At 35.8% G+C, this 144,179-nt stretch overlaps 2 protein-coding genes across 2 annotated transcripts; one reads left to right on the top strand and one right to left on the bottom strand.

Moving 5' to 3' along the window:
• Positions 1-22,943: 22,943 nt before the first annotated feature.
• On the bottom strand, positions 22,944-116,084 carry CEP126 (centrosomal protein 126). The gene is made up of 9 exons (XM_060160871.1): positions 115,957-116,084; positions 109,481-109,600; positions 79,635-79,780; positions 72,422-72,533; positions 50,733-50,928; positions 44,956-47,116; positions 27,983-28,095; positions 25,023-25,098; positions 22,944-23,203 (listed from the first exon to the last, which is right to left on the bottom strand). Exons 1-9 carry the CDS (start codon positions 116,082-116,084, stop codon positions 22,944-22,946), a joined length of 3,312 nt encoding a protein of 1,103 aa, XP_060016854.1.
• Positions 116,085-119,770: 3,686 nt separating this feature from the next.
• On the top strand, positions 119,771-135,228 carry ANGPTL5 (angiopoietin like 5). The gene is made up of 8 exons (XM_060157910.1): positions 119,771-119,903; positions 122,122-122,266; positions 124,124-124,227; positions 125,117-125,210; positions 127,378-127,478; positions 129,109-129,229; positions 131,316-131,501; positions 134,732-135,228. The coding sequence occupies exons 1-8, from the start codon at positions 119,808-119,810 to the stop codon at positions 135,049-135,051; spliced, it is 1,167 nt and encodes a 388-aa protein (XP_060013893.1). The 5' UTR covers positions 119,771-119,807; the 3' UTR covers positions 135,052-135,228.
• The last annotated feature ends 8,951 nt before the right edge of the window (positions 135,229-144,179 follow it).

Below are 144,179 nucleotides of genomic sequence, written 5' to 3'. Positions count from 1 at the left end.
TTTGTTTTTTATTCTTTGATATTGTACTGCTTTTTTTTCTTTCTTTCTTTCTTTTTTTTTTTTTTTTTACTGCTCCACAAAGCTTGAGGGATCTTAGTTCCCAGGCCAGAGGTCGAGCCCGAACTCCTGTGGTGGGAACTCCAAGTCCAAACTGCTGGACTAATAGAGAACCTCAGACCCCAGAGAATATCAATCAGAGTGAGGCCTCCCGGAGGTCCTCAACTCAGCACCAAGACCTGGCTCTATCCAACTGCCTGCAAACTCCAGTGCTAGACGTCACAGGCCAAACAAACAGTAAGAAAGGAATACAGCACCACCCATCAAAACAAAACAAAACAAAAGAAACAACAAAAAATATGTTACAGATGAAGGAGCAAGGTAAAAACCTACAATACCAAATAAATGAAGATGAAAGAAGCAACCTACCTGAAAAAGAATTCAGAGTAATGACAGTAAAGATGATCCAAAATCTCAGAAACAGAATAGAGAAAATAAAAGAAAAATTTAACAAGGATCTAGGAGAACTAAAGAACAAACAAACAGTGATGAACAACACAATTACTGAAATTAAAAATACTCTAGAAGGAATCAATAGCAGAATAACAGAGGCAGAAGAACGGATAAGTGACCTGGAAGAAAAAATGGTAGAAATAACTGTCAGGGAGCAGAATAAAGAAAAAAGAATGAAAATTGAGGACACTCTCAGAGACTTCTGGGACAACATTAAACGCACCAACATTCGAATTACAGGGGTCCCAGGAGAAGAGGAGAAAAAGAAAGGGTCTGAGAACATATTTGAAGAGATTATAGTCGAAAACTTCCCTAACATGGGAAAGGAAATAATCAGTCAAGTCCAGGAAGCGCAGAGAGTCCTATACAGGATAAACCCAAAGAGAAACATGCCAAGACACATAGTAATCAAACTATCAAAAATTAAATACAAAGAAAAAATATTAAAAGCAGCAAGGGAAAGCAACAAATAACATACAAGGGAATCCCCATAAGGTTAACAGCTGATTTTTCAGCAGAAACTCTGCAAGCCATAAGGGAGTGGCAGGACATATTTAAAGTGATGAAGGGGGAAAACCTACAAGCAAGATTACTCTACCCAGCAAGGATCTCATTCAGATTCAATGGAGAAATTGAAACCTTTACAGATAAGCAAAAGTTAAGAGAATTAGGCACCACCAAACCAGCTTTACAACAAATGCTAAAGGAACTTCTTTAGGCAGGAAACACAAGAGAAGGAAAAGACCCACAACAACAACCCCAAACAATTAAGAAAATGGTAATAGGAACCTACATATCAATGATTACCTTGAATGTAAATGGATTACATGCTCCAACCAAAAGAGATAGACTGGCTGAATGAATACAAAAACAAGACCCATACATATGCTGTCTACAAGAGACCCACTTCAGAGCTAGGGACACATACAGACTGAAAATGAGGGGATGGAAAAAGATATTCCATGCAAATGGAAATCAAAAGAAAACTGGAGTAGCAATTCTCATATCAGACAAAATACACTTTAAAATAAAGACTATTACAAGAGACAAAGAAGGACACTACATAATGATCAAGGGATCAATCCAAGAAGAAGATAAAACAGGTGTAAATATTTATGCACCCAACATAGGAGCACCTCCATACATAAGGCAAATGCTAACAGCCATAAAAGAGGAAATTGACAGTAACATAATCATAGTAGGGGACTTTAACACCCCCTTTCACCAGTGGACAGATCAACCAAAATGAAAATAAATAAGGAAACACAAACTTTAAATGACACATTAAACCAGATGGACTTAATTGATATTTATAGGACATTCCATCCAAAAAACCAGAATACACTTTCTTTTCAAGTGCTCATGGACATTCTCTGGGATAGACCATAACTTGGGTCACAAATCAAGCCTTGGAAAATTTAAGAAAATTGAAATCATATCAAGTAACTTTTCTTACCACATGCTATGAGACTAGATATCAATTAAAGATAAAAATCTGTAAAAAAAATACAAACACATGGAGGCTAAACAATACACTACTTAATAACCAAGAGATCATTGAAGAAATCAAAGAGGAAATCAAAAAATACCTAGAAACAAATGACAGTGAAAACACAATGACCCAAAACCTGTGGGATGCAGCAAAAGCAGTACTAAGAGGGAAATTTATAGCAATACAATCCTACCTCAAGAAACAAGAAACATCTCAAATAAACAACATAACCTTACACCTAAAGCAATTAGGGAAAGAAGAACAAAAAAGACACCAAAATTAGCAGAATGAAAGGAATCATAAATATCAGATAAGAAATAAACGAAAAAGAAATGAAGGAAAAAATAGCAAAGATCAATAAAACTAAAACCTGGTTCATTGAGAAGATAAACAATGTTGGTAAACCATTAGCCAGACTCATCAAGAAAAAAACGGAAATATTCAAATCAATAGAGTTAGAAATGAAAAAGGAGAAATTACAACTGACACTGCAGAAATACAAAGGATCATGAGAGATTACTACAAGCAACTCTATGACAATAAAATGGACAACCTGGAAGAAATGGACAAATTCTTAGAAAAGCACAACCTTCTGAGAGTGAACCAGGAAGAAAGAGAAAATATGAACAGACCAATCACAAGCACTGAAATTGAGACTATGATTAAAAATCTTCCAGAAAAGAAAAGCCCAGGACCAGATGGCTTCCCAGGCGAATTCTATCAAACATTTAGAAAAGAGCTAACACCTATCCTTCTCAAACTCTTCCAAAATATAACGGAGGGAGGAACACTCCCAAACTCCTTCTACGAGGCCACCATCACCCTGATACCAAAATCAGACAAAGATGTCACAAAGAAAGAAAACTACAGGCCAATATCACTGATGAACATAGATGCAAAAATCCTCAACACAATACTAGCAAACAGAATCCAATGGCACATTAAAAGGATCATACACCATGATCAACTGGGGTTTATCCCAGGAATGCAAGGATTCTTCAATATGCGCAAATCAATCAATGTGATAAACCATATTAACAAAATGAAGGATCATTTGATCATGTCAATAGATACAGAAAAAGCTTTTGACAAAATTCAACACCCATGTATAATAAAAACTCTACTGGAAGTAGGCATAGAGGGAACTTATGTCTACATAATAAAGGCCATATATGACAGACACACAGCCAACATCATTCTCAATGGTGAAAAACTGAAACCATTTCCACTAAGATCAGGACCAAGATCAGGTTGTCCATTCTCACCATTATTATTCAACATAGTTTTTGGAAGTTTTAGCCACAGCAATCAGAGAAAAAAAAGAAATAAAAAGAATCCAAATTAGAAAAGAGGAAGTAAAGCTGTCACTGTTTGCAGATGACATGATATTACACATAGAGAATCCTAACGATGCTAGCAGAAAAGTACTAGAGCTAATTAGTGAATTTGTTAAAGTAGCAGGATAGAAAATTAATGCACAGAAATCTCTTGCATTCCTATGCACTAAGTATGAAAAATCTGAAAGAGAAATTATGGAAACACTCCCATTTACTATTTCAACACAAAGAATAAAATACCTAGGAATAAACCTACCTAAGGAGACAAAAGATCTGTATGCAGAAAACTATAAGACACTGATGAAAGAAATTAAAGATGATACAAACACATGGAGATATATACCATGTTCTTGGATTGGAAGAGTCAACATTGTGAAAATGACTATACTACCCAAAGTAATCTACAGATTCAATGCAATCCCTATCAAACTATGAATGGCACTTTTCACAGAACTAGAACAAAACATTTCTCAATTTGTATGGAAACACAAAAGACCCCGAATAGCCAAAGCAATCTTGAGAAAGAAAAACGGAGCTGGAGGAATCAGGCTCCCTGACTTCATACTATACTACAAAGCTACTGTAATCAAGACAGTATGGTACTGGCACAAAAACAGAAATATAGATCAATGGAACAGCATAGAAAGTCCAGAGATAAACCCACGCACATATGGTCACCTTATCTTTGATTAAGGAGGCAAGAATATACAGTGGAGAAAAGACAGCCTCTTCAATAAGTGGTTCTGGGAAAACTGGACAGCTACATGTAAAAGAATGAAATTAAAACACTCCCTAACACCATACACAAAAATAAACTCAAAATGGATTAAAGACTTAATGTAAAGGCAGACACTCTAAAACTTTTAGAGGAAAACATAGGCAGAACACTCTATGACATAAATGACAGCAAGATCCTTTCTGACCCACCTCCTAGAGTAATGGAAATAAAAACAAAAATAAACAAATGGGACCTAATGAAACTTCAAAGCTTTTGAACAGCAAAGGAAACCATAAACAAGACCAAAAGCCATCTCTCAGAATGGGAGAAAATGTTTGCAAATGAAGCAACTGACAAAAGATTAACGTTCAAAATTTGCAAGCAGCTCATGCAACTCAGTATCAAAAAAACAAACAACCCAATCCAGAAAGGGGCAGAAGATCTAAATAGACATTTCTCCAAAGAAGATATACAGATTGTCAACAAGCACATGAAAGAATGCTCAACATCACTAATCATTAGAGAAATGCAAATCAAAACTACAATGCGGTATCACCTCACACCCGTCAGAATGGCTACCATCAAAAAATCTACAAACAATAAATTGTGGAGAGAATGTGGAGAAAAGGGAATCCCCTTGCACTGTTGGTGGGAATGTAAATTGATAAGCCTCTATGGAGAACAGTATGGAGGTTCCTTAAGTAACTAAAAATAGAACTACCATATGACCCAGCAATCCCACTACTGGGCATATACACTGAGAAAACCATAATTCTAAAAGAGTCATGTACCACAATGTTCATTGCAGCTCTGTTTATGATAGCCAGGACAGGGAAGCAACTAAGTGTCCATTGACAGATGAATGGATAAAGAAGTGGTACATATATACAATGGAATATTACTCAGCCATAAAAAGAAATGAAATTGAGGGCTTCCCTGGTGACGCAGTGGTTGAGAGTCTGCCTGCTGATGCAGGGGACACGGGTTTGTGCCCCGGTCGGGGAAGATCCCACATGCCGCGGAGCGGCTAGGCCCGTGAGCCATGGCCGCTGAGCCTGCGCGTCTGGAGCCTGTGCTCCACAACGGGAGAAGCCACAACAGTTAGAAGCCCGTGTACTGCAAAAAGAAAAAAAGAAAAGAAAAAAAATGAAATTGAGTTATTTGTAATGAGGTGGATGGACCTAGAGTCTGTCATACAGAGTGAAGTGAGTCAGAAAGAGAAAAGCAAATACCATATGCTAACACATATATATGGAATCTAAAAAAAAAAATGGTTGTGATGAACCTAGGAGCCAGGACAGGAATAAAGACACAGATGTTGAGAATGGACTTGAGGACACGGGGAGGGGGAAGAGTAATTTGGGACAAAATTAGAGAGTAACATTGACACATATACACTGCCACGTGTAAAATAGATAGCTAGTGGGAAGTAGCTGCATAGCACAGGGAGATCAGCTCGGTGCTTTGTGACTGAGCTTTGTAAACTTATCCCACCTAGAGGGGTGGGATAGGGAAGCTGGGAGGGAGACGCTAGTGGGAGGAGATATGGGGATATATGTTTACATATAGCTGATTCACTTTGTTATACAGCAGAAACTAACACAACATTGTAAAGCAATTATACTCCAATAACGATGTTTAAAAAAAGTGCATATGGAATATATGTATACAAACAGATAAGTTCAGAGGAGGGTGAGAATATCATAGCTGGATCGATCACAGACTTCATGGGAGAACTAACATTAAGTTGGAGCTTTGATGGTTGTACCTGAAGAGCAGAGCAAAAATATAATGTAGATAGGAATTGGGCATGAACATAAGTGAAGAGGGCATGAACATAAGTGAAGAGGGCATGAACCTAAGTGAAACACTCTAAATGTGTTTGGCTGGAATGGAAGATTGATACTGTAAGAGGAAAGGCAAGTGGGACTACAAATTGTTAGAATAATTCTTATTTTTTTGAAGGGAAAGTTATACTTTGCATGTAAATTTCATGTAAGTACTTTCTGGAATGTTACTTTTTTTTGAGACAATTTAAACTTATTAAGATAATCATTATGGTGGCAATAATACTAATAATTTAGCTTAACATGTATTTAGCATATATTATATTACAGGCTCTGTTTTAAATGTTTTACATGGGTGATTATCTCACATAATCCTCACAGGTGCTCCATGGGGATAGATACTATAATTATTAAGTTGATTATGAGTGTTCAGTGAAGGGATACAGGAAAGAGTGGGTTGAATACTTTTCTTCTGGAAATCTCGGAACTGCACTTGCTCTAAGAAATAGCAGAAGATTGCCTGTGCTATGAAAGATACTGAGAAGGCTTCCTGCTCAAAATTATTCCTCTCACTCAAGTGTTAAAGTGCCTGAAATCCCACTATTAGAAACTCATTATTGTTCTTTCCATATAATGGTTTTAAATGATTGAAATTGTTTTAGATCTTTTAAAATGATTTTTTGAAATGGTAAAGTGTCTTTTAAGATTCATGCTAAACACCTTAACAAGAATGAATACATCAGCTTACTTCTATGCCTGAGATAAACCCAAATCAACACCATCAATCACTCGTGTGGGGGAACAAACCCCAAAGGGCAATAGAAGGGGTAAATACACAAACAGCAACAACAACAAAACCACGCATGTGTAGGGTGGGAAGTAGTGGATTAATATATAAACTTCACCCAAGTTGTGAATTTTCCAGAGATAGATACAATTTCTGGGAATTAAGCATCAATTCTCAAATCTTTTTTTTCTTTTAGTGTATTTACTTATTTATTTATTTTTATTTTCGGCTGCATTGGGTCTTCGTTGCTGCGTGCGGGCTTTCTCTAGTTGTGGTGAGTGGGGGCTACTCTTCGTTGTGGTGTGCAGTCTTCTCACTGAGGTGGCTTCTCTTGTTGCGAAGTATGGGCTCTAAGTGTACGGGCTTCAGTAGTTGTGACAGGCAGGCTCAGTAGTTGTGGTGCATGGGCTGAGTTGCTTCGCGGCATGTGGGATCTTCTCGGAACAGGGCTCAAACCCGTGTCCCCTGCATTGGCAGGCAGATTCTTAACCACTGCGCCACCAGGGAAGCCCAATTCTCAAATCTTAAACCAAGGACATTTGGGTTTTCAGTATTGGGGCACCTGATATTATATAATTAATGTTGCTAGGCTGAGAAATTCAGTTTCTGAATTAACTACATAATACTTGTACATTGTAAAGTTGTTATATAAGACAGTATAATTTAAAAACAAAATTCTTGTTAAGTTCATATGGGTATGAAAACATTGGAACTGAAATGTATAATAAAAAACATTGATAAAAAGCTTACCTGCAACATCTCCAAAATAACAAATACTCCTCAGTAGCTATTTTTGCCATTGTTTGAAGAGATGGAAATCTGTTTTAGAAAAATCTCTATTGACTAGAAATAGGCTATACCACAGTTGTCCTGGTAAATACAATACAGTTTTAATGGTCTCTTGTGTCATACATACAGAAAGTGTAAGAATATGGTTATATATTGCCTTTCTAGAACTTGCATATTAAATAATTTTATGTATATAAAATACAATGGAGATCCAGGAACAAATTTCGAAATCTTTTAGAAGACCAAAGTATATCTAAAGCCCATGCACTTTATTCCCAGGGGAGGCAATAAGTACCTATTTATTTGCTTTAACGTAACTCGAAAAGCTTGCATATCTGTTTTCTGGACTCTAAATAACAAGCAGTTAAATAGAAGACTTGAAGGCAATATATAGGTAGGAGTAAGTCCAGGTGATTAAAAGAAAACAAACAGGCTATAAAAGCATAAACTTTGAAAATCTGCATTTACCATAAATATTAAACTGAATCTAATAATGAGAAAACAATCAGACAAATTCAGATTACAGGATATTCAACAAGATAACTGGTCTGGATTCTTTGAAAGTGTCAATGTGTATGAAAGATTGAAAAAGAGCAAAGAGACTTTTCTAGGTTAAAAGACATGACAACTAATTGCAATGTATAATCCTGGGTTTGATCCTGGATCAGAGAAATAAAATAGCCACAGAAGACTTTTTTATAGACAACTGAAGAACTCTGAATATGGAATGGGTATCAGATAATATCATATCTGATATTAAATTTCTTGGGTGTGATGATAGTATTGTGGTTATGTAGGAGAGTATCTGTTCTTAGGACAAGATGTATGCTGAAGTATTTAGAGGGGAAGTATCATCATGTCTGTTATTTAGTTTTAAGCAGTTCGTTAAAATGTATGTTTGTGTGTGTGTAAGTATGTCTTATCCTATCCTATTCTATGTATTTTTTTCTACTCTTTCATCCATCCATCCACCCATCCATCCATCCATCCATCCATCCATCCCTCTATCAGATAAATCAAGTGTGGCAAAATGTCAACAATTGGTGAATCTAAGTAAATAGTAAAGTAACACAAAATAAAAATAGCAGACAAAAGGGCAAACAAGAATAAAATGTTCAAATCCCTATGCAGAATATGACAAATGAAGCAGTATTGATGGAGGAGGGGGATCAAGTAATTTTGATGCCAGCTGCTTAAACAGGGAGTTAATAATTCTGTGAATTTATACCATTTTCCCTGAAAAAAAAAGAAGGTTTCTGACCTATGTTAGTGATGTTAAAATACGGAAGAGTAACATGTTGGAGATAAAGAGACTAAGAAAGCTAATGGTTACCACCTGTCAAAAAGAATGAAAAAGATATGAGATAAAAATGATTTCAATCCTACCAGACCCTAATCCACACCATTAACTTTTCAGTTAGTAGATACTCTAGCAACATGACACAGTGCACCAATGTGCACAAGATAGTAATTTGCTGAGTAGGTAACTTTCTCTTCCTGTTGAGTAGTATTTACAATTCATGCTCAGTCATTTGTGTTTAGTGAACTGTTTTCAACTTAATTTGAAGTGTATAGAAGAGTGATCTCAGTCACTGTAGGTATTATCTCACTTAAGTGAAGTAAGAATCATAGATATCATAAATGACAAAAAATTGTCACAATCAAAATTCAGACCCAGAAAAATTAACACTGCAAAAATTACTTAAATTGCTGGAGATGAAAAATTGAGCAAAAACCACAACTAGGATGTAAAAAGTAACCATGAAAAAATACATCAGGAATTGAAATGACCTTTGCCAAGAGTTCCGTCTAAAAATTGTAGCATTAAAAATGCCACACCAAAAAGGTCACTTCTAAGAACCATGTGCTCAGAGGTAAATAATAAACTGCATGAGAGCAGGGACAGCCTCTTTCTTACTTACTATTATTCACTACTATACCCAGAGCATAGCAAAAATATGAAACGTAAGTAAGACAAGTATAACTTTATTTATGTAAAACCAAATAACAAGAAATGAAGTGTATTTGCATAAACTTACTTTCTCCTGTCGAGATTTCATAACTGAGGGCACACGATGAAAATCAATTGAACAAGCATCCAATTAATTCTCTAAAATAACATTTCTTTGTTGAACATTTAAATTGAGGATTGTGAGAGTACAGATAATATCTTAATTTGAGGATGCCCTTTCCATAGACCTGAATGTCTCCTGATCACATCTGGCCAGATATGATTTTTTCCTTTTGTGATTTCCTAAGATTGTGCATCACATAGTCTTATCTTACCTTACATTACAGCTATTTGTTTATACTATGCATTTATGTCTTTATCCCTGTTGGACTGAAAATTCCTGAATGCAATGACTGTTTTTCATTTATATGTATATCTCTGCCAGAATCCAGAGTCAAGGCAAAACTTAAAAAAAAAAAATCAAACTAGTAATGTCCAGTTTTGAAATCTGAAGACATGGAAGGGATATGAGCAAGGATGCGCTCATTATAAATGTAAACTCCTTAACAATCTTCTAATTAGGCTACATATCTAAAATTATTTGAAGAATAGTGCACTGATGCTTGTTTCTGTTCCCATGACTGATGAAATACTCTCAATGTAGAAATCTTTATATTATGATTTTTTATTTCTATTTTTACTTATTTTTATTTTTTTTTTGCGGTACGCGGACCTCTCACTGTTGTGGCCTCTCCCGTTGCGGAGCACAGGCTCCGGACGCGCAGGCTCAGTGGCCACGGCTCACGGGCCCAGCCGCTCTGCGGCATGTGGGATCTTCCCGGACCCGGGCACGAACCCGTGTCCCCTGCATCGGCAGGCGGACTCTCAACCACTGTGCCACCAGGGAAGCCCTAAAGTACTTTTAGATGGATGGATTTTTACAAATGGTTTCTTGTACATCTGAAATAATTATACCATGATATACAAATAATTTAGTTATGTATATTGAAAGAGAAGAATGACTAAAGAATCAAATATTAAATTCTGATATGTCAAAATATTCAAAATCGAGTAAGAGACTTATTTTCCTGTTGTCCCCAGAAACAGTCTTTATACTTATATTAGGTGAGGAAATAGAGTTAATTTGATTAAAAACAATTACATAAAATTTAGTTGCTAAAAAGGCATTCCTAGTACCTTGACTATTCTAAACCAATCTTTGTTCAAATGCTAGGTTATCTTTTCTGTTAAATTTTTCTTTCTTCTTTTTAAACCAAAAGTGAATTTCATTCTTGGAGCATCTCAGGAAAAAGTAGGAGATGTTTATTTAATTAATGAGGCACGAAAAAGTTTAGTAATTTGATCAGCTCTTGCCTTTTTGGCTTTTGTCCATATAATAACAAGGGTCTGGGCAAAAGAAAAAAATTCAGGTGGAATCTTTTACATGAAGCATTTAAGATATGTGGAAATATCTAATGGAAAAAAGAACCCTCCAAAAAAACTGACTTGAGGTTTTTACTCTTTATCTTCATAGTTTTACATCTTAAACTTATAGCTTTAGTTCTGTATTGCTTTGTGTTTTAGCACCCTGCCTTTTATTAATATATTATTTAAACATTTTAATTTTGAAATTAACACAGAGTATATAAAACATATATGCATATTTTAATTAATAATAATAAAGCTAACGTCTTGTGTAACCACCTAGGCTAAGACATTTGAATATTATCACCACTTCGGAGGCATCCTGGAGCTCCTTACCTCAACACTGCCCTGTGGATTGTACTCCCTTCCCTTCTCCACAGAGGTAACTCTCTAAACTGACTTTGTTTCTCTATAGGTTTAATACATATGTGTATATCCCCCAAACAACGTTTAGTTTTGCATGTTTCTGATTTTACATAAATAGTATTGAACTGTCTTTATTCTCCTGTGATTTTTCTTATTTTGCTCAAAATTATATGTTATTTGGATTCATCCATGATGTTATGTGTAGCCATAGTTTATTCATTTTCCTTGCTGGTTAGTATTCCAGCACATGAATATACCACATTTACATATTTTTAATTTTTGGATTTTGTAACAATGATGATCTCTATATACTTATACATGTCTCCTTATACACATGTGCAGGGTTTTCACTAGGTATGCATGTAGAAGTAAAATTGCTGGATTGTAGGGTATGTTCATGTTCAACTTATTAGGTGGTGGCAAAAAATTTCCTAAAAGATTGCCTCAGTTTACATTCCCACCAGCATTATAAGAGAGCTCTAATAGCTGTACGTCTTTGCCAACCCTGAGCATTGCCAGGCTTTTAAAGTCATGTCTTGGGACTTCTTACCTAGCAGTCCAGTGGTTAAGACTCCATGCTTCCACTGCAGGAGGCCCGGGTTCGATCCCTGGTTGGAGAATTAAGATCCCACATGCCACATGGTGACGAAAAAAAAAACAATAAAGTCATGTATTTCTGATGTGTATATAACTATATCGCATTGTTTTATTTTGCATTACTAATAATGTTGAATATCTATCAATGTTTATTGTCATTTTCATTTCCTTTGTTGTGAAGTTCCTGTTCAAGTCTTCCCCCCGCCCCTCAATTTTTCTGCTAAGTTGCCTTTTCCCTTATTGATTTGTAGTTTTTTTTTTAACATCTTTATTGGAGTATAATTGCTTTACAATGGTGTATTAGTTTCTGCTTTATAACAAAGTGAATCAGTTATACATGTACATATGTTCCCATGTCTCTTCCCTCTTGCATCTACCTCCCTCCCACCCTCCCTATCCCACCCCTCTAGATGGTCACAAAGTACCAAGCTGATCCCTGTGCTATGCAGCTGCTTCCCACTAGCTATCTATTTTATGTTTGGTAGTGTATATATGTCCATGCCACTCTCTCACTTTGTCCCAGCTTACCCTTTCCCCTCCCCATATCCTCAAGTCCATTCTCTAGTAGGACTGTGTCTTTATTCCCGTCTTACCAGAAGGTTCTTCATGACATTTTTTCCCCTTAAATTACATATATATGTGTTAGCATACAGTATTTGTTTTTCTTTCTCACTTACTTCACTCTGTATGACAGACTCTAGGTCCATCCACCTCACTACAAATAACTCAATTTCGTTTCTCTTTATGGCTGAGTAATATTCCATTGTATATATGTGCCACATCTTCTTTATCTATTCATCCAATGATGGACACTTAGGTTGCTTCCATCTCCTGGCTCTTGTAAATAGAGCTGCAATGAACATTTTGGTACATGACTCTTTTTGAATTATGGTTTCCTCATTCCCACCAGCAGTGCAAGAGTGTTCCCTTTTCTCCACACACTCCTCAGCTTTTATTTTTTCTAGATTTTTTGATATTGGCCATTCTGACCAGTGTGAGATGATATCTCATTGTAGTTTTGATTTGCATTTGTCTAATGATTAATGATGTTGAGCATTCTTTCATGTGTTTATTGGCAGTCTGTATATCTTCTTTGGAGAAATGTCTATTTAGATATTCTGCCCATTTTTGGATTGGGTTGTTTATTGTTTTGTTATTGAGCTGCATGTGCTGCTTGTAAATTTTGGAGATTAATCCTTTGTCCGTTGCTTCCTTTGCAAATATTTTCTCCCATTCTGAGGGCTGGCTTTTGGTGTTATGGTTTCCTTTGCTGTGCAAAGGCTTTGAAGTTTCATTAGGTCCCATTTGTTTATTTTTTTTTTATTTCCATTTCTCTAGGAGGTGGGTCAAAAAGGATCTTGCTGTGATTTATGTCATAGAGTGTTCTATGTTTTCCTCTAAGAGTTTGACAGTGTCTGGCCTTACATTAGGTCTTTAACCCATTTTGATTTCATTTTTGTGTATGGTGTTAGGGAGTGTTCAAATCTCATACTTTCACATGTACCTGCCCATTTATCCCAGCACCACTTATTGAAGAGGCTGTCTTTTCTCCACTGTATATTCTTGTCTCCTTTATCAAAGATAAGGGGACCATAAGTGTGTGGGTTTATCTCTGGACTTTCTATCTTGTTCCATTGATCTATATTTCTGTTTTTGTGCCAGTACCATACTGCCTTGATTACTGTAGCTTTGTAGTATAGTCTGAAGTCAGGGAGCCTGATTCCTCCAGCACCATTTTTCGTTCTGAAGATTGCTTTGGCTATTCGAGGTCTTTTGTGTTTCCATACAAATTGTGAATTTTTTTGTTCTACTTCTATGAAAAATGCCAGTGGTAGTTTGATAGGGATTGCATTGAATCTGTAGATTGCTTTGGGTAGTAGATTCATTTTCACAATGTTGATTCTTCCAATCCAAGAACATGGTATATCTCTCCATCTATTTGTATCATCTTAATTTCTTTCATCAGTGTCTTATAATTTTCTGCATACAGGTCTTTTGTCTCCTTAGGTAGGTTTATTCCTAGATATTTAATTCTTTTTGTTGCAATGGTAAATGGGAGTGTTTTCTTGATTTCACCTTCAGATTTTTCATCATTATTGTACAGGAATGCCAGAGATTTCTGTGCATTAATTTTGTATCCTGCTACTTTACCAAATTCATTGATTAGCTCTAGTAGTTTTATGGTAGCATCTTTGGGATTCTCTATGTATAGTATCTTGTTATCTGCAGTGACAGCTTTACTTCTTTTCCAATTTGGATTCTTTTAATTTCTTTTTCTTCTCTGATTGCTGTGGCTAAAACTTCCAAAACTATGTTGAATAAGAGTGGTGAGAGTGGGCAACATTGTCTTATTCCTGATTTTAGTGGAAATGCTTTCAGTTTTTCACCATTGAGGACGATGTTGGCTGTGGGTTTGTCATATATGGCCTTTATTATGTTGAGGAAATTTCCCTCTATGCCTACTTTCTGCAGGGTTTGTATCATAAATGGGTGTTGAATTTTGTCGAACGCTTTCTCTGCATCTATTGAGATGACCATATGGTTTTTCTCCTTCAATTTGTTAATATGGTGTATCACGTTGATTGATTTGCGTATATTGAAGAATCCTTGCATTCCTGGAATAAACCCCAGTTGATCATAGTGTATGATCCTTTTAATGTGCTGTTGGATTCTGTTTGCTAGTATTTTGTTGAGGATTTTTGCATCTATGTTCATTGGTGATATTGGCCTGTAGTTTTCTTTCTTTGTGACATCCTTGTCTGATTTTGGTATCAGGGTGATGGTGGTCTCGTAGAATGTGTTTGGGAGTGTTCCTCCCTCTGCTATATTTTGGAAGAGTTTGAGAAAGATAGTTGTTAGCTCTTCTCTGAATGTTTGAAAGAATTTGCCTGTGAAGCAATTTGGTCCCGGGCTTTTGTTTTCTGGAAGATTTTTAATCACAGTCTCAATTTCAGTGCTTGTGATTGGTCTGTTCATATTTTCTATTTCTTCCTGGTTCAGTCTTGTCAGGTTGTGCATATCTAAGAATTTGTCCATTTCTTCCCGGTTGTCCATTTTATTGGCATAGAGTTGCTTGTAATAATCTCTCATGATCTTTTGTATTTCTGCAGTGTCTGGTGTTACTTCTCCTTTTTCATTTCTAATTCTATTGATTTGAGTCTTTTCCCTTTTTTTCTTGATGAGTGTGGCTAATGGTTTATCAATTTTGTTTATCTTCTCAAAGAACCAGCTTTTATTTTTATTGATCTTTGCTATCATTTCCTTCATTTCTTTATCATTTATTTCTGATCTGATCTTTATGATTTCTTTCTTTCTGCTAAATTTGCAGTTGTTTTGTTCTTCTTTCTCTAATTGCTTTAGGTGCAAGGTTAGGTTGTTTATTTGAGGTGCTTCCTGTTTCTAAGGTAGGATTGTATTGCTATAAACTTCCCTCTTAGAACTGCTTTTGCAGCATCCCATAGGTTTTTGGTCATCGTGTCTCCATTGTCATTTGTTTCTAGGTATTTTTGTTTTTTTGTAGTACGCGGGCCTCTCACTGTTGTAGCCTCTCCCATTGAGGAGCAAAGGCTCTGGACGCACAGGCTAAGCGGCCATGGCTCACGGGCCCAGCTGCTCCGTGGCACATGGGATCTTCCCAGACCAAGGCATGAACCTGTGTCCCCTGCATCAGCAGGCAGACTCTCAACCACTGCGCCACCAGGGAAGCCCTGTTTCTAGGTATTTTTGGATTTCCTCTTTGATTTCTTCAGTGATCACTTCGTTATTAAGTAGTATATTGTTTAGCCTCTGTGTGTTTGTAATATTTACAGATCTTTTCCTGTAATTGATATCTAGTCTAATAGCGTTGTGGTCGGAAAAGGTACTTGATACAATTTCAATTTTCTTAAATTTACCAAGGCTTGATTTGTGACCCAATATATGGTCTATCCTGGAGAATGTTCCATGAGTACTTGAGAAAAATGTGTATTCTGTTGTTTTTGGATGGAATGTCCAATAAATATCAATTAATTTCATCTTGTTTAATGTATCATTTAAAGCTTGTGTTTCCTTATTTATTTTCATTTTGGATGATCTGTCCATTGGTGAAAGTGGAGTGTTCAGTTCCCCTACTATGAATGTGTTACCGTCAATTTCCCCTTTTATGGCTGTTAGTATTTGCCTTATGTATTGAGGTGCTCCTATGTTGGGCGCATAAATATTTACAATTGTTATATCTTCTTGGATCGATCCCTTGATCATTATGTAGTGTCTTTCTTTGTCTCTTCTAATAGTCTTTATTTTAATGTCTATTTTGTCTGATATGAGAATTGCTACTCCAGCTTTCTTTTGATTTCCATTTGCATGGAATATTTTCTCCATCCCCTCACTTTCAGTCTGTATGTGTCCCTAGGTCTGAAGTGGGTCTCTTGTAGACAGCATATATACAGGTCCTGTTTTTGTATCCATTCAGCCAGTCTGTGTCTTTTGGTGGGAGCATTTATTCCATTTACATTTAAGGTAATTATCGATATGTATGTTCCTATTCCCATTTTCTTAATTGTTTTGGGTTGGTTATTGTAGGTCTTTTCCTTCTCTTGTGTTTCTTGCCTAGAGAAGTTCCTTTAGCATTTGTTGTAAAGCTGGTTTGGTGGTGCTGAACTCTCTCAGCTCTTGCTTGTATTAAAGGTTTTAATTTCTCCATCAAATCTGAATGAGATCCTTGCTGGGTAGAGTAATCTTGGTTGTAGGTTTTTCTGCTTTATCACTTTAAATATGTCCTGCCATTCCCTTCTGGCTTGCAGAGTTTCTGCTGAAATATCAGCTGTTAACCTTATGGGGATTCCCTTATGTGTTATTTGTTGTTTTTCCCTTGCTGCTTTTAATATGCTTTCTTTGTATTTAAGTTTTGACAGTTTGATTAATATGTGTCTTGGTATGTTTCTCCTTGGATTTATCCTGTATGGGACTCTCTGTGCTTCCTGGACTTCATTAACTATTTCCTTTCCCATATTAGCGAAGTTTTCAACTCTAATCTCTTCAAATATTTTCTCAGTCTCTTTCTTTTTCTCTTCTTCTTCTGGGACCCCTGTAATTCGAATGTTGGTGCATTTAATGTTGTCCCAGAGGCCTCTGAGACTGTCCTCAGTTCTTTTCATTCTTTTTTCTTTATTCTGCTCTGCAGTAGTTATTTCCACTATTTTATCTTCCAGGTCACTTATCCGTTCTTCTGCCTCAGTTATTCTGCTATTGATCCCTTCTAGATTAATTTTAATTTTATTTATTGTGTTGTTCATCATTGCTTGTTTCCTCTTTAGGTCTTCTAGTTCCTTGTTAAATGTTTCTTGCATTTTCTCTATTCTATTTCCAAGACTTTGGATCATCTTTACTATCATTATTCTGAATTCTTTTTCAGGTAGACTGCCTATTTCCTCTTCATTTGTTAGGTCTGGTGGGTTTTTATCTTGCTCCTTCATCTGCTATGTGTTTTTCTGTCTTCTCATTTTGCTTATCTTACTGTGTTTGGGGTCTCCTTTTTGCAGGCTGCAGGTTCGTAGTTCCTGTTGTTTTTGGTGTCTGTCCCCAGTGGCTAAGGTTGGTTCAGTGGGTTGTGTAGGCTTCCTGGTGGAGGGGACTAGTGCTTGTGTTCTGGTGGATGAGGCTGGATCTTGTCTTTCTGGTGGGCAGGTCCACGTCTGGTGGTGTGTTCTGTGGTGTCTGTGGCCTTATTATGATTTCACACAGCCTCTCTGCTAATGGGTGGGGTTGTGTTCCTGTCTTGCTAGTTGTTTGGCATAGGGTGTCCAGCACTGTAACTTGCTGGTCTTTGAGTGAAGCTGGGTCTTGGTGTTGAGATGGAGATCTTCACCGTTTGATATTACGTAGAGCTGGGAGGTCTCTTGTGGACCGGTGTCCTGAAGTTGGCTTTCCCACCTCAGAGGCACAGCAGTGACTCCTGGCTGGAGCACCAAGAGCCTTTCATCCACACGGCTCAGAATAAAAGGGAGAAAAAGTAGAAAGAAGGAGGATAAAATAAAATAAAGATAAAATAAGTTATTAAAATAAAAAATAATTTAGAAAATTTTTTTTAAAAAAGTGCTTCCCTCGTGGTGCGGTGGTTGAGAGCCCGCCTGCCAATGCAGGGGACACTGGTTCGTGCCCCGGTCTGAGAAGATCCCACATGCTGCGGAGCGGCTGGGCCCGTGAGCCATGGCTGCTGAGCCTGCATGTCCGGAGCCTGTGCTCTGCAACGGGAGAGGCCACAACAGTGAGAGGCCCGCGTACTGCAAAAAAAGCAAAAAACAAAACGGGCGGACAGAACCCTAGGACAAATGGTGAAAGCAAAGCTATACAGATAAAATCTCACACGGAAGCATACACATACACACTCACAAAAAGAGGAAAAGGGGAAAAAATCATAAATCTTGCTCTCAAAGTCCACCTCCTCAATTTGGGTTGATTCGTTTTCTATTCAGGTGTTCCACCAATGCAGGGTACATCAAGTTGTTTGTGGAGATTTAATCTGCTGCTCTTGAGGCTGCTGGGAGTAATTTCCTTTTCTCTTCTTTGTTCGCTCAGCTCCCGGGGTTCAGCTTTGGATGTGGCCCCGCCTCTGCGTGTAGGTCGCGTTAGGGTGTCTGTTCTTCTCCCAGACAGGACAGGTTTAAAGGAGCAGCTGATTTGGTGGCTCTGGATCACTCAGGCCGGGGGCGGGGGGAGGGAGGGGTACGGATGCAGGGCGAGCCTGCGGCAGAGGACGGTGTGATGTTGCACCAGCCTGAGGCGTGCCGTGCATTCTCCCCGGGGAAGTTGTCCCTGGATCACAGGACCCTGGCAGTGGCGGGCTGCACAGGCTCCCCGGAAGGGAGGTGTGGATAGTGACCTGTGCTCGCACACAGGCTTCTTGTTGGCTGCAGCAGCAGCCTTAGCATCCAATGCCCTTCTCTGGGGTCCACACTGTTAGCCGCAGCTCACGCCCATCTCTGGAGCTCCTTTAAGCAGTGCTCTTAATCCTCACGCACCAGGAAACAAAGGGGGAAGAAAATGTCTCTTGCCTCTTCAGCAGGTCCAGACTTTTTCCCGAACACCCTCCCTGCTAGCCGTGGTGCACTAACCCCTTCAGGCTGTGTTCACGCAGCCAACCCCAGTCCTCTCCCTTCACTCAGACTGAAGCCCGAGCCTCATCAACTCCCAGCCCCCTCCTACCCCAGCGGGTGAGCAGACAATCCTCTGGGGCTGAGTGCTGGTTGGCACCGATCCTCTGTGCGGGAATCTCTCCGCTTTGTCCTCTGCACTCCTGTTGCTGCGCTCTCCTCCACGGCTCTGAAGCCTCCCCCCTCCGCCATCCCCAGTCTCTGCCCGCAAAGGGGCTTCCCAGTATGCGGAAACCTTTCCTCCTTCACAGCTCCCTCCCACTGGTGCAGGTCCCGTCCGTATTCTTTTGTCTCTGTTTATTCTTTTTTCTTTTGCCCTACCTAGGTACATGGGGAATTTCTTGCCTTTTGGGAGGTCTGAGGTCTTCTGCCAGCATTCAGTGGGTGTTCTGTAGGAGTTGTTCCACGTGTAGATGTATTTCTGATGTATCTGTGGGGAGGAAGCTGATCTCCGCGTCTTACTCTTCCGCCATCTTCGCCCTCTTCCCCTGTAGGAGTTCTTTATATATTTTGGACAAGGGTCTTTTCCCTATGTATTATAGATATATTCTCTTATTTTGTGGCCTGTTTTCTCATTATTTTAATGATGTTTTGATATGAAGAAAAGTTTGTAATTTTAATATAGTTAAATTTATTATTTTTCTCCTCTATGGATTTTGATCCTTGTACTCTATTTAAGAAATCCTACCTTACCCTGAGGCTAGAAAATACTTTCTTATAGTATCTCCTAAAAGCTTTATATATTTTCTTTCATATTTAATCTTTAATCACCTTGTAACTGACTTTTATGTATGTTATTTAGTAGGGGTTCAATTTAATTTCTTTCTATCTGGTATCCAATTGTTACAATATGAAGTCTCAAAATGACCCCAGAAGTTCTTCATAGTTACCTGGGACCCACAAACATGTTCTCACCTCATGTCAGAGGGGCTTTACCTATACCCAATCAGTAGCTCCTTCTCCCAGCAAAAAAGGCTGCAATTTCTCACTTTGGGATCCCAATCACATATTTGTGAGACTGATTTATATTGTCCCACAGCTCTTAGATCCTCAGTTCTTGTATTTTCCCTCAATCTTTTTTTTTCTCTTGGTGTTTCAGTTTGGAAATTTTCTCTCACCTGTTCTCAAATTCATTGATTCTTTCCTCATCTCTGTTGAATCTGACAAGCCCATAGAATACATTATTCATTTCTGTTACAGTGTTCTTATTTTTCATATTTCTATTTGAGTCTTTTGTATGGGTTCCATCTCTCTGCTGAAATTCTGTATCTGTCCATTTTTGTAGACTCTTTCCCATGTTGTCCACGTTTTCCACTATAACCTTTTAACATATTAGTCATAGTTATTTAAAATTACCTGATAGTTCCAACATCTGGGTCATCTCTGTGTCTCAATCTGTTAATTGCTTTGTCCCTTGATAGAGATTTTTTCCTTGCTTCTTTGTGTCTTGTAAGTTTTGATTGAATGTTGGACTTCTTGTTTAGAATAGTGGATACTGAGGTAAATAGTGTTTGTGCCTGGAAATGGGCATGTCTTTTCTGTTAGGCAATTGATGTGTGTATGTATGTGTACGTGTGTGTGTATATGTGTTTCTGTGTGTGTGTGTCTGTGTGTAGTTAATCAACTTAGGAATTGAGCTAGGTTTGGGTTTTATTGTTGCTATGGTGACCTTCAGTACACCAATGGTTTCAAAATCCTCTGGTGTTATTTTGTGCTTCTGCAGGAGTCATGGAGGTTTTTTTCCTTCAATTTTCCTGCTCTACTTTCAGCTTTTGGCCTTCCTGTGTGTCTGCACACAGGATTCTCTTTATGCCCTTGCATAAAGATTCTCTTTATGCCCTTGCCTTTCTCCAGCTGATTTCTATGGCTTGTGTTTTGGTACTTGCTGGTCTTGTGGTCGGGGAGTAGGGAGATTTTTCTGTTGTCCTGGTCGAGGCTGTCTTAGGCATGTCCTCTATTCCTTCTTAGTCATCCTGCTCCTCCTTCCCATGACAGTCAACTTTGCCTTGTATCTTTGGCAGGTTTTGCGCAAGACAATTTTGCGTCCCTCCTCCTATAGCAGGATACCTCTAATAATCTGGGCCCATGCCTCTTTCTTGCCCCTTCTCCAGAAGTAGAAGCTTACTTCTTTTACCTTTCCCCTATCCGGAGTAAGTCTTCATTTGTGCCCTGGGGGCAATCAACGAAGTTTGCTGCCTCTGCCCCAGTACTTTATGACCTTTATTCTGTAGGAGAGAAGGTTCTGCATGGGGCTTCATACCATTCCTACAGTGGTGGCTGCTCCCCTTTTCCAAGCCTGCACCACTGAGAGAGGATTTCTCTGGATTCTTGTTCTGCCCCCTCTTTTTCTCATGAACACAGAGTGTAGGTTCATAAAGAAGAATCTGTGAGTGGTGTGAACAAGAAGAGTGTCTAGGCTCCTGGGGATTTTATGTTCTCACAATAGTTCACATTTATCCTTGAGCAATTTGCTAAAAATATATGTATAATTCCTAATATCAACTTGTATGGAGCCTGGCATTTTTTTTTCTCCCTTATTCAGCCACAGTTGAGCCAATTGTCATGTCATGTCTCTCCTTGGAAGTTCCTGTCTTTCCTTGGATGTCAGGCTACTTGGTTGTGCTGGAACCTCAGCTCTCTAATGGGTTTAAGAAAATCTATACTTGTGTTGTTTATCTGCTTTTTCTTATTCTTAGTGTGCGATTGCTATATTCCAATTTTCTACATTTTAGGCAGAAGTGGAATATACACACACACAGTAAATACACATTTATTTATATATATGCATTATATATGAATACTGTATATATGAAAATACACATATATTTTTACATTTATTATATACATTTGTATACACCATCTTATAGTATAGTATTTGTATTTGTCCTTTTGTCCTATCTCTTCTATGATTATTTTTATCTCCTTTCTTGTGTTAACTTGGTTTGATTTGATTTTTTTCTTTTGCATGTCACTTTCTTTCTCTAAGAGTCTGGAATTTGTATACTCTATTTCTGACTCTTTAGTTGTGACCTTAGTAATTACCATAGACATGCTTCATTTATCAACATCTAAAGTTAACCTGTATCTTTACTCAATTCCTTAATAATACAAGAATCCTAGCACACTTTAACACCATTTATGTTCTCCAACTTATGTATTATTTTTGATAGGTATTTAAATTCTGTTTTCTCTTTGAACCACATACAACTTTTAAATTACATTTATTGTTTTATACAATGTTCAAATTTACCCTCTCAGACTGTCCATCTGAGATTATTTTTGGTTTGCTGAAGTACATTCTTTAGAATTTCCTTTAGTAAGAGACTGCTGTTGACAAAACCTCTTAAAGAGTTACATCCTACACAGACATACATGCAGAGAGGTGAAAAAAGCTTGCATGTCTTCTCCCCTCATCTGCTTAATACTGAAACTTAAGTTATGTAAGCTTTCTTTTTTTTCTTTTTACCCCTCTCTCTGTTTCTCTGGCAGTGTAAGTCTGTATAAGATGTAGCTCTTTGGGAGGCCCAACTTTAGGGTGGGAGGATCTTCTACGAGGCTACTCATCTTAAGTAGGCCATGGCTTTTGTCTTCTGTTCCCATTTTTCTGTGAGGCCATGAAAAGCAAAGCTCAATTTCACTCTATGGGTTAAATGTTCTCAAGAGAAAAGCTAGCAGCAGCACTCTCCTTATCATTCTAGGTTCTTATTTATATTTACTTCCTGGTCTTAAGAATTTCTTATATTCTTACCAGCTCATTGCTATATTTAAGATTTTTAAAGTACTTAATCCTGAATTTATGGTTGTTTTTGATGGATGGTCAGTACAGATAGCCTGTCACACTGCTGAAATGAAGTCTATTCAAACATTCCCAAAAGACTGTTAAGCCTGCCAATGAAATTGGCATCAGCATAAATGAAATGAGTACAGTATACCCGAAATAGCATGGTATATTCAAATAAATTTTTGTTATATACTTGATTCAAGTAGGTGATAATCTGGATACATTTTATATTTTTATTTTCAATTTTTAAATTAAATTTTAAATTAAAACTGTTTAAGTATAAAATTCAACATTTCTTACAAAAGGTGTTCTTCCATACTTACAGTGTAACCTTGCATTGAGATGATTAAGGGACTGTAGGATCTTTTGTTCTTCAGCTGATAGTGCACAGATGTTAAATTGCTGGGTTTTATTTAAAGTCAGATTTGATTTCTGTAGCTGCTTGCTATTCATGACAGTTAGAATTTCATCCTCAGGCACTGAAGCTTTCACTAGGTTTTCAGCCATCAAAAATTCAGAAGTACTGCCTGAAACTATAGAAACTTTACATTAACTATTCTTTGATCCCTTTTTGTCTTTGGGATTAGCCCTTATACATACTTAACTGACATATGTCTGTATGTATTCATTTCACAAACAGAAACCTAGTAAATCTTTTGTTACTTTGCATTTTATTTACCAGGATCTTCTATAGCTACCATTTCCCCATCTCTAATTTAAAAAAAATACTCAAAATGATGGCAGTGAGGTAATAATTTCTAGAGTGTTACCTGAACTAAGGAAAAAAAAATACATTATGTATATTATTTCTGTTTTGCTTTTGTTATTCATTGGTAGTTCAAGGAGAAGGTGAAGTAGATTGTCTTTATAATAGCAATTATGATGAGTTATAAATAAAAGTAAGAGAAAAGGAACTTATGGAAATTTTAGAAAATTAGATGATCAGCTGAACAGAATTGAAAGCCTAGAAACTGACCAAATTCAATAAAAGAATATATGATCAAAGAAGTATCAAAGACTTGAGAGAAGGGAAAGATGACTCAATAAATTAGTTTGTTGTTTATAAAATAATCAATTTGGAGTATCACTTCACATCATCTATTTAAACAAATTCCAAAGACATTAAAGAATTAAATTTAATGAATCAAACCATTAAAATAATCTAGAGGAAAAGAAACATTTCTAATTTTCTGCATTGGGAAATTTCTTTGAGTAATGGACAAATCACTAAGAAAAGACTAAAAACATGTTTATTTAAGGTCAGACTTCCCTAATAGATTTTAAATTCTGAAGGCCAAGAATTTTGTACGTTTTGTTAATTATTGAATATCCAAAATATTTAGTTGTAGGCAGGAGATTGGCTCTCAATAATTATTTATTGAATGAAAAAATGTAAAGTAAGACTTCTATATGTAAAAATAAAACATTAAGTGGAATAAAATGCACATAGTAAAGTGGTAAAAACATTTGTAACTAACATAAGGATCAGAATCCTTGATATTTAGAGTTCTCAGAAATGATTAAGAAAATACTAAAACTCCAGTATTTACAGGGAAAAATAATATGAAGAAATAATTCATCAAAATAAATATACAGGGCTTCCCTGGTGGCACAGTGGTTGAGAGTCCACCTGCCGATGCAGGGGACATGGGTTCGTGCCCTGGTCCGGGAAGATCCCACATGCTGCAGAGCGGCTGGGCCTGTGAGCCATGGCCGCTGAGCCTGCGTGTCCGGAGCTTGTGCTCTGCAACGGGAGAGGCCACAACAGTGAGAGGCCCGCGTACCGCAAAAAAACCAAAAAACAAACAAACAAAAAACAATTAAGCCTATTATTAATAAAAGATGTACAAATAAAAACTAATAATATATCATTTCTTTGTCTGTCTTATAAGTAAATAATAGAAGTGATTCTACCTCAAGTTGGCATACACCCCAGAAGAATTTTGAATGATAATACTTTTCAGGAAAATGCTATAGGAATATGTATAATAACCTTTAACAATGTTTATTTCCTTTGATCCAGTACTCATTTAATACAGAGTTTCATTCAACAAATATTAATTGGGTGCCAATTAATGCCAAGTACTGTAATTTTAATTCTGGGAATCTAAATTTGGAAATAATTGAAAAGTCCGAAAAAACAATGTAGATAGATGTTCAGTACATTACTATTTAGAATAAATAAAAAAACTGGCAACAATCTAAATGTGCAGGGTGTGGAGAACTCAGGTCCCCAAATGGTCATTTAATAGTCATGTAATATGTAAGTACTTGGGAAAATATGTATAAGAACAACAAAAAAGAAATCATTGGGAACAAAGCTAAGAGGAAAATGTTTAAACTAAAACATACCTTCTTCAATATTAGAAGTAGCCCTTGTGGTTTGTTTTGGCTCACTTGAACTTAGTTGGACACTTTGTCCAAAATTCTATAAAAATAGAATATTGAATCAGAATATAATTCCATATTTAAAATTAATGATATATTGACTTAGCAGACTTTTACTTGCTGTTTATATTTTCAGCTATCTCTGTTCATATAATATATATTTTCTTTTTCTTTGGAGCAGAAATCAAGAATTATGGGAATAAGACCTTTCTATGATGCCTAAAGATTAGAAAAATGTTTTACGTAGAGTTTGGTAAATTTTCAGTTTGCAATATTGTCTTGGACATTTGAAAGAAGGAAGTAAGTTGGGTGGCAATCAGAAGTGCTAACTAAAGGAAAGGTAAAAAATTACCTTAAGGCTGGTTTATCCTTGTAAGTGTAAGTCACAATTATTGATAGTAGCCAAAAGCCTCTGATTATGGCTAATGCAAAGGACAGGTAAGTGTCTTAGGTGACAAAACTTAAAACAGAAATAGCTGCCTCGATGTTGCACAGTACTGGGAAATGAAAAATATCAGAGCACTGGCAATTAGCACTCCCATTCAATACTATGAGTGATACCAACTCTCCTTCCTTGGATATGGTCTACTTTGATTCTTTACCCCCATTCTGTTCCACTCTTAAGAACTGACTGTTTCTCTTAGATAAAATTGCCTGGCTATGACTATACCTAGCTTTTGTTCAGTCTAATTTGAAGAGTAACCGATGCAGGTTTCTTCAACAGCCCTGCTTCGATAGCTCTCATAGCCTCACCTAAACTCCATTATAGACTTGAGACAACCTGGACTGAGACCCTGGCACAAAGTGGCAATTGTGCTTTATCTATCTTTCACTAACCTCTTTTAGATTCTCTCCATGTAGAAGTAGTGGCTGGGAAAATATCCACTGTGATAAAATATATTTCCTAATACAAGGTGACAGGGCCGGTGCTATAGTAATTGAATGCTTGTTTAAGCTCTTGAGTAAAAACAAAATCAAACCCAACCCAAAACCAAATATCAAAACGAAACAAGGATGAAAAACAAATAAACTTCAAAACTTTGTTTTGATTCAGGAACACTGACCTATTTTAAAGCTAACAAGACTTTGGTAGATGTATAAGTGGTGTGTGAGTGGAAGATGTGTATTATGTGAAAGTGGAAGTGAAGCTTCTGGAAAGAATATAAATGGACTCTAAAGACAGCAAGATAGAATGCAAAGGAGCAAGACACAGAAGAACAGAATAAGACACAGAAAAATAAAGATGAATTTAGAAAGGGCACTAATAATGGCATTTAAAATTTAATTTGTTCTATTTTTGTTATAACAACTACACATTACTTTTAAATTTAATGTATATTAATAAAAATAAAGAAAAAATAAAGATAAAATTTGTTCACTTTATAGATTTTGAGATGTTCGATGTGGACAACATGGAAATTAAAAGGAAGGACTTAGGCATTATTCTATTTGTAATCAGGAAGTTATGTTTGTAATTAAGTTTGTTATTAAACAGTAAAAATATATTGGTAATGAGACAATATTTACATAAATAAAAAACTAAATGACTTGTTTTGCTGATAAAATTAAATCACTGTTGATAATTCTTCATATTAATAATCATCTATATAAAAATCAATAGTTTCTACAGTATGCAAATAATAGGACCCTCAACCTTTGACGTGGAATATAAATTCCTCATAAAACACTCTATTTCCAGTTCTATTAAAAATCAGAAGTGGTATTTAAGGTAGAAACTTCAAGTGAAATGCTATTCACTTATCCATCTAGATTTTTTAATATTTGTAAAATTTATTTATTTATTTATGGCTGCATTGGGTCTTCATTGTTGCATGCAGGCTTTCTCTAGTTGCATCGAGCCGGGGCTTCTCTTCATTGCAGTGAGTGGGCTTCTCATTGCAGTGGCTTCTCTTGCTGCACAGCATGGGATCTAGGTGTGGGGGCTTCAGTAGTTGCAGCACTCAGCCTCAGTAGTTGTGGCTCTCAGGCTCTAGAGTGCAGGCTCAGTAGTTGTGGCGCACGGGCTGAGTGGCTCTGTGGCATGTGGGATCTTCCCAGACCAGGGCTCGAACTCGTGTCCCCTGCATTGGCAGGCGGATTCTTAACCACTGTGCCACCAGGGAAGTCCCCAAGATTTTTTAATATTTTAAATTGAACCCTTGGATCATGCTAGACCTCTAGAAAATGTCATATTTAGGTCACATTTACTTAGCTCTTACAGAATTACATCCACTAATTTTTAAATCAACATTATTATGCTATGGACCTTTATTGAAGATCTCTATTTGAAACAGCACATGAAACTCCTTATTTATTTGTTGTTGACTGTTAATAGGGATATATCTATTATGAACTTCAAGGTTCCCTATAGAGGATTCTCAATGGAAAATGGCTTTTAATACAGTATACCTCATATGAAATCATTATTGATATCCCCTGGTAACTATGCAACACCTTATTTTCCTTCTTGCCATGTCTTCCAGGAAGCTTAGATACCAATAGGATATTTAAACACATGGAACTATATTAGTCTTCATGATAAGCATACTTGCTTCCTGTTTCCATGGCTCTAATTTACTCTTCTTTTTTTTCCCATTTTTTAATGTATATTTAAATAACTGTTGTGAATAACCTGTTTTTTCCCAGAGTTGAGTATATATAATAACAAGTAAAATAATGTGATTTCTTAAAGTTAGTTTAAAATATTCATTAGTAACTGATCATTTAGGCTAACTAGAATATAGTGTATTAGTACAGTGCAGTAAGCCCCTAGCATAGAGTCTGCACTGCTTCACAATGGCTTTGGCTATATCATTTATGTTGTGGTGCACAGTTTACAGGAAAAGCACAATCCTGTAAGAATATTCTGTTTTCCAAGCAATTTTTCACTATTGAATAAAGATTTTTACTAACACTGTACTTACATTCATCTGCTCACTGTACTTCTGTCCTACAGATCCAGGGTTTTGTCTTTTTTGCTCTAAAAGACTTCTGTGCTTATTTTCAAAAATTTGTTTTCTTCTTGTAACAGTAGAATCTTAAACAAATGCCAGGACAATGTCAAAATTTACACAAGCTGAGTAGACAGTATATACCCACTGTAAACTTCCAAGTTACCTTCAAACATCACAGAAAACCCTGTTTCTTTCATTCAGTTGGCAAACTTCTATTGAGCTTCTCTTTTATGTACTGTGCATGGCACAGTTACAATAAAGAATTGAACAAAATCTCTGTTTTTGAGGGGTTTATAGTTTAGAGCAGTGACCTCTAAAGGTGGTGGTAGAGCACCAGAATAAATCACTGCTGCACAGGAAGAACATATTAAAATTCCAGTTTAAATTTATTATCTAAAAATTAGAAATTTAAACTTTACTATGGTAATATATGATTGACACTGGCACCTTTGTCAGTTTGCAAGGTAGATGGTCATACACTGCATACAGTAAACAAAGTTATCTTGGAGGAACAGTGGAGGTTCTAAGTGTATAAGGTTGGCAGTGTTATCATTCATTAGTGTTCTTTTGTGTCCTTCAATGCACTAAATTTTATGTGTGCCCTCGATTTATGGATAACTCGTAGTATCTGAATGAGTCCTCACAAAATGGAAAAGAGAATAAAAATGATGTTTTTAGGGCTTCCATTGTACGTGAAATGTTTTATTATTTAAGCTGAGTGGTGGGTACATGGATAATTATATTATTTCCTATGCTTTCTCTATGACTAACCAAAAACATAGTCTTGCAAAATCATAAAGATAATACTAATAATGCAAGCACAGGTAAATAAGAAAAAGACAGAGCTCACACACATCTTATTCTCATTACAAACTCTTTGCCACATAATAACAATGACAGTATAGTTATATTGTAACAAAGAATCACAAATTTAAAAATGAAAAAAAATAACAATAAACCTCACCCTAAATGCATATTGTTCCTTGAGATATTATCTAAGGATGGTATGTGGAACGAAGTCATCAAAATTGATAAGACATTTGAAACTAAGCATTCAGAAAATTACTTATAATACATGAGATTTTTTTTGTATATTAATACATAAAATTATTTTTATAATTATCTTAAAATGTATGATTTATAAATACAAAATTGAAAAATTATTTAAAATGCTTGTACTTCATCTTTACCTCATTAAAAAAAATTTCTAATTCTGGCTAAGGTCCTTAATGTATGTATTAGTACAGTAATACTGTACTAATATATGGCATATACATTATATATATGCCATACATATATGTGTATATATCCATATATGTACATATATGGCATATATATGATATTTGCTTTTAATAGTTTATTGTACCACTTTTAACAGTGGTACAATAAAAACTCTTGGAGTCCAGTGGTCCAGAAGAATGGATATAAATTTAAATGATTACAGTAAAGTGAATAAATTCTATGTGGAGCAATAAACAGAATTAAGCGAAAGCACAGAGGCTACAGTGTATTTGTAAGAATCAAGAAAGGCTTCACACTGAACCAGGAAGAATAGAAAATATGAACAAATCAGTCACAAGCATTGAAATTGAAACTGTGATTAAAAATCTTCCAACAAACAAAAGCCCAGGACCAGATGGCTTCAGAGGCAAATTCTATAAAGCATTTAGAGAAGAGCTAACACCTATCCTTCTCAAACTCTTCCAAAATATAGCAGAGGGAGGAACACTCCCAAACTCATACTATGAGGCCTCCATCACCCTGATACCAAAACCAAAGATGTCACAAAGAAAGAAAACTACAGGCCAATATCACTGATGAACATAGATGCAAAAATCCTCAACAAAATACTAGCAAACAGAATCCAACAGCACATTAAGAAGATCATACAGCATGATCAAGTGGGGTTTGTCCAAGGAATGCAAGGATTCTTCAATATACGCAAATCAATTAGTGTGATACACCATATTAACAAATTGAAGGAGAAGAACCATATGATAATCTCAATCGATGCAGAGAAAGCTTTTGAGAAAATTGAACACCCATTTATGATAAAAAGTAGGCAGAAAGTAGGCATAGAGGGAACTTTCCTCAACATAATAAAGGCCATGTATGACAAACCCACAGCCAACATCATCCTCAATGGTGAAACACTGAAAGCATTTCCACTAAGATTAGGAAGAAGACAAGGTTGTGCTCTCTCACCACTCTTATTCAACATAGTTTTGGAAGTTTTAGCAACAGCAATCAGAGAAAAAAAGAAATAAAGGAATACAAATTGGAAAAGAAGAAGTAAAGCTGTCACTGTTTGCAGATGACATGATACTATATATAGAGAATCCTAAAGATGCTACCAGAAAACTACTAGAGCTAATCAATGAATTTGGCAAAGTAGCAGGATACAAAATTAATGCACAGAAATCTCTGGCATTCCTATACACTAATGATGAAAAATCTGAAAGTGAAATCAAGAAAACACTCCCATTTACCACTGCAACAAAAAGAATAAAACATCTAGGAATAAACCTACCTAAGGAGACAAAAGACCTGTATGCAGAAAATTATAAGACACTGATGAAAGAAATTAAAGATGATACAAATAGATGGAGAGATATACCATGTTCTTGGATTGGAAGAATCAACATTGTGAAAATGACTCTACTACCCAAAACAATCTACAGATTTAATGCAATCTCTATCAAACTACCACTGGCATTTTTCACAGAATTGAACAAAAATTTTCACAATTTGTATGGAGACACAAAAGACCCCGAATAGCCAAAGCAATCTTGAGAACAAAAAATGGAGCTGGAGGAATCAGGCTCCCTGACTTCAGACTATACTACAAAGCTACAGTAATCAAGACAGTATGGTACTGGCACAAAAACAGAAATATAGATCAATGGAACAGGAGAGAAAGCCCAGAGATAAACCCACACACTTATGGTCCCCTTATCTTTGATAAAGGAGACAAGAATATAAGTGGGGAAAAGACAGCCTCTTCAATAAGTGGTGCTGGGAAAACTGGACAGGTACATGTAAAAGTATGAGATTAGATCACTCCCTAACACCATACACAAAAATAAGCTAAAAATGGATTAAAGACCTAAACTAAGGCCAGAAACTATAAAACTCTTAGAGGAAAATATAGGCAGAACACTCTATGACATAAATGACAGCAAGATCCTTTTTGACCCACCTCCTAGAGAAATGGAAATTAAAAAAAAATAAACAAATGGGACCTAATGAAACTTCAAAGCTTTTGCACATCAAAGGAAACCATAAACAAGACCAAAAGACAACCCTCAGAATGGGAGAAAATATTTGCAAATGAAGCAATGCACAAAGGATTAATCTCCAAAATTTACAAGCTGCTCATGCAGCTCAATAACAAAAAAACAAACAACCCAATCCAAAAATGCGCAGAAGACCTAAATAGACATTTCTCTAAATAAGATATACAGATTGCCAACAAACATATGAAAGAATGCTCAACATTATTAATCGTTAGAGAAATGCAAATCAAAACTACAATGAGATATCGTCTCACACTGGTCAGAATGGCCATCATCAAAAAATCTAGAAACAATAAATGCTGGAGAGGGTGTGGAGAAAAGGGAACCCTCTTGAATTGTTGGTGGGAATGTAAATTGATAGAGCCACTATGGAGAACAGTATGGAGATTCCTTAAAAAACTAAAAATAGAACTATCATACGATGTTCTTTCTTTTTACTACTCCTTGGCAGTACCCTAGGTGCTTATTTGTTACAACCTACAACTAAAAACTTATGTCCCTTAAAAGTAACTTTCCTTTGAAGTGGTAACTTGGGAATAACTAACTGTGGCTCTGATTTAACAAGCCTTCAACCCATACCCCTATCTCTATCAATCTTGACTAGGCCAAGAGGGATGGAGATGGGCACTTGCTATAACCTATTAGGCACCACTCTCTTGGAACGGATTAAGAAACCAAGCTCCAGAGTCATTCCTGCTGTGTTCAGATCCTATCTCTACCACTTCTTGGCTTGTGATCCTCAACAGTTCTTTTAAGTTCTCTGAAGTATAGCTTCCTCATCTGAAAAAAAGGAATAATAACAGCTTTTGTGTTGGTTATAAACTAGCAGTACTCAAAATTTCTTCAAGATCAAAAGTGTTTTCATAATAACAAGATATTATTTGTCTTTCTTACCATGTTTACCTTTGCACTGATGGTGCAAAAGCAACGGTGGGTAAAACTGTTGGTACCTTAGAATAAAACAAGGTAGTGGTACCAAAGTGGACTGGTAATCATTGGATTCTTTACTAAACATATATTCACAACAAAAACAAAGAAATGTCAGTTTTACTTAAGAATTATCTTTGATGAAGCAGTGAAGATTATTAATTTTATAAAATCATTACTTTCGAGTCCATAACATTATAGTATTCTGTTTGATGAAATGAGAGGTATGCCTAAAGTACTTTTGTATATTGCATATGGTTTTCCCAAGGAAAAAAAAGTGCAATCATTTGAGTTGCAAGCTAAACTAACCACATTTTCATTGATCGTCATTTTTACTTGAGAAAAAATGACTGAAATACAAACTTCAATTATTCAGTCTTGGGTATTTGGCAAAAACTTTCCGGAAAATTGATGAAGTGAGTTTGTTTTTTCAAGGAAACAGCTGATAGTATTTGTCAATTGTAAAGTTTGAGTTTTCAAGTATCCACCACCATGAGCATGACAGCTTCCCAAGACACAGAAGACTTTTCTGATGGGATGGGTCATAATACTGACCAATAGGATTTTTGGGTATTGTATAATGAAATAAGTCAACATTTGAGTGATCTCTATAGTTCAGTGAACCATTATTTTCCATTTAACTAATACATGATTTTATAAGCCCACACACACGAGTAAAAGGTCCATTTAAAGCTTAAGATAGATAATTTTTTTATAACATAGTACAAAAAGTTCATTGATATGGTTTCAGATTCTACCTTGAAACTAATCTTTAAAAAACTACGATTTGTCAAGTTTTGATGTAGTATCAAAGAAGAACACCCACAGTAGTTACCTGAAAAGATTATAGAAACATTTCACCTTTCTGCATTCATATCGGTGAAGTAACCACATTTTCCTCATTAACTTTGACTAAAACAACTTGCACAACAGATTAAATATAGATGAAGATAAGAGAATTCAGATTTATTATATTAAGCCAGAGTTAAGAGATTTGAAAAATATAAAATAATGCCAGTCTTCTTGCTAATCTTTTTTTGCTTTGAAAAATATTGTTATTTTTAATAAAAAGTTACTTATGTTAGCATGTAATGTATTTATTATTGTTACTTATAAATTAATGAATAAATACTTTTAAGTGCTCAGTTTTAATCTTTAATATAATATATACTGACAGATAAAACACATATAAACAATATAGGAGTTATCAATAATTTTGAGTGAAAAGGGGTCCTGAGGCCAAAATGTTTAAGAAATGCAGTCATAAATAGTCTATGAGATAATTCTTACAAAGCATTTAATGTGGAGTAATCCAAAAATGGGCAGAAGACCTAGATAGACATTTCTCCAAAGAAGATATACAGATTGCTAACAAACACATGAAAGGATGCTCAACATCACTAATCATTACACAAATGCAAATCAAAACTGCAATGAGGTATCACCTCATACCAGTCAGAATGGCCATCATCAAAAAATCTACAAACATTAAATGCTGGAGAGGGTGTGGAGAAAACGGAACCCTCTTGCACTGCTGGTGGGAATGTAAATTGATACAGCCACTATGGAGAACAGTATGGAGGTTCCTTAAAAAACTAAAAATAGAACTACCATACGACCCAGCAATCCCACTACTGGGCATATACCCTAAGAAAACCATAATTCAAAAAGTGTCATGTACCACAATGTTCATTGCAGCACTATTTACAATAACCAGGACATGGAGTCAACCCAAGTATCCATTGACAGATGAATGGATAAAGAAGATGTGGCACATATATACAATGGAATATTACTCAGCCATAAAAAGAAACGAAATCGAGTTATTTGTAGTGAGGTGGATGGTCTTAGAGTCTGTCATACAGAGTGAAGTAAGTCAGCAAGAGAAAAACAAATACCGTATGCTAACACATATATATGGAATCTAAGGAAAAAAACAAAAAACGTCATGAAGAACCTAGGGGCAAGAAGGGAATAAAGACACAGACCTACTAGAGAATGGACTTGAGGATATGGGGAGGGGGAAGGGTAAGCTGTGACAAAGCAAGAGAGTGGCATCGACATATATACACTACCAAATGTAAAATAGATAGCTAGTGGGAAGCAGCCGCATACCACAGGGAGATCAGCTCGGTGCTTTGTGACCACCTAGAGGGGTGGGATAGGGAGGATGGGAGAGAGGGAGATGCAAGAGGGAAGAGATATGGGGACATATGTATATGTACAACTGATTCACTTTGTTATAAAGCAGAAACTAACACACCATTGTAAAGCAATTATACTCCAATAAAGATGTTAAAAAAAAAAAAAGGCTTCATAGAGGTTATGTTTAAGCTTGGTCTTAAAGGCGTAATAGGTCCCAAATAAAAGGATCTTTGAGTCAAAAGGAACACTATGTTCTAAAGCACAAAGTAACAGTGACACATAGTTTAAGATTCTTGGGGCTGAAATGTGGAAAATTCAATTAGTCTGGGACATAGAATATGAATATGCATGTAAGGACACAAATGTCTTGGGAATTACATGGGAGTGTGTATATGTGCTTTTGTGATATGAGTTCAGGTAGGAAAAAATGATACAAATATTTTTAGCCCTGAAATTAAGTACTGAAAGAACATGAGTACTGTATCTAATTTATGTTACCATAGCTAATATACATGTATATTTTCTCTACATAATTATACATATATAGCTGTACACATACACTATAATTAAATATTTATGTCTATATAACAACAAAGACACAAAAGCTTCCAACTTTCAAGAAAGTTGGCTAGTAATTGAACACCTGACCTTTTAAAATAAGAAATAATAACATAATTCTAGCTAATGTGTTGAGCACTTGTAATTGCCCAGGCATTGTTCTAAACTATAGGCACTATTATCATCACCATATTTACAGATAAAGAAATTAAGGCACAGGAGACGGTAAGTAACTTGCCCAAGGGCAAAGAGCCAGTAAAGAGCAAAGCTGGGATTTAGCTCCAAACAGTCTTTAAAATCTAAAATTCTAGCTCTTACCCTCTATGTTAGTAACTTTCATTCTGATTTGACTGTGTCTCATAGAAAGATATTTTGCATTGTGAATTAGGATGTATACATAGTTTTGTGAAACATACTTAGTCTTATATAATGCCCTCTGGTAGTTTCTATTCTAGAACATTCTACAATTATATTTCATTAAAAAATCCTGGTCACTACTCATTAAATCAATTTTATAATCCGCTAATGAATCATGACCAGTAGTTTAAAAAGTACTGTATTATGTTTATTCTCACCTATATGGGAATGCTAAATATGTTAAATGATAGATATGCTAAATGTTATAGTTTATAGTGAGATCATTTGGGCAGTATAAAGTTTTTATACTGTTTTGTATGCTTGGAATTGTCTTCCCCTAAACCTTATAAAGTCTCTATCTTTCTATTTTTGAACAGCTTTAAAAATATATTAAATAAATGAAAATTAACTTGGCCACATGAGTGCTGTATCAATAATTTTTCCCTTCCTTTAGCCCTGTTCATAAATCTTCTGGAGGCAAGATCTACCAATACTTTTGTACTTTCTTTATTTGTAGCATAATTGTTTTTGAGTGTTCTTTGTGTAGATGTTCAGTTTTGTGGATTATAGACTGATCCCAGGAACAGATGAAGGGGAAGAACCTACAACCAAGATTACTCTACCAGCAAGAATCTCAGTCAGATTCGACAGAAAAATGAAAAGCTTTACAGACAAGCTAAGATACAAGTTTATGCTTAAAACTGTTCCACTCACATACATGCACTTAAATACTATTTACCAATTAATATAATAGCTGACAACCATGGTATTTTTGCAAAAATAATATAGCTTGTAATGGCATCTCTGGCCAAATTTCTAGTCTCAATGAAAATTCTAAATATGGTAGTTTTACTGCTAAAACTCAAAATAATGCTACTAATCCTTAGTAAAGTATTACATTTTTTTTTTTTTGGTGGTACGCAGGCCTCTCACTGTTGTGGCCTCTCCCGTTGTGGAGCACAGGCTCCGGACGCACAGGCTCAGTGGCCATGGCTCACGGGCCCAGCCACTCCGCGGCATGTGGGATCTTCCCAGACCGGGGCACGGACCCGTGTCCCCTGCATTGGCAGGCGGACTCTCAACCACTGCGCCACCAGGGAAGCCCAAGTATTACATATTTTAAAATTTGCAATATTCTTAATTATAAACGAGGGAAAAATCTGGAGACATTCACGGAATTATATATTCAGATGAGATCTTAGACATTAACTAGTTCAACCACTTACTCATAGATCTAAATCACTCAGAGGTGAACTTGAATGCTTAGTGATGGGGAGCCATTACCCCATGTGGTGCCCTCCTCAGTTGTTGGTGGTTTAAGCTCAAACCCTTACTTATGCTGAGCTGAAAACATCCTTGCACTTTTTACCACTTCATCTTTTTCTATTTTCTCCTTCTTTTACATAATAAACCTTCAAACATTTGTACAGAGCTATCATGTCTCTTAGGCTTGAGCTCCTTTAATTGGTCATCAGACCGAACCCCTCCTTCCAGAGTCGTGGCTCACCCCAATTTTTTATATGCAGCCCTTAAAATATATAGCCTAAAATAATGTAGAGTATAACAGTACTTCCAAAGATCTGGTTATTATAGCCTAAAATTATATTAAGTTTTTAACATATATAGTAAAATTTTTTTTTTGGTTTAGTTTTGTGTGAATTTTTTCTTTTTTTTAAAGAACAGTTGTCAAGATGGATATCTTTCTTCTGTAAAATTAAAAGAAAAAAAAAACCCCAACTAAATAGATACAAGCAAAATGCAAAATGCAAAAAAAACCCCCCAAAAACACATTAAAATGTGTGAGTTTTGGGCTTCCCTGGTAGTGCAGTGTTTGAGAGTCCGCCTGCCGATGCAGGGGACATGGGTTCGTGCCCCGGTCCGGGAAGATCCTACATGTCGCGGAGCGACTGGGCCCGTGATCCATGGTCGCTAAGCCTGTGCGTCCGGAGCCTGTGCTCCACAACGGGAGAGGCCATAGCAGTAAGAGGCCCGCGTACCACAAAAAAAAAAAAAAAAAAAAAAAAAAAGTGAGTTTTATTTACCAAGAAGAGAGAAACTACAAATCACAAATTGGCAGAAAATATATGCAACACATATAACTGATGCAGAATCCTAGAGTATACAAGGAACTTATATCAATAAGGGAAACACCTTCCTGCCCCAGAATCCAAGAGCAGACATTTCACAAAAGAGGAAATGCAAATAGTGCATAAACATATGAAAAATGCTCAGTTCATTAGTAACCAGGGCAATGCAAATCGTTATAATTAGACACCATTTCTCACCCATATGATTGAAAACATTAAAAAGTCTGATTATCGGAGTTTTGGTGAGCATGTAGTAAATGGGACTTTCATATATTGCTCTGGAAAATAATTTGGCATTACCTATTGAAATACACTTAACCTACTTAAAAATACACATACTCTATGACCCAGCAACATGTTTATCAGTAGATGTGCAAAACTGTTCCCAGAAGCATTATTCATAAAAGCAAGAAACTGAAAGCAACCCAATGTCCAGTAATAGGAGAATGAAAAATTTTTGTAGAATACAGCAATTTTAATGAAATGTAATACAAAAATGAATACAAATGAAATACAGTTAAACTAATGAATAATGGATCCAAAAAACAAATCTATTGAGAAAAGCAAATCATAGAGGTATATAGATGAAATGGCTCCATTTATATGAGTTACAAAACTAGGCAAAACTAAACAATATATTGTTTGAGATACATTTACATATGGTAAAATTATAAAGAAAAGCATAGAATAATTAACACAATTCTATGTAGTATCATTTTGTAAGATAGGAGGGGGATGCAATTAAGGAGAGGCATGTGAGATTTCAACAATACTAGTGATTTTCTATTTCTGAAACTGGGCATTGGGCACAGGGTTCTTTTATTATTAGTCTTTAACTTGCTCTTGTACATTATGTACATTATTTGTATGTAAGACATATTTCTCAATTGAGAAACTTTAAAAAGTATATTGAGTGCAAATACATGACTATAGTTATCTCTGCTAAACCAAACTTTATTAGTTTTTGTTTATCATTTCAGTTAGTAAAGATGATTTTAAATCTTCATGCCATTCTTCATTTTATTAATGACTTCCTTTGTTACTCTGTACTTTCCACAAACTGTATAGATGAATGTACTATTTTTAAAATGTGTATCACTGAAAAATCTAGTTATTCAGCATTTTAAAAATTAAATTAATTTATATTCTCCAGCTTTATTGAAATATTGACAATACAACATATTTTGTTTACAAGTTATACAATGTGATTAGTAGATACACATATATATTAGTAGATACACATATATATTTTATATATATACACACATATAAAATAATCACCACAATAAGGTTATCTCCATCTCCTCACAGAGAGTTTTTTTTTTAAACAAGCATAATAGCTAAGTAATTAAGAGAACAGATGCTAGAGAAAGAACGCCTGCATTTTAGTCCTGGCTCTGCCATTTATACTAGTTATGTGACTTACACAAGTTATTAGCCCTCTCACTGTTTCAGTTTCCTCATTTATGAAATGGGGGTAATATTATTTACTCACAGAGTTATTGAGAGAATTAAATTTGTTTCCATATGTAAAGTGCTCAGAATAGTGATTGGCACACAGTAGATGCTATCTAATTTTTACCTAAAATAATTTGCTTCAGTGTCTCTGATTACATTTCTGATTCCATGAAAACTAGATTTATTCTAAGGTAAGAACACTGGAGCTGCAATACAAAATCCTGGCTTTGTTTTGAACTACCTGTGTCATCTTGAGCTATATAATCTCACTGTTACATGTGTCAATTTCCTCATCCATAAAATATGGGAGTTAAGCTCAATTGCATCTTTGATCTTTTCTAGCAATCAAAATTTTGATTCCTTGAAGGTATTTTTAATACTTCCTAGAAAAGAAAAAAAATACATTCTTTCTGAAATCAGGTTTTGAAGTATTTGATATGCCAACATCATTTGGCTTTTTAAAAAAGTGAAGTATAACCACCTATAGAAACGTGCAAATTATAAGTATACAGGTTATGTAGACACACCCAGATTGCACAGACACCCACTGAAAAAGCTTTCCTTATAACCTGTTTCCATATACCCCCATCCATAGTTGTACCTATTCTTCAACATGATAGAAATGGAATATAATATGCATTTTAATGACTGGCTTCTTTTGCACAATATCATGGTGATTCATCCATGTTACTGTTTCTTAGCAGTGGCCAATTCATTTTTTATTACGGTATTTCTCTGAATGAATAAATTTCACTTTATATATTGTAGTGTTGAAGAACATTTGAGATCATTCTAGATTATGGCTATAAAGCTGCTACAGTTTTAGAACTTTAGAAAGTTCTTGTACATGTCTTCTGTTTTACATATGAATGAATTTCTGACACACACACACACACACACACACACACACACACATCTCTTGGTCTGGAATTGCCAGGTCAAAGGATATGCGTATATTCAAATTTAGTAGACATTGAGTTTCCAGGTGTTACACATCTTTGTTAATACTTAGTATTGTATTTTAAAAATTTTAGCCATTCTGATAATGTGTGTGTAGTTGTATCTAATTGTTTTAATGTGAATTTTTCTGAGGACTGAAGCTGAGATCTTTCCATGTTTATTGACCATTTGGCTATCCTCCTTTATGAGAAGCTAATTCAAATATTTTGCCTTTAAAATAAATCGGTGTGATGGTCTTTTGGATGTGTCATCTGTCTACTGTCCCCAGTTATTCAATCAAACACTAATGTGTTGCTGTGAAGGTATTTTGTAGATGTTATTAAAGTCTACAATCAGTTTGCTTTAAGTAAAGGGGATTATCCTAGATAATCTTAGTGTACCTGAGTCAATCAATTCAAAGGCCTCAGAAGCAAGCTTTCTTGAGAGAATACAAAATTCTGCCTGTGAATGGCAACGTTTGTCTATTCCTATGAGTTCCTGCCTTTCCTCTTGGCCTGCCCTAAAAATTTCAGACTTGCCTAGATACCCTCCTCCCCCGACTCCACACACATTTATGTAAGCCAACCTATTGAACTAAATCTTATATCTTACTGGTTCTGTTTCTCTGGTTCAAACCTGACTGATATAATTAGGTTGTCTTTTTCTTATTGATTGTAGGAGTTCTTTATAGATTCTGGATATGAGCTCTTTGTTGGTATTATGCATTATAACTATCTTCTTTCACTCTATAGTTTGCTTTTTTAATATCTTAATGGTGTTTTGGATGAAAAAGTTTCAATCTTCTCCTTAATGGTTAGTGCTTTTATGTCTGTGTAAAAAATCCCTGCCCATCCCAAAGTCATAAGCATATTCCCTATGTTATCTTCTAGAAGCATTTCTTTTTCACTTTCCATATTCATATATACAGTTCACTTGGAATTGACTTTTGTGTATGATGTGAGGTAAGGGTCATTTTACTAATTCCATATAATCATTCAATTGACTCAGCACCATTTAATAAAAAGACAAATTGGGCTTCCCTGGTGGCACAGTGGTTGAGAGTCCACCTGCCGTTGCAGGGGACACGGGTTCGTGACCTGGTCCAGGAAGATCCCACATGCCGTGCAGTGGCTAGGCCCGTGAGCCATGGCCGCTGAGCCTGCGCATCCGGAGCCTGTGCTCCGCAACGGGAGAGGCCACAACAGTGAGAAGCCTGTGTACTGCAAAAAAAAAAAAAAAAAGACAAATCTTTTCTCCCTGCTATGCAGTACCACCTTTGCCAAAAATCAAGCATTCAAATATGTGGGTCTGTTTCTAGACTCTATTCTGTTCCATTGGTGTAAATATCCTGGTGCAAAAAGCATATTGTAGTCAGAGAGAAGGATGTAAATAATTACTGATTTTAGAAATAAGTTATTGATGTTGACCTGGTCCAGAGTATGACAAAAGGAATGGGTACTTGAGGCAGAATGGTAGAGAAATTCATTAGAGGTGAGAAAGGATTGAGAGAGATCAGGGCATTGGATTGTTCATTCACATCAATACTGAATCACCAGTATATTGGCAAAGACTTTTCCAATAAAGAATGACTGTGAACCAGATGCCAAAGTCCTCTTTCAGGGGAAAAATTACTTGAGAGATCAGGAGTTGGCATAGTTGAATGACTTGGGTCTCATGGAAATAGAGTTTTTACTGAGAGTTTTGCTGGAGAGTTCTGGATATGCTAATGGAGAGCAAGATGCCCTCCACAATTGTCAACTCTGGGTACACTGTGAGAATAAAAGTGACCTGGCAAATAGGAGAGTAGAAAAAAAATGAATAGATGCTCACTGAACTATAATCCAGTATTAGCAAAGGGTTCATTTGAAATGTTTAATATTTAAATAGTTTTGAAAAAGAAAAAGCTTGAATGACTGAACATACAAAGATGTTCAGTAATGTAATACTGAACAGATGTAATCCTGTTAGTATTAGATTTTCCAAGTATAATTACAGTATTAAGAAGTATAGACATATACAACAAAACAGAGTGGTATTGGCACAAAAACAGACACATAGAACAATGGAACAGAATAGAGAGCCCAGAAATAAACCCATGCACTTATGGTCTATTAACCTACTTCAAAGGAGGCAAGAATGTACAATGGAGAAAAGACTGTCTCTTCCATAAGTGGCACTGGGAAAACTGGACTGCTACATGTTAAAGAATGAAATTAGAACATTCTCTAATACCGTATACAAAAATAAAATCAAAATGGATTAAAGACCTAAATGTAAGATTGAAAACCAAAATGGATTAAAGACCTAAATGTAAGACTGGAAACTCCTAGAAGAAAACATAGGCATAATACTCTGACAGAAATCATTGCAATATTTTTTGGCTTTGTCTCCTAAAGCAAAGGAAATAAGAGCAAAAATAAACAAATGGAATCTAATTAAACTTAAAAGCTTTTGCACAGCAAAGGAAACCATCAACAAAATGAAAAGACAACCTCATGAATGGGAGAAAATACTTGTAAATGATATGACCAATAAGGCATTAATATCTAAAATATATAAATAGCTCATACAACTCAACAGCAAAAAACCCAATCAAAAAAAAAAAAAAAAGCAGAAGACCTGCACAGATATTTTTCCAAAGAAGACATATGGATGGCCAACAGGCATGTGAAAAGATGCTCAACATCACTTTAGAATTAGTAGAGAAATGCACATCAAAACCACAATGAAGTATGACCTCACATCTGTCAGAATGGCTATCACCGAAAAGTCTACAAATAACAAATGTTGGAGAGGATGTGGAGAAAAGGGAACCCTCATACACTGTTGGTGGGAATGTAAATTGCTGCAGTCACTATGGAAAACAGCATGAAGCTTCCTCAAAAAACTAAAAATAGAACTACTTTCACTCCTCGATATATGTCTGATGAAAGCGAAGACACGAATTTGAAAAGCTACTTGCACCCCAATGTTCATAGCAGCATTATTTACAATAGCCAGGATATGGAAGCAGTGCATAATGGAATATTACTCAGCCACAAAAAAGAATGAGATTCTGTCATTTGCAATGACATGGATGGACCTAGAGAGTATTATACTTAGTGAAATAAGCCAGACAGAGAAAGTCAAATACTCTGTTATCATTTATATGTGGAATCTAAAAAATAAAACAAATGAATCTATATAACAAAACAGACTCACAGATGTAGAGAACAAACTAGTGGTTTGAGGGAAGAGGGAATGGGGGAGAGGCAAGACAGGGGTATGGAATTAAGAGATACAAACTACTATGTATAAAATAGATAAGCAACAAGGATATATTGTACAGCACAGGAAAATATAGCCATCATATTCAATAACTTTAAAGTATAATCTATAAAAATATTGAATCACTATGATGTACACCTGAAACTAATATATTGTAAATCAACTATACTTCAATAAAAGCAAAACAATGAACAAAAAAATAAGTATAGACATATATAACAATTTCAATATTTCTATCTCTTTAAAAACATGGCAAAAAATGTTAAAATTCATTACATTTTCCAGTGTTCATCATACAAAGACCCCTAAGAACTATTACCTACTTTGGTTAAATGTTAGAAAAATATTGGTGTTTTAGATTTTATATATATATATATATATATATATATATATATATTTCTTTTAGCAGAGAAGGAGATCATAATTTTCATATGTTACCCTTTTATGCTTGAGCTATTGGGAAACTATATTTCCTAATATTTTTCCTGATCAGCTCAGACTCTGATACATGTTCACTTAATAATTATATTTATTACATAGTTTTAGTAGAAAAACTATGGGACTTGGAGCTATAGATATTTGAATGAAAGTACCATTTTTGCTATTTCCTAGCTCATGACCTTGGGCAATTCTATTTCCTTCTTTGCAAAATGGGGTTTTAAAAAATACTTATTTGTCAGGGTTGCTGTGAGGTTTAAATGAGACAATAATTGTAAAGCACTTAGCACTATAACTGGCACAGAGTAGGAATTCAAGAAAGGCAACCATTATAATTTATTTACCATAATTTCCTTTAAAATATCAAATCTACATGATGCTTTCATTTTCTGGAAGGAGTGTGAAAACTGAAGTTACATTGTGAAGTGGCTGGATAAAAAGAAAATGAAACCTTTTAGTGAGAGAAATAATAGTTAAAAATCTAGGTTTAGATTAAGGTCTTTGCATTTAGCTTCCCATCTGCTAATCTGGCTTGTGTCCATTCAATTCAAGAAAAGACTGGATGCCTACTAAGTGCCAGGCAGTGTTAAAACCTGGGGATAAGGTGAAGAATTATAAAAATAGTCCCTTGTCCTTAAAATCTCATGGTCTAATTGAAGAAGGCTTTAAATAGTTTAAATTTAAACTAACTACCTCATTATATCCTCTTTATATTTATTCATACCTTTGGGAGAAGAAAAGGGTTGCTTTTCTGATGTTTCCCAAGTCTTATCTATTTCTGAATAGGCAATTGATTTCTACTGGTAGGAAAATTTATGGGCCTATAGTCCATTCGCTTAGAGGAAAGTAGCTTCATGAGGCATCAACCAGCTACTAAGGGCAAAGGCATAATATAGAGAATTAATTTTCAAAAATGTTTAAAGGAATGCTATCATTTTTTCTCCATATGAAACCCTACATACATAACAGATAAAAGTAAAGTTGCCACTCTTTTGGAAAGAGAATGAGAGGGGTAGGCACACCTATTATTAGCTTATAACAATTAAATTTAACAAACATTTTAAAGAAGAATAAAGAAAAGTATGATAATCACATTTATTCACCTATTTAGAATATTTTAAACAACATTTTTCACTGTGCTTGACAGAAATTTTGACTGTAATATTGGGATAATAACAGAATTTATTTTTAAACTAACAAGAAAAGTCATGGAAAAAATGGAGGTTGGCAAAAGTTTCTAGTTTTAGTTGAGCAAAGGTTGGGTCATTCGCTTAAAAGCAATAGCTACTAGATAGACAAGGGTACAATATTAAGGGTGATAAGTTATTTCTATAAAGCTGTTATTATTTAATATTAATAATATCTTTAATATCTTATAAGGTGCATATTGCCATATCTCAAGAAGAGAAAGTTCACATGAATTTAAAAACTTGTACTTTTTACCTATAAAAATATATAAATTTATTCTTACCAGCGGCCTTTTCATTTTGACCCAGAATATTATGCTGTATTTTCCACAAGGGAACAAATTCTTCTTTAGTAGTTTTAAGAGTCACAGAGGAATGACTTTCTTCATATGCTGGACATCTTTGGGTGTAATATAATGTCCCATCTTGCTGGGCAACCATTTGATTGCCATTTGAATGATTTATTTTTGCTAAAGTTTGGCACTCAGAAGAACAATATGGTAGAGATGGCATCGCAGTGACTAAGTCAGGACAAACATGTGAGAGTGGAAGACTACTTTCTTGATTCCACTGATTTAACTTGTGTTCTGTTGGAAGCACATGTTTTGAATTAACATAGTCACATGTACTGATGTTTTGAGAATTTTCAGGCATTACAGTTTGATACTGAGATACTTGTATATTTTTACAACTTCTAATATTTAATTGAGATTTAGGAGGAGGATGAGGCACAATTAATTTACCCTGACCTTGTAAAAATGTGTTGGCTTTGCTCGCAGACTGTGGTCGAATAACAGCGCCTTTTCTGTTCGTATATATAAAGCCTGATTGAACTTTAGCAGATCTTGTTCTTCTAATTACTTTTGCTCCACCCTTTTGTGGATTAGTTTTCTGAGTTTTAGAACCACCACTATTTACAGGGGATTTACTTTCCTCTTCTTTTGAGTCTGGCCAGGCTTGTTTAGCAATGTTATAACCTGAAGGTATAAAGCAGTTCAAAGGCACATGGTCTATTCCAGATCCTCCTAAAGCAGTGACATTTTCAGAGATAAAATCATCCTTGGGCTTTTTCTTATCAGCAGAATTCACAGAAGAAGCAGGAATAATACTAGTAATGTTGCTGGCAGCAACACTTTTAGTTTGAATGTGGAATTGTTGAGACCACTGTTGAGTTATTCCTATTCTATTTTTCAGTGAATGATTATCTTCAACATGTTTTTCTGTATCTTCAGTTTCATCAATCCATCTCAGTTTTTTAATAATCTTTGGAATTTCTGCACTTTTCCCTTTTTCTTTTGTTAATTCAATACTATCTCTGATATCTGCTGCTTTTTGATTTCCTAACTTAAAGCCTTGGTTTGTAACCAGTGCCTTAAAATAATCATGTTCGTATTTAGATTCTTTCTTTAAAATACTTTTAAGAAACCTCACACCATTTCTCTCATGAATATTGCATTTCATTTTCTTGTGCTGACCAACTAAGTCACAATTAGAAATTATACTATACAATGATGTTGATGCTTCAGCTATTTTCTGTTTTTTATCTTTTGAGTCAGAGTTGTAAGGTATACAGCCAGCTTGAAAATTATCTGAAAATAAAGACAACTCTTCCTCATCACAGTTAGAATATCTTATCTTTTCATCTTTAATGTCTTTCATTTCCCCTAACTTATCAGAACACTGCACTGGGTCAATTTCTTTTATATGTATACTTTTTTTTGGTAAAGGCCTAGCTGATTGTGTATTCGATGGCAAAACTAAAGGTTTTGCCACAGGTACAAATGAAGTGGGTACTGAAGTAGTTCTATTTTCTTGAGTCAATTCAGAATATTTCTCTTGGTCTGAAATTGTTGCCATTTCCTGGGTTGGAGAATCTGGATTGGCCTGGGCTTTGCTGAATTTAAATGTTGGGCTCTCAGTAACTAATGGTCTCTCCCTTTTGAATGATCCAGGAGTGGTGTCAGTTGTCCTCATAGCACTAGTTTCAGAGGTCTTTTTGCTTTTTATATCTTTTACAAATATGGGTGGACTATATACAAAGGCTACTGAATTGTTAGCAGTATTTGTGGCTCTTTCCACAGTTCTACTCAGAGCAGATGAATTTTGTTCTTCACTATTAAGACATTTACGTGAAGGTAGAACATTAGGTTTACTTAAAATATCTGAGAAAGGTGTGACAGTCTGAGTGTTTGGATCATCTAAATTTATAAGCCAATTATTTATATATTGAGTTTTAGAGAATGACAGCTTATCTTCATCAAAGCAGCTTAGATTAGTTGATTGAAGATTTGCGGATTTGAGGGAAATAGAATTCTGCTGCTGGATTGATGTAGAAGGCTCCTTATTAAGTTTTAAATATATTTCTTCACATTCCCTAGCCTCAAGACTGTCTATACTTGAGAGGGTTTCAGAATTTGTTATATGATTAACTTCATCACAAAATTTCTGAAAGAAAAAAAAGAACATTGTTTTATAGCTTAGAAAATTTTAAGTGCCAAAATTAATGATTCAACACACCATTGTTACTGAGCCCAATTCTATTTGGCATATAAAATAGAGTAGTACGACTACAAACTGTATAGGTATATAAATAATCTATATCCCTGGAGTAGTCCTCAGAGTGAAAAAGAGGGAGCCAACAAAGACTTACAATAAAGTGTGTGTGCCTTAATTTCTTCACCTTAAAGTATTGATAATTACTTAATTATCCTAGCCATAGTTATAGCTTAAAAAATAATTTTGCTATTGCTATTCCATTCAGAGAATGGAGTTTCTTGAAGATTTCATAATGGCATGTGAAATTCTGAAAAATAGTAATTTACAAATGGTATTTTTTTCCTGAAACCTTCACTGGACGTGAACGAGGCTCCTAAAAGCCCTATGACTCTAATATGAGCTTCCTATTGGTCAGGCTACATCTTTTTATAAAAGTTAATCTCATGGTCTGTATAATAGCGTTCTCAACTCTGGCTGCATATTAGAACCACATAAGAAGCTTTGTAAAAACATGCCAGGTCCTGCTGATTGAATACTTGGATGGGGTCCAGGTACTGGTGGTATTATTATTATTTTTAAATTCCCCAGGTAACTCTAATGTGGATTTAGGATTGATTTTAATGACTCGTTTTTGGAGATTTAGCACAGTAATAATTTCTATGAATTCCTTACATGTTCTTATCGTTACTTCAATGAAATTTCATGGAAATTATCAGTTTTTAATAAAATTTCATGATCACTTCAAAGTATAGTCAATGTTTAAAACTATTTCTAATTTCTCACATATATGACATATGTTTAGAATGCATTAATCTGTATCACATATGTAGAAATAAATTCAAGAAGACTTTAAATTGTTAATCTAGTCAAGAAGTTAACTGGACTCAAAGAAAATTATTTCCCTTAAAATTTTAGAAAATTTAAATATTTTGGTATTAAGCAAAAATTTATTATTTTTATAGCCCCCCAAATAAACTGAGAAACCAACGAAATCAGTTACAGATAAAATATTTTACTTTGTATAGTTCATGTTTATTGATATACTATTGTGAAATGTTTTGAAAATGATTCATAAGAGTTTGTTATTACTAGCATTTACTCCCTGCCTGTCACATCCTTCAGTACTGTGATATCTTTTTAAAGAGATGGTCACTCTACCTAACTAGAACAAATCAAAGCACAGCTTCTTCAGTGCCTGTTTTTGGAATTGAGTTATATTAATTGATAATGAGGCTCCTAAAACCTCTATGACTCTAATATGAATTTCTTTGAGATTGCATCTAATGAGATATAGAAATCTGGGTTAGAAGGTCCTTCTAGCTGTAAGTGTGATGTTCATGGCTTTAAGATTTCTCTTCACATATGTCTGTGATGGCTTCATTTCCCAAAGCACCTCAGAAGAAATTCATCAACTTCTGATTTCACTAAATTATACTATTTTTTCCCTCAGAAATTTTCTTATACTAAAAAATGAAACATTATGATCAGCTTCAAGTTTTGCTTGTAAGTTACTGATATAAACTGTACTAGACTTAACATGCCTTGTGTTTTAGTCTTTAAATCAATTTTATTGAGATATACTTATCTACAATAAAATGCACTCATTTAAAATGTATAGTTCGATAGGTTTTGAAAAATTATTTACCCATAACCATCATGCTGAAATATTTTAGAACCTTTCCATCTGTTGAAATTTCCATCATGCTTCTTTGTAGTCAATACTTACCCATTAACAACCACTAATCTGTTTTCTGTCACTATAGATCTGAGTTTTCATCTGTTATCATTTTCATTCTGCCTGAAAAATTTCTGGGAGCATTTCTTATAGTGCAGATACTGGTGGTGGTGTTCAGCTGATGTTTGTTTGAAAATGCCTATTTTGCCTTCATTTTAGAAGGACATTTAGAAGGACATTTTAGTTAGATATAGATTATAAGTTGGTCATATGTTTTTTTCTCAGAACTTTAAAAATATTGTTTCACTGTCTTCTGGCTTGAAATTAGTATGGTCCATCTTATCTTTGTTCACCTGCACATAATACATCTTTCCCCCCCTCTAGCTTAATCTAGTTTTCATGTGCTTTTATGAAGGGTGTGTGTGCACATGCACATGGGTGCACACTTATCCTTCTTGGAGTTTGTTGAGCTTCTTTGATTTGTGGATTCATAGTTTCATCAAGTTTGAAACATTTTCAGCCACTGTTTTCTTTAAAGGTTCCCTCTACCCCTTGTGAGATTTAAATTAAATGTATGTTAGATTTAGATATTGTTCCTCAGGTCACTAACATTTTGTTATATATTTTTTCCGTCTTTTTTCTCCCAATGCTTCAGTTTGGATGATTTCGGTCCACTGATCTTTTTGTCCATAATGCCTGCTCTGTTAAGTCCATCCAGTGTAATTTTAATCTCAGATAATATGTTTTCAGATCTAGAAGTTCTATTTGGTTCTTCCAAATATTCCATTTTCATTATGTTCATTTTTCTTTAATTCCTTGAAAATATTTAAAAAGTTATTTTAAATTCTTGCCTAATAATTCTGTTATCTCTGTCATTTATGTGTCTGATTATATTGGCTAATTTTTCTCCTGGTTATGGGCCATACAGGTTTCTGCTTTTTCATATGTCTAGTAAGTTCTGATTGAGTGTTGGACGTTGTGAACATTATGCTGAATGTTTAGATGTCAATCTTCTTTAGAAAGGGTTGGGTTTTTTTTTGACAGGTAGTTGGAATACCTGTGGAATTTTTTTAGGCTTTTCCAGAGGACATGTACAGGTAAAAAGCTTATGTAATCATAGGGCTTACCTCATTTGTTTCCCTTATTTTTAGTGATCATATCTTATACTACCTGTTCTATACTGTCTAAAAATAATTGTTTCATATTATTTATTCAGAATTATAGTTGTTTATGGCAGTAAGGCACTTCATCATAGCCAGAAGTCTCCTGCTTCGCTTTTCTAGTCTTGCCATAATTGCTCAGTTATTGGATAAATTAGGCCAAGGTTATGAATTTAATCTTGATATCAGCCTACTAAGAATCTCATAACTGTGTGTAATTACTCATAAAAAATAAAGTGCATGAATATTTCAGGAAATGTAGTATGAACTCCATGCTCATTTGTGGGAAAAACCAAAGTAAATACCATATTAGAGTCAGAATAGAGACACCATTTCTAGCTAATTGTGCCATATTTTCATTAAGAACCTTATGTCCATATGTATTATAATTTTCAAGTTGCTTTTTATAATCCAGTCTTTAATAATGTTACTTATATTACATTATACTTTCAAATAGCTTTCATGTTTTTCAGAAAATAGCATCCATAAAGCATATTTTTCTAAATATGAGAGATGGAAAAATAAGAATAAAAGCAGAGAGAAAAATGGAGTAAAAGGTTAAAAAAATATTAAAAACTTATTTCATTAGTATCTGTGATGAATTTGTGCTGATTCATCTAAACACACCCTTGGCTAGTGGTATACATTTCTTTAGTGGAGAACACTGCAAAAATGGGACAGAATTATTGCTAGATATTAAAATATTAATAATGTATTTAGAGTTTCATACTTGCAAACTGCTTAGATGCTGATCTTCTAGGAGTTTCTGAGTTTCCTCCAGTTTAAGCTGGAATGCATCTTTGTTAGTAGTCAAGTTTGCCTTGCTGTTTTCCTTCATTTCTTTATCAGAATTGATTTTGGATAGATGTTTCTGATGCTTGTGATCATTTTTTGACAATGATGAAGGCAAGGAATTATCTATGACTCTGTGAACCATACATAAAAAATGTTTAGTACATTTAAATAAAGTTAGCATACATATGATATATTCATATGTATGTGTGTGTGTGTGTATGTGTGTGTGTGTGTGTGTGTCCAGATAATCACATATAAGGATATTGGAGAAATATATAGACATATTAGAATGGGAATTTCAAGGAGTCAACAGTAGAATAAAAGTGGATGTGAGATTACAGTGCCAATAAAGCACTCCGTCTTCATGTAGGAATATCCAATTATTCATGGCTCTGATTATTAAATCCTATTCCTCTATCTACTGTTTGGGATAGATATAGAAGTAATTCCTGTAGATGTATAGAGTTAGTCCTCAGCTCTTTAAGAGAATTCCTATCTGGATAATGATATGCTGCATACCCTTAGTTCTGAGTTGATGTCATGGATGGTAGGTATCCCTATAACCCTAATAGAGTTGGTTGAAGATTCAAGCAGATAGAAAATAAAATTTCTTGTTAGGGTAGACAGGAATTTCCATCTAACTTTACTAGTTTTGGAAGCTTGGATTTTATTGCATGGAGAAGAGTGTACATATTTATTTTCAGTTGTACCACAAATATAAGCATGGTTTTCATGCCACAGAGGGGGCTACCTTTATTTTTAGTGTGTTAAAGTGCCATCCGCAAATTATTAGTGGATGACATCATCTTCTTTTAGAATTTCACATCTTCTGGAAACTTATAGCATGTAACATTTCAATATATGTACAAAGTGGAAAGAAAAGAACAAAGGAATAATTTCTTTTTGGGGGGTGAAGTATATCAAATAGCTGACTGCTGTTGCATTAGGGGCAGTAGTGAGAACTCCAAGGGTATTTATTCCCAATTCATTGGAATTATTCCCAGTTCAATGAGGATTCAAATGTTTTGGAAGGTGACACATGGCCACATGTGACATATATCTATCTCCAATACCCATATATATCTTTATTTGGACAGACTGGAATAGTCAAAGTCAATGATTACTAGATTCCTGACTATCATTTTGTGACCACAGAGGGATCAACAAGAGCAAAAAGGTACCTAACACAAGTTCCTGAACACTGAGAATATGTTTCTCTCTCTTGCTTTTAGGTTTCCTACTCTTATACTCTTACATATTCCTTCCTCTTCAGTCACTCTTCCCAAATGAAGTATTGCTAAATCTACAAAATACCTAATAAACTAATTTTTTTTACCTTTAAAGCTGTCATCTGTCAACTTTTTCTTCTCTATTTCTTTCTTCTCTACTCCACTTGCTTCTGTTCTCTTCTCTACTTTCAATTCGTGAGGAGGATTGAAGGAATGGATAGGAATAAAAGGAGATGGGGAGGTAGAAAGAGAGGAAGAGTGAAGCATGGGAAGAAGAAATCATAAAGGAAGAAGAAACAGGAGGAATTAGAGGCGGGAAATCTAAATTTGTTGGAGGCAAATACAGAGAGGGAGATGAATGCAAAGGAGAGGAAAAAAGAGGGATAAATGAAAGTGGTAAGAATGGAGAGGTAGAAGTGGAAGGTGAAGGAGAGGAAAAAACAGATGAGGAGGAAGGAAACTGTACAGGGGATGAAGAAGAGGATATGGAAGTAGAAGATGAAGACAAAGAAGAGGATGGAGAATGACAGGGAGGTGGATGGGAGAAAACTGATGTAGGTGGATGACCTACAAAGGCCTGGGGCAGATTTGATAATGTTATGGTTTGTGGAACAGATTGCTGGACTGACTGAAAATGATCTAAGCTAGCAGGATGTTCAGGCAATGGAGTGATAGAAGAAAGAGTGGGGATAGGTTGATGAGGGGGATGACTGGACAAACAGGAAGGCTTCAAAACTGGGAGACCTTCCAAAGGGTTTGGGGAAACAATCAGTTGAGCTGGAAGGGAATGATGAACAAGGGCCGGCATTAGAGTGGTTGGGGTAGAACGTTGTGCTGGAAGGAAATGTTTGGGTCTGAAAGTTTTGTAAAATAACTTACTCTGTGAGTCAGAATCAGGAATGACTGGTGAACCTCGGGGTGGGTGGGGTAAATAGGAATTGGGCAGAAGGAATTGGGGCTGGTAGACGAGGGAAACTGCTAGAAAAGCTGGAAGTAACTGGGGCTGGAGGGCGAGGAAGATATTTGATTGGGTAGGACAGTAATGGGGCTGGTAAGAAGTTCTTTGGAAGAGTAGAGGGGACAGATGGACAGATAGGCAGGGTATGGGGCTGGTGGGTGGGAGAAACAGTTGGATAGCTAGGAAGAATTTGGGAATGGTGGGACAGCAATGGGGCTCTTAAAGGAGACAGCTGATTAGGTAAGAGGGGATCAGGTATGGAGACAGCTGGACAGGCAGGAATGGATCTGCACAGGTGGAAAAGCATTTGAACAGGAAGTAGAGAGACAGCCTTATTAAGATGGTTTTTTGATTTATTGGGCTGCCTCGAGGCTTTCAATTCATATTATGTTTTGTTCTGAGGGTCCAAGCATGATGTTCTTCTGATCACCCAGTGTCCTCTCACGAGCTGAGAAATGTACATAGCCTACTTATTCAGGTTCCTCTTTCTCATTCCTTGCTCTTAGAGTATTTTCACCTCTCAGAAGTCTGATAGTCATACAGATAATGAATATGGGCTAGAAAATCTGGTTTAAAGTACTGGTACAAAGGGCAAAAAGAGGTCAAATAGATTACTGCTTAGCTCTGGTCAGATTTCTCAGGGTAGCCTGTGGTTCAGGATCAACTGTCTCACCACAAATACATGGATATTGGAGATAGATATCTAATAACATCATTTTAAAGTATAAAAATATGGGGAAAATATAGCTTATTTTACCCTACATCTACCAGAAGAACGGTCAAGTACATTATCTTTGTGATAAGGATTTGGTTGTGATGGAAGGCTTTTATTTTATTAGTCATTTATTAATATTCTTATATCTCATTATTTCCTAAGTAGCTTTTATTTTCATATGGACATAAGTCTCTGATTTTTCTTGAGGCTTAAGCATTGAATGCCCTCCATTTTTTTCATACAACTTTTTTTCTCCTTTAGATTATCACATTACAACATCTTAAATTATTTTAATCTACAACTAATATTTTCTACATTAGAACAATCATTTGTGAGTACTGATATACCTCCCCTTCTTTGGAAGCTCCCTGTTTCTTGACATTACTTTATTCTCTAACACATTTTAGGCTTATATTGTACAGAAAATGTATTTTTAATGTGACAATAGCTTATAAGTATTTGTAGTTTAATTATATTTTCAATAACAGTACATATAAATATTTCTATTAACCTAATACTTGATCTTTAATATTCCAAGCTGTCATATTTATAGTATAGCATTTTATAGTTTACAAAGCATTTTCACATACATGATTTAATACTGTTAGTTATCTGTGGAGAGGAGTTCAACTTTTAAATAAGTAAACAATAGTGTTCTCTCTATAAATTATATACATTTGTTTTCCAAACACATAAAATTTATGTGTGTGTATGTGTAGGTAGATATAAATATCATGAAGTCATAGTCATAATAGTATATTACAATAACAACTGAAAACTATGTATTCTAATTTAGAATGGAGATAATTTCTCATAAAACAAAGTTGATATAATGGTCCTAGAAAGATTTGGTATAATAACTGTATGTTTGTTTGCTACAGGGAAATCAAAATTGTCTGACGCGTTATCTCTTCTAAGACTTTAAGGAAGTCTTAGAAGAGACATTGTTGAACAAAAAAGTCTATCTTTTCATTCATAATGCAAAAGAGCTTTTTTAATTGAAAATGTCTGATAACACAAAGGGTAATAATGCACAGAAAAAGAAATCTAATAGTGAAGAAAACCTATATACAAAAATGCACATTACTTTTATACTAAATGATTTGGAATTTTTTATCACTCTAAATTCCCCTTGACCCTAGCCCCCCATCCCCACTAATTGTCTGTCATCTTCCTTTTCAGATAAAACTTTCCACAGAGTACTCTAAAATTATACTGTGTTCACTGCCACAACTTCCATTTGATCCTTAACTTACTGCTATCTGGCTTCTACCTCTACTGTTCCAATGTACTGCTTTTGCTAGCGATTAACTAATTGACCTAATTGCAGACCTAGACACTTCTTGACCACTATCTTTCCTGACTTTAGTTCCCTTTATTTCCATATCATCATACATTTCTGGTTATTTTCTGACTTCTCTGGTTGTTTCTTCTCAGGGTCTTTTTGAGCTCTTCTTTCTTTGCTTGGATATGCTGGAATTTTTGAGAGTTATGTCATCCTCTTCTTTGCTTATATATCCATACTCTGTGTAATCTTATTTATACTGTCTGTGATCTTATCTGTATCTGTATGTGAGTGAAGGGTTAACAAAATCCATCCTCTGTGGACCAATTCAACTTTGGGTTAATTTTCTAACTCTGTTCCCTGGATTACTAGCAGGACTTGAACTGTGTTTCAGGCACATTGACTATGTAAAAAATGACCCTTTATTGGTAAACTCTATCTGTACTGGGACAACTGCGAATAAATCATAGATACCTGGTAGGAAGCTATAGCTTTAGGTTTCCCTGAGTGTGGTAATTCTTATAACTGGACATATCTCTTGCATGGAAACTATTCATATAGAGCCATTACAAGAAATATTGGCTTCTGTTTGGAACATGGGATTTCTAACCCAGGGTGGCTGTCTGCTCATTGTGATGTCATCACTTGTGGGAATAGGGGCACAGCAAAGATCAGCACTTTGACTGTTTTGTGGCATGCCATGAGAAGTCCTCCTGTTGAAGAATGTTGCCTATCGACATGCAATGTTTTATGTCTTCTAATTGAGGCAAACCTGGTCTATTGTAGTCATGGGAGTTTGATTGTTTAGCTGAACCAAGACCCCCACTGGTGGGTATTGAACCATGGCTTTAACTTCATCCATTCATTGACAGCTATCATATCTATATTCACGGCCCAGACATCTTACAAATGAGAAATTGACTCCAGAGTAGCCCATAAGTATCTCAAACTCACAGTTTATCATCATCCTTCCAGTTACTCTCTCCCTTAAACCTCTTTGTACTGAATGGTCCTTATTTTGATACATGGTTTCACTATCCATTAACTGACCAAACTCCATCTCCAGAGTCATCCTTGATTCCTCCCATTCACTTTTCAGTTCTTAAAAAATTACCAAATCACATTGATTCTACCTCCTAAACAGGTCTTAAGAAGCCATTGTTTTCATTAAATAAAGTACCATTTTATCTGATTTTCCCACTTTTAGTCTTACCTTACTCTTTCTCATTCTGGCAATATTTCTAAAATGTAAATGTTATATGCTTTCTTCAAATTTTTCAGCAATTGTTTTTAGGACAAACTCCTTAACAAGGCTCTTCATGATTTAACTCATGGTTTCCTTTCTAAACAACCTAACTGCCTACAATTTCTCACTGTACACACTAGTCAAAATGAACTACCTATGAACTTATGGTTACCAGCGGGGAAGGGTGGGGTGGAGGGATAGACTTGGGATTGACATGTATGCACTACTTTATTTAAAATAGATAACCAACAAGGACCTACTGTATAGCACAGGGAACACTGCTCAATATTCTGTAATAACCTAAATGGGAAAATAAATTGCAAAAGAATAGATACATGTATATGCATGACTGAATCACTTTGCTGTACATCTGAAACTAACACAACAATGTTAATCAACTATGCTCCAATATAAAATAAAATAAAATAAAAAACAAACAAAAAACCCCACAAAATGAACGACCTACTTTCAGCTCCCTTAATACAACATGTCCTTTCATACCTTCTTTCCTTTTCATGCACTACTTGTTCCCTCTTTCTGGAGTTCCCTCTTTCTGGAGTTCCCTCTCAATGTCTCTGATGAATATCTTTCTCATCTATTAAACTTCAGGTCAAGTTTATATCCTCTGAGAAGTTTTCATTATGCCAGTGATGTTTCTCTATTCAAAGTATTTATTGAATACCTCCAACATGCATAGCACTGAGCTAAGCACCATAGGGAATATCTGCATGTGTAAGATTTAGCCATTGTTCTCTACAATACTACAATCTGGTTGGGGAGACATAAGTACACATAAAAATTGAGCAACATACACAATCAGGACTTTAAAATTTATTTCCATAGCCTTGACCTCTTGTTTCATCTTAGGTCAAACTGGTTTTATACATTTCTACTTGGATATTTACTCCCTAAACTCAGAAGGCTCAAATGACGTTTAATAATATCTTGCCAAACCTGTACGTTTTCATTACATTCTTTTTAATTTTTAAATTCATCAAGTTCCCTCAATTATCAAAGACTCAAAATTTCAGGTTCTTTTGATTTTTCTGTTTTTTTCATTTTCATTATTCCACCATACACCAAAGTCATAATCTAGTCTTTCCATGAAATACCTTTTCCTTCTGTCTTTCTTTTCTATTTCACTACCACCCTTTTAACATAGGTCCTTTTAAACTCATGGCTGGATACCTCTTGATTTTCCTGCACTGTTTTATCCAAACTCCAGTTTTTTTTTTTTTTTTTTTACTATCAAGGGACATTTTATTCTATATGAAACCTATCACATTACTCTTATTTTTTAAAATTAATTTATTTTTTGTTGATCTATAATATTGTGTTAAATTCAGGTATATGGCAACTGATTCAGTATTTTTGCAGATTATGCTCCATTACAGGTAAGATAATGGGCACAATTTCCTATGCTATACAGTATATTCTTATTGTTTATCTATTTTATATATAGTAGTTTGTATCAGCTAATCTCATATCCCTAACTTTTCCTTCCCCCCCTCTCTTCTGGCAACCATAAGTTTGTTTCTCTATCTGTGCGTCTTTATGTTTTGCATGTACATCCATACATATTATTATTTAGATTTCACATGTAGGTAATATCATACAGTATTTTGTCTTTGTCTGACTTACTTCATTAAGCATTGTATCCTCTAGGTCCATCCATGTTGCTGCAAATGGCAGAATTTCATTCTTTTTTATGGCTGAGTAATATTCCACCACATATATAAAACACATCTTCTTAATCCAATCATCTGGGAACCTGGGATGCTTCCATGTCTTGGCTATTGTAAACGGTGCTGCTATGAACATTGGGGTACGTGTATGTTTTTGAATTAGTGATTTCATTTTTTCCAGATATATACCCATGAGTGGAATTACTGGATCATACGGTAGTTCTATTTTTAGTTTTTTGAGGAATCTCCATACTGTTTCCCATGGTGGTTGCACCAGTTTACATTCCCACCAATAGTGTACTAGGGTTCCCTTTTCTCCACATCCTCTTCAATATTTGTTATTTGTATACATTTTGATGATGGCCATTCTGACAGGTGTAAGGTGATACGTCATTGTGGTTTTGATTTGCATTTCTCTACTAAGTCGAAAGTGATGTTGAGCATCTTTTCATATGCCTGTTGGCCATCTGTATGTCTTCTTTGGAAAAACATGCATTCAGGTCTTCTGTCTGTTTTTTGATTGGGTTGTTTCTTTTTGCTGTATTGAGTTGAGTTGTATGAGCTGTTTATATATTTTTGCTATTAACCCCTTATTCCTTGTAAAAAATATTTACAAATATTTTCTCCCATTGAGTAGGCTGTCTTTTTGCTTTGTCTATGGTTTCCTTTGTTGTGCAAAGGGTTTTATGTTTAATTAGATCCAATCTGTTTATTTTTGCTCTTATTTCCTTTGCTTTAGGAGACAGATCCAAAAAAATATTGCTATAATTTACATCAAAGAGCATTACCCTTATGTTTTCTTCTAGGAGTTTTATGGTTTCCAGTCTTACATTTAGGTCTTTAATCCATTAAGAGTTTATTTTTGCATACAGTGTTAGAGAATGTTTTAATTTCATTCTTTTACATGTAGCTGTCCAGTTTTCCCTGGACTATGTGTCTTTTCTCCGTTGTATATTCTTGCCTCCTTTGTCATTGGTTAATTGACCATAAGTGTGTGGGTTTATTTCTGGGCTCTCTGTTCTGTTCCATTCCATTAATCTATGTGTCTGTTGCTGTGCCAATACCACGTTGTTTTGATTACTGTAGCTTTGTAGTATAGTCTGAAGTCTGGGAGGGTTATGCCTCTAGCTTTGTTCTTTTTACTCAGGATTGCTTTGGCAATTCAGCATCTTTTGTGATTCTATATAAGTTTTAGGATTATTTGTTCTAGTTCTATGAAAAATGTCATGGGTATTTTGATAGAGAGTGCTTAAATCTGTAGATTGCTTTGGGTAGTATGTCTATTTTAATAATATCACTCCCTCCAACCCAAGAGCATGGGATATCTTTCCATTTTTTTGGATCATCTTCAATTTCCTTTACCAGTGTTTTATAGTTTTCAGAGTACAGGTCTCTCACCTCCTTGGTTAAGTTTATTCCTAAGTATTTTATTTTCTTATGTGATTATAAACAGGATTGTTTACTTTCTCTTTCTGATATTTCATTACTAGTGTATAGAAAGACAACAGATTTCTGTATATTATTCTTGTATCCTGCAACCTTTCTGAATACATCAGTTCTAATAGTTCTTCAGTGGAGACTTTAGGGTTCTCTATATAGAGTGTCATGTCATCTGCAAATAGTGACAGTTTTACCTCTTCCTCTTAAAATCTGCATATATTTTATTACTTTTTCTTGTCTGATTGCTGTGGTTAGGACTTCCAACACTATGTTAAACAGAAGCAGCAAAAGTGGGCATTCTTGTCTTGTTCCTGATTTTAAAGAAAAACTTTCATTTTTCATAATTGAGTATGATTTGGCTGTGGGTTTGTCATAAATGAACTTTATTATGTTGAGATATGTTCCCTCCATACAAACTTTGATGAGAGTTTTTATGATAAATATTGAATTTTGTTAAATATTTTTTCTGTATCTATAGAGACAATCATAATTTTTATCTTTCCTTTTCTAAATGTGGTGGATCCTAGTGATTGATTTGTGAATGTGAACAACTCTTGTGACCCTGGAATAAATCCAACTTGATCATGATATATGATCCTTTTTATGTATTGTTGGATTCAGTTTGTGAATATTTTGTTGAAGATTTCTGCATCTATATTCATCAAAAATACTGGCCTGTAATTTAATTTCTTTGTAGTGTCTTTGCATGGTTTTGGTATCACAGTAAGTGTGGCCTTGTAGAATGAATCTGGGAGTGTTCTATCCTCTTAAAGTTTTGGAATAGTTTGATTAGGACAGTTATTAGTTCTTCTTTATACATTTGATAGAATTCCCCTGTGGAGCTGTCCCATCCTGGAATTTTGATTGCTGGGAGTCTTTTTTTAATTGCAAATTTTATTTCACATCTAGTGACTGGTCTGTTCAAATTGTCTGTTTCTTCTTGACTCAGTTTTGGTAAGCTCTATGTTTGTAGAAATTTGTCCATTTCTTCTAGGTTGTCCAGTTTGTTGGCTATAACTGATCATAGTATTCTCTTATGGTTTTATTTTTTTAAACATGTTTATTGAAGTATTATTGCTCTACAATGGTGTGTTAGTTTCTGCTTTATAACAAAGTGAATCAGTTATACATATACATATGTTCCCATATATCTTCCCTCTTGCGTCCCTCTCTCTCTCACCCTCCCTATCCAAACACTCTAGGTGGTCACAAAGCACCGAGCTGATCTCCCTGTGCTATGTGGCTGCTTCCCACTAGCTATCTATTTTACGTTTGGTAGTGTATATATGTCCGTGCCACTCTCTTTGGCACAGCTTACCTTCCCCATCTGCATATCCTCAAGTCCATTCTCTAGTAGATCTGTGTCTTTATTCCCTTCTTGCCCCAGGTTCTTCATGACCTTTTTAATTTTTTTTCTTAGATTCCATATATATGTGTTAGCATACGGTATTTCTTTTCCTCTTTCTGACTTACTTCACTCTGTATGACAGACTCTAGGTCCATCCACCTCACTATAAATAACAATTTCGTTTCTTTTTATGGCTGAGTAATATTCCATTGTATATATGTGCCACATCTTCTTTATCCATTCATCCGTTGATGGACACTTAGGTTGTTTCCATCTCCTGGCTATTGTAAATAGAGCTGCAATGAACATTTTGGTACATGACTCTTTTTGAATTATGGTTTTCTCAGGGTATATGCCCAGTAGTGGGATTGCTGGGTCGTATGGTAGTTCTACTTTTAGTTTTTTAAGGGACCTCCATACTGTTCTCCATAGTGGCTGTACCAATTCACATTTCCACCAGCAGTGTTCCCTTTTTTCCACACACTCTCCAGGATTTATTGTTTCTAGATTTTTTGATGATGGCCATTCTGACCAGTGTGAGATGATATCTCATTGTAGTTTTGATTTGCATTTCCCTAATGATTAATGATGTTGAGCATTCTTTCATGTGTTTGTTGGCAGTCTGTATATCTTCTTTGGAGAAATGTCTATTTAGGTCTTCTGCCCATTTTTGGATTGGGTTGTTTTTTTGTTATTGAGCTGCATGAGCTGCTTGTAAATTTTGGAGATTAATCCTTTGTCGGTTGCTTCATTTGCAAATATTTTCTCCCATTCTGAGGGTTGTCTTTTGGTCTTGTTTGTGGTTTCCTTTGCTGTGCAAAAGCTTTGAAGTTTCATTAGGTCCCATTTGTTTATTTTTGTTTTTATTTCCATTTCTCTAGGAGGTGGGTCAAAAAGGATCTTGCTGTGATTTATGTCATAGAGTGTTCTGTCTATGTTTTCCTGTAAGAGTTTGATAGTTTCTGGCCTTACATTTAGGTCTTTAATCCATTTTGAGCTTATTTTTGTGTATGGTGTTAGGGAGTGATCTAATCTCATACTTTTATATGTACCTGTCCAGTTTTCCCAGCACCACTTATTGAAGAGGCTGTCTTTTCTCCACTGTACATTCCTGCCTCCTTTATCAAAGATAAGGTGACCATATGTGCATGGGTTTATCTCTCGTCTTTCTATCCGGTTCCATTGATCTATATTTCTGTTTTTGTGCCAGTACCATACTGTCTTGATTACAGTAGCTTTGTAGTATAGTATGAAGTCAGGGAGTCTGATTCCTCCAGCTCCAGTGTTTTTCCTCAAGGCTGCTTTGGCTATTCGGGGTCTTTTGTGTCTTCATACAAATTTTAAGATTTTTTGTTCTAGTTCTGTAATAAATGCTATTGGTAATTTGATAGGGATTGCGTTCAATCTGTAGATGGCTTTGGGTAGTATATTCATTTTCACGATGTTGATTCTTCCAATCCAAGAGCATGGTTTATCTCTCCATCTGTTTTTATCATCTTTAATTTCTTTCATGAGTGTCTTATAGTTTTCCGCATACAGGTCTTTTACCTCCTTAGGTAGGTTTATTCCTAGGTATTTTATTCTTTGTGTTGCAATGGTAAATGTGAGTGTTTCCTTAATTTCTCTTTCAGATTTTTCATCGTTAGTGTATAGGAATGCAAGAGATTTCTGTGCATTAATTTTGTATCCTGCAACTTTACCAAATTCATTGATTAGCTCTAGTAGTTTTCTGGTGGCATCTTTAGGATGCTCTGTGTATACTATTATGTCATCTGCAAACAGTGACACTTTTACTTCTTCTTTTCCAATTTGTATTCCTTTTATTTCTTTTTCCTCTCTGATTGCCGTGGCTAGGACTTCCAAAACTATGTTGAATAATAGTGGCAAGAGTGGACATTCTTGTCTTATTCCTGATCTTAGAGGAAATGCTTACAGTTTTCACCATTGAGAATGATGTTTTCTGTGGGTTTGTCATATATGGCCTTTATTATGCTGTGGTAGGTCCCCTGTATGCCTACTTTCTGGAGAGTTTTTTTTATTATATATCAGTGTTGAATTTTGTCAAAAGCTTTTTCTGCATCTACTGAGATGATCATATGGTTTTTATTCTTCAATTTGTTAATATGGTGTATCACATTGATTGATTTGTGTATATTGAAGAATCCTTGCATCCCTGGGATAAATCCCACATGATCATGGTGTATGATTCTTTTAATGTGTTGTTGGATTCTGTTTGCTAGTGTTTAGTTGAGGATTTTTGCATCTATATTCATCAGTGATATTGGTCTGTAATTTTTTTTTTTTTGGTAGTATCTTTGTCTGTTTTTGGTATCAGGGTGATGGTGTTCTCATAGAATGAGTTTGGGAGTGTTCCTTCTTCTGCAATTTTGTGAAGAGTTTGAGAAGAATAGGGGTTAGCTCTTCTCTAACTGATAGAATTCACCTGTGAAGTCATCTGGGTCCTGGACTTTGTTTGTTGGAAGATTTTTAATCACAGTTTCAATTTCATTACTAGTGATTGGTCTGTTCATATTTTCTATTTCTTCCTGGTTCAGTCTTGGAAGGTTGTACCTTTCTAAGAATTTGTCCATTTCCTCCACGTTGTCCATTTTACTGGCATAGAGTTGCTTGTAGCAGTCTCTTAGGATGCTTTGTATTTCTTCGGTGTCTGTTGTAACTTCTCCTTTTCCATTTCTAATTTTATTGATTTGAGTCCTCTCCCTCTTTTTCTTGATGAGTGTGGCTAATGGTTTATCAATTTTGTTTATCTTCTCAAAGAATCAGCTTTTAGTTTTATTGATCTTTGTTATTGTTTTTTTTGTTTCTATTTCATTTATTTCTGCTCTGATCTTTAGGATTTCTTTCCTTTTACTAACTATGGGCTTTGTTTGTTCTTCTTTCTCTAGTTCCTTTAGGTGTAAGGTTAGATTGTTTATTTGAGATTTTTCTTGTTTCTTGAGGTAGGCTTTCATTGCTATAAACTTCCCTCTTAGAACTGCTTTTGCTGCATCCCATAGGTTTTGAATCATCGTGTTTTTGTTGTAATTTGTAACTAGATATTTTTTAATTTCCTCTTTGATTTCTTCAGTGATCTCTTGGTTATTTAGTAACGTATTGTTTAGCTTCTGTGTGTTTGTGTTTTTTACAGTTTTTCTCATGAAATTGATTTGTAATCTCATAACGTTGTGGTCAGAAAAGATGCTTGATATGATTTCAGTTTTCTCAAATTTACTGAGGCTTGATCTGTTACCCAAGATGTGATCTATCTTCGAGAATGTTCCATGTGCATTTGAGAAGAAAGTGTAATATGTTTTTTTTGGATGGAATGTCATATAAATAGCAATTAAATCTATGTGGTCTATTGTGTCATTTAAAGCTTGTGTTTCCTTATTAATTGTCTGTCTGTATGATCTCTCCATTGGTGTAAGTGAGGTGTTAACGTCCCCCACTATTATTGTGTTACTGTTGTTTTCCTCTTTTATAGCTGTTAGCAGTTGCCTTATGTATTGAGGTGCTTCTATGTTGGGTGTATATATATTTACAGTTGTTCTATCTTCTTCTTGGATTCATCACTTGAACATTATGTAGTGTCCTTCATTGTCTCTTGTAACATTCTTTATTTTAAAGCCTATTTTATCTGAAATGAGTATTGCTACTACAGCTTTCTTTTGACTTCCATTTGCATGCAATATCTTTTTCCATCCCTTCACTTTCAATCTGTATGTGTCCCTAGGTCTGAAGTGGGTCTCTGTTAGACAGCATATATATGGGTCTTGTTTTTGTATCCATTCAGCGAGCCTGTGTCTTTTGGTTGCAGCATTAATCCATTCACGTTAAAGGTAATTATCCATACGTATGTTCGTATTACCATTTTCTTAATTGTTATGGGTTTGTTTTTGTAGGTCCTTTTCTTCTTTTGTGTTTCCCACTTAAAGAATTTCCTTTAGCATTTGTTTCAAAGCTCGTCTGGTGGTGCTGAATTGTCTTAGCTTTTGCCTGTCTGTAAAGCTTTTGATTTCTCCTTTGAATCTCCATGAGATCCTTGCTGGGGAGAGTAATCTTGGTTTTAGATTTTTCCCTTTCATCACTTTAAGTGTATCATGCCACTCCCTTCTGGCTTGTAGAGTTTCTGCTGAGAAATCAGCTGTTAACCTTATGGGAGTTCCCTTGTATGTTATTTGTCATTTTTCCCTTGTTGCTTTCAATAAGTTTCCTTTGTCTTTAATTTTTTGTAAATTTGATTACTATGTGTCTTTGCGTGTTTCTCCTTGGGTTTATCCTCCCTGGGACTCTCAGCGCTTCCTGGACTTGGGTGGTTATTTCCTTTCCCACGTTAGGGAAGTTTTCGACTATAATCTCTTCAAATATTTTCCCGGGTCCTTTCTCTCTCTCTTCTCCTTCTTGGACCCCTCTAATTAGAATGGTGGTGTATTTAATGTTGTCCCAAAAGTCTCTTAGGCTGTCTTCATTTCTTTTCATTCTTTTTTCTTTATTCTGCTCTGCAGTAGTTATTTCCACTATTTTATCTTCCAGGTCACTCACCCATACTTCTGCCTCAGTTATTCTGCTATTGATTCCTTCTAGTGTATTTTTCATTTCAGTTATTGCATTGTTCATCTCTGTTTGTTTGTTCTTTAATTCTTGTAGGTGTTTTTTCTTTAATTTTTCTAGGTCTTTGTTAAACATTTCTTGCATCTTCTCGATCTTTGCCTCCATTCTTTTTCCGAGGTCCTTGATTATCTTCACTATCATTTTTTTGCATTCTTTTTCTGGAAGGTTGCCTATCTCCACTTCATTTTTTTTTTGTTTTTCTGGGGTTTTATATTGTTCCTTTATCTGGTACATAGCTCGCTGCCTTTTCATCTTGTCTATCTTTCTGTGAATGTGGTTTTTATTCCATAGCCTGCAGGACTGTAGTTCTTCTTGCTTCTGCTGTCTGCCCTCTAGTGGATGAGGCTATCGAAGAGGCTTGTGTAAGTTTCCTGATGGGAGGGACTGATGGTGGGTAGAGCTGGGGGTTGCTGTGCTGGGCAGAGCTCAGTAAAACTTTAATCAGCTTGTCTGCTGATGGGTGGGGCTGGGTTCCCTCCCTGTTGGTTGTTTGGCCTGAGGCGATCCAACACTAGAGCCTACCCGGCTCTTTGGTGGGGCTAATGGTGTACTCTGGGAGGGCTCACGCGAAGGAGTACTTCCCAGAACTTCTATTGCCAGTGTCCTTTTCCTCACGGTGAGCCACAGCCACCCCCCACCTCTGCAGAAGACCCTCCAACAGTAGCAGGTCTCGTTCAGTCTCCTATGCGGTCACTGCTCCTTCCCCTTGGTCCCAGTGTGCACACTACTTTGTGTGTGCCCTCCATGAGAGGAGTCTCTGTTTCCCCCAGTCCTGTTGAAATCCTGCAATCAAATCTCTCTAGCTGTCAAAGTCTGATTCTCTAGGAATTCCTCCTCCCATTGCCAGACCCCCAGGTTGGGAAGCTTGACGTTGGGCTTAGAACCTTCATTCCAGTGGGTGGACCTCTGTGGTATAAGTGTTCTCCAGTTTGTGGGTCACCCGCCAAGCAGTTATGGGATTTGATTTTATTGTGATTGAGCACCTCCTACTGTCTCATTGTAGCTTCTCCTTTGACTTTCAATGTGGGGTATTTTTTCGGTGAGTTCCAATGTCTTCCTGTCAATGATTGTTCAGCAGTTAGCTGTGATTCCGGTGTTCTCACAAGAAGGAGTGAGCACACGTCCTTCTACTCCGCCATCTTGAACCAATCTTTCTGTCAGTTTCTTTTTTTGTATGTAGATTCATTTGCATTATTTTTTAGATTCCATGTGTATGTGATATCATTATTTCCTTCCTTCTGCTGACTTTGGGCCTTGTTTGTTCTTTGTCTAATTCTTTTACATGGTAGGTTAGGTTGTTTGAGATTTTCCTTATTTCTCGAGGAAGGTCTGTTTTGCTATGAATTTCCTTCTTAGAACTGCTTTTGCTGTATCCCCCAAATTTTGGAAAGTTGTTTTCTACTTTCATTTGTTTTGAGGTATTTTCTGATTTACTCTTTGATTTCATCATTGACCCTTGGTATTTAGTTGCATGTTGTTTAGTCTCCATGTGTTTGTTCTTTTCTGTTTTTCTTTCTGTAGTTGATTTCTAATTGATACAACTGAGGTTGAAAGAAATGCTTGATATAATGTCTATCCTCTTAAATTTGTTGAGGCTTGTTTTGTGACCTAGTATGTGATATATCCTGGAGAACATTGCATGTGCACTTGAAAAGAATGTGTATTCTGCTGGTTTTGGATGAAATGTCCTGAAGATATCAGTTAAGTCCAACTAGTCATGCTGTGTCATTTAGGACCACTATTGCCTTATTGATTTTCTTTCTAGATGATTTGTCCATTGATATCCATGGGGTGTTAAAGTCTCCTACAATTATTGTACTATTGTCAATTTCTCCCTTTATGTCTGTTAGTATTTTCTTTATACATTTAGTTGCTCCTGTATTGGGTGTGTATATGTTAAAGAGTATATATCCTCTTCTTGTATTGATCCCTTTAAATCATTATATAATGCTCTTTTTGTCTTTCATTATAGCCTCTGTTTTATTTTGTCTGATAAGAGTATTGCTAGCCCTGCTTTCTTGTCATTTCCATTTGCATGAAATATCCTTTTCTATCCCCTTACTTTCAGTTTGTTTGTGTCTTTTGCCCTGAAGTCTCTTGTAGGCAGCATATTGAAGGGTCTTGTTTTTTTTTTTTTAACCAATCAGCTATCCTATTTCTTTTGATTAAAGCATTAATCCATTGATATTTAGAGTAATTTATTGATAGGTATGTACTTATTGCCATTTTATTACTTGTTTTCCAGTTGTTTTGTATTTTTTCCTCTGTTGATTTCTTCTTTTTGTTTCTCCCATTATGGTTTGATGATATTCTTTTGTAGTATGCTTGAGTTTCTTTCTTTTTGGTTGTTGTGTATCTATTGTAGGTTTTTGCTTTGTGGTTACCATGGGGTTCATATATGTTAACTCATAATTATATCTACTTGCTTTGAACTCATAGTCATTTAACTTTGAACACATTCTAAAAGATCTACGTTTTTTACTCCCCTCCCCCATATTTTGTTTTTGATGTATTTTTTACAGCTTCATGTTTATCCCATAAGTATTTATTGTAGTAGGAGTTGCTTTTACAACTTTTTGTCTTTTAATCTATGTACTGGCTTATTTAAGTGATCTTCAATCCCCATACATATGTCTTTCCTATTGGGATTTTTCCCTTTCTGATAGATTCTTACTTCTTTTCCATTTTGAGAAGACCCATCAATATTTCTTTTAGGGTAGGTTTAGTATTGCTGAATTCTTTTAGTTTTTGCTTGTCTGAGAAGTTCTTTATCTCACCTTCTATTCTAAATGATAATCTTGCTGGGTAGACAATCTTAGGTTGCAGGTTCCTCTGCCTTTTTACTGTATTTAACTTTCTGTATCTCTATGATTTTGGGTGAAACAGTTACCTATTGTGGTCTTGAAGGGGTGTTCTTATGTGGGTGTGTCCCTATGCAGACTGTGTGTGCCCAGTGCATTTGGTGGATTTGATGTGGATGCCAGTCATATCTTTCCTCATGGTATGCTGGCCTCTATCACCTTGGTAGGGAATGTGGCTAGTAATGGAGGAGTTAGAGCCTGTGTGGGGCGTGAGATGTACTTCCACTCTGCTTAGTGGCCATCACTGCCCTGTCAGGGGTGAGATCTGCTCTGAAGTTGCTGGAGCAGAGGCCCTGAGATTTCGGCTCAAGCTGGTTCTGCTTCCTTTAAGTGTGTGTTTTTCCTTCTTCTTGCACTGGGCCTTTGACCCAAAGGTGGGGAGTGCTGAAGCAAATGGGGCTCAGGTGCTTATAGAGGGCTGATATGCTGCCCTGTAGGCATCTGTGACTCCACTCAGATGTAGCCTAAGTTTGCATCTTTTCCCCTGTTGTGATTGTCCCAGATCTAGTGTAAGGCTATGGCATGGAGTGGGAGGGGTTGGAGCGTTTGCTTGTCTGGAACTGGGGAGCATGGAATGGTGGTCATGGGAGTTCAAGCACCTGCACTGCCATCAGAAATCTGGGCTGCTTCTGGGGTGCTGTTTAAGTAACTGCCAACAATGGACACTGTTCCACTTAGACCACACCCCAGGCCCTAGGTAGCCTCTGCATCTTTAGATTGAGTCTTTTCCCAGGTCCTGTCTGGCCTAGATCCAGGGCCAAGCTGTGGCTTGGAGTGAGCAGGGCTTGACATTCACTCGGCTCAGACTGGGGGGTGTGGCAAGGCAGCAGCCATGAGGGCACACCTCTCTCTGCCCTGTCTGGTGGTAAGCTAACAGTTGCACACTCCTCATGAGTGGAGTCTAGGCTTCTCTAGCCTTTCAGTGGTTCTTCAAGCAGCCAAAGGGGCTTGTCTCCTATATGTAGGACCCCAGGAGGGGGACGTCCAGTCTGTGGCTTGACCCACTCACTTCCCAGGGTGAATGTCTGCCTGTGTGATCTCTCTTTTCCTCTTAGTCCTCTCCCAGAGGCACAGGCCTCTTACCTGATGCTTTTCTTGCCATCCTAGCCAATTACATGTGTATCTTTCTTACAACCTTGGCTGTATAGGAGTCCTTCTACATGTTTCCAGTTAGTTTTCCATTAGAATTGTTCCACATGTGGATGTATTTTTGAATTCTTTGTCAGGGGAGGTAAGCTCACATCCTCTTCATCTCCCACCTTCCCTACTCCAATTCTTACACTTCTATTTGATCAATATTCTTAAACTCTTATTTATGTCTCTTCTCTGCTGTGAAAAGACATTTTCATTTTTTCTTCTCTCATCTTTTCCTTCTAACCACTGAAAATATTTTTATTCTTTGTCAGATTTATCCTTTTCTCACTATACAAAATAGTACTATTTTAGTTTAGGCAGTAATGATCTATCCCTTGGATTAGCCCATTAAGTTTTTTTAGTCTCCTTGCTTCCAATTTCTTTCCACTCTTTTCATTCTCCAACATTCATACCAATTATCTTTCAATAATAATAAAGAGGATTATATCACTTCATGCTTAAAAACCTCCACTGATTCTCTACTAGTTATAGGATAGAAATTAAAAGTTCCTAGACATACAAGCATTTCATATCTGATCTCAATCTACATTTCTAGATAATCTCCTGTCCTACCAGCAACACATACTACAGCCCTGCCACTCTGAACAAGTTCTATTTCCTTAGGTGTCTTTGTCTTTTACAACAATGTAGGCCTGAACATGCCTAAAATCAACCTATGCTACTTTAGAAGACAATGGGTACTCATTCTTTAAGTCTCCTCTCCAACGTCAAATTTCATAATTCTTTATCATTTTGCTAGTATTTCTGTAACTGTAACTACCATTAAAGAGTATTATAATGTAACTGCAAACCCTTCTTGGGCAGAGGACCATATCTCTTTCATATGTATAACCCTTGCTAATCAATGTCCAAATAATAGGTACTTAAGACACTTAACATTTTTATTCTCTACTTTTCTAGACTGCAATTCTGTTACTCATCAGTTTGACATCCATATTTAAACATGATAACATCTCTTCCATCTTAAGGGAAAAAGCCATATCTTGGCCCTATATCCCCTCTGGCTATTGTTCTACAGTTCTTTTCCTTTCACAGCCAAGCTACACTTGGTATTTTTTCTTTCTTGCTCTCCATTTCTTTCCAACTCATCACAATCTCTTTTCTGTCCCTATCCCTCCACTGAAATTTCTCTGACAAAAGTTGCCAGTATGACTTTTTTGTTGTGAAGTATAGTGGACACATTGCCTCTAAGCTGGATATTTTTTCTTTGCCCCTCCTGATTCACTTCCCATACTTCTCTACTTGTCTCTGCTAGGCAGAGACCAAATGATCCCTTGCCTTTTGATTTATGGCTGACTTTGTTCCTCTGGCTTCCTCTCATCTGGGTTTGGTTTAGTAGTGGCAATGTTACTCTACCTAGCAGCCCTCTCGTATAGCTATAGCTCTTTTCAGTTCAGGTCTGTGGTGGTAATACTGACTTTGTTGTCAGTTCTAGGGTTGCTTCATCATCCACTGTTGGCTTCCCAGTCTCCTTACTAACTTTTTTTCATTACCCCTTTTAAACATTACATGTTTTCTGCCAGTATCCTGATACAAACTTTTTATTTTACTGATTCCCTAGAAGCCATTTGATCTCTGTAAACTGCTTTTTTCCCCATGAAAGTCTGTATTTCCTTAGTTCTACCTTCTCTCACTATATAGTCCTGTATCAACCATTCTGTTCCTATCTGTAGGCTTCTCTTTTTTTCACTTCCTTAAATGTTACTGTTCTTTAGTGTTCTAACCTAGTTCTGTTGTCATAGTATATAATCTCCACAGGTGATCTCATCCATTGTTTTGGCTTCAAATGTCTTAAGCCTAGATCTTTCTCTTGAGCTCTAGACCCATATAATTTCAATTACATATATTGAAATAGCCTCCTGTTTTGTCCTCTTTCAATCAGTTATCAACACTTGTTCACAATAGATTGGAAAGATATGTTAAAAAAGAAAAGTTGATCTTATCTCCCATCTGCTCAAATCCTTAACTTCTCCTAAATGCTCAGGATAAAGTTTATATTCCTTAACATGTAGGTCATTTACCTCTCCAATCTCACATCTAGTGAGCTATTGGTATTCTGCATTCTATTATTCAGCCATCTCTGACTCCTAGAACACATCATTCCTTCTGTTACTCTTGGCCTTTCCACATGCTCATCCCTCTGTCTGGAATACCAACTATCCACTTGTTTCATGATTAACTCCTATTTTCTTCAAAGTTTTGCTGAAGAGTTTTTTATTCCATGAAGTCTTTCTTGAACTATAATAAAGACTGAATGAATTTAATCGTTCTTAGATCTGATCAAGGGAACTATTTGCCACAGGTATTCTAAAAATGGAAGTACTTTAGTAAATAACATTATAAACAGGTAAAATATTAACATAAATTACATATGAATTGTAGACATCATTACATAAATTAATATTAAATATTATTATCATTACCCATTTGGTACTGTTCTATACTTTTTGAAGCATTATTTTACTTCTCTCCTAGATTATACTCTTGGGATTATATTTTTGAATATTACACTTCTCCATATCCCCTTCTCAATGCCTGATATAATGCTACGTACATAGTAGGTTCAAGAAACATTTATAATAAATAAATGGAAAATACAGGATGTCAGAGGGTACTCTCTGGTTGGTTGGTCCATCCTATTGCTTCAAGATAATTCATTTAAACTAACCTGGAGAGGAACCAGGAGGGACTGTAGCTTTTTAAAGATATCCAGGAAAGATTTTCAGTGAGGAAAAACCCATTTCTACCATAAAGTTACTCCTCTTACCTAAATTTATATCATTACAACTCAAAATTTTTTTTTCTCTCAGTAAAACCAATATCAATATTTTAAAATGGGTTTTATGATAATTCCCATAGAAAAGTACTAACATAGGCAGCATTGTAATACCAAAGACAACAAATTAAAATTCCTTACTCTTGAAGCAGCTTATATTGTACTCTACCTCAATTCAATGTGTGAAAATAAAATAGTAAACTCTAAAACAGAGGTAAGGAGTAACTGATGAAAAGGCCTACAAACTCAGCAACTAGAGAACTATTTAATTATTATATATTAGTAAATTACACATGATAATCATAAATTACTTACCTCCAGCCTATTATTGGTCTGTGGGAAGAGGGAAGGTTTACCTCTGATTTTAAGTTGGATTCCTGAATTTGTTTGAGGGCCTCTTCTAATGGAGGAACTGGCTTTTGAAAAACTAAGGGGATAATAAAGGTCAAATAGTACAGAAGCACTTCATCTTCAACACTCTCTTTATATATAACTTAATTGGTCAATGATAAAATACTACCTTAAAATTTTTGTAAAAAATATTTTTTAGAATAGTGTAAATATTTTAAATGTAGACACCCAGTTCCCCAATAAGAAACAGTTACCTCAAAATTATCATCACCAATTTTAAGAATATTTATTTGGAAAAATGAAACATTGAGAAATGTCCAGCCTTTTTAGTGTGGCATGCAAACTCCATGATATCTGATTTCATAGTTCCATAAACTTCTGACAAAATTTATAAATATTCTTATGAAGAAAAGGGGAAGATATAAAAACACCATTTAACATTTATTGAGCATTTACTGTTAAATACATTATTTTTAAGCACTGTATAAGTATTAACTAATTTAATTCTTACTAAGGCCTTTGAGGCAGATGCTATTTGAATCTCCATTTTGCATCTGAGGAAACTGAAGCATAGAGAAGCTAAGTAACTTGTTCAAGGTCATACATTATATGGACACTCCTCCACATACCACTCTGCACAACCTCTAATCCAACCCTAGATCCCATAAGTATCCACTTTCCCAAGAATTTCCATTGTGCACTTTGGTACACACCTTCTTGTTTCAGTTGAAACATAGCTTCTTTTTAAAGGATATTGCTTTTCCTTCAGCCCTCTTATGGGGAGGCACAAATAACTAAAAATAACTCAACATCTGAAGGTAGAATAGGTGACTTTCTAGCTCTCCAATGACACTAACAAACTGTTTCCTCCTTTCTTCTTTAAAAAACCCATGTCCTCAGACTTTTCCACTATTATAATGTTTGTTATTTACCTTAAAATGTTTAAGCAAAACCAGTATATTTTTATGAATGGGTTAGTTCAAACTTGAACTCTAGAGTCAAGGGGTGATTGCATAAAATACCAGTGAAAAATGCACAGTTACAAGATGGTTTGCTGGATATTCTAATCATAAAGGGCCAATCCTCTTGAGGCAGAAACTATCAAGCTTTAGATTTTGATTGTTTTTCTAATTAGCATAATCAATGTCTCAAATGGTTCCTTATTGGAAAAACTAATGGCCAGTTGCACAGCCTGATGAATGTTAAAAATGGATTTTCTTTGTTGAAATTTAAGATATTTAAGTGGACTTTCCTAAAATATTTTAATCACTCTCTACCCTTGCATGAACAGAGAATAAGAATCTAGGGAGGTCTATACCCTATACCCTTACAGATGGTATTGAGGTTTGATCTCTGATTAGTCTTGGCTCCAGCTGTTAAACAGGAATATTTCTGATGGTCCAATACCAGAAGGCACGTAAATTTTGTCTCTGGAATGTGACTGTGTAAGTCTGAGTGAACCTTTCATATAAAGTGTAGTCAAAGCACCTAAAAGGACACAGAACTGGGACTTTATTGAGCTTAGCGAACAAGTAGTACCAATCGTTTTTTGTCTGCTTTGCTAAAAAATGTTTAGTTGTGCTAGACTATAGTCTGAGACTTTGCTTTTATTAACACTCACCACTTACTGTCTATCAAAGAGAACTTAAAAACTACCTTTAAAACTAAGGTAGTTTTACAAACAGTTTACAAACACCCATTACTCTTTCTTGTTGCTGTTGTCTAATGACCTTCTAGTCACTACCTCATATTCACTGATGAAAATTTAAGTTTACATTTTTTGTGTACTTATGGTGTATTCGGGCTTTATTATTTCATTTAAACCACGAGGCTCCTCCTTCCAGTTCTTTTGCTCTAATATTCTAACTCCAACATTCTCTGACTCCAAAAATTTTCTGACCTCATCGGAACTCCCAATCCCTTTTTCGAAGCAAGGGGAAGCATCAGCTATCATGCACATAGGGTGAACCTTTGGTTTAACTCTCATAATTTGGGAATAAACTAAACCAATAGACAATTAAATAAACAGTTATTTATCATAGCTTTGTTGTTGCTCTTCACTCATGGCATTACATTTTCTTAAAATTTTAATCTAATATTTTGTACAGGTAATATATTCATGTTCAGAAATCAAAAAAATAAAATACACATTTGGAAATCTTGCTCTTATTGGTCATTTGTGTATTCTATCACTGTTTATGCGAATACAAACATACATAAGTATATATTCTATTTTAAAAAGTTGAAGTATAGTTCATTTACAACACTATATTAGTTTCAGGTGTACAACACAGATATTCAATATTTTTATAGATTATACTCCATTTAACATTATTAAAAAATAATGGCTATATTTCCCTGTGCTGTACAGTATATCCTTGCTGCTTGTCTATTTTATACATAGTAGTTTGTGTCTTTTAACCCAGCAGTCCCCAACCTTTTTGGCACCAGGGACTGGTTTCGTGGAAGACAATTTTTCCACAGATGGGGTTGGGGGGTATGGTTCAGGCAGTAATGTGAGTGATGGGGAGCAATGGGGAGTGGCAGATGAAGCTTCACTCGCTTGCCCACTGCTCACCTCCTCCTGTGCGGCCCTGTTCCTAACAGGCTACAGACCAGTAGTGGTCCACGGTCCAGGGGTTGGGGACCCCTGTTTTAACCCATATCCCTATTTGTTCCACCCTTTCACCCTCCACACTGGTAAACACTAGTTTGTTCTTTGTAGCTGTAAGGTTATTTCTGTTTTTAAATATACATTCATTTTCTTTTTTTGATTTTGCATAAGTGATAACAGAGCTTGTCTTTCTCTGACTTATTGCAATAAGGATAATACTCTATAGGTCCATCCACATTGTTGCAAATGGCAGAATTTCATTCTTTTTTGCGGCTAATATTCCATTGTATATATTTTCCCTAATTCAGTTAGAATTCTTATTACTATTGCTTTGAGTTCTTTATCTGGTAAATTATTTCTGTTTCATTATTTGTTTTTTTCTCTTGCTCTTTCAATGGAGACAAATTCTTCTGTCTTCTCATTTTGCTTAACAGTCTCTGTCTCTATGAAATTAGGCGAAACAGCTACCTATTGCTGTCTTGAAGGGGTGTCCTTATGTGGGAGCATCCCTATACAGCCTGTGTGTCCAGTGGTTTTGGTGGGAGGGCTGGATTTGACATGAACACAAGTCATGTATTTCCTCAGGGTGTGCTGGCAGCTATCACTTTGGAAGGATGTGGGGCTGAAGAAGGGGATGGGGGAGGTCCAGAGCCAGGAGTGAGCTGGGGCTTCCTCTCTGCTCAGGGACTGTCACCGCCTTATTGGGGCCAGGGTCGGGTCCCAAGTTGCTGGAGCAGAAGCCCAGAAGGGTTGGGTCTGAGCTAGCTCTGTTCCATTTAAGTGTGAGCTTCCCCTCTCCCAGCACCAGCACTCTTGCCCCTGACGTAAGCAGTGCTGAAACAAGAGGGGCCAGTGTGAGCTCTTGGTGTGTGACCAGGTGCAGGCTGCAACAGTTTGGCCACATACAGAGTTTGGGCTGCTTTTGATGTGCTGCCTGTGCAAGTGTCCATAATGGCTGCCCTCACCCAAAGGATACCACTTTGGTTCTGAATTGCCTCTGTGTCTCATGGCTGAGCTGTTTCTTTGGTGGTGGCAGCCCTAGTTCCAGTGTGGAGCTGTGACATGAAGTAAGCAGGGATTGAGCATTCACTTGGCTCAGGCTGCGGTGTGCTCCAGAGCAGTTTCAGGAAACCAGTCAGCCACCTGCGCAGTTTCAATATGCCTCTCTGTCCTCTTTTGGGAGTAAGCAAGTGTGCGTGTACTCCCCCCAAACTCAAGTACAGGCTTCCCACAGCCCTCCTGTTAGTCCCACCAGCCCTCCAACCAGCCTAGGGGCTCATCTTCCCTGTGTTGGAGTCCAGGACTGGGGCGCCCAATATGTGGCTGGAACAGAATCACTCACTCCCCAGGGAGGATTTCTGCCTGTGTAATCTCCCTTTTCCTCTGAGTACCCTTCCTGGAGCACAGGTCCCAACCTGATCGCTTCTCTTTCTTTCCTACCCTATTCCATGTGGATCTTTCTTTCAGCCTTGGCTGCACAGGAGTCTTTCTACCAGTTTCCAGTGAGAACTGTTTCACATGTAGATGTATTTTTGATGTGTTTGTTGGGGGAGGTGAGTTCTGTGTCCTCCTACTCCACCATCTTGATCTCCTCCCTTAATATATATTCTAATTTCCCTCTTGTCTTACACGGAAGGTAGAATATTATGTATATTGATATGAATCTATGCAATTTGGGGGGCTTCATTAAGAAAAAATACTGCAAAACTACTAATATAAAATTAGATGTAGAGGTCATGACAGTGAAACTGAAACCTTATTGGCTTTATGGTAAATCTATCTCTGCTGGAGTTTGTTCCATATAAGTCCATAAAGAATTTCCCAGTTTTTTAATAGCTGCATTATATTCCATTGAGTGAATGTGTACGTCATTTGTTTTTACTAAAACTCCTCACTTTCTGTACGTAGGCCCTTGGGTAGTCAGCACCCCCTCTGGGGCAAATGATACTCATGAGTGGTGAGTACTCTGAGGCATTTAATACAACTGACCACATCCGCTTTCTTAAAACTACCTTTTCTTTTGCCTCTTATAACAATTTTCTTTGTTTGCTTTTGTTTCCCATCCTACTTTCTTGATAACTACTTTTCAAAATCCATTTTTAGTTTTCATTTCTCTACTTATAATAAATGCTAGTGTGCACTAAGGTTCTATTTTAGGCCCTATCTTCAGTCTGCATCTATATCCAATATTTACCTTACCTTTCCATGTGGCTTCCTTTACCAACTATATATCTATTCATCAGTGACTCTTAAATGTAATTTCTATTCCATATCTTTTTCTTAAGTTTCAGATACATATTTCTAGTTGTTGATTTGATTTCCCTATTTGCATGAGTCATGGGAAGCTCAAAATCAATGCATTTAAAACTTAATAATCTTTATCTCTAACCTGATTCTTCTTCTTTACTTGCAACCTTGATTAATATCATCATCCACCAAAATAATTGATTCATTAACCAAGTCCTTACTGAGTGCTAAAAATTTGTGAGGCTATGCGCTAGTTCCTAGGGGCACTGTTCTCCTAGTCTTTCTTCCAGCCATCTTGATAAATTAGTAACTGAATCTATTGATTATATCTCTTGAATATATTACCTCCTGTCTCTATATCCAGTGCAGTGCTTTAATTTAGCAGCTTAACACTTCTTGCCACAAATACTGAAATAGTCTACTACTAGTCTACCTACTTTAATATGTCTCTACTTCAATTCACCTTCCATGTTGTATGGATAATTACCTTTCCAACAAATCTAATTTTAGCACAGACTCTTAGTTTCCTACCTAATATCCATTTTCCCTTTGTTCCTTGGTGACACACCCTATATTGTTAGGGGTGGCAATACAGCCACATTAAAAAAAACAACAACTATATTTTCCAGTCTCCCTTGCAGATGGAGTTGCCAATTAGATATAAGCAGATAGATGGGGGCTTCTAGGAAAACAATTTAAAGGGAGCTCAGAGGTATACCCTTCTGTCCTTTCCATTTCTTCCTTCTTCCTGTCTACAACACTGACATTATGTCTGGAGCTTCAGCCGCTACCATGTGAACATGAGGGTAAAGCTATGTAAATCACATACTGAGGGCAGCTGAGCTGAGAGACAGAAGGAGTCTGTGTACCCAGTGACTTTGCATAATCATCAAACCAGCTCCTGACTGCCGAACTGAGGACTTCATATTACACTAGAGAAAAATAAACCCCTATGATGTTTAAGATATTATTATTTTTAGCAGTGTTACTAGCTGCCCTTACTTTCAGTAAGATCTTTTATTGACCCAGTTAACTGGCTTCTTTCCAGTTAAAAAACTTTAAGTGGACTGCATATTGGATAAAGACAAAATTCCTAGCATGGGATACAAAGTTCTTAGAGAATTGTTCCAACTCATTTTTCTAGCCTTATATCCATTTTTTTCCCCATCCTATGCTTTGGATACACTTTGTATTTGCAATGTATAATTTATTTGTAAAAGCTGTTCCTTATGTCTGGGATGTTTTTAAATTGTCTCTTTGCTTGGCAAAATGCTTATTCTTTAAGATTCAAAATTTTCCAGGGATGATATCCCTCATATCCCTGTATAAGTTTAGTGTTCTTTCCTCTGTGCTCTCATAGTACTTTACACATTCTGCTACCATAGCAATTATATTTATTGACATTAATTGTTTATATCACTCTCATCTCCAAAATAAACTGTGAGGTCTTTAATGGTAGAGTACAATTAGATTTCTCTGTATCTCAGCATCTCAGCTTAGCCCAGGGCTGTGTACAATGGAGCACAACATATGTTTGCTGAATACATAAAGGTTCTGCTTCTCCTATTTTTTTGAAGCTTTGACATTTTGTTGCTAATTCTGTGTTACTATGTAAGGCATAAAAAAATATAGATGTGATATTGAAGAATCAAACATAATCATTTAAAAATTCTGAATTGGTTTCAGTCTTAGATTGTTGGATTATGTCACTCTGTACTTTTGTTTTATTTTGCCAGTCTCTCAAATATGAATTTGAGCAAAAATGTAGACAAAATGCCAAAATGAATCTGACATTAATTTACTAAACCTAACGACTTCTCTGCCGGTCCAGTGGTTAAGACTTCATGCTTCCACTGCAGGGGGCACGGGCTTGATCCCTGGTCAGGGAATTAAGATTCCACATGCCGTGTGGTGCAGCCAAAAAAAAAAAAAAAAGGATATATATATATATATATATATATGTATATATATATAAATTTACTAAACCTAAATGCTAAATTTTCTTTTTATGTTAAGCTATTTATTAAATCAGTTTTAAAAAGACAAAACACTGTAAGCCAGTATTAAGTAGAATCAAACTTGTGTGCTTTCCAAATTTACAAATAGAGCCAACAAAATATTAATTCTCCAAATTAAACCTATATCAAATTGCAATTTTTCATTTCATTTTACTTTAGTCCTGTTATTCAAAAGGCATAGTAGCCTTTTTAGTCTGAATTTCCACTTTGTTTCTTAATTTATTTTATTGTCTACTCAAGCTGAATGTGGTTATAACTTTCATTTTTTGTTTTTATATTGTTCTAGAAATTAAGGCACCTGTTCTCTTCCGCTGTGAAAGAGGAATATGGGCCCGCTGGAATTTTTCAGTAACTTCTTCAAACTTTTTTTTTCGTTGTTGAAGTATTTGTTCTCTGATTTGTTGTTCTCTTTCTTCTTGTTGTTTTCGTTTCTCTTCAAAAGCTCTGTATTTAAAACACAAGGTAGACAACAGAACTGACAATAAGTTTATAAAATCGCAACACAGAAAATAGTTCCAAAACAATACATTTATTATATAAGAGTGTTTACATATTTCAAAAGTTTAATTACTTAGAAAAAACAAGTTTTAAATAAAAAAAAGGCCCTTTGCTAAGAATTTAAATACCTTTGCAAATAGTAATTTCAGAACCTTATCTAGGTCTTTTGCAACTAAGAGAAGGCCTTTAATGAAGCTCTTTCTAATTTTGGGCAGGCCTGCACACACGTCCCCCTTCCACTTCCCAAGCCTTGCTGTGGAAAAAGTCTTTTCTAAAAAGCTACACTATTTTCTATAATGTGAAGAACTAACTCATTGGTAAAAAAATCAGTCTTGCAAATTATGGAGTAACCAGGAAAATATTGTATATTTCTCTTTTTCTTTTAGCCAAAAGTTCAAAATTGGCAGTCATGTTGAGTCTGAACTGTGCTAAAAATCTGGACAATTTACATAAAAATCTTGATTCTCGACTGCTCTTGAAAATATGAAAGATTTGGCAACCCTGGACTCTTATTCACACATGGTTATAAACACCTGCCCATAATTCTTACCATCTCTATTTTTCTTAACTTTCCTGTTTCATTTATTTCTGATTGTCCCTAGGCATTTGAGTTTATATTCAAAGAATTAATTTCAAAGAATTAATTATGTTCATAAGAATGTGTGTGTTTGAGTGATTCAATAATTATCTTCTGGATAATGAGAAAAATGAAGAAGCAAAAGTTTACAACTCACTGGTAGAGAAACCTCCAAGTACCTCTTTGGAATACATGGGGTTGGGAGGTGGTTGGTAAGAACTCTTTAAATTTTTCAGTGCCATAGGTTACTATTAACCATCCTTCCGAAGACCTCCACTGGCTGGAGCATTATTCTAGTTTAATAACTCAGATTTTAGGAACTATAATTCTGGGCAGTAGGGCCATAGATCTTCAAGTGGTTCAGTCTCTGTGGTAGGTATGAGGTAGTGGTGTGGTGCCACAGGTGGGAGAGGATATTTTTACTTCTCAAAACAATATCCTTCAAGAATTACCCCAGAATCCATCAGTGGGTACTTGAACCGGCCCTGCTGTCCCAGGAGTGCATGGAAACCTTTCACTACTAGGAAATCCGCCAGTGGCTTCCAGGACCAGCCAGGTGTCCTGGGAGTGTGTGGATAACGCCTCCCACTAGGAAATTTGCTAGTGGGTGCCAGGACTTTCCATGGTGTCCCAGGAGGGCGCAGATAGTTCCCTGCACTAGGAAATTCACCCAGAGGAGGGGCTGAAACCACAGCTGAGCCCCAGGGGCTATGTGACTAAGAAATAAGAGCTTAAATCTCTCCTCGTGGCTGCACAAACTGTGGACTTACACCTCGGTTGACAGCTTCCTAAATTCAGTGTCTGCGAAACATCTGAAAGGACAAGTGCTCTTGCATCTGGGATGGGTTTGGCTTTACCAGATGTGGGCTCTGTGGGCATGTACATGTGGGAGTAGGGCCAGACCGAGTTTGAGCTGCCTCCATAGTCCCCACAGTGGGTCCAGGTGCATGATTACTGCAGTACTGGGACCTAACCTCAGTAGACCTGCACTGGTGGCTGGGTGAAAAGAATGTCCGAGAGTTACCAGGGCCAATTACCAGCATACCCACAGTTAAGGTGGGACTGAGAGCAGTGCCAACAACAGATACTTTCTGACCCCACACAGTGGGTGAAAGGGGACACAACAGAGCATATACACAGGTGAACAGCTCTAAAGGAGGAAAACTCAGTGGCTTCTCTCCTAGTGGGAATGCTCCAATTCTTCCTACCTTGCACCATAGATCAGAATCACAGTGAAGAAGCAGATCTGGGGGCCTCTACTCCAACAACTAGGGAGCAGACTCCACCCCTGACAGGGCAGTGACAACCACAGAGCAAAGGGGAGCCCCTGCTCAATATCTAGGGCAATATCTGATCACCACAACACAAATCAAAGCCCCTATCAAGGGGATAACAGCACAAGCCTCTGGACCAACCTCTCCCAACAGGGGGCAGACACCAGAAACAAGAGGAACTACAACACTGTAGCCTGCAGAAAGGAGACCACAAACACAGAAAGTTAGACAAAATGAGATGACAGAAAAATAAGTTACAGATGAAGGAGCAAGGTAAAAATAGACAAGACCAAATAAATGAAGAGGAAATAGGCAATCTACCTGAAAAAGAATTCAGAGTAATGATAGTAAAGATGATGCAAGATCTAAGAAATAGAATACAAGCATAAATCGAGAAAAGACAAGAAATGTTTAACAAGGACCTAGAAGAACTAAAGAACAAATAAACAGAGATGAACAATAAAATAACTTAAATGAAACATACACTAGAAGGAATCAATAGCAGAATAACTGACACAGAAGAATGGATACATGTGCTGGAATATAGAATGGTGGAAATAACTGCCACAGAACAAAATAAAGAAAAAAGAATGAAAAGAAATGAGGGCAGTCTCAGAACTTCTGGGGCAACATTAAACGTGGCAATATTTGAATTATAGGGGTCCTTGAAGAAGAAGAAAAAGAGAAAGGGTCTGAGAAAATATGTGAAGAGATTATAGTCCAAAACTTTCTTAACATGGGAAAAGAAAGAGTCACCCAGGTCCAGGAAGCCCAGAGAGTCCCATACAGGATAAATCCAAGGACGAACACACCAAGACACATATTAATCAAACTAACAAAAACTAAACACAAAGAAAAAATATTAAAAGCAGCAAGGGAAATGGAACAAATAACACACAGGGTAATCCCCATAAGGTTAACAGCTGATCTTTCAGCAGACACTCTGCAGGCCAGAAGGCAGTGGCAGGATATATTTAAAGTGATGAAAGGGAAAAACCTACAACCAAGATTAGTCTACCCGGCAAGGATCTCATTCAGATTCTACAGAGACATCAAAAGCTTTACAGACAAGCAAACGTTAAGAGAATTCAGCATGACAAAACCAGCTTTACAATAAATGCTAATGGAACTTCTCTAGGCAAGAAACACAAGAGAAGGAAAAGACCTACAAAAACAAACCCAAAACAATTAAGAAAATGGGAATAGGAACATACACATTGATAATTACCTTAAGTGTAAATGGATTAAATGCTCCAACCAAAAGACACAGACTGGCTGAATGGATACAAAAACTGGACCCATATATATGCTGTCTACAAGAGACCCACTTCAGACCTAGGGACACATACAGACTGAAACTGAGGGGTTGGAAAAAGATATTCTATGCAAATGGAAATCAAAAGAAAGCTGGAGTAGCAATACTCACATCAGATAAAATAGACCTTAAAATAAAGACTGTAGCAAGAGACTAGGAAGGACACTACATAATGATCAAGGGATCAATCCAAGAAGAAAACATAACAATTGTAAATATATATGCACTCAACATAGGTGCTCCACAATATATAAGGCAAATGTAACATAATAATAGTGGGGGACTTTAACACCCCACTTACAGCAATGGACAGATCATTCAGACAGAAAATTAATAAGGAAACACAAGCCTTAAATGACACATTAGACCAGGTAGACTTAATTGATATTTATAGGACATTCCATCCAAAAGCAACAGAATACACTTTCTTCTCAAATGTACATAGAAATTCTTCAGTATGGATCATATGGTCAGTCAAAAATAAAGCCTCGGTAAATTTAAGAAAACTGAAATCATATCAAGCATCTTTTCCAACCACAACGCTATAGACTAGAAATCAATTATAGAAAATACACCATAAAAAATACAGACACTTGGAGGCTAAACAATATGTTACTAAATAAACAATGGCTCACTGAAGAAATCAAAGAGAAAATTTTAAAAAGTACCTGGAGACAAATGACAATGAAAATATGACAATCCAAAACCTACGGGACTCAGCAAAAGTAGTTCTAAGAGGGAAATTTATACCAATACAATCCCAGCTCAAGAAACAAGAAAAATCTCAAATAAACAACTTAACCTTACACCTAAATCAATTAGGGAAAGAACAAACAGAACCCAAAGTTAGCAGAACAAAAGAAATCATAAAGATCAGACTAGAAATAAATGAAATAGAGGTGAAGAAAATAGAAAAGATCAATAAAACTAAAGCTGGTTCTTTGAAAAGATAAACAAAATTGATAAACCTTTAGCCAGACTCATCAAGAAAAAAAGGGAGTGGAATCAAATCAAGAAAACTAGAAATGAAAAAGGAGAAGTTACAACTGACACCACAGAAATACAAAGGATCATAAGAGACTATTACAAGCAACTACATGGTAAAACATGGTCAACCTGGAACAAATGGACAACTTCTTAGAAAGGTACAACCTTCCAAGATTGAACCAGGAAGAAACAGAAAATATGAACAGACAAATCACAAGTAATGAAATTGAAACTATGATAAAAAATCTTCCAACAATCAAAAGTCCAGGACCAGATAGCTTCACAGGCGAATTCGATCAAATGTTTAGAGAAGAGCTAACACCTATTCTTCTAAAACTCTTCCAAAAATTTGCAGAGGAAGAAAAACTCCCAAACTCATTCTATGAGGTCCCCATCACCCTGATACCAAAACCAGACAGATTGGAAGAATCAATATTGTGAAAATGACTATACTACCCAAAGCAATCTACAGATTCAATGCAATCCCTGTCTAATTACCAATGGCATTTTTCACAGAATTAGAACAAAAAATTTTATAATTTGTATGAAAACACAGAATACCCCTAATAGCCAAAGTAATCTTGAGAAAGAAAAACAGAGCTGGAGGAATCTGGCTCCCTGACTTCACACTATACTACAAAGCTACAGCCACCAAAACAGTATGATACTGGTTCAAAAACAGAAATATAGATCAGTGGAACAGGATAGAAACCCTAGAGGTAAACCCACACACTTATGGTCACCTAATCTATGACAAAGGAGGGAAGAATATACAATGGAGAAAAGACAGTCTCTTCAATAAGTGGTGCTGGGAAAACTGGACAACTACATGTAAAAGAATGAAATTAGAACACTCCCTAACACCATACACAAAAATAAACTCCAAATGGATTAAAGACCTAAATGTAAGGCCAGATACCATAAAACTCTTAGAGGAAAACATAGGCAGAACACTTTCTGACATAAATCACAGCAAGATATTTTGACCCACTTCTTATAGAGTAATGAAAATAAAAACAAAAATAAACAAATGGAACCTAATTAAACTTAAAAGCTTTTGCATGACAAAGGAAACCACAAACAAAACGAAAAAACAACCCTCAGAATGGGAGAAAATATTTGCAAATGAAGCAACTGACAAGGGATTAATCTCCAAAATATACTAACAGCTCATGAAGCTCAATTAAAAAAAAAACAATCAAAAAATAGGCGGAAGATCTAACTAGACATTTCTCCAAAGAAGACATACAGATGGTTAATAAACACATGAAAAGATGCTCAACATCACTAATTATTAGAGAAACGCAGGTCAAAACTACAATGAGGTATCACCTCACCCTGGTCAGAATGGTCATCATCAAAAAGCCTACAAATAACAAATGCTGGAGAGGGTGTGGAGAAAAGGGAACACTCCTACATTGTTGGTGGGAATGTAAATTGGTACAGCTATTATGAACAGTATGGCAGTTCCTTAAAAAACTAAAAATAGAGCTACCATATGATCCTGCAATCCCACTCTGGGGCATATGTCCAGAGAAAACATAATTTGAAAAGTTATATGCACCCCAATGTTCATTGCAGCACTATTTACAATAGCCAAGACATGGAAGTAAGCTAAATGTTCATCAACAGAGGAATGGATAAAGAAGATGTGGTGCAAATATACAATGGAATATTACTCAGCCATAAAAAGAATGAAATAATGCCATTTGCAGCAGCATGGACGGACCTAGAGATTATCATACTAAGTGAAGTAAGCCAGACAGATAAAGACAAATATCATATATATCACTTCAAAAATGGTACAAATGAACTTATTTACAAAACAGAAACAGACTCACAGACTTAGTAAACAAACTTATGTTTACTAAAGGGGAAAGGTGCAGGGGAGGGATAAATTAGGAGTTTGGGTTTAACACAAACACTACTATATATAAGACAGATAATCAACAAGGACCTACTGCATAACACAGGGAACTCTATTCAACATTCTGTAACATCTGCTATGGGAAAAGAATCTGAAAAAGAATGGATATATGTTTATAATGGATTCACTTTGCTGTAGACCTGAATCTATCACATCATTGTAGATAAACTATACTCTAATATAAAAGTTAAATTAAAAAAATTTCTATATTAAACATATATTACTTGCATGATTTAAAAAAATCTTAAAGGTAGTTACAGAAAAAAGACACATTACATATAGGGGAGCAACAATATGAATGACAGCTAATTCTCAGTGAGAAACATGAAGGTCAGAAGGCAAGAGAGTGACATTTTTATCGTGCTAAAAGAAAATAGCTCTTAACTCAGAATTGTGTATTCAGTGCAACTCTCTTTCAAAAATGAAAGCAAACTAAAGTTATCTTCAGATAAACAAAAGCTGAGAGTGTTTGTTGCCAGATGTCCTCCACTACAAGAAATGCCAAAGGAAGTTCTTCAGGCTAAAGGGAAATTACACCAGATGGAAACATGGATCTCCACAAAGGAATGAAGAACGCTGGAAAAATAAATTTGTGGGTAAATGGAAAATAGTATGTTAATTCTCTCTTCTCTAACTGTTAAAAAGACTACTGAGGGTTTAATACAAAAAAATACAACATTGTATTTTGGGTTTATAACATGTAAAGATGTAAAAGAAATGACAATAATAGCACAAATGATGCCAGAGTTGGGGTGGGGTAGACAGAATTATAATGTTAAAAGATCCTCATATTTTATGTGAAATGATCCAGTATTAACTCCAAATAGTTAAGAATGGATTTTTTTAATTCCTAGAGGTGTCACTGAATAAAGGAAAATTGAAAAAAAATTTTTTTTACTAAGCCAAAGTAAGACAGGGAAGGAAGAAAAGACAAACAGTAGAAAAAATACAGAATTAATAGAAAACGAAGTTAAATGATAGACCTAAATCAAACCATTTCAATAATTATTAAATGGAAATGGATGAAACACTCCATTTAAAAGGCAGAGTCTTGGTTTTGGGAGATAATTCTCTATGAATATTTCATGTTTCCACACAGTCCGGGTCCTCTGTGTGAAGGCATTTACAGCCCAGTTCAAAATGTTTGTATAAGGAGACATTCCAGGATAGTAAAGCTTAGAGAGGTTTCTCTTCCTGGAGACAACCTGGGGTAGTAAAGATAGAGATCTCTCCTTGCTTACATTCCAGAGTAAAGATAGGATGCCTCTCTCTCCCTCTCTGGAGGGGAGGATGGGCAGTAGCCATGCATAAGATCAGTTTCCCAATTCTGTGGTTCCGACTCTGTAATGAACCCCACTGCATGTATAACTGCTGTCTGGCCTTCAGTACACTGCCCTTTGGGGACTGGAGGTTGGGGAATTGACACAAGATATTGCTTTGGCTACTGCTTTTCCTGTGGAAACTCTTTGTCTTTGAATTAGGGGATTTATGTTTATGATATGAAGAAATTGTATCCAGAATACATTAAAAAACTTACAAGAAGAAAATGACAACCCAATTAAAAAATGAACAAAATATTAGAAGAGAAACTTCACAAAAACCATACAGGAATGGCTAGTCAAGGAAGTGCAAAATATAACCATTTAAAACCTATTATATGGCTAAAATGAAACAGATTGGATTGGAAGGTTATAAAAGCCACTGGGGCTCATGTACATTGCTGGTGGGTGTGTAAATGGTTAGCCCTTTTGTAAAACTGTTTCACAGCTTCATATATGGATAAACACACACATACCCTAAGACCCAGCAATTCTACTTTTAGGTATTTATTGGGAGAAATGAAACACACGTCCACAAAAAAAATTTTCTTAATTATTGATTCTTTCATGTGAATTATCTTTCAGTCAGCAGCTTTATTAATAGTCATAAATTGAAAAAACATAATGTCCATCAATAGGAAAATGGATAAACAAATTATGGTATTTTCTTACAATGTAATGTCACTCAGCAATAAAAAAGAATGAACTACTGATATATGTAATGACATGGATGACTCTCAACATTAAGAAAAAGAAGCCAGAAACAAAAGTGCAAAAACAGGCAAAACGAATTCTGATGACAGAAATCAGAGCAGTGGTTGTTATAAAGGTAGAAATTAACTACAAGGGATTTGAGGGTATATGCAAGGGAATGATAATGACAGATCATGGAGTGAGAAGCTCAGTTTGAATAAAAGTGCAGATATGAGGCATGGAATGAACAGAGAAAGGGTGATAGGATAAGTGGACTGGGGTGTAGTCTTAGAATTGCTGAATTCAGAGTACTAGGAGGAGGTGATATGGAAAGATAGGAGGTATAGATTAGAGACTGAGATGCTTGAAATTTAGGTTTTGGAGGTGGAGGAGTAATTGGTAATAGCTGAGGTGAGGTGCCATTGACTGGGTGAAGTTCAAGAAAATAACAGGTCACCAGGTTGGATGGGTGGTCTAGGCAAATATTAAAATTACAAAGAACAATCACTGTAATAGTGGTAGGGAGACAAAAAGAGCCAGGTGCTAAAACTTTCAAGGGATGACATAGAGGATCTATAAGTGGCTACAATCAGAGAGGAAGTGGTGAGCAACATAGTTTGATGGGATTTGCTTCAGAAGAACTGGGGAATTTTAAAGAAAAGAGAGAGAAATTATTAGAAGTGATAATGAGTAGCAATAATGATTCCTTATACCTCATCCTCAACAATTTTTATATTGTTCCACAGTGGCCCTGTTCTCTGGGATAAAACATATATAGATAGTAATAATAATTTCACACAGCCCTTTCTTGGACCATAGGAAATAAAGCCTGTGATAGACTGAATCAAATTAAACCAGAGATGGAATGTGATCAAAAAGCAGACGTTTCCACTCCTAAACTAATAGGCCCAATAATAAAAAGTTTTGATAAGCAATTGTAGTGATGATTACTGTAGTTCCTTCGTTATTCAGTTAATGACTAGTTACTGATTTCCTTTTATGCTAATAAGTGCCAGGCACTGTGGTAAGTGCTGTGGGAATAGAAGGATCTGGTGATAAAAATGAGAAAGATAGCTTCTCTACCATTGTAGAATGCAGAGTTGGAAGAGTATGTTGCTGCATCCCATTAACCCTGGGATTAGCCTTTTTCACAGAAGAAACATGGTCTGTCTTGGCAACAGAAAAACATTTTTTTTGATAAATAAAAAGTATATATATTAAAGGTTTATAACATATTTTGATATATATGTATACATTATGAAATGATTACAACAAGCAAAATAATTAACATATCGATCACCTCTCATAGTTACTTCTTTTGTGTGTGTGGTGAGATCACTTGAGCTCTACTCTCTTAGCAAATTTCCAATATATAATACATTACTACTAACTACAGTCACTGTGCATTAGATTTCCAGAACTTACTCATCTTATAAATGAAAGTCTGTATCCTTTAATCAATCTCTTTCCTTTTAGCCCACACCCTCCCACCAGCCTCCATAAACCACAATTCCACTCTGTTACTATGAAGTCAACTTTTTTTTTAGAGTCTACATATAAGTGAAAGATCATGTAATACTTGTCTTTCTGTGTCTGGCTTATTTCACTTAGTATAATGTCCTCCAGATTCATTCATGTTGTTGCAAATGACAGGATTTCCTTTTTTTTAAGGCTGAGTAATATTCCATGGTATATATATCCCACATTTTCTTTATCCATTCATCCATTAACAGGCTTTTAGATTGTGTATTGTGAATAATGTGCCTTAGAAACATTAAAAGGGTCTATTTAACGTGTACAATTTGCCTCATGAAAGATGTAGACCACCTTGGCTCAAAGCGAGACACCTCATAAAATGATGGCCATATACTAAACTGTTTGTTCTGGTTTCCTGGGAATTTACAGCTATGACATATAATTTTCTTCTATTGGAAATATTCTTAAGAAGAGAACAAATAACCACCATTGCAATAACTTTCTTTAACAATAGAACCCAAGCTGTAGTAATTAAGAGTAACTGAGGGGGAGACCTTCAAGATGGTGGAAGAGTAAGACGTGGAGATGACCTTCCTCTCCAGAAATACATCAGAAATACATCTACATTTGGAACAACTCCTACAAAACACCTACTGAATGCTGGCAGAAGACCTCAGACTTCCCAAAAGGCAAGAAACTCCCCACATACCTGGGTAGGGAAAAAGAAAAAAGAAAAAACAGAGACAAAAGAATAGGGACAGCACCTGCACTTCTGGGAGGGAGCTGTGAAGGAGGAAATGTTTCCACACACTAGGAAGGCCCTTCACTGGTGGAGATGGCGTGTGGTCGGGGGGAAGCTTCAGAGCCATGGAGGACAGCGCAGCAACAGGGGTGCAGATGGCAAAGCACAGAGATTCCCGCACAGAGGATCAATGCTGACCAGCACTCACCAGCCCGAGAGGCTTGTCTACTCACCCACTGGGACTGGAGGGGGTTGGGAGCTAAGGCTCTGGCTTCAGAGTTCAGATCCTGGGGACAGGACTGGGGTTGGCTGTGTGAACACAGCCTGAAGGGGGCTAGTGTGCCACAGCTAGCTGGAGGGAGTCCAGGAAAAAGTCTGGAACTGCCTAAGAGGCAAGAGACCATTGTTTTGGGGTGCGCAAGGAGAGGGGATTCAGAGCACCTCCTAAATGAGCTCCAGAGATGGGTGCAAGCTGTGGCTATCAGCATAGACACCAGAGATGGGCATGAAATGCTAAGGCTGCTGCTGCACTTACCAAGAAGACTGTGTGCAAGCACAGGTCACTATCCACAACTCCCCTCCCGGGAGCCTGGCAAACCCACCACTGCCAGGGTCCCATGAACCAAGGACAACTTTGCCGGGAGAACACACAGCACACCTCAGGCTGTTGCAACATCACGCCAGCCTCTGCCACCGCAGGCTTGCCCTGCATTCTGTACCCCTCCCTCTCCCTGGCCTGAGTGAGCCAGAGCCCCCTAATAAGATGCTCCTTTAACCCCATCCTGTCTGAGGGAAGAACACATGCCCCCAGGCGACCTACATGCAGTGGCAGGGCCAAATGCAAAGCTGAACCCCAGGAGCTGTGCGAACAAAGAAGAGAAAGGAAAATTTCTCTCAGCAGCCTCAGGAGCAGTGGATTAAATGTCAACAATCAACTTGATGTACCCTGCATCTCCGGAATACCTGAATAGACAACAAATCATCCAAAAATTGAGGTGTTGGACTTTGGGAGCAACAGTAGACTTGGGGTTTGCTTTCTGTATCTAATTTGTTTCTGGTTTTATGTTTATCTCAGTTTAGTATTTAGAGTTTATTATCATTGGTAGATTTGTTTATTGATTTGGTTGCTCTTTTCCTTTTTTAAAAAATATATACATATATATATTTTTCCTTTTTCTCTTTTTGTGAGTGTGTATATGTATGCTTCTTTGTGTGATTTTGTCTGTATAGCTTTGCCTTTACAATTTGTCCCAAGGTTCTGTCTGTCTTTTATTAAATTACTTTTAAATATTTTAAAATTTTTAATATATTTTTAAAATTTTAATAACTTTATTTTGTTGTCTTTTTTTCTTTCTTTGTTTGTTTCTCCCATTTCTTCTGAGCCATGTGGTTGACAGGGTCTTGGTGCTCTGGCTGGGTGTCAGGCCTATGCCGCTGAGGTGGGAGAGCCAAGTTCAGGACATTGGTCCACCAGAGACCTCCCACTTCCCCATAATATCAAGTGGCAAAAGAAGCTCTCCCAGAGATCTCCATCTCAAGGCTAAGACCCAGCTTACACAACCCAATGAAACAACCTTACCCACTGGGGGCAGACACCAAAAACAACGGAACTACAAACTTTCAGCCTGAGAAAAGGAGACCCCAAACACAATAAATTAAGCAAAATAAGAAGACAGAGAAACACACAGCAGATGAAGGAGCAAGGTAGAAACCCACTAGACCAAACAAAGGAAGAGGAAATAGGCGGTCTACCTGAAAAAGAATTCAGAGTAATGATAGTAAAGCTGATCCAAAATCTTGGAAATAGAATGGAGAAAATACAAGAAACATTTAACAAGGACCTAGAAGAACTAAAGAGTAAACAAACAATGATGAACAACAAAATAAGTTGAAAATAAAAATTCTCTACAAGGAACCAATAGCACAATAACAGAGGCAGAAGAACAGATAAGTGACCAGGAAGATAAAATTGTGGAAATAACTACCAGAGAGCAGGATAAAGATAAAAGAATGAAAAGATTGAGGACAGTCTCAGAGACCTCTGGGACAACATTAAATGCAGCAACATTCGAATTATAGGGTTCCCAGAAGAAGAAGACAAAAAGAAAGGGACTGAGAAATATTTGAAGAGATTATAGTTGAAAACTCCACTAATAAGGGAGAAGAAATAGTCAATCAAGTCCAGGAATCCCAGAGAGTCCCATACAGGATAAATCCAAGAAGAAACATGCCAAGACACATATTAATCAAAACATCAAAAATTAAATACAAAGAAAAAGTATTAAAAGCAGCAGGGGACAAACAACAAATAACATACAAGGGAATCCCCATCAGGCTAACAGCTGATATTTCAGCAGAAACTCTGCAAGCCAGAAAGGAGTGGCAGGACATATTTAAAGGGATGAAAAGGAAAAACCTACAATCAAGATTACTCTACCTGGCAAGGATGTCTTTCAGATTCGATGGAGAAATCAAAACCTATACAGACAAGCAAGCTATGAGAATTCAGCACCACAAAACCAGCTTTACCACAAATTCTAAAGGAACTTCTCTAGGCAGGAAACTCAGGAGTAGGAAAATACCTACAATAACAAAACCCCCATAAATTAATAAAATAGTAATAGGAACATACATATTGATAATTACCTTAAATGTAAATGGATTAAATGCTCCAGCAAAAAGACATAGACTGGCTGAATGGGTACAAAGACAAGACCCTTATATATGCTGTCTACAAGAGTCCCACTTCAGACCTAGGGACACATACAGGCTGAAAGTGAGGGGATGGAAAAAGATATTACATGCAAATGGAAATTAAAAGAAAGCTGGAGTAGCAATTCTGATATCAGACAAAAATAGACTTTAAAATAAAGACTATTACAAGAGACAAAGAAGGACACTACATAATGATCAAGGGATCAATCAAAGAAGAAGATATAACAAGTGTAAATATTTATGCACTCAACATAGGAGCACCTCAATACATAAGGCAAATGCTAACACCCATAAAAGGGGAAATTGACAGTAACACAATCATAGTAGGGGACTTTAACACTGCACTTTCACCAATGGACAGATCATCCAAAATGAAAATAAATAAGGAAACACAAACTTTAAATGATACATGAAACAAGATGGATGTAATTGATATTTATAGGACATACCATCCCAAAACAACAGAATACACTTTCTTCTCAAGTGCTTATGGAACATTCTCCAGGTCAGATCATATCCTGGGTCACAAATCAAGCCTTGGTAAATTTAAGAAAATTGAAATCATATCAAGTGTCTTTTCTGACCACCACACTATGAGACTAGATATCAGTTACAGGAAAAAATCTGTAAAAAATACAAACACATGGAGGCTAAACAATACACTATTAAGTAACCAAGAGATCACTGAAGAAACCAAAGGGGTGATCAAAAAATACCTAGAAACAAATGACAATGAAAACATGACAACCCCAAAACCCATGGGATGCGGCAAAAGCAGTTCTAAGAGGGAAGTTTAGAGCAATACAATCCTACCTGAAGAAATCAGAAACATCTCAAATAACTGAATCTTGCACCTAAAGCAATTAGAGAAAGAAGAATAACAAAAAACCCCAAAGTTAGCAGAAGAAAAGAAATCATAAAGATCAGAGCAGAAATAAATGAAAAAGAAAAGAAGGAAACAAGAGCAAAGATCAATAAAACTAAAATCTGGTTCTTTGAGAAGATAAACAAAATTGATAAACCATTAGCCAGACTCATCAAGAAAAAAAGGGAGCAGACTCAAATCAACAGAACTAGAAATGAAAAAGAACAACTGACAGTGCAGAAATACAAAGGATCATGGGAGATTACTACAAGCAACTACATGCCAATAAAATGGACAACGTGGAAGAAATGGACAAATTCGTAGAAAAGCACAACCTTCTGAGACTGAACCAGGAATAGAAACTATAAACAGACCAATCACAAGCACTGAAGTTGAAACTGTGATTAAAATTCTTCTAACAAACAAAACTGCAGGACCAGATGGCTTCACAGGCGAATTCGATCAAACATTTAGAGAAGAGTTAACATCGATCGTTTTGAAACTTTTCCAAAATATAGCAGAGGGAGGAACACTCCCAAACTCATTCTATGAGGCCACCATCACCCTGATACCAAAACCAGACAAAGATGTCACAAAGAAAGAAGACTACAGGCCAGTATGCCTGATGAACATAGATGCAAAAATCCTCAATAAAATACTAGCAAACGGAATCCAACAGCACATTTAAAGGCTGATACACCATGATCAAGTGGGGTTTATCCCAGGAATGCAAGGATTCTTCAATATAGGCAAATCAATCAGTGTAATAAAACATATTAACAAACTGAAGGAGAAAAACCATATGGTCATCTGAATAGATGCAGAAAAAGCTTTCAACAATATTCAACACCCATTTATGATAGAAACCCACCAGAAATTAGGCATAGAGGGAAGTTACCTCAATATAATAAAGGCCATATATGACAAACCCACAGCCAATATAGTTCTTAATGGTGAAAAACTTCAACCATTTCCTCTAACATCAGGAACAAGACAAAGTTGTCCACTCTCACCACTATTATTAAACAAAGTTTTGGAAGTTTTAGCCACAGCAATCAGAGAAGAAAAAGAAATAAAAGGAATCCGAATCAGAAAAGAAGAAGTAAAGCTGTCACTGTTTGCAGATGACATGATACTATATATAGAGAATCCTAAAGATGCTACCAGAAAACTACTAGAGATAATCAATGAATTTGGTAAAGTAGCAGGATACAAAATTAATGCACATAAATCTCTTGCATTCCTATACACTAATGATGAAAAATCTGAAAGCAAAATTAAGGAAACACTCCCATTTACCATTGCAACAAAAACAATAAAATACCTAGGAATAAACCTACCTAAGGAGGTGAAAGACCTCTATGCAGAAAACTATAAGACACTCATGAAAGAAATCAAAGATTATACAAACAGATGGAGAGATATACGACATCCTTGGATTGGAAGAATCAATATTGTGAAAATGACTATACTACCCAAAGCAATCTACAGATTCAATGCAATCCCTATTAAATTACAAATGACATTTTTTACAGAACTAGAACAAAACATTTCACAATTTGTATGGAAACTCGAAAGACCCTGAATAACCAAAGCAATCTTGAGAAAGATAAATGGAGCTGGAGGAAATCAAGCTCCCTGACTTCAGACTATACTAGAAAGCTACAGTAATCAAGACAGTATGGTACTGGCACAAAAACAGAAATATATCAATGGAACAGGTTAGAAAGCCGAGAGATAAGCCCATGCACATATGGCCACCTTATTTTTCATAAAGGAGGCAAGAATATAAAATGGAAAAAAGACAGCCTCTTCAATAAGTGGGGCTGGGAAAATTGGACAGCTACCTATAAAAGAGTGAAATTAGAACACTCCCTAACACCATACCCAAAAATAAACTCAAAATGGATTAAAGACCAAAAGTAAGGCCACACAGTATAAAACTCTTAGAGGAAAACATAGGCAGAACACTCTATGACATAAATCACAGCAAGATTCTTTTTGACCCACCTCCTAAAAAAATGGAAACAAAAATGAAAATAAACGAATGGGACCTAATGAAACTTAAAAGCTTTTGCACAGCAAAGGAAACCATAAACAAGATGAGAAGACAACCCTCAGAATGGGAGAAAATATTTGCAAATGAAGAAACTGACAAAGGATTAATCTCCAAAATTTACAAGCAGCTCATGCAGCTCAATATCAATAAAACAAGCAACCCAATCCAAAAATGGGCGGAAGACCTAAATAGCCATTTCTCCAAAGAAGACATACAGATGGCCAACAAACACATGAAAAGATGCTAAACATCACTAATTATGAGAAAAATGCAAATGAAAAGTACAGTGAGGTATCACCTCTCACCAGTCAGAATGGCCAACATCAAGAAACCTACAAACAATAAATGCTGGAGAGGGTGTGGAGAAAAGGGAACCCTCTTGCACTGTTGGTGGGAATGTAAATTGATACAGGCACTATGGAGAACAGTATGGAGGTTCCTTAGAAAACTAAAAATAGAAGTACCATATGACCCAGCAATCCCACTACTGTGCATATAGGCAGAGAAACCCATAATTCAGAAACAGTCATGTACCATAATGTTCATTGTAATTCTATTTACAATAGCTAGGACATGGAAGCAACCTATGTGTCCATCAACAGATGAATGAATAAAGAAGAGGTGGCACATATATACAATGGAATATTACTCAGCCATTAAAAGAAACAAAATTGAGTTTTTTGTAGTGAGATGGATGGACCTATAGTCTGTCATACAGAGTGAAGTAAGTCAGAAAGAGAAAAATACCGTATGCTAACACATATATATGGAATCTAAAAAAAAAGGTTCTCAAGAAGCTAGGGGCAGGACAGGAGTAAAGACGCATACGTAGAGAATGGACTTGAGGACACGGGTAGGGGGAAGGGTAAACTGGGACGAAGTGAGAGATTGGTATGGACATATATACACTGCCAAATGTAAAATAGATAGCTAGTGGGAAGCAGCTGCATAGTACAGGAGGATCAGCTCGGTGCTTTCTGACCACCTAGAAGGTTGGGATAGGGAGGGAGGGAGGGAAATGCAAGAGGGAGGGGTTATGGAGATATATGTATATGCATAGCTGATTCACTTTGTTATAAAGCAGAAACTAACACACCATTGTAAAGCAAGTATACTCCAATAAAGATGTTAATAAAAAGAAGAAAGAGTAACTGAGGTCACAAGGGACACCACTAGAACTGGAGACCAGCCATTTGTGATGTATTTCTTTTTCCTGTTTGGAACCATAATTCAGACTTATGTAAATATAACTTTCTAGAGATATGATCACATTTAAGTTTAAAACTCAGCACTATTTTAGATAGATAGAAATTAAAGACATTTAAAATAGGATAAAATATTATTCTTTTAAATTAAAAAATGCAATTGGAGAAATATAGTTTTTAAAAATAAAGAATAACATTTTAAACAAACAATAATGTCAACATCCTATAAGAAATAAAACAACTGAAGAATATACTGTCAGTTTTCACTGCTTGGCAAAGAAACACATATGTCCCAGTGGTTATTAATCCTGTACTTGCCAAGTCTTAAACTTATTTGAAATCCCCCAATCTATGTTGAATATCATATTTCCAACTTATTGTCTGTCACTTTGCTGGAAAAGAAAACAAATAAAAAATTAAAAATGACCCTTAACAGACTATTGGAATGGAAAATGCCCAAACAACAAAGATCCATATTCTGATTTAACACAGAGAATTAGTAATGTACATACTACAAAGGCAAAATATAATAGCACCTCATTTCTCTAAAAGCTGAGGTGTCAGCCAAAATAAACATGTCAATATCAATTAACTGAAGCCCATAAATTTTAATCATAAGAGTCTCTTAGGTCCTTATTCACATGAATTCTTATTGGATTCAGTTCCAACAAAATCCTTTGTTTACTTAGGTAATAATGTATTAGAAATATAAAAGAAGAAAGGTGAGGGAACTTCTAGAAAGAGAAAGACTAAAATCAAAAAGGAATAAATTTGGTGGGGAGGAGTCAGATGGCAGAATAGGAGGATTCAGAATTTGCCTCTCCTCACAAGTACATTAAGAATACATCTACAAATGGATCAATTCTCACAGAGCATCTGCTGAACACTAGTGGAAGCCCCTGGACACCTAAAAGGACAAGATAAATCCCCACACAACCAGGACAGATGAAAGAAAGAAAGAAAAAAAAGGAAACAGGAAGGAACCATCACCCCTGGCAGGGAACTGAAGGTGAGGAGAGGCTCCCGCACTCACAAAAGCCCATTCATGGCAGGGAAATCAGCTGGGGCAGAAAGGGACCTTCAGGGGTTTGAAGGGAAATGCAGCAACTGGTCTGTGGAAGGCAGGACAAAGTAAGAACTGTGTGTATGGCCCATGCTGCTGCTCTGCACACCCCAGCCTGAGTTGTGTGTCTCCAGGTGTGGAGGGAGGCTGGGTGCTGGAAAGTGGGGTTTGGAGAGTGGACCCAGGGAGGGGACAGCTGCTGGCTGTGAAGAGACAGCCTGAAGGGACTGGAGTAAGGAGCTTCACAACCTGGAAAGTTTTCTGAAGAATCCTGGAGCACTGTAGAAACAAGTCGCCATTGTTGAGTGGCATGCAAGGGGCGGGGCCGCCACTGCAACTCCCTTCCCCACCTGTCAGCCCCCTGCCTCTGTGGGCACTGGGAGGGGCACCCGTCTGTGCAGGCCCACCTGCTCCTCAAGCTAAGGTCTCTTTGGTGCACAGGCTCCAGAGTCCTGAGCTCCACCACTGCCAAAGCCTCCTTTGAGTGCACATGGGGCCTGCTCACGATGCCCATGCCAAAGCCTCATCCAGAATCAGCCCTGGGCACCCCAGACTGAGACAGAAAGACGCCAATGCTGGCAGAAGCTGAGTGCTAAAGTGTGGTGTTAGAAGAGTGGATGTGGGGAGAGGACTGCTGTTGGCTGTGCAGAGACAACTTGAGGAGACGGGAGTGAGGGGCTCCATGGCTGGAAATGCTGCTAGAGGAAGCATGGTCTGCCTTGGAAACAAGGTGCCATTGTTGAGTGGTGCACAAGGGGCAGGGTCACCACTGCAAAACCCTTCCCCACCTGCTGACCCCTGCCTCCATGGGTACTGGGAGGGACTCCCACCAGACACGTCCCAGTCTGTTGCATCTTCCTGATGGTCTCTGCCACAAGCACTTTGCATGTGCCACAGTTGTGGTCTCCTTCTCCCTCCCTGGCCTGAGCGAATAAGTGCCCCAATCAGACTGAGGGACCCAACTGGCCACTGCTTTTGCCTCTCTCTCACCTGGATGGCGAACAGAAACCTGAGGGTGGCCCACATGCAGAGGTGGGGCCAAAACCAAAGCTGAGCCCCAGGGGCTGTCTGACTAAGGAAGAGGAACGGAAATCTCTCTGTGCAGCTGCACAAGCCACAGATTAAATCCCAGTGATCTTCTTGGTAAACCCTGCACCTGTGGAATATCTGAATGGACACTGAGTACTCCCACAACTTAGACCAGTCTAACTTTGGCAGCTGTGGACTTTGGGGGCAAGTGCATGTGGGAGTTGGGCCAGGTCAGAGTCTGAGCTGCCCCCACAGTGCCCATGGCAGGTCCAGAGACCTACCTAGAGGTACAGGAGGGCCTCCTGGGGAGGTGGGGGTTGACTGTGGCTTGCTGTCAGTGGGGGGCAAGGACACTGACAGTGAAGGACTCAGGAAAATATTATTACTAGTATTATTTTTTCTCTCTCTTTCCTTTTTGTTTCATTTTGTTCTGTTGTTTTCTGTTTTTTAATTATATTTTATTTGTTACTTTTTCTTTACTTATTTCTTTTTTTGCTTTAATTTAAAAATTTTCAAAATATATTTTTAAATTTAAAATTTTTATTGTTTTGTGATTTTTCTTGTTTTGTTTTTATCATTTTTGTGTGTTTAATGTTTTCTTTTTTTCAGCTTGTTTTCTGTTTTTGTTCTGTTCTTGGTTTTTGTTAGTTTTGTTTTTATTGTTAATTTTGTTTTTATTGTTTGTTTTTGGGTTCTTTTGTTTGTTAGGTTGTTCTCTGGATTTTTGTTTTCTTTTTTTGGTTTTCTTTTCTATCTTTCTTTCCTTGTTTCTTTCATTTTGTTTTTATCATTTGTCTTGGGTTTTGTTGGTCTTCTTTTCTTTTTCCTGGCTGTGCCACACAGCTTGCAGGGTCATGGTTCCCTAACGAGGGGTCAGGCCTGAGACTCACGGGTAAGAGCACCAAGTCCAAGATGCTGGAATGCCAGAGAATTTCCGGCCCCAGGGAATATTAAACGATGTGAGCTCTCCGGGAGGTCTTCATCTCGACAGCAAGACCTGGCTCCACCCAACTGCCTGCAGGCACCAGTGTTGGACACCCCACACCAAACAACCAGCAAGACAATAACACAGCCACATCCATTAGCAGACAGGCTGCCTAAAGTTGTACTAAACTCACAGACACCACAAAACACACTACCCGATGAGGCCCTGCCGATCAGAGGGACAAGACTCAGCTCCAGCCACCAGTTCAGGCACCAGTCCCTTCCAACAGGAAACCTACAAAAGCCCCTGGACCAACTTCACCCACCAGGGGGCAGACACCAGAAACAAGAGGAACTACAACACTGCAGCCTGTGGAAAGGAGACCACAAACACAGTAAATTAGATAAAATGAGACGACAGAGAAATAGGTTTCGGATGAAGAAGCAAGGTAAAAATCCACAAGACTAAATAAATGAAGAGGAAATAGGCAATTTACCTGAAAAACGATTCAGAGTAATGACAGTTAAGATGATTCAAGATCTCAGAAATAGAATGCAGGCATGGATCGAGAAGATACAAGAAATGTTTAACAAGGACCTAGAAGAACTAAAGAACAAACAAACAGTGATGAACAACACAATAACTTAAACGAAAAATACACAAGAAGAAATCAATAGCAGAATAACTGAGGCAGAAGAATGGATAAGTGAACTGGAATATAGAATAGTGGAAATAAATGCCACAGAACAGAATAAAGAAAAAAAAGGATGAAAAGAAATAAGATCAGTCTCAGAGACCTCTGGGACAACATTAACCCCACCAATATTCAAATTACAGGGGTCCCAGAAGAAAAAGAGAAAGAGAAAGGGTCTGAGAAAATATTTGAAGAGATTAAAGTGGAAAACTTCCCAAACATGGGAAAGGAAATAGTCACCCAAGTGCAAGAAGCCCAGAGAATCCCATACAGCATAAACCCTAGGAGGAACACACCAAGACACATATTAATCAAACTAACAAAAATTAAATACAAAGAAAAAAATTAAAAGCAGCAAAGGAAAAGCAAAAATAACATACAAGGGAATCCCCATAAGGTTATCAGCTGATTTTTCAGCAGAAACTCTACAGGCCAGAAGGCAATGGCAGGATATATTTAAAGTGACGAAAAGGAAAAACCTACAGCCAAGAACACTGTACCCAGTAACGTTCTCATTCAGATTCTACAGAGACATCAAAAGCTTTATAGACAAGCAAAAGCTAAGAGAATTCAGGACCACCAAACAGCTTTACAACATATGCTAAAGAAACTTCTCTAGGCAGGAAACACAGGAGAAGAAAAACACCTACAAAAACAAAACCAAAACAATTAAGAAAATGGGAATAGGAACATACATATCGATAGTTACCTTAAATGTAAATGGATTAAATGCTCCAACCAAAAGACACAGACTGGCTGAATAAATACAAAAACAACATCCATATATATGCTGTCTATAAGAGATGCACTTCAGACCTAGGAAAACATACAGACTGAAAGTGAGGGGAAGGAAAAAGATATTCTATGCAAATGGAAATCAAAAGAAAGCTGGAGTAGCAATACTCACATCAGAAAAAATAGACTTTAAAATAAAGACTGTTATAAGAGACAAGGAAGGACACTACATAAGAATAAAGGGATCAATCCAAGAAGAAGATATAACAATTGTAAATATTTATACACCCACATAGGAGCACTTCAATACATAAGGCAAATGCTAACAGCCATAAAAGCAATTGACAGTAATACAATAATAGTGGGAAACGTTAACACTCTACTCACACCAATGGAGAGATCATCCAAACAGAAAATTAATAAGGAAACACAAGCCTTAAATCACACATTAGACCAGATAGACTTAATTGATATCTATAAGACATTCCATCCGAAAGCAGCAGATACACTTTCTTCTCAAGTGCACATGGATCATCCTTCAGGATAGGTCACATCTTGGGTCACAAATCAAGCCTTGGTAAATTGAAGAAAATCAAAATCATATCAAGCATCTTTTCTGACCACAATGCAATGAGATTAGAAATCAATTACAGAAAATAAACTATAAAAATCACAAACACATGGAGGCTAAACAATATGCTACTAAATAACCAATGGATCACTGAAGAAATCAAAGAGAAAATAAAAAAATACCTATAAACAAATGATAACAAAAAGATGATGACCCAAATGCCATGGGACTCAGCAAAAGCAGTTCTGAGAGGGAAGCTTGTAGCAATACAATCCTACCTCAAGCAACAACAAAAAAATCTCAAATAAACAACCTAACATTACACTTGAAACAACAAGAGAAAGAAGAACAAACAAAACCCAAAGTTAGTAGAAGGAAAGAAATCATAAAGATCAGAGCAGAAATAAATGAAATAGAAACAAAGAAAACAATAGCAAAGATCAATGAAACTAAAAGCTGGTTCTTTGAGATGATAAACAAAACTGATAAACCTTTAGCCAAACTCATCAAGAAAAAAAGGGAGCAGACTCAAATCAACAGAATTAGAAATGAAAAAGGAGAAGTAACAACTGACAGTGCAGAAATACAGAGGATCATGAGAGATTACTACAAGCAACTATATGCCAATAAAATGGACAATGTGGAAGAAATGGACAAATTCTTAGAAAAGCACAACCTTCTGAGACTGAACCAGGAAGAAATAGAAACTATAAACAGACCAATCACAAGTAATGAAATTGAAACTGTGATTAAAATCTTCCAACAGACAAAAGTCCAGGACCATATGGCTTCACAGGTGAATTCTATCAAACATTTAGAGAAGAGCTAACAGCTATCCTTCTCAAACTCTTACAAAAAATTGCAGATGGAGGACCACCCCCAACCTCATTCGATGAGGCCACCTTCACCCTGATACCCAGAGGTGACAAAGATATCACAAAAAAGAAAATTACAGGCCAATATCACTGATAAAAATAGAAGCAAAAATCCTCAACAAAATACTAGCAAGCAGAATCCAACAATACATTAAAAGGATCATACACCCTGATCAAGTGGGATTTATCCCTGGGATGCAAGGATCCTTCAATATATGCAAACCAATCAATGTGATACACCATATTAACAAATAGAGAAACAAAAGCCATATGATCATCTCAATAGATGCAGAAAAAGCTTTTGACAAAATTCAACACCCATTTATGATTAAAAAACTCTCCAGAAAATGGGCATAGAGGGAACCAGCCTCAACATAATAAAGGCCATATATGACAAACCCACAGCAAACATCATTCTCAATGGTAAAAAACTGAAAGCATTTTCCCTAAATTCAGGAACAAGGCAAGGATGACCACTCTCACCACTTTTATTCAACATTGTTTTGGAAGTCCTAGCCACAACAATCAGAGAAGGAAAAGATATAAAAGGATTCCAAATTGGAAAGAAGTAAAACTGTCACTGTTTGCAGATGACATGATACTTTGCATAGAAAATCCTAAAGATGCCGCCTCAAAACTACTAGAGCTAATCAATGAATTCGGTAAAGTTGCAGGATACAAAATTAATACACAGAAATCTCTTGCATTCCTATACACTAATAACAAAAAATCAGAAAGAGAAATTAAGAAAACTATCCTATTTACCATTGCAACAAAAAGAGTAAAATACCTAGGGATAAACCTACCTAGGAGGCAAAAGACCTGTAATCAGAAAGCTATGAGATACTGATGAAAGAAATCAAAGATGACACAAACAGATGGAGAGATATACCATGTTCCTGGACTGGAAGAATCAATATTGTGAAAATGACTATACTACCCAAAGCAATCTACAGATTCACTGTAATCCTTATCAAATTACCAATGGCATTTTATAAAGAATTAGAATAAAAAATTTACAATTTGTATGGAAATACAAAAGACCCCGAATAGCCCAAACAATCTTGAAAAAGAAAAACAGAGCTGGAGGAATCAGGCTCCCGGACTTCAGACTATACTAGTAAGTCATTAAAACAGTATGGTACTCGCACAAAAACAGAAATATAGATCAAGGGAACAGGATGGAAAGCCCAGAGATAAACCCAGGCACCTATGGTCACCTAATCTCTGATAAAGGAGGCAAGAATATATAATGGAGAAAAGATGCTCTCTTCTATAAGTGGTGCTGGGAAAACTGGACGACTACATGTAAAAGAATGAAATTAGAACACTCCCTAACACCATACACAAAAATAAACTCAAAATGGGCTAAAGACCTAAATGTAAGGCTGGACACTATAAAAGTCTTAGAGGAAAACATAGGCAAAACACTCTTTGACATAAATTGCAGCAAGATCTTTTTTGACCCACCTCCTAGAGTAATGAAAATAAAAAGAAAAATAAACAAATGGGATCTAATTAAACTTATTAGCTTTTGCACGGCAAAGGAAACCATAAACAAGATGAAAAGACAACTCTCAGAATGGGAGAAAATATTTGCAAACGAAGCAACTGACAAGGTATTAATCTCCAATATACACAAATAGCTCATGCAGCTCAATGTCAAAAAAAAAAAAAAACCCAGAAAACAACAACCCAATTAAAAAATGGGCAGAAGACCTATACAGACATTTCTCCAAAGAAGACATACTGATGGCCAACAAACACATGAAAAGATGCTCAACATCACTAATTATGAGAGAAATGCAAATCACAAGTACAGTGAGGTATCACTTCTCATCAGTCAGAATGGCCATCATCAAAAAAATCTACAAATAATAAATGCTGAAGAGGGTGTAGAGAAAAGGGAATCCTGTTACACTGTTGTTGGGAATGTAGATTGGTACAGCCACTATGGAGAACAGTATGGAGGTTCCTTAAAAAACTAAAAACCATATGACCCAGTGATCCCACTACTGGGCATATACCCAGAGAAAAACATAATTAAGAAAGACACATGTGCCCCAATGTTCATTGCTGCACTATTTACAATAGCCAGGATATGGAAGCAAGTTAAATGTCCATCAACAGAGGACTGGTTAAAGAAGATCTGGTACATATATACAACGGGATACTACTCAACCATAAAAAAGAATGAAATTGGGTCAGTTGTAGAATTGTGGATGGACCTAGAGAGTCATACACAGTGAAGTAAGTCAGAAAGAGAAAAAAAAATATCGTATATTAACGCATATATGTGGAATCTAGAAAACTGGTATAGATGATCTTATTTACAAAGCAGAAATAGAGACACAGATGTAGAGAACAAACGTATGGATACCAAGGTGGAAAGCGGGGGGGGGATGAATTGGGAGATTGGGATTGATTATATACAGTATTGATACTACATATAAAATAGATAACTAATAAGAACCTACTGTATAGCACAGAGAACTCTACTAAATGCTCTGTGGTGACCTAAATGGGAAGGAAATCCAAAAAGAGGAGATATATGTATGCATATAGCTGATTCACTTTGCTGTACAGTAGAAACTAATACAACATTGTAAAACAGTTATACTTCAATAAAAATTAAATTAAAAAAAATTCACCAAGCTTACCAGTTGAGGCTAGTACTGTAAACTAAATAAAGCTTAATAGCTCAAGGACAATACAGTAATACAACAGAATAGAATATTTGATGCCCATAATAATGATTCTAAGGCATAAAGAATAGATCAAACTGCATTTATCATAATTTGTATAAAAGATTACAGAAATATGCATTGCAATTTAGAAGGATTTATATTAATAATGTCCATAACATTTGCATAATTGATAAGTATTCCATTTCTGACAATGCTCTTCATGCACCACACATAACTGACCTTTGACTCCTACTGACCCTACCTACTCAATCCCGACTCTACCTTCATACTCTACCTTCATACCTTCTCTGGCTTAGATCACTATAACAGCTTTCTACCTGTCTTCTTTGCCTCCAGCCTGCGCTTTCAATTCATCCTCTACCCCTCTGCTACAATGAGATAAAATATAAACATAATCATGATACTTTTATGATTTCACTCTTTCAACAACCTCTCAGAGTCCTAAGGATAGGGTTTAATTTCTTCAGATTGACACAAAAGTTATTTTATGAAATGACTCCTATCATCTCTATAGCTTCCTTTCCTGATACCCTTCCACATTTTCCTGTGCCTAAATCACATAAAACTTTTGTCTTTTATTTCATAACATTAAGCTTTTTCACCTGTTGTTCTCCTTTATCTCTCAAGTACCCTAACTCCTGGTTATCTAATAAGACTTTACTCTTCCAGGAGTTCTTCCTTGTCCTGCAGTATATGAGATGTACTTCTACAGCACCTTGTAGGTGACTCAATCATAGTATTTATTGCATAGCATTGTCATCCTTTATTACTTCACTATTAGTAAATTGAGGGCAAGAATCATGCATTTTATTTTTATCCTCTAGTATATGAAACCCAGTAAATGTTAGTTGAATGAATAAGTGCTATCCTGTATGACATTTTAAATGGTCAAAGATAACTTCTAAATATACTAAATTCCTTTAATTTTCCTTTAATACATTATGAATATATTATGGATAATATACCCATGGATACTTAAACCTACTGATACCTGGATTTATTTGAATCTGTTTATATTTTTTAGCTTATACCAAACTTCTATATATGCAGGTTTGATTAATATGACTTATTGCTTAAAGTATAATTCCTTCTTATTTATTCTAAGGTACATTTTTCCTGCTTCATGGGGAACTCCAAACTCCATCATTCTCACGAATAGATAATGCAGCTACCCCATACTTCATGTTCACCAAGTAATTCATTCCGTGATTCTCTAGGTATTTTTTTTTCTGCCTATAGGATATGTAAGGAATCTTTTTTAATTATAGATTTTAGTGATTCTTCCTAAGTGCTTGTCTCTCACCACTTGGTAGTGTTTCCTCTTCTCTTTTTTTGGGCAGTTTTCCCCATTCTGTCCTTTTCTTTCTTATTCTGCCAGTTAGTTATATAGTCTGATCATCTGAACTTTTAAGCCTACATGCTTATATTATTTTAAAACTATCTGAAGGTTCCTTTTGAGTTCTTTACTTCCTAAAATTTATTTCAATTTATTTTCCTCATGAAGTCACGTTAAATCAGATTATTGACATTTCTAATGTTTAGTGATAAAATAGGTTAACCAAAATTATTTTTTTCTTCCAATATGATGTTTAATAATTGGTACTCAATTAGTTATGCTTGCTAATGAATAAATGCTTATTCACTAATTTATCAAAAGATAGTTCTAAAGTTGAAAATTAAAAACAATGTAGGAAATAATTTAATTTTCTTTATGTGTGTATATATTAAAATTACTTGGTCCACAAAGCAGCCTACTAGAAAGTTACCTGAGGATGTAATCCAGCAATCTAATGTTATAAAACAAAACAAAAAAAGGGATGCTATGAGGCAAGAAACTGTGGCTCCAGTTCCTGAGACCAATAAAGGGAAGTCTCAGATGCCCGTTGTGCATTAGGTCTAAAAGGTAACCTGTATCTGTTGTAGCAGTACCTAGTGATGAAAGGAGGAGGACTTGGAGGGAAACAAAGGGGACTCCACTGTATGGACACTGAGTGACAGAATGGAAAACTTAAGAATGTGATAAAAACATACAAGAAAAATACTGGCAATAGAAATTCAAAAAATAATACATAACAAGAAAATTAAAATGTGTGTGATTTTAAGTGATTAATGCAAGTAAACAAAGAGCACTTGGTGCTATGAACATCTTTTGAGTACTATTGGGGAAACAGTACTGACAATGTCAAAGTATAAATTTGTCTCTTTCTGTAGAAAAAAACAGTGTTAGGAGAATATCTCTACTTGTAGGAAAAATATTTTTTTCTAAATTCTATGACCATAATATGAATAGACAGCATAAACTTAGATGAGGTTAAGCATAGATAGATAGGCCAAAAAATCCATAATGATAGACATATTCTGAAATTCAGAAGCGTACAAATAATTTGGTCCCCTTTTAAAAGGTGAAATATAGAAACAAAAGATTAGTGTTTTAAAATAAATTTTTATGTGGCTTTACAAAAACAAAAAGGGTTTGTTTTTTTTTTTACACCGCTGTAGGGTGACAGAAAAATAAAATATAATCAAATTGTATTGGAAAATGTTCTGCCTCTTAGAATTTTAAACCAAAAATTTTCTTCTATATTTTCTACATCAGAATTCTTATGGGTGTTTGATAAGAGAAGACAGGTTGGAACTTTATGAATCAAATTCCACATGTAAAGCCTGCTATTTCATACAGCAAGACAATTATTAGAAAATATACAACTGACAAATATTTATTTATTAATCAATAAAATAAGCTTAATGAAGAGCACTATGTGACAGACAAATACTTCTACATGCGTTCTCAACTATTCATCTCTAATATTACCTTTTTTGCTCTATGTAACAATTCCTTGAAAAATATTGTATTAATTCCAATCATAAATAAGAAACTGAAGCTCAAAGAGATTAAATAACTTGCTCTAACTCATGGAGCTAGGATTTAAACCTAGATCTCTGATTCCAAAGCCCATGACCCTTTCAACATATGATTATTCATTTTTATTGAACTCCTATCATGTGCCTCTTATAAGCTTCAGGAGCTGAAAGGTAGGAGAAAAACAGAAATATACAAATATAAAACAAAAACAAAAACAAGCTTCATTAAATACTTTCAACTACGCCAGGCAATATAGAGTTAGTCTAAAGATAATTCAGCGCCAGAAAAAAATTACAGATAAACAATTTTGTGTTCCCCAAATGGGATTTGCAACATATGCCCAATGATGTAGTAATAAATTCTAGGGCTTTTCTACTATTCATCTATTGTAGAACTATGAACAAGGTAGCAAAAACAACAATAAAAATGGCATAACCACTCTGTATTAAAAAATCTAATAATTCAAACACTCTTGAAAAATGTCAAGCAGGGATAGGATGGTTTGCATTTTTACTTTATTTAGTTTCCAGTTTATATTAGAAAGCATCTTTTTTCATGGCAATCATTTATAAAATTTTTTTATCATATTTCCACAACTATTCATATTTTCCCCATTTTTCTGACTGGATGAATGAGGGTAGCACATATAGAAAAATTATATATAAGTGAATAATGAATTAAAATGAAATATGTTCTATTAGAGCCTAAATGCTAATTGGTAACCTTTTATCATAAAATGTTACAAAAAATGAAGAATACTTTTTATAGTCATTTTAAGAAGTGAATATGACACTAATAAGTTCTATGACAAGAAAAGACTGCTACGGTCATGGTCAGTAAACTAGATGATACATCACTATCTTTGTGCTGTGGCAGAAAAACAATAAAATTTAAAAGCCACAAAAATCTTGATCAATTTTATAGATAAAACACTGTCATGACTTAGGTTCATAAAATGCTACAAAGTAGAGAAATGATTAATTTATGACTTTGAGTTTCTATGCTTCTGAATAAAATACAGTTACTTACTTTTTTCTCCGGTTTGACTCCACAAAATATTTACGTGCTTGATTTCGACATATTTTTTGTTGCTGCAGTAAGATTTGGCGCTCTTCTTCTAAATTTTTCTCAAAATGGATTTTCATATCTCTAATGGTAGCATAAAGTTAAGGACAGTGGTTTATGTCTTTACTGGATGAGTATCAGTGCTATCTGATAAGTACAATTACAGCCTCATACTAATGATGTAATGATTTTTTGTGGAACAATTAGTATGTGTACACATCACTGTTAGTGTATGACCGGCACATGTTTTATATAAAAAAAACTCTTGGCTTGGTATTAGAACTGAAGATATATTTTACTTTCTTTGGGGAAAAAAATTAATTACTTTTAGACATCATGAGCCCAGATAAGGAGACTACATATCTTTTCATTCATTATACAGATATTTGAGTACTTATTAACAAGTTACTATCTTAGGCATGTACATAGAAAAATGAAAGAAGGTTATATCTCATTAATAGAAAGCCGATGAATTAAACGTTTCAGTAGATCCTTTAATCCATAGCATGAAAGTCATATTCAAATATTAAAAATCAAATAGCAATATAACTGGGAAGTTTGGGAATATAGTTTACTTAGTGATTTACTCATAAGTTAAAAAACAAACCATTAGGAAAACCATACACAGTAATGTTTACTCAGAATTTTGCCAAATATGGAGTATTTTAGTTATCCTAATTATCCATTCATTTGAAATTTACTGTATAAAATTAAACTTTCTTTAAATAAGTTGAATTGATATGGTTAATTGATGTCCGAGCTTATTTAGTTACATTTCAACTGGCATTAATGAATGCCTTTACCAAATTTATCACAGTATTTTTCTGTTTTTAATGATTTTGAAGTTTTAAAAAGTGGTCATTCAATTACCATTTTCAGTACCTCATCATTAGAGGTAGATGCATACAAGATTGTACTGAAGTTATTTATTGCAGGGCATGCCTATTTGTCTTTTTAGAATAAACAGTGTGTTTAAATTTTCTCCCCTCAAAATAAAGGTATGAAATTCTCTTTAAGAGTTCTATTTAATCAAGTTTTTTTATATGTCATAAATATTAATGGTAAAACAGAATATAAGAAATACATTAAATAATAAATTATGCTATACATAAGTTGTTAATTCAAAATGTGTTAATTTTAGGATCCTGCAGTGCTCCAGCATCAACATAGTAAAAAAAAACCTTATATATTTCAAAACAAGCACGTCTATTTGAACTTTTTGGTCATTTGAAACTTTGCTAATGGGGGCTTTCAATTATGTTGCTATTTAACCATTTTTATGCCATTGCTCATAATTAATTTACCTGTATTAAAAATTTTGCACTACCTCACCATAAACAAATACACGCACTCACACACAATATTTTTACTTAAAGTTTCTTTTGAAGGATTTATAAAAGTGAAACAGAAAGGGAAGCAACCTGTTTTTGTTTTTGTTTTTTGTTAGCATAGAAACTGCTAAAGATTTAGCTTGTTCTTTTCTAATAGAGTACTTTATTAGAAGGAGTCAGACTTTAACAACATGGTTAACTATGAAGTCACAACATGGCAGTGGAGGAAAGTGCAACTTCCTTTCAGGGCACCCAAGAGCAACATTGTCGGGAGAAAAGGGAGACGTTGCTTTGGCTCAGGTGAGAAGTATGCAGGACTAAGATGCATGTGAAGATAATTCTGTTCTCTGTTTAACATGCTTGAAGTCTCACCACAGGAACATAAAGAAAATCACAAATGTAACGTTTGTAATAATGTTCTGACAACTATATATTGTTAGATTTAATTAAATGTCTCTTACTCTATATAATATACACATGTATTATATATAATATATGTATAATATTGCCTGCCGAGTTGTAAAATATACTGCTGCCTTTGCATCTCTTCAAAGTATGGTATCCAAATTTAAAAAATATTAGATGGTTGGTTAAACTTTTATTTTTCATACAAGCTGTGTTGTAAAGGTAAGATATTTCCATAAGAATCACTGTTAAATACTTGTTCAAAGGAAGGTAATTTTTATATATTTAACAGTAAAATAACCAACCAACAACAAACCCAAGAATACTACGGGCACGTAATACATAATGATTATAATTTAAAAGCATAGCCTAATCTACCCCACCTCATCCTCATCTCTTCTCCCAATTTAGTCTTTTTCTAATTGTAGCTTATTTAGGTTGTTTTAAATATGTTACCATCACTAATAACTATGAATCATATAACCCATACTCTTGTCAAGTTTATTAGAGCCATCCAGATTCTTTTTCTTCTTCTCTGTACCTCTCCACAGACTTGGCTCGGATGTTCTAAATCCCTTGCCTGGACTACTTCAGTAGTCTTCTAACTCATCTTATTACAGTACTCCTAAACTTGCCGTCCTCCATTTGAACCTCCACAAAACCAGCTAAACAGAAATCTAATTGGGTTTCTCATTCTTTGTTATTCTCTAAAATCTCCCTATCACCTTCATGATGCATTAAAAATTTCTTGGAATATACAGCATTTTATAATCTGGTCTGTTTTTTCAACTTCATTTTTCAACATTTCCCTGCATGTCTCCGATGCTCAGCCACACTAAGATACTTATTAACAGAACAAGCCATGATGTAGTATGCCATTATCTTTTGGCACTTGCTGGCTAATTCTACTCATCCTTTCAGGGACACCTCAAGAAGTTCCTCCCCTGTGAAGCTTCTTCTAACCCTCACTGGATGACTTAACACCCTCATGGGTACGTCATATGTGTCTCCTCTGTATTTCTGTAACTCCAATGCCTGGCATGGTGCTTAGAATATGGTAATGGCTTAATAAAAGCTTACTGAATGACTTCCTTGGAGAAAATTCTCAGTAGATAAACTAGGAAAAAAGGTATACACATTTTTATAGCTTTTAGTGCCTCACAGACAAATTGGTTTCTAAAAGGGTTCTATAAATCTACATGTCATTAGAAATACATGAACATGAGTTTCTACACCTCACAAGCATAAGGTAGTACTTTTTTTATAGAAAGACCGAATGGAAAGTCATGTTTTATTATGTATGTATTAGCAAAATAAAATAACTGCCATGTTGGGCAACTAATTTTTATTTTCCTTTTTGGTGAATCGTTAGTTCAGAGTCACTGGACATTTATCTATTGAGAATGTCATTTAAAAAATCAATTTCAGTAAATTCAATAGAGATAGAATAGTGTAAATAGTAACACTCTATCATAGTTACTACAAGTATTTTCCCCAGATAATTTGTTTTATTTAATTATACAATTTCTCCTTACACTGAAGTTTTAAATTAATGAGTTATTTTTGAGATATTTTTCACTTGAAATTGATTCTTTCTTTTCAAAAGGTAAAGTTACTATACCTTCAAACTATGAAAGTGTTGAAGTTCTATTTTCTGTCAGTTTTCCTTTATGATTTTGTATTTATTTTTATATTTACCCTTTTTATCAGTTCAAGCATATTTTGGAATTTAGTGTAAAATGTGACTCAAGATAGAGATGGTGAATTTAGACTATGCTTTTTTAGAGGTTTGACTAAGGAGACAGGAGATATTAGAACACAGTTAAAAGGGTTTGATTGTTAGTTTTAAGGATAGTTAAGACCAGAGCATGTTTACAGGCTGTAGGGAAAGAAGGCTATTTGACAAAAGTTGTAAGTAAATTGTAAGAGAGAGTTAGGATAATTTACAATCCAGGGTTACTGAGAAGAGAGGTGATGAAAATAGGGCACAAGTGAATGGATTCACCTTCTACAGTAAAAGTGATATCCCATCAGTAAGCCTGGAATAAAAACAGGGTAGGGGATTGAGGGTGGTGATGGGAGTAAGAAGGTTTGTGTTGTTTGTTGGGAGGGACCTGAGGGAGTTCATGGCATCCATTCTCTTATGAAGTATTGTAGTAAGACAGTCTACTGCGAGTGACGGGCGGTGATCAAGATCCGGCACAGAAACTAATTAAGAGGAACAAGAGAGAACCCTGTTCTTGTTCTGGTGAAGCTGGAAACCATCAAGCTGTAGCGGTTTTGTGATTTTTTCTCTGACAGCATTTTTATTGTTGAGTGAAGGAGTAGAGAAATAGGGTTGTAGTAGTTACTAGGTGGTTGAGGAAGAATAGGAGTGCAAAGAACCAAGGATGTTGGTGAGAGAATATGTGTAGATAATTAAGAATAGGGTGTAAACTGGGTAGGGAATAAAGAGAGGCAAAGTGGGGGCTAGGATAAAATGGAAGGGGAAAAGACTGGAGATATTTATGAGAAAATAAGAGGCATAGTGTGAAGGGGACATGAAAACTTCACTTTTTTATTCTATTTCTATATATATTTGAATTATTTTAAGAAATTGAAATTATAGAACTTCAGCTAATTTTAATTAGATGAACTTCATAAGGTTTTGTTCCTTGCCTTTAGAGTCAGGGAATTCTAACTTGAGTGAGAGAACTTCAACAGAAAGCTGGATGGCCTCTGAGTATTGAATTCATATTTGGAAATCACATGTAGAAATTTTACCAAGCCACTTGCTTATTTTAAGTCTGCAGTTCATTTTTTAAATTCAGTCATTAATTCAATAAATTTGCATACCTACTTTGTACCAGGTATCCAATATGAAACATTACAGATACTAAGAACATCCAAAATAATACAAAAGGTGCTTAAGTGTTTCTCCAACTAGTAACATAATGATATTCTTGATTTAGTGTCATAGTCTTTATTACGTTCAAAAGAATTCCTCTATCCCAATTTAAATATATATACTAATTTTATATATACTAGCAAATATATATATATATAAACTAGCAAAAAGTATATATACTTATATATACATACAGATGCATATATATACACACATACTAGCAAAAGTTGTTGGATTTTAGCAAAGCCCTGGGCATCTATTGAAATAATCATCTACAACTTTCTTAATTTTAACTATATATTTATAATTCAAGTATATTTTTAGTAATGCATTTCTTTATAGGAAACCAACATAATTCTGGAATTATGTCTATTTGGTTTTGTTCATTTGAGGTACTGCTGAATTTATTTACAAATATTTCCTTTGTTGTATCAATATTCATACCTCATAAATTTAAAAATATTAAGTTTATGACCATTTCACTAATGAAAATGATGGAAAGATACACTTTGTCAATGAGCCACTTACAGTGCTTCCCTATTTTCTGATTTAGCTATAAATCAGGGTCGGTGTAATAGGAGTTTGGGGTCCAAGAAAACACAATGTCAAGGGGACAGAATCAAATCCATACAGAAAGCAATACAGTTTATTTCAGATTACTTCTTGAGCGAGGACAGTTTTGAGGAGTAGTAAGGGCAAAAGCCAAAGTGAATGGAGTTAATAATGAATAGATGAAAAGAATTAGAAGCTGCTATTGCGGTTAGGGTTTCTGAGAAGTTGACTAAAGAAAGAAAAGACAGAAGGGTTAAAAGCTTGAGGAAAGCATGATCAGAGGGGGGGATATTTTACCATCAGTTAAGCTTTGTACATATCTGTCTTCCTCACTAGAGTTGTATCCCAAGCACCTAGTTAAAGAGCAGGCACTAAATGAAAATTGATTGACTTGCTTTTAAAAGTGCAACATCCCAGAAGTGGAAGACAATAAGGATAAGAAAATGGGGTTTAACTTGAAAAGTGAAGACACTCCATTCTCTGACAAGAATGAAGATGATTATACAGCACCATCACTACCAACCAAGTCCTTTGAGAATACAAAGGTTACACTCTAATTATCATAACATTCTCTGAAGGAATAAACATGGTTTACATATTTTGAAAACAAAACTCTTTCACTCTTTCAATTTTCTACAATGCAACCAACAGCAATCTCAAAGGTGGGCTAGACCAATTCTTAGGGACAGGTCAGAGATAATCCAGTGCGAAGCCTCCGAGTCCTTTGCTTCTAATTTTCTGTCTGTTGTCTCTCTGACAACAGCCTGGGCAGAGGATGGAAAACAAAACAAATTAACCAACTGTGTTAGGCTTTAGGAGCTCTGGTAAATAAATTAGGGAAGTGCTAGGTTAACTGTTAAAACAGGAGAGCAAAACATTTTACCTGTTTGTGGAATTCTTTTCTCCAAGCAGCATGATTAATCAGGGTGTGGATAATATGAAGTAAAGAGCATAATGGCATAACTCTAGAAGACAAAACAATCCCCACAGAACACACGGTTGATCTATTTGAAAACTCACAAAAAATTTACACCAAAGTTGAATGGGGGTGAGATAACAAGGTGGACGGGAAAGCGGTCCTAGAATAGGATAAAATGGTATTTCAGGTTTAAGGGGAGCAACGACAGTTACTGAATCAAATATCCGCACTAAGATGACTAGCTAGTTTCTATCACCTTGCATCTGTGATAATGGGAATCTAATGGGAAAAAAGATGGGCCCCGCTTCCAACATCGCTACGCCGGCAGCCACGGCTGGAAGGATACAGGTAAGCGCCAGGTCGGTGACGCCCGTCGCTCAACCGAGGGCTGAGGGGGGCTCTGACGCGGGTGTCCGAGGATTCAGTGCCCTGTCTCGAGACCGCGCTCCGGGCTCCGGGCCTCCCGGTCATCATCCTTCATTCACCTCAGCGCCGCCTCTCGGCTCGCCCCCAGAGTCTCCCTCATGGCAGCTCCGGCTTCCTCCTCCTCCGCCCCTCCCTGCACTCCGTCTCTCAGGCCCCGCGTCACTGCGGCGGGAAGGTTGGCCGCGGCAGCTCTGGTTCCCGCACAGTGGCTCTCTTGGCTGTGGTGGCGACGGCAGCTGCAGCAGCGGCGACCTTGCCTGGCAATGGCAGAGGTGGCGGCCACGACCCCAACGCCTCCGCCATGTTGACAGCCAACCGACACCGCGTCCTTCGCGACGGCTACCAGGGTGTGGGGGCGGGGCGCCAGAGGCAGCCAATAGGAGGAGCGGACTACCGCCTACTCCCCCCACCCCTCTGAGCTGACTGCGGGCGGCGGCCTGGAAGCCTAGCATCCTCAGGGACGCAAGTCTTCGCAGGAATGCGAATCTGACTTGTTCCTCGGAGCCTGACTCCGTTCTACCTCCCTTTTTATGATGATGTTTTCGTGAGGGTATTGAGAGTGATGAAAGACAGTGAGACGCAGAATCTTCAGATACAGGCAAACGCCACCGTGGGGATTCTGAAATGATTGCCTCGGGGATAATTCAGGGTAGGATTTTTTGTTTAACTACCGAGTCCTGCTGTGGGGTTTGAGTTGTGTCTTTCTGGAGCATCAGTATCCCCAAACACCATCTCTTTTAAAAGGCTTTGTGGAGTGGAAATTTCCTTTCTCTACATTCTCTCACCCACTCACTGACGCTTCTGCCATTCCGTCTGCAAGTCGTCCTCCTTGCCATTTCCCTACTTATAACGTCGCATTTCAAAGGCTTTTAATGGTGCCAGTCTTGCTGCCAGATTCTGGAAATAGATCATCGGCGGCCAGGAAAGTAGTGCAGATTTAATTCAGTAATCTCCTGGGAAGATATGCCAAAAGAGATCATCATATTGAAATTGTTTCAAGCTCTTATGGAAAATTGGATATTTTAGCCACCAGGTTTAGTGGTTTTGCAAGTAAAAATTTGAAAAAAGGCTGAAACTCCTTGTTGGAGTTCATTTTAAAAGTACATATAAATTCTGACTGTATTTCAGCCAGGTTTTTTTTTTTCTTTCTTTCTTTCTTTTTGTGTGGAAAAAACTCCCAGATTGGAAGCAGAATGTACAAACAGAATAAAAATCACTCGCCCACCATTCAAATGCCTCTGTCTTTGTGAATCAATTTGTTCATTTTTAGAGTTCAAATAATAAACTTTTCCAGTTGAAGCTATTTAAAACAGAGTTTTTGCAAAGTTGGATACAATGACTCAAATTGGAATGTGTTCTGGTGACTGAGATTCAAAAGTGCCACAACAAATCCAGTTTTGAGTTAAAACACAAAACACATAAGCCCCCTTCAGGACCATGCCAAGAGGGTAGAATAAATGATCTTGACAAAGAAAGGCTAAATGTGTATACTGGGACGATTAGCTATCTTTGCAAATTTTTAACTGGCCTAGTCACAGGAATTTAAGTTGATTCTATTCCCACTGCTATCATCACAAGTCTGTTTCTCCAGGGCCAATTTGAGAGAGAGTAAGCAAAGTAGGGCAGTGTAAAGTGCAAATAAAAATGAGAAGGTTGTGCTTACTGTTTGAAGTATTTGGGCATGGTTAGCCTTCCTGAAAGTCTAGTTTTTTCTATATTATTAGTTTGATATCTCATCACTCATAGGCACCTTGTTGCTTTGTCACATGGTGTATTAGCATTAAGAAGCATAACTTGGTTTCTTAGTTGCTTACAGATGTTTACTCTTATAATCATTCTTCATTCAAATGTTGCTTTACAATGATACCCAAGAAAAAAGAAAATTTAAACGCAATGTTACCAACTTTTTAAAAAATTACAGATCTATTTTTTCACCTTTAAATTATTTATTTCTTTCTTCAAAATTTTAAGCAGGTTTTTCATGTTTTATTTAAGTTGTACAGTCCTTTATTAAGTTGTATTGATTCTAAAAAAAGGCTTTAAGATTAGATATTTGGATAATAGAAAGATAATTTGAGACATTTATAAGTTTTTTCTCTTGGCAGGAAAGATAAGTATGATTTAAGCAATAAAAAAGAGTATTACATTAAAGTCTCTCTATTTTGTAAAAAGAGACATATGAATTAAATATAATGGTTAACTTTTCACACTTCAAAAACCATAAAATAATTCATTCTTTTATGAACGAAATAAATATTGAGCACCTACTATGTGCCAAGCACTTTCTAGGTGCTGGGATACAGTAGTGAGCAAAACTTCAAAGTCCCTATGCTCATTAAGCTTACATTTATTTTTCTTTCCTACTAGTTCTAATATAGATTTTAAAGGTCATCAATATTGCCAGCAATGTTAGAACTGTATTTTAGAGCAAGTCAAATAATAATGATGATAATAATAAAAAAAATAATAATTATACCACCTAAGACTTGAGTACTTGTCATGTCTCTTGCACTGTGCTAAGTGCTTACATATATTAAATAACTGAATCCACACAACAATCCTCATTCTACAAAGAAAGTAAGCTATAGTGATATTAGGTAATTTTGCCCAAGTTTCCAGAGCAAGGGAGTGGTGAGTCAAGATTCACCCAGGCATTCTGGTACCAGAGCCAGCACTCCCAACCCCCCCCTCCAAGCTGCCTCACTGGAGAAACTGAGAAATTTTCAGTAGAATAAGAGATAAGAGTGTTTGCATTTAAATAGTGCGTGAGGATGTAAAGTCAGAAAATAGATAATTTGTTTAAGATATTACTTCATTAATTGATATCCTAGTGCCTATACCATACCAATCACTATGCAAGTACCATAAAAACTATGATCTCTGCCCTGTTGTTCTTGGGCTAGGAAAGGAAATGGATAAAATAATACCTTGAATAGGAAGCAAGACTCAGGAAAATCTTAATTTTAGGATAGTGAAGACTTAGGCATGCTCAAGTGATGAAAAACAGGAGCCACTATCATGGAGAATTTGAAAATTCATCACAGACATTGATCTATCAACTTTCAGAGAGTGGTAATTTTCAATAACAATAGTCCCCTTATAGTCACAATTTTTGAAGTTTTGACACTATTGATGTAAAACATATAAATCAATTAGAGTCCTAGAAATTTGACATTATGTGGTTAATGTGACCATCACTGATAGCTAAATTCAGTTGCAAACATATTTTAAGTCTGAATTATCTGCTCTGGGTGTCCACACTGATTAAATTTGTACTTAGTATTTTGTAGAAATAGTTCCAATGTAATATTCTTCCCTCTACATCACTCATTTCTACTTTCTTACTATTTTTATGCAAACTGGTTCGCAATTATAGAGTTATACCTTATCAAAGGCATTTTTTCCTAAGGGCAAAAAAAAAAAAATCTGACATAAAAACTAGATGATGCTATAAATTCTTGCTTGCTTACTTGATTTAGCTACCTAGCTGGCTGGCTACTGCCTGTATTCCAAAAGCGTGGATTTACAATGCAGGCATGTAGTGATAAAAAAGGTTTGTATAACTTAAAATGACTGGATCTCTAGAGGCTACCTTGTTTCTCATATGAAGGGTGTTTCAAATGAGGGCATGGAAACTAGTAAGTACTGGCTTCTGTTTTTGTTGTACACCTTCCAGAAATTTTTGACTGAAGACTCTGTGTACTAGAGTTCTTTCCACACAGAGCTGACTGATATTTGAAGAAAATTTTCATTTCTCCAACCAAGAAAAATATGATTTATCTTTTCCAAGCTTCACTCTTGTTTTTAAATCTATGTATTTTTACTTGTGGAGAAGTTATACAATGTAACTGTGTTCATCATTCTACGGTAAGAATTTCAGCAATATTATTTCAGCTAGGAAAGCATGATTATATAGTTTTCAAGATATATATTAGATGTTTGAAAAGATTAATTACAGTACTCAATATAATTTATGGGAAAATTAAAGTGTTTATTTAGAAATGCTGAGACTTATGCTTAAATAATATTACTTTTAAACTTAGGAAACCATAAACTGAAGATTGACTCTTAATACATTTCTTGTGAAAAATTGTTAAAGAAATTGCAGGCCTTGGTTAAAAACTAGCCAACAACTTTCTAGTTAACTTTAATAATGAAATATCTGGTAGGTAGTAAAAAAATTCACTTTGCTTAAAAAAACTATTCTAGAAACTTTCATACTTCAAATATAGTCTTGTGACTGGTTACCTAGGAAATATTAAAATTTAGAATTAGAAAATTTTATTCAAAACAATGTCAGAGTGATTGATAGCTAAGATAGTGTATGCAATACTATGAGTAGATTGTGATTTGAATCTCTATACATTTAAATGTTGGCTTATAATTTTTAAATGTTATAAAATGTATTTACCACTGTATCAATACTAAATTCCAAAGTTGAAGCAAGAATAAATTCTAAAAAAGCTACAGAAATATTAATAACAGTTCTCTATACTAAAAATTTAAGAATCTTATTTAGATCTAAAAAATATAGTTGTAACCTAAGTTTTTGAAAACATCTACTATGTCAATTATTATAGGAGTTTAGGGGAAAGAGCAAAAAGTTAAAAGTAGATCTATGTAACAAAATGTAAGCATCTTTTTGGGCAAATATCTTTTATATTGTGATTAGCTCTTTACCTTTCTCTCAATATCCAGGTCAAAGAGGACAAAGCTTTATTTTCAAAGAGGACAAAGCTATTATTTTCTTTAAATTACAGAGTTATTCTAAATCACATAACTTATACCAAAGGGTGTTTTAACATTAAAAAAACCAGTAGTGTGCCAACAAGAATAGATACCTTTGGAATGACATCTGTAATTGGCTTTCTTTCTTTTTTCTTTTTGAATAGTAGTTAGTACTTTTTAATCTCCTACCCCATCTTGCACCTTTCTCCTTCCCTCTCCCCACTAGCAATCACAAGTTTGTAGTTGGTTGTTGGCTTTTTATTTTAAGTTAAATTTAATTTTTTTAAATTTATTTTATTGAAGTGTAGTTGATTTACAATGTTGTGTTAATTTCTGCTGTATAGCAAAGTTATTCAGTTATACATATGTAACTGAATATATATATATATCTTTTTTCATATTCTTTTCCATTATGGTTTATTACAGGATATTGAATATAGTTCCCTGTGCTACACAGTAGGACCTTGTTGTTTATCCATTCTATATATAAGGTTGCTGGCTTTTTAAAATGATATCTGTTGTTGATTTTGCAAAGCAAAATTCCGTGCTTTTTTTCTGTTATCACTGCTACCTTTTTAAAAAAATTTTTTTAACTTTTTATTTTATATTGGAGTATAGCCGATTAACAATATTGTGATAGTTTCAGTTGCACAGCAAAGTGACTCAGCCATACATATACACGTATCCATTCTCCCTCAGACTCCCCTCCCATCCAGTCTGCCACATAACATTGAACAGAGTTCTCTGTGCTATACAGTAGGTCCTTGTTGGGTATCCTTTTTAAATATTCAGTGGTACCTTTTAAATCTATGCATACTTTACCTTTCAAATCTGTAAATACTTTAGCTTATACAAGAGCGACAATTCTCCTGCACATTTTCCCCAAACCACGATTCCTAATAACTAGTGGCAGAAAGTGTTTTTGGCATAGAAATGTTGTAGGCATCTCAGGGAACCTTCTTAGTACCCATTCAAAGAACTTCAAATTGCACAATTTCTAGAAGAGGGATGGTCAGAACTATATCGCACATGGAATTGTGTAAAAGTTAAAGGTCAAGGCCATAGAGCCACCACACTAGAACGTAGACCCTAAATGATTCCTTTTAGAATTGGAGAAGAAAAAAAGAGAGCAAAAATAATGAATTAACATATATTTATTGTTCATACCTAGAATTTACCCATAAGGTTTATTTGTGGAAGTTTGAACTAACCAGTTAATTATGTTTTTTTCTAATGATCATCCTTGTATATGTCCTGAAATCTCATCTTTTTTTCTACACTCTTCTTATTTATGACATATTAGGTAATATAACATATTTCATATATTTTTTCCTATTTCTATTTTTTTAATATAAAGGATTCTCCAGTAGTTAACATTGTAGAAGATGAATCTAATGCAAAAGGTGAAAGTAAAAGTAATGCTACTGTTTATAAAGAAGATTGTGAGGAATCATGTGATGTTAAAACTAAAATTACACGAGAAGAAAAACATTTCATGTGTAGTAAGTATTAAAAATAACCACAATTGGGCTTCCCTGGTGGCGCAGTGGTTGAGAGTCCGCCTGCCGATGCAGGGGACACGGGTTCGTACCCCGATCCGGGAAGATCCCACATGCCGCGGAGTGGCTGGGCCCGTGAGCCATGGATGCTGGGCCTGTGCGTCCGGAGCCTGTGCTCCGCAACGGGAGAGGCCACAACAGTGAGAGGCCCGCGTACCGCAAACAAAACAAAACAAACCCCCACCCACAATTATACAGGGATATGATTTATTATTTCTAGGGTAGAGATGGAAAAATATACATTAGCATTTGTGTGGGTCATTTTATATATATCCTGATCATCCTAGGCAAGGAGTTTTATGTGTTTGGCACATAGTAGGTGCTTCGTAAGTGTTTGGTAAATGAACAAATCCTTCTTCTGTATAATATGGCCCAGTGACACCAACTAGCCACAGAGGGAAGGGGTGAGCCACAACACACTGATGGTATCAATTCGCCTAGCACTATTTTCTTACTTCCGTCTGAACAAATGGCAAATTTCACCTGAGTTTGAGAAGGAATTCACTAATATTGAGTAAATGCTACAATAGATATAATACAAATTCACAGCGAATTTATGTAGCAAAGCATAAAAAATAAAAAGTTTTTAAATCTCCATTTTTGTTTAAAACTAGTAATAGTGCAGTAATTTTCATGATCTATTTATATGTACATAGGCGGTGAAATGAGACAGGGGATCAGAAAGGGAGGAGGTTCTGATCCAGTTCTTATAGGACTGTAACTCCTAGGTCAGAAAGTATAAAAAGCTCACTTTATTGTGTTTAATTCTATGTGTAACACAGGTATCTCAGGCTTCTCAAACCTATGAGTGTGGCTTTAGATCCATTAAGACAGATGTCTAAATCCAGGGAGTATCTAATAGAAAGTGAGAGACTGAAAGTAAAAATGAGAGATGAAGCTGGGTGAGGTAGATTTTAAAATATCATGAATTATTCATGTGATTCTACTGCTAGAGTAAAAGTTAGGAACATAGAAATAAATAATTTTTAAAAGAATAATGTATGCCATAATGTGTGACTCCTTTTGTTGTAAAGGACATCATCAGTATAACTGAATAAACTTGGATAAAATCTGAGAAGTGCATGGTAGTCAATGTTTATTTCCTGACTTTTATGGCTGTGTTGGGGAGAATGTCTTTGGTGTAAGAAAAACACACTGAAGTATCCAGGGGCATCATGGTGGCATGCTCAAAAGAATTAGGAAAAAGTTCTTCATACTGTTCTTGAAACTATTCTATAAGTAAGATTGTTTTAAAATAAAAACAAAAGTACATAGTAAAAGTTTACCAGAAACCAACCAGCTAAAACTTTTGACTAAGATTTATTATGAGTATATATGTATGTGAGTTTGTAATTTGTTTATATAAAAATATAGCATTAATAGAAAAAATTTAAAGAAAGATTTACTTTTAAAATTAACTTACATGATATGGAATTATTGCCTTTTACTTTCTTATGTAGTAAGAATTGATGAGTCTTGGACCTCCTGCTTCTGTACCTCTCATCTTATAAAGTGAGAATTGATATTCAGAATGTTGTCTCGCATTTATATCAGATTAACTTATTTGGGGGTAATCTAAATTATTAGGAAGCATACTTTCATTGCGAGGTATTGAAATAATTGTTTTCTTGGATAATCCTGAGTTAAACAAAAAAGTACTAACTAGAATATGCAATTCTATGTATTAGATTGAGCTTTATTGTTACATATTTATCCAAAATCATTTTGAAATTATTTTTCACTGTAATTGTTTTCTATAACAAAATAATATTTAGCAAACACATTTTGTTATGATTTAAGGAAATTTGCAAAATTCTATTGTTTCTTATACACGAAGTACCAAAAAACTACTAAGAAATATGATGGATGAGCAGCAAGCTTCCTTGGATTATTTATCTAATCAGGTATGGATTTTTTAGAATTGTGTTGTTATTGTATGTGTACATTGATATACTTAGCTAGAGGTATAATTGTTTAATTTTTTAATGCATTAAAGTCCATACATCTATTTAGTGCCTACTATGTTAGAGGCACCATAGTAAGCCTCAGGCAAACAGAAAGCAATAACAACAAAAAAAGATCTTCACTTAAAGCTTATACAGTCTAAGAGAGCAGAAAAATGTATTGAAAATGTTGTGACTGCTGTCAGAAAGATGCACCAAAGAAATTTAATATCTGAGCTATGAGAAGTGTTCCCAGATGACAGAGATTATGAACTGAATCATGAAAGATGGATAAATGCTTCAAAGGTCACAAATGTGGGGTAAGAAGAGTAGGACCTTGCATTCTGGGGAACTGCTTGAAGTGGTGCAGGAGTGGAGTGGCTGGTGAAGTTGAGGTGTATAAGGAAAACTGACTTAAAGAAATAGGAGCTAACTCATGCCACACCAAGGAGTCATCGAAGTGTCTGAGCAGGGAAATGCGATGATTAGATTGACAGCTAGTGAGGAAGATGACTTGAGGAAGAGCAGAGGGAGGAGACAGGGAGATCAGATAAGAAACTACAGCAAAGGAGCAGGCAAGATACAAAGAACAGATCTGCAAGAGCAGTCAAATGCAGAACTGGGCAGATGAAAGCAATGTGTAGGAGGAAAACAGTACTCAATTTAATGATTGCTATTTAGTAATGCCTTTCTTTACTGCTTAGAGCAGTAAGGAATTCAAAAGAAAAATGGACATCATATATATTTCAAAGCTGGATTTATAAGAAGCTTAGAGATATCACTTGTAAAATTCAGCTAAGAGAGTTTTGTTCAAATATAAATTTGCTTAAATGTATGCATGTGTGTTTAGGTTAATGAGCTCATGAATCGAGTTCTCATTTTGACTACGGAAGTTTTTAGAAAACAGCTGGATACTTTTCCTCACAGACCAGTTCAGTCACATGGTGAGAACTTTGGTATTTCACCCTTTTCATACTTGTCTTTTATTGCTTAAAAATTTCCTGGACAGGTTGGAGCATTTAGAACTTTTGTTTAAAAAATACAGCTCATTATCATCTAACAGACTGGAGGAGTAATACCTGCCAAATTTCAACCCAGACAATGTGTACTTTCCTGAATTGGGAAGCTTTTCTGACCATTTGAAAGCTATGGTTGTATACAGATATTCTGAATCTGTTGAAAATAGCATAGTTTTATGTAACTGAATTCAGGCTCTCCTTTTACATTTTAATACTAATAATCAACCTTCAGCTAGAAGAAAAGAAGGTCTCAGAATTCCTCCCACCTGTAAAAACTATTTTTAACATGTTTGAGATGTTTCAAATTGGGACACAAAATTTGAAAAGAAAAAGAAACTTAAGACAAAAGAAAGTGGAATTTAGCACTGTTTATACTAAAACAATATATAGTAATTCCTAAAGTCATGGGTTTCTAAGAAAAGTGCCCTATATATCTTACAGTTGTGAATTAATAACAAAAAGTTCCAAGCAAGTAAATATTTATTGACAGCCTAGTGAATGATCTTTCTTTTTTCCTTACAAAGAGAAGGAAATAAACTGTTACTGAGAATCACCTATGTGTCAGGTACTATGACAGGCACTTTCACATGTTATTTTTTGTTGTTCTATTATATCTCATTTATTTCCCATAAGTGAGTAGTGTAGGTAGGTAGTGTAACATGGTGGTTATGAGCATGGACTCTGGTGTCAGATCACCTGTCTTCAAATCCCTCATCCACCGTTTCCTTGATATCAGTTTCCTCATCAGTAAACTGATAGTACCTACCTCATATGGTTCTTACGAGAATTAAATGAATAAATACACCAAAAGCTCCTAAAATATTGCTTGATGCATAGTAAGACAGTATAAGCATTCGCTATGATGATCTTCATCATCAGATAAGGAATATGGAGCCCAGAAACATCTGAATAACCTGTTCATATTTATTTGGATGGTGATGGCAAAGCAGATATTCCAACTCAGATTAGTCCTTCATTGTAAACTTCTATTGTCATATCTCTGAGCATAAAATTATTATGAAAATGTCTCTTAGCAATTCAGAAGAAGGCAACAAAATACTGTGCGCTAGGCACTGTGCTAAGTGCTTTATATTGATATAATGTCTTACTATGTATATCGTCAGAATAACACTATGAAGTAGATAGTATTATTATTATAACAATATTGCACATGAAGAAAAGTAGTTAAGTAACTTAGTTAATGGTTCTGGCTAGTAAATAGTAGTACTAGGAATCTAACCCAAACTTCTGGCTCTGAAGTATCAGGCTTTCATGTGTTTTTTCTCTTGGTAACTGATGCTGTAAGGGTTGAATTTGTTTAATCACATTTATAAAAGATAACACAAAGTAAAGTAAACTATAACATCATATCTACATACATATCTACATATCTACATAAAAGATAACACAAAGTGTAAACTATAATATCATATCTACATAATATATTTACAATCCCCTAGAAAGGGGAGTGCTTAAGAGAAGGTGATTATAGACTGCTACAGTTCTAGCTATTGTCAACAGAGCAGGCTCTAGCCTCAGCATCATTTTCTCTGGTGAAGAAAGTGATTTCCCCCTCCTCTCCCTTTGCCTGTTTGTAACGGTGGGCCCCAAAACACCAGAACCTCTGAAATTTCAAATAGTGGAGAAAGGATGTGTCAATAGTAATTAATCTACTTATTCCTTTGGATTTTCTCCTCCTCATTCACACAGATTTCTGTTACATATTATGTTCCCAAAATAAGCCTAGGTTTCTGAAAGGGCATTATTTATTGGACAAGAGAATGCATAATCATAAAATATATTAAATAAATGTTGATACCAAATGGAATACTAATCAATAACAGTGAGTTAGTTATTAGTGAAGGTTTTTGCAGCATAACTTATTCAATCCCAGTTCCTCCACCTATCTATCTAGTTTCTTCTTATTTCTAAAGTTGAGATAATTTTTCATTTTCAAAAAGTTAAAATCATCATCATTACTGAACATTTTAATAATAATAATTTCAGATAGCACTGTCAATTCTCTTTTATAAAATGATTGTCTTAAATGTATATGTGGAAATATCCTAAATAACTAATTTTACTTTTCTAGGTTTAGATTGTACTGATATTAAAGATACCATTGGTTCTGTCACTAAAACACCAAGTGGTTTGTATATAATCCACCCAGAAGGATCTAGTTACCCATTTGAGGTAAAGTTTTCCCTTATTATATGGAATAGGATAGGCATCTAATTTATTTAAATAATATTAGAATTTTAATTGTTTTAATATTTTATTTTTTCTTAACAATTTAAAAATAAATCAGTGTAAGTTCCAGTTTCAAAAGTTTTGTTTTCTGGAATTCTTTGCCCAAACCACAAACCAATAAAAGAACTAGAGGGTCTTTCACTTTTCTATTTGAGTGTTCATGGTTACACTCTTTTAAAGTAAATCCATTTGGTGCAAGATCTTATATTATCCTTAAAGTAGGCAGAACTATGCAAAATAAATACTTGCTTGAATTAGCTTATGGATATTAAAAAATAATTGTGTGCTTTGCCTTGGGCTTGCTAAAAATACTTTAGTTTCTCTTCCTACACTTGGTTATACTTTCTTTGGATGATGTGATTTTTTGTGATTGTATAAAAAATTAATAATTAAAAAATCCTTTCACTGAATTGTGAGACAGATTGAGAAGCTGATCCATTTCTTAAATCAAATAAAATAAATTACTCATATTTATCCTTAGTAGTTCTATACCATGATTTCTAGAAGAAATTTCTACTAGAAATTGTGTTATTAAAATTAGTATTATAATATTATATATTACATACAGTATATATAATATATAAACATTATATATATATAATTTTCTGGTTACTTTTTTGTGCATAAGAAATTTATAATACCAATATCATACCTTATTGATAGTCTTTATTAAAATATTAAAATATTTTTTCTAAACCAGCTTCTCGTCTCAGAGTTACTAACGTTATTTTTTGACATCTATTGACAGGATGTCAAAAATTGGGAATTAAGTGGGAAATAATTTTAAATTACCTAAATTACTTCACCTACAGATTCAAAAATGGACCTGAACAGATGTGAAAAGGGAAGGCTTCTAATTTTGTGAAGAGTGGGATGCATAATTACCTCTTTTGTGGGAAAGTGTTGGTTCCCTAACTTCCTCCACACTGCCTTTTTCTGTCTGTGTGTGGGAAGTTTCTGATGGGGAGGATTGGTCTGATTTTCTCGCTGTGTCACTTCTATGGGTCCCCTATGGTTGTCCTCTTAGAGGCATTTAACAGAGCACCACAGATGCACCTATGAGTGTCTGCTGAGATGGGGCACAAATCATGCCTTTCTGTCTGAAAATCCCAGTCTGAACACAGGCCTTCCAGGCTTTTGGAGGAAAAAAGCATTCAAAGACAGGCACACAGGCACATTTAACACTGTTTTTTAAAAAATCAGTGTTTTAATTAAAAGGAAGAGTTAATTTATAAAGAAATACATCACTCTGCCATATCAGATTGGTACAGTTATTACTCAACTGAAAAATATTTATGGAGTTGAGGAATAAGAGGGTAACCTTAAAATGCTACAAACACATATATTAAAAAAATGACTGATACAGGGACCACAATTAGGTTTGTTTTATAATAAACAGTATTATTTCTAGAGATTTTTAAAAAATCTGAATACATTAATGACATACAGTTGCATTGAAGCTTTCAGTGGAAGTATCTTCTCTTTCTCTAGGCTTTAAGGGTGAAGTATGAGTTTTATATAAAAGAATGAAAATAATATTATATTATTTTTGTCTTTTCTGGGTTTATTTTAGGTAATGTGTGACATGGATTACAGAGGAGGTGGATGGACTGTGATACAGAAAAGGATCGATGGGATAATTGACTTCCAAAGGTTATGGTGCGACTATCTGGATGGATTTGGCGACCTTTTAGGTCAAATTTTATTTATTTCTCCTCTTTTTTCTTCTTCTTGATAATATGCCTATGGACTCTGTCTCTATTGGTCAAATAGTTAGTAAAAATAGCAAATCCTTGTGAATATAAAAATATGACAAATTACCCTCTGGTTATATGCCAAATTACTTAAAATAAATAGGTCTTCAGTTGAGATATGAAAATCTTTATTTTTAGTTGAAATGTGATTTGAGTGAAAATTCTAAATTGTGTTATTTATTAAGTATTGACTATGCTCTCAGCAGAATTCTGACAGATACTCAATAACTATTTGTAGAATGAAAACCTGAATGAGCAGGGACCTTGAAATTCTTGAGATTTGTGCTGTGTCTACATAAGCAAATGAAATAGAGAATTGAGGTCCATAGCTGTAGGAATTCAAATTATGTAAATGTCAATAAAAACCACTATGCTCAAAACTTGGAAAATGTAAACCCCAGGTGAACTGTAAAATCTGTTCACGTTATTACCAAATGGCAGCATCAATTTTTGCTGGTGAATAGAAGCACCAGTATTTCTGAACCCTGCAGAATTTTACATTAATTGGAACATTTGCAGGTGACTTTGATCATTTTCATGCTATTATTTTCAGTTACTGTTGTTATAATTTAGAGTCTTTAACATCCCATAATAATGTCATCCAAGGATTTAATAAGTGGTGGTGTTTGTCCTACTGCTAAAAACCCTACAGCATGCCAATGATGTTAGAAGGGACATGAAATATAATAAAATGTCATAAGTAAGGCCAAATAGCTGCTATGCTATGGAATGCATTTGAAATACTTGTGTTTTCTCAGCATTACCTCCAATTTTCCAGTAAGGGCTGCCTTCTGAATTGAGCTGTCATAGATCTGCAGGCTCTAAGTTGTTATCTTCCTTACTTAATGCTTATTTCCATGGGAAAATTACCTGAGTTTTGACAAAAAATGTCTTCAGGAAGGTGTACTTCACATAAGCAGACTGCTTTGTACTTGGCTTATTTAAAAAAATAAACTTGGGATTAAGGAAAATGTATTGTTCAGTTAAATCTGAGGTTGGGGTAGAGGGGAAAGATGGCAAGGACACTTAAATAGTAGTGTCAGACTGTGAGAAACTAAGCAGGCCCACCTTCCTTCTTGTACTTATTTTTTACTTCCTATACTCCCTTTCTTCCAGTATTTCTTCAGAATACTTTTCAGTTCTAAGTGGGTATGTAGCTAAAATGCCCCTGTAAGGCCTGGAGAGTGACTTAGTATCTTAGCTATAGTTTTAAGATTTGAATTCTGTCACATTGTCTCCCAGCTCTTGAAGTTTGTTTTGACTAGAACCTTACTTCCTTCAGTAATTTCATGATTCAAGCAGAGGGATATACTTCAGAGCAGGAGTGTCTACATTTAGGTTATGCCACAGTGGGTAAAGGGAGGTAGAAAGTCATTGGCTAGAACATGCAAGAAGAATGCAGTCTGAATTAGGGAGTTTAATAATCCATCTTGGATCTATAATCATCTTGAAAATATTGACCCTTAACCTGAGTATGCTCCAGTGTTACTACATTATGTCTTCATTCATAGGTAACTGACGAGCTTCATTACAACAAAGAAATATTTGTTCACAAAACATTATTCTCAAAGACAGAAAAAATAATTTCTACTGAGCATTTTCAGAAAATAGTTATTTAGGAGTTGCTGATTTGGAGGCTAAACCTCTTATATTTACTGGTATACATCATTTTGTTACCTGTCGTAATATTTGAACTCATTTTTTGTTGACATGCCTTAAGGTAAAACTTGACTTTTTACGTGATCTTTAAATGAATTTTTGAATTTAATTTGGGGAGATAAAAAAATGAAACAGAGACTAGTTATCCCAAGTCTAGTAAAGTAGAAGTGGGAAGATACACATATATATATGTTTTGGTAAATTAGGCAAACACTGATAATTTGAACCAGGGCAATCTAGTCTCTCAAATAATTTATGTGTGCCATCTTGGAGTTATTGAAACACTAAGCAAAACCAAAGACTTAATAACAAAGGGTTATTCTAACTTGTATTAAAATATATTTAAAAAAGCATTTTTTTTAAACAGGTGAATTTTGGCTAGGGCTGAAAAAGATTTTTTACATAGTGAATCAGAAGAATACCAGTTTTATGCTGTATGTGGCACTGGAATCTGAAGATGACACATTTGCTTATGCATCATATGATAATTTTTGGCTAGAGGATGAAACAAGATTTTTTAAAATGCACTTAGGACGATATTCGGGAAATGCTGGTAAGTTTTTTATTCCTAAATTTACCCAAAAGATTTAAATATAGCTGACTCAATATTAGATGAAGATAAAAGTAATGCATTTCTTTTGGTATATGACACATAACTGATAACAGAATAGGTTAGGAATGAGAAAACTGGCTAAGTCTTGAGTTATGAAACTCTGCTATGATGGTTGCATCACCTTGTGATTTTGAAGTGCTTTATACACTTTAAAACAATTTTGCCATATGTAATCACAATTGATTATTTAGATAGCAAATCTGTGGGGCAGGCTGGGAAGGCATTATTTACATTTTCATGTACTGAGAGGCTGGTGTTTAGAAGTCATAGAATGTTAGAGCTGATCTTCACTCTTCTCACTCTGCAGGTTAAGAAACCTGAAAGATTAAGTGACTTGCCCAAGAGTCCCAGCTCATCACATCTGAGGAAGGGCAAGGACCCAGGTTGATAGAACAACTAGTTTAGTGAGGTTTTTTCTTTTTTTGGGCTATATCTCGGTACATCTACTCATTTCTAAATAAGTTAAATTTTTAGAACTTCAAAATACTTGATATTAAATTCATATTTTGATGCTGATATTTTTAACTTGAGTTAATACTAAATTCAGCTCTCCTGTTCATTGCTCATCATTGTACTTGTTCATTAGGTATGTTTAGTGTTAGAAATCCAAAAATGAATGAGTTATGTTCCCAGTTCTTTAACCGATCACAATATAGAGAGGGAGATTAAATAAAACTGAAAACACAGAATACCGATAGAGCTTTGGGGGCTAAAGAGAAAGACTGATTCCAATGGATTACATCCAGAGAAGGGTAGTTTTCAACAAAGAATTAATGGTAGAGTCAACCTGGGATGCTTTGTGAAAGTACATACTCATGTAGAATCTGATTCAGTAAGTTTGGGCCCAGGTATTTGTATTCACTAGATGGATATGTTGGCATCCTTATAGTTGAGAATCACTGATCTGTACTTGGAGGAATGGATAGGCTTTTGGCAAATGAATGTTGGCAAACAAAGCAGCTTGAGTCAAGGCACAGAGGGAGGAAAATTACTGGGCATGAGAAGTTGTCTGGTATGGATGGAATCTCTGATATCTGAGGGGGTTTAGACTTAGGATATTAAGTAAAAGTCTGAAATTTAAATATTGACATATAGAGACAATTTTAAGGAGTTATATAATTTTTGAGGCTTCATCTCTAAAAGAGTAAAGAACTATCTAAATATGGAACATACAATGTTAGGAAAAGTTTATGTGGGATTTCTCTAGAAGATGACTAGGATCTCATTAGAGGATACAATTTATAATGGCAAGAATTTTTTCATTTTGGAAGCCTCAAATTTTGTCATGCCTTATTCTGCCTTTTCCCAATAAAGTTGTTAAGTAACTTTCAAATGTTGATCACATAATATAATCAAGATAAAGAAAAAGATGTCAAAAGAATGTAAAGATAGCAGTATAGTTAAGTATGATCAGGTATTTGGTAGAGGTGAGTCAGACATTTGACTTTGAGCTCAGAACAAAAATAGAAATATGAAATTTGAACATTTGAGGAGCACAGTTGTTCCATGAGGACACATTGCCCTGGTTCTAAAACTTGAGAGACATTTCTCTGGGTTCTTAGCGAAAACAAAGTGTCATGTTTTCTAATTACGCTCGGACAGAAAACGTAACAGTGAGTTTTAATGGGCCATTTCTTTAAAAATAGACCTATGCATTATATTTTTAGAGTAAATTATTAAATATAATCCAGTGAGGAGCTCATATAATGTATGATCCTTCTGATGGTTGGACTTAACCAGGGAGAGTATCTGTGGAAGGATCATATAATTTAGGTAATGCTCCATAAGTGTTGTCTTTCTCATTTGAACTTCTGAAAGGTTTTGCACCATGTGGTATTGAAAATGATATTCTCCCTGCAAATATGTGCAATTTTGGCATTGTGTTCCTATGAAGTGCATGGTCAGAGACAGGGCTGGGGTACAGGATAGGCCACTACCATTAGTGAAGTTCTCCAGGTTCCTCAAAGACATCTCAAAAGATGCCAAACATTTGGAACATAATGAAACAAACGTGGGCTTTGAATTCTTCAAAGATTTTACATAGCTTCACTTTTACTTAGTGTTTCAAACATCTTAGCAAATTTTATCTATAAGTGAAATCTAAGTACAATGGGACTAATTAGAATCTTTTATTTATATGGTTTAAAAGAAACAAACAAACATGACTTCTACCCCTGCTACTTAGTTAGCCAGGTTGCCTTGGCCAAGATACTTAATCTTTGAAGATTACTGTGACTATCAGTGATACCATACATAGAATGTCCAATGTAAGTCTTTAAAATATGGTGGTGTTTTAACTACTATCCAATTGGTATGCATATCATATGGAGAGCCATGAAGAAAAGGCATACCTCAGTGTTATAGCTGATTTTTTTCTTGAGGGCATTGGGCATTTAATATAAACTTGGTGGCCACTAAATAAAATCAAACAAATTTTGCAGTTATAAATTTGTTCCTGAAAGGTAGAGATTTCACTTTCATCCATACCTCTCTATCTAAAGTGATGTAAAATGGTACTGGTATAAAAATTTGTGTGTAAATTATTTTCTTTTCCTAAATTACCAATTACCATATTATTCTTCCCCAAAGTATGACAGGTTTATACACCATAATTTTGACCTAAATTATCTGCTTCTGTCTACACAGCCAAGCTTCCATTTTGTGATTTTATATCGAATGTCCACTTATTCATGTTTACATATTCTGAGCCTATTTATATGAAATAATTGGAATGACAAAATTGTAGAAATGGAGAGCACATTACCCCTGTGTACCAGGGGTAAGGGATGGGATTTAGTTTTTAAAGCATACGAAGGAAACTATCATTCAATTTATACTGCTACTGTTTGGTCCTTTCATACAATTATGCAACGATTTAATAGTTTTCAATTTATTAACTGATAATATGCAAAGTTTTCCTAGGCCATCACAGACCACCATAATTTGTTCCAACAAATGTCTACTTAAACATGCCTATCATGTTGAGGAATTTATTACGAGATTTTGGCATATTGCACCCGGAGGAGAAATTTTAATATAACACCTATTAAAATATAATTTAAACCTTAGTTCTGGGATGTAATCCTTTTGCATAATGGGTTGGTAAAAGTTGATTAAAATTACAAAAAATGCCTTTAAATTTCATCATCAAAAAAATCTATTTTACCTAGGTGATGCATTCCGGGGTTTCAGAAAAGAAGATAATCAAAATGCAATGCCTTTTAGCACATCAGATGTTGATAATGATGGATGTCGCCCTGTATGCCTCATCAATGGTCAGCCTGTGAAGAGCTGCAGCCACCTCAGTAACAATACCGGCTGGTGGTTCAACCAGTGTGGTCTCGCAAATCTGAATGGCATTCATTACTTCCCTGGAAAATTGCTTGCAACTGGAATTCGATGGGGCACATGGACCAAAAACAACTCACCTGTCAAGATTAAATCTGTTTCAATGAAAATTAGAAGAATTTACAATCCATATTTTAAGTAATCTCATTTTAAATTGTAATGAGTGTTCCACAGTTATTTTTAATAATATATAAACAATTTTACATAGTTTCTCTTTTTACTGAGTGTTTCAAGCATATTAGCCAAAATTTAACCATAGGTGACATCTAGGTATTATGAGTCTAAATAGAAATCTTTAATTTTGTAGAGTTTTATAAAGGAAAACATGGTTCAATGTATGCTTTTACTACTAATTATATTAACAATATGTAATAAAATTTGTTTTGAGTGTATTGCAACCTGTCTACCTGGAGTCTGTTGTCCTTTTAAAAAATTTTCCCTTTTCTTTAAAACATATAAACCATAGTGCATTATTAGGAAAATTAAAGAAAGTGTTATATTTATTTCTATATTTATTTGAAATGGCTAAATATATAATCTACAGATAATTTCTGTTGAAGACAATTACAAGGAATAATTTTGTGCAGATTAATATATAAGCTTCACATAGTTTAAAAACCTTACTATTTCCAGGTGATTCCATAATATTTTACAGGTAATAAGAGTTTGCTGCAAAAATAAAGTCCTTCTTGTTTTCCTATTTTATTGTGGTTAATAAGTTTATTCTTATTTGTAATGAACTTACTGTACATTTGCATACTGATCAGTTGCATTCTAAAACACATTTATATCCTAACTCTTTTTAAGGCAATAGGAATGGTATGAGCTTTAAGTGAAGGAGAAAGAACAATGAATCACTGGTCTAGAGGTGGCTCTAGGAGCAAGCTTTTTTTAGGAAGTTGGAAGGAGTTGGAGTGGTAAGGCTTCCATGGGAAAACACAGCAAGGAATGTGCTAGACCACATTCAGTTAATTAAGAAAATTAAGGTTGAGTGGAAAAGTACTTTGTCCAGAGTTAGGGTTATACAGTGGGTAGAAGTAGCTGAAAAGTGAGGTGGGAGGAGGTCTGAATTAAAAATACATATGAGGGTATAGAGATCACGGTGAGTTATCTGAGTACAGCAGAGGGCTTAGTTTGATCAGAACATAGAACCTCATCTGAGTTCAGGGATGAGCAAAAATGACATGGTCACCTTTCAAGATTGCTTTCACTTTGATCTCCTCACCAAGCAGTGAATAAACCGTGTACAGATTATAGACGGGATACAGTTGCAAATGGTTGAGCATGGTTCCCCATGGCTTCCTGTCCATCTCATAGAAGCGCAGTTGAGGTTCTGTGTCTTTACATTGGAGTAAGATGTCTACTAGGTTGCAGAAGCAGAGAACTGTAGGTTCACTCCCTGCAGTGATATGAGTACTAGAAACAAATTTATATACAGTTAAGGAAATAATTTTGCTACTCAGCAAGCTACGTCTAATGTGTGGATTCTGGACCTTGAAATTCTTGGTCCTATACAGGGGAATCTCCTTTATTGTACTGCAAGGTCTAAGGGCTTCACATTTTTACCCTACCATAAAGGTTACAGAGATACTGAGGGTAAAAGCAGAGTGGGAATAAATGTTGGGATGTTAAGGGAATGACAGACCCAGACAAAAGCAAGAAATTTTAATTTCTCTGGGTTTGGGAATAAGAAGATGTATTTGACTTTGAATGAGTAAGAGACAATGGCCCCCAGGATGCCTTATGAGAAGGTGTGAAAGTACTAAGAGGCCTTAACCCACACTGCAAACGAGAAGCTATATTTTGGTTAATAATCCTGAGCTTCAGACTTCCAGAAATGAAGTGACCTTAACCTTGGGAGAAGTTATGGTATCAAGACAACGGTTCCTTTTTTGCTCTCTATTATCCCAACACCATGCCCACATCTCTTAGAAGTAAGCATAAAAGATTGGAGTATCATACCCAAGGTCTACATGACATCATTGTAGATTCATTCTTTCAGAATCTGAGGACTTCTCTGGATAAATGGTCCCATTTAAAAATACAAATAATTTATTATTTTGTCAATTTAATTATCAGTAAAATTGAAACTGTGTCCAGTTAAAAATCAAAAGGAAACTATACAGATCCAAAAGCTTCTCTCTATACCAGCATATATTAGTTATAAATAAAAAGGTTAACATTCATAATAGCTTTGAGAGCTATAGAAGTAGGCTAATAATCTATTTAAAAATAATTATAAAACATTACTGGGCTTCCCTGGTGGTGCAGTGGTTGAGAGTCCGCCTGCCGATGCAGGGGACGCGGGTTCGTGCCCCGGTGCGGGAGGATCCCACATGCCGCAGAGCGGCTGGGTCCGTGAGCCATGGCGGCTGAGCCTGAGCGGCTGGAGCCTGTGCTCCACAACGGGAGAGGCCACAGCAGTGAGAGGTCCGCGTACCACAAAACAAACAAACAAACAAAAAAACATTACCAAGAAACATAAATGACTCTAAATAGCAGCACAATCATGTTCTTTGAATAGAAGACTTGGTGCAAATATCCCCAGATGTATGAATGGAGTAGTGGGTTTGAGAACCAAGAGCAGTTTGGAGTTGCAAGAACAATATGTGAGGAGGACTTAGGTCATGCCAAGGAGATCACTGACACACTGCTTCACTGGCATATATGAAATAGGGTTTATTGGGAAAAAATGTACAGGCTGGCAGGTAGGAGAGCCTACTTATGCTAATGAATAGTGCATTCCGGGAGGGCATTTTTGTAACAGTACAATTTCATGGTTGAGAAAGTGGCTTTGTTTGAAAGGGGAGCTCACTCACTCAGCAGCTGGTACCAGCTTGTTCTTTCCATTGAGCCACTGCAGATCCTCTGAGCCTGTTCCTTTATACCAAAGGGAGGGAGACTATTTGGATCTGTCACCAAAGTAGTCCATAAATTTAACATAAGGACACCATGAATTGTCAGTACGATATTTTTTTTACTTGAGAAAATTTGAAGCGCTTCTTGAAGTGTAATGAATGAGAACAGATAATGTTTGAAAAAGAATTGATATTGTAAATATATTAGTTTCTAAAAATTATTATGGGACAACTTAACACAAACTTAGTGACTTTAAATTAAATGACACTCATTTACCAGCTCACTGTTCTGCTCAAGGTATTATGATGCTCAAATCAAGATGTCATCCAGGCTGAGCTCTCCTCTGGGTTCAGGAACCTCTTCCAAACTCATTGGTTGTTGGTAGAATTTATTTCCCTGTGGTTGTAGGATTGAGGCCTCAGTTGTCTATCTAGTTGTGAGCTGGGACCACTCTCAGCTCATAGAGGCTGCCTGTGGTTCCTTGCCATGTGGTCCGATGTGCAGTTTATAGGGTGGATATTTGTTTTCTTCCAAGGCAGCCAGAACAGCTCTCTAACTTCCGATTCTGCAGCCAGCTAGACCAGCCACAGAAAGCTCACTGCTTTAAAAAGAGCTCATGTGATTAGGTCAGATGCACCTGAATAATCTTATCTTCAGGTTAACTGATTTGAGACCTTAATTATGTCTGCAAAATCTTTTTGAAGCTGTACATAAATTAGTGTTTAATTGAATAACTAGGAGAAGGTATACGTAAAACGGAGTCTGGAAATCTTGGGGCCATCTTAGAACTCTGCCTACTGCAATAAAGTGACAAAATAATTATTATGAGAAAAGCAGAAAGGTCAGTAGAGTACAAATTCTACAATTATTAAAAAATATATAATGTAGTATACAGGAAAAGTAGAGTTTTATATTAGTGGGGGAGGAGACAGATTGAAAAATGGCAAAGAGGGAAAATTACTAACAACTTGAAAATAAAAAGGAACATCTAATTGTACAAAAATAGATAACAGATTCATTAAACATATTAAAAAGTCCAAATTATTGGATAAATATGAGGCAAACGTTAACAGTAAATCTTTTATTTCAAAGGCATAAACAGTTTTCTTTTAAAATATCTTTATTGGAGTATAATTGCTTTACAATGATGTGTCAGTTTCTGCTTTATAAAAAAGTGCATCATGTATACATATACATATAGCCCCACATGCCCTCCTTCTTGTGTCTCCCTCCCACCCTCCCTATCCCACCACTCTGGGTGGTCACAAAGCACCGAGCTGATCTCCCTGGGCAATGTGGCTGATTCCCACTAGCTCTCTATTTTATATTTGGTAGTATATACAAGTCCATGTTACTCTCTCACTTCGTCCCAGCTTATGCTTACTCCTCCCCGTTTCCTCAAGTCCATTCTCTACATCTGCGTCTTTATTCCTGCCCTGCCCCTAGGTCCTTCAGAACTTTTTTTTTAGATACCATATATATGTGTTAGCATAAAGAATTTGTTTTTCTCTTTCTGACTTACTTTGCTCTGTATGAGATACTCTAGGTCCATCCACCTCACTACAAATAACTCAATTTTGTTTCTTTTTATGGTTGAGTAATATTCCATTGTATATACGTGCCACATTTTCTTTATCTATTCGTCTGTCGATGGACACTTAGGTTGCTTCCATGTCCTGGTTACTGTAAGTAGAGCTGCAATGAACATTGTGGTACATGACTCCTCTTTTTGAATTATGGTTTTCTCAGCCCAGTAGTGGGACTGCTGGGTCATATGGTAGTTTTATTTTTAGTTTCTTAAGGAACCTCCATACTGTTCTCCATAGTGGCTGTATCAATTTGCATTCCCACCAACAGTGCAAGAGGGTTCCTGTTTCTCCACACCCTCTCCAGCATTTATTTTTTGTAGATTTTTTGATGATGGCCATTCTGACTGGTGTGAGGTGATACCTCATTGTAGTTTTGATTTGCATTTCTCTAATGATTAGTGATGTTGAGCATCCTTTCAAGTGTTTGTTGGCAATCTGTATATCTTCTTTGGAGAAATGTCTGTTTAGGTCTTCTGCCCATTTTTGGATTGGGTTGCTTGTTTTTTTGTTATTGAGCTGCATGTGTTGCTTGTAAATTTTGGAGATTAATCCTTTGTCAGTTGCTTCATTTGCAAATATTTTCTCCCAATCTGACGGTTGTCTTTTCATCTAGTTTATGGTTTTCTTTGCTATGCAAAAGCTTTTGTTTCATTAGGTCCCATTTGTTTACTTTTGTTTTTATTTCCATTTCTCTAGGAGGTGGATCAAAAAGGATCTTGCTGTGATCTATGTCATAGAGTGTGCTGCCTAAATTTTCCTCTAAGAGTTTTATAGTGTCTAGCCTTACATTTAGGTCTTTAATCCATTGCGAGTTTACTTTTGTGTATGGTGTTAGGAGTGTTCTAATTTCATTCTTTCACATGTAGCTGTCCAGTTTTCCCAGCACCACTTATTGAAGAGGCCGTCTTTTCTCCACTCTATATTCTTGCCTCCTTTATCAAAGATAAGGTGACCATATGTGCATGGGTTTATCTCTGGGCTTTCTATCCTCTTCCATTGATGTATATTTCTGTTTTTGTGCCAGTACCATGCTGTCTTGATTACTGTAGCTTTATAGTATAGTCTGAAGTACAGGAGCCTGACTCCTCCAGCTCCATATTTCTTTCTCAAGATTGCTTTGGCTATTCGGGGTCTTTTGTGTTTCCATAAAAATTGTGAAATGTTTTGTTCTAGTTCTGTGAAAAATGCCATTGGTAGTTTGATAGGGTTTGCATTGTATCTGTAGATTGCTTTGGGTAGTATAGTCATTTTCACAATGTTGATTCTTCCAATACAAGAACATGGCATATCTCACCATCTGTATCATTTTTAATTTCTTTCATCAGTGTATTATAGTTTTCTGCATACAGGTCTCTTGTCTGCTTAGGTAAGTTTATTCCTAGGTATTTTATTCTTTTTTTGCAATGGTAAATGGGAGTGTTTCCTTAATTTCTCTTTAAGATGTTTCATGGTTAGTGTACAGAAATGCAAGAGATTTCTGTGCATTAATTTTGTATCCTGCTACTATGACAAACTCATTGATTAACTCTAGTAGTTTTCTGGTAGCATCTTTAGGATTCTCTATGTATAGTATCATGTCATCTGCAAACGACGACAGTTTTCCTTCTTCTTTTCCAATTTGGGTTCTTTTATTTCTTTTTCTTCTTTGATTGCTGTGGTTGAAACTTCCAAAACTATGTTGAATAATAGTGGTGAGAGTGGACAACCTTGTCTTTTTCATGATCTTACAGGAAATGGTTTCAGTTTTTCACCATTGAGGATGAAGTTGGCTGTGAGTTTGTCATATATGGCCTTTATTATGTTGAGATAAGTTCCATCTATGCCTACTTTCTGGAGGGTTTTTAAGTTGAATTATGTCAAAAGATATTTCTGCATCTATTGAGATCATCATATGGTTTTACTCCTTCAATTTGTTAATATGGTATATCATGTTGTTTGATTTGCATATAGTGAAGAATCCTTGCATTCCTGGGATAAACCCCACTTGATCATGGTGTAGGATCCTTTTAATGTGCTGTTGGATTCTGTTTGCTAGTATTTTGTTGAGGATATTTGCATCTATGTTCATCAGTGATATTAGCCAGTAGTTTTCTTTCTTTGTGACATCTTTGTCTGGTTTTGGTATCAGGGTGATGGTGGCCTCGTAGAATGAGTTGGGAGTGTTCCTCCCTCTGCTATATTTTGGAAGAGTTTGAGAAGGATAGGTGTTAGCTCTTTTCTAAATGTTTGATAGAATTCGTCTGTGAAGCCATCTGGTCCCGAACGTTGGTTTGCTGGAAGAGTTTTAATCACAGTTTCAATTTCAGTGTTTGTGATTGGTCTGTTTTTATTTTCTATTTCTTCCTGGTTCAGTCTCAGAAGGTCGTACTTTTCTAAGAATTTTTCCATTTCTTCCAGGTTGTCTGTTTTATTGGCATAGAGTTGCTTGTAGTAAGTAATCTCTCATGATCTTTTGTATTTCTGCAGTGTCAGTTGTTCCTTCCCCTTTTGCATTTCTAATTCTATTGATTTGAGTCTTCTCCCTTTTTTTCTGGATGAGTCTGGCGAATGGTTATCAATTTTATTTATCTTCTCAAAGAAACAACTTTTAGTTTTATTGATCATTTCCTTAATTTCTTTTTCATTTATTTCTGATCTGATCTTTTTGATTTCTTTCCTTCTGCTAACTTTGGGTTTTTTTTTCTTCTTCTTTCTCTAATTGCTTTAGGTGTAATGTTAGCTCGTTTATTTGAGATGTTTCTTGTTTCTTGAGCTGAGATTGTATTGCATTAAGCTTCCCTCTTAGAACTGCTTTCACTGCATCCCATAGGTTTTGGGTGGTCGTGTTTTCATTGTCACTTGCTTCTAGGTATTTTTTTGATTTCTTCTTTGATTTCTTCAGTGATCGCCTGGTTATTAAGTAGTGTATTGTTTAGCCTCCATGTGTTGTATATTTTACAGATTTTTGCTGTAATTGATATCTAGTCTTATAGCATTGTGGTTGGAAAAGATAGTTGGTACAATTTCAATTTTCTTAAATTTACCAAGGTTTGATTTGTGACCCAAGATATGATCTATCCTGGAGAATGTTCCATGTGCACTTGAGAAGAAAGTGTAATCTGCTGTTTTTGGATGAAATGTCCTATAAGTATCAATTAAATCTATCTGGTGTAGTGTGTCATTTAAAGCTTATGTTTCCTTATTAACTTTCTGTCTGGATAATCTGTCCATTGGTGTAAGTGGGGTGTTAAAATCCCCCACTATTATTGTGTTACTCTCGATTTCCTCTTTCATAGCTGTTAGCAGTTGCCTTATGTATTGAAATGCTCCTATGTTGGGTGCATATGTATTTATAATTGTTATAGCTTCTTCTTCGATTGATCCCTTGATCATTATGTAGTGTCCTTTCTTGTCTCTTGTAATAATCTTTATTTTAAAGTCTATTTTATCTGATATGAGTATTGCTACTCCAGCTTTCTTTTGATTTCCATTTGCATGGAATATCTTTTTCATCCCCTCACTTTCAGTCTGTATGTGTCCCTAGGTCTGAAGTTGGTCTCTTGTAGACAGCATATGTACAGGTCTTGTTTTTTATCTATTCAGCCAGTCTATGTCTTTTGCTTGGAGCATTTAATCCCTTTATATTTAAGGTAATTATTGATATGTATATTCCTATTCCCATTTTCTTAATTGTTTTGGGTTTGTTATTGTAGGTCTTTTCCTTCTCTTGTGTTTCCCACCTAGCAAAATTCCTTTAGCATTTGTTGTAAAGCTGCTTTGGTGGTGCTGAATTCTCTTAGCTTTTGCTTCTCTGTAAAGGTTTTAATTTATCTGTCAAATCTGAATGAGTTCCTTGCTGGGTAGAGTAATCTTGGTTGTCAGTTTTTCCCTTTCATCACTTTAAATATGTCCTGCCAACCCCTTCTGGCTTGCAGAGTCTCTGCTGAAAGATCAGTTGTTAACCTTATGGGGATTCCCTTGTATGTTATTTGTTGTTTTTCCCTTGCTGTTTTTAATATTTTTTCTTTGTATTTAATTTTTGATAGTTTGATTAATGTTTGTCTTGGCGTGTTTTCCTTGGATTTATCCTGTATTGGACTCTCTGTGCTTCCTGGCCTTGATTGACTATTTCCTTTCCCATATTAGGGAAGTGTTCAACTATAATCTCTTCAAATATTTTCTCAGTTCCTTTCTTTTTCTCTTCTTCTTCTGGGACACCTATAATTCGAATGTTGGTGCATTTAATGTTGTTGCAGAAGTCTCTAAGACAGTCCTCAATTCTTTTCATTCTTTTTTTCTTTGCTCTGCAGTAGTTATTTCCAGTATTTTATCTTACTGGTCACATATCCGTTCTTCTGCCTCAGTTATTCTGCTATTGATTCCTTCTAGAGAATTTTTAATTTCATTTATTGTGTTGTTCATCGTTTGTTTGCTCTTTAGTTCTTCTAGGTCCTTGTTAATTGTTTGTTGTATTTTCTCCATTCTTTTTCCAAGATTTTGGATCATCTTTACTATCATTACTCTGAATTCTTTTTCAGGTAGACTGCTTATTTCCTCCTCATTTGTTTGGTCAGTGGGTTTTTACCTTGCTCCTTCATCTGCTGTGTGTTTCTCTGTCTTCTCATTTTGCTTAACTTAGTGTGTTTCGAGTCTCCTTTTCACAGCCTGCAGATTCACAGTTTCCCTTGTTTTTGTGTCTTCTCCCAGTGGGTAAGGTTGGTTCAGTGGGTTGTGTAGGCTTCCTAGTGCTTGGGACTGGTGCCTGTGTTCTGTTGGATGAAGCTAGATCTTGTCTTTCTGGTGGGCAGGACCGTATCTGGTGGTGTGTTTTGGGGTTTCCCTG

This window comes from Lagenorhynchus albirostris, chromosome 9, assembly GCF_949774975.1.
Source record: "Lagenorhynchus albirostris chromosome 9, mLagAlb1.1, whole genome shotgun sequence".
Classification (NCBI taxonomy): domain Eukaryota; kingdom Metazoa; phylum Chordata; class Mammalia; order Artiodactyla; family Delphinidae; genus Lagenorhynchus; species Lagenorhynchus albirostris.
The sequence above is the reverse complement of the archived record's forward strand: the minus strand, read 5'-3'. Positions and strand labels throughout refer to the sequence as shown.

What these genes read in the sequence shown, in the direction of transcription:
- ANGPTL5 (XM_060157910.1), top strand. Translation starts at nt 119,808, where the DNA reads ATGATTTATCTTTTCCAAGCTTCACTCTTGTTTTTAAATCTATGTATT. An exon ending in ACTGTGTTCATCATTCTACG is followed by an intron (nt 119,904 to 122,121) that starts GTAAGAATTTCA and finishes TTTAATATAAAG; the next exon opens with GATTCTCCAGTAGTTAACAT. An exon ending in CAGACCAGTTCAGTCACATG is followed by an intron (nt 125,211 to 127,377) that starts GTGAGAACTTTG and finishes TTACTTTTCTAG; the next exon opens with GTTTAGATTGTACTGATATT.
- CEP126 (XM_060160871.1), bottom strand. Translation starts at nt 116,084, where the DNA reads ATGATGACCGGGAGGCCCGGAGCCCGGAGCGCGGTCTCGAGACAGGGC. An exon ending in TTCACAGCGGAAGAGAACAG is followed by an intron (nt 72,534 to 79,634) that starts GTGCCTTAATTT and finishes TTATCCCCTTAG; the next exon opens with TTTTTCAAAAGCCAGTTCCT. An exon ending in AGCATCTAAGCAGTTTGCAA is followed by an intron (nt 47,117 to 50,732) that starts GTATGAAACTCT and finishes TTTTTCTTTCAG; the next exon opens with AAATTTTGTGATGAAGTTAA.